At 40.3% G+C, this 144179-nt stretch overlaps 5 protein-coding genes across 11 annotated transcripts in view; 2 read left to right on the top strand and 3 right to left on the bottom strand.

Moving 5' to 3' along the window:
* asap3 (ArfGAP with SH3 domain, ankyrin repeat and PH domain 3) overlaps positions 1 to 13775 on the top strand; it is a 32759-nt gene extending 18984 nt beyond the window's left edge. The window contains exons 5-26 of the mRNA XM_042222459.1: positions 1379 to 1428; positions 2460 to 2583; positions 3549 to 3634; positions 3892 to 3967; positions 4875 to 4961; positions 5208 to 5317; positions 5976 to 6045; positions 6168 to 6255; positions 6613 to 6661; positions 7476 to 7642; positions 7740 to 7873; positions 7979 to 8070; positions 8203 to 8383; positions 9300 to 9385; positions 9493 to 9608; positions 9690 to 9757; positions 10566 to 10673; positions 10851 to 11058; positions 11186 to 11477; positions 11571 to 11787; positions 11973 to 12104; positions 12411 to 13775. Coding sequence (XP_042078393.1) covers positions 1379 to 1428; positions 2460 to 2583; positions 3549 to 3634; positions 3892 to 3967; positions 4875 to 4961; positions 5208 to 5317; positions 5976 to 6045; positions 6168 to 6255; positions 6613 to 6661; positions 7476 to 7642; positions 7740 to 7873; positions 7979 to 8070; positions 8203 to 8383; positions 9300 to 9385; positions 9493 to 9608; positions 9690 to 9757; positions 10566 to 10673; positions 10851 to 11058; positions 11186 to 11477; positions 11571 to 11787; positions 11973 to 12104; positions 12411 to 12485 — 2616 coding nt within the window. The 3' untranslated portion in view covers positions 12486 to 13775. The remainder of the gene's footprint in view (positions 1 to 1378; positions 1429 to 2459; positions 2584 to 3548; positions 3635 to 3891; positions 3968 to 4874; positions 4962 to 5207; positions 5318 to 5975; positions 6046 to 6167; positions 6256 to 6612; positions 6662 to 7475; positions 7643 to 7739; positions 7874 to 7978; positions 8071 to 8202; positions 8384 to 9299; positions 9386 to 9492; positions 9609 to 9689; positions 9758 to 10565; positions 10674 to 10850; positions 11059 to 11185; positions 11478 to 11570; positions 11788 to 11972; positions 12105 to 12410) is intronic.
* A 15991-nt stretch (positions 13776 to 29766) lies between these two features.
* rps6ka1 (ribosomal protein S6 kinase a, polypeptide 1) lies at positions 29767 to 75007 on the bottom strand. 3 transcript variants are annotated; one of them, XM_005925671.3, is made up of 22 exons: positions 74327 to 75007; positions 67149 to 67193; positions 40319 to 40435; positions 40063 to 40144; positions 39072 to 39152; positions 38829 to 38908; positions 38488 to 38594; positions 37690 to 37727; positions 37182 to 37324; positions 37026 to 37096; positions 36338 to 36426; positions 36142 to 36206; positions 35931 to 36033; positions 35593 to 35723; positions 34206 to 34331; positions 33949 to 34038; positions 33694 to 33852; positions 32605 to 32766; positions 32423 to 32499; positions 32210 to 32327; positions 31962 to 32099; positions 29767 to 31678 (listed from the first exon to the last, which is right to left on the bottom strand). In XM_005925671.3, the coding sequence occupies exons 1-22, from the start codon at positions 74387 to 74389 to the stop codon at positions 31556 to 31558; spliced, it is 2208 nt and encodes a 735-aa protein (XP_005925733.1). In that variant the 5' UTR covers positions 74390 to 75007; the 3' UTR covers positions 29767 to 31555. The 3 variants fall into 3 exon arrangements, with proteins under 3 accessions (XP_005925733.1, XP_005925734.1, XP_005925732.1); XM_005925672.3 differs by lacking the exons at positions 67149 to 67193; positions 74327 to 75007 and adding exons at positions 43035 to 43088; positions 44030 to 45395; XM_005925670.3 differs by lacking the exons at positions 67149 to 67193; positions 74327 to 75007 and adding an exon at positions 41606 to 43008.
* Positions 75008 to 80860: 5853 nt separating this feature from the next.
* cnksr1 (connector enhancer of kinase suppressor of Ras 1) lies at positions 80861 to 108859 on the top strand. Of its 2 annotated transcripts, none has more exons than XM_005925668.3 (21): positions 80861 to 81098; positions 82046 to 82203; positions 84516 to 84718; positions 84860 to 84944; positions 93226 to 93267; positions 93398 to 93517; positions 95429 to 95488; positions 98484 to 98552; positions 98741 to 98866; positions 100376 to 100476; positions 102166 to 102302; positions 102535 to 102662; positions 102784 to 102817; positions 103814 to 103989; positions 104151 to 104224; positions 104379 to 104450; positions 105396 to 105466; positions 105791 to 105852; positions 105958 to 106045; positions 106277 to 106461; positions 107935 to 108859. In XM_005925668.3, exons 1-21 carry the CDS (start codon positions 81047 to 81049, stop codon positions 108373 to 108375), a joined length of 2484 nt encoding a protein of 827 aa, XP_005925730.1. In that variant the 5' UTR covers positions 80861 to 81046; the 3' UTR covers positions 108376 to 108859. The 2 variants fall into 2 exon arrangements, with proteins under 2 accessions (XP_005925730.1, XP_005925729.1); XM_005925667.3 differs by having other exon boundaries at positions 80863 to 81098; positions 105791 to 105861.
* Positions 108860 to 109051: 192 nt separating this feature from the next.
* On the bottom strand, positions 109052 to 113993 carry cldn23l (claudin 23-like). Of its 4 annotated transcripts, XM_014334637.2 has the most exons (4): positions 113501 to 113993; positions 113243 to 113328; positions 111631 to 111683; positions 109052 to 111414 (listed from the first exon to the last, which is right to left on the bottom strand). In XM_014334637.2, exon 4 carries the CDS (start codon positions 111253 to 111255, stop codon positions 110512 to 110514), a length of 744 nt encoding a protein of 247 aa, XP_014190123.1. In that variant the 5' UTR covers positions 111256 to 111414; positions 111631 to 111683; positions 113243 to 113328; positions 113501 to 113993; the 3' UTR covers positions 109052 to 110511. The 4 variants fall into 4 exon arrangements, with proteins under 4 accessions (XP_014190123.1, XP_042078392.1, XP_005925735.1 ...); XM_042222458.1 differs by lacking the exon at positions 113243 to 113328 and having other exon boundaries at positions 111631 to 111813; XM_005925673.3 differs by lacking the exon at positions 113243 to 113328.
* Positions 113994 to 116279: 2286 nt separating this feature from the next.
* grhl3 (grainyhead-like transcription factor 3) lies at positions 116280 to 125796 on the bottom strand. The gene is made up of 15 exons (XM_005925674.3): positions 125634 to 125796; positions 123891 to 124059; positions 123713 to 123771; positions 122613 to 122877; positions 122259 to 122498; positions 121468 to 121579; positions 121247 to 121341; positions 120582 to 120740; positions 120417 to 120486; positions 120187 to 120308; positions 119295 to 119320; positions 119090 to 119175; positions 118898 to 118983; positions 118622 to 118686; positions 116280 to 117297 (listed from the first exon to the last, which is right to left on the bottom strand). Exons 1-15 carry the CDS (start codon positions 125648 to 125650, stop codon positions 117180 to 117182), a joined length of 1689 nt encoding a protein of 562 aa, XP_005925736.1. The 5' UTR covers positions 125651 to 125796; the 3' UTR covers positions 116280 to 117179.
* Positions 125797 to 144179: the final 18383 nt, after the last annotated feature.

Genomic DNA, 144179 nt, shown 5'->3' with positions numbered 1-144179 from the left:
ATGCCAAAATACTCATGTGATGTACTTAGATGGACGAACTGGTTGTATTACAGTAAAAGCGACTTGTTGGGGTTATACAGGTTGTTTTGTGATTCATTCTTCCCAAATCCACAATGGCGTTAATCTAAACCTCATCCAAATCTCAAATGAATCTCACTTTACTTTATACAAACACTTCATCCAGAGTCATTGCATCATCCTCCAACTTGGATTCGAGTATTGTAGTGGTGCAGTGTTTTGTTTTTGATGACTCGTTAGTTCAGAATAACAATATCACCGTGCTTGTGAGTTATCAATTTCTCATTCCCAGAAATGCTCGTACAGACAGTCAGAGTGCGTAAAACTCAATGTGGGTGCATCTGTTTCTGCTTATACTACAGCAGCTAAAGGTCATCTGTGGCATTTTACGAAATATTTTTCCATTCTTCACTGATTTTTTTTTTCTTTTTGTTCTCTTACATGCTTCAGGTACAAAACCTTAACAACATCATGGCGTTTCCTCTGGAAAATGTGCTGAAGTCTGAGCTTCGAGACAGCAGATTGGTGAGTCTGGATTTTATTACTTACGGTATAAATGAAATTCTCATTTAAATACTGCAACCTAAATTGGTTCACGTGTGATAAAGTTTTATCGTTATTGTTTACCTAGCAACAGATATGTGGATTGTAATCCCTTTTTTGAAAAAAGAAATGCACATTTTTGTCAAATATGTGAGGATAGCTCAATATTATAAAATAGAAAAAGATGTTTAGATGTTACAGTTCACACAGAAATCTTCAGATGAGCCAACCGAAAGCCTCGTGATGACTTTATATAGTCAAGATGCAGTGCTTTGTATGTGAGGAGGTTCTGTTTATGTATGGGATATCACTGTCTGGAAGAATGATTCAACTATTGCAGTGTAAACTTTATTTTAGGGCAGATTTCCTCTGGCAGAAGTTGTATTCACTTAAATGTTGACCCCACTAAAGTATTCTTTAATATAAGATTATTTATCCAAATGAAATAGTAAGAGTTTGCTACGTTCCAGCACAGAACTTACCCGTCTTGCCAAGTATTTAACCTTTTGATTTGCCATGCTAACACACTAGTGAATAATAACTAGCCAGTGCAATCTCCCATCTCTGCCCTGTCTTTTAAACAGCTGACTCTGCAACTGAATATTGCTTCATTATAACTATGAAAGAAGGCACAATGCCCCTGAAATCCTGTTCATCCAGATAGCAGACTAGCCGACTAATTGCATCACAGTGTGTTACCTGTCTCACTCCACCCGCTTGAGCAAAAACCAGGAAGAGCTGTAAAGTACAGTTATTACTGTGTGTAATGCAATGGGGATATATTATTAATCGTTTTCTCTCCTCTCCCCTCAAACAGGAGCTCAAGAAACACATGGAGAAGAGCTGGAAGGATTATGATGTAAAAATGTAATTATCCATACTCTGTGCATACTGTTACTTCACATTCATCTGTAAGAGTCAGACTGCAGTTCTTTTCATCATTGGCTCATTGTTTTCCTGAGAGTAAACAACCTTTTAAAAGCTGCACTGTAGATATGATGTAGTAATGCCATAGCCTCATGTGACATTTTGATTTGTGCGATGATAACGGCGCCGTGAAATGAAAATGTTTGTATGTCAGAGGCTGTAATTGTATCTGGCTTGCTCGTAATGCCAATGCAAGCCAGTAATCTTGGAGTGCAGCCTCATGCCTTTTTAATAGGATGGCTAATCCACGTATAGCCCTCTGTGTCCTTGTCCTCTGCATTGCAGCAACTTCAGCAAAAGTAACGTTTGTTTCACATTAATTAACTCCAGCTCTATTGCCTCTTCATATGCAGTTTTAGTTGCCATTGTCTGATGTTAGCAGATAAACACGATATATACACTCATTTCCAGCAAGTGTTTTTCTAGTGAATTTGCAAAATAATGCAGACACGAGGGTTCACAAAGTGTAAATGCTCATAAATTCATAGCCACTTGCACAGGCCTCACATTGATGCATGACAGAAATATAGATGAAGATGGTGACGAATGTGTTTGTTTCAAAAGCTTCATGTATTATATTTCCTTCTCATGTGGGGTTCAGGAATTTGTGTGGCAGCACAAGTTAATAAGATAATGATTCATATCCCAAGTTCATTTCCAGTTACTTTAAAAAGAAATCAAGCCCAAGCATTTGCACTTTACAGCCCTTATTTGATTTCAATCCAGCTCTGGTTCAAAGTGTTTTATAATGCTGTAAGGAGATTAAATTTCATCCAACTTCCTCGCTCGACATGAGAAAGGGAAGCATGATGGTGGAGTTTGTGATGGAGTAAAAGCTGCACATGTTCATACAGATGGAGCTGATCAGATTTAGCTTTTGTGACAAACATCGTGTGTGCAAGTAAAGACTGAAAACCTTCTTTATGTCTTCTTTTCTTTCTTTCTTTCTTCCATTCCCTTCCCCCCTCCAGAGTGAAGCTAGAGAAGGAGAGGAGGGAAAAGAACAGGCAGCTGGGACTGATCAGGACAGAGGGATCAGATGGAGCAGAGGACATGGAGAGAGAGAGACGGATCTTCCAGCTGCAAATGTGTGAGGTGGGGAATTGGTGCCAGTCAAAATACCATACTCCAGACTCCGTTGGCATATCTGAGCTGGGCTTCATTTACTTTACCAGGGTGGTCTGCTTATGTGGATTACATATTCTATTCATGGTGGACACTGGTGGTCACTCCTTTTTGTGTCTCTTCAATCCAATTCCTTTGATGGAAAAATATATTTCATTAGACTTAAACATGAGCATAGTTATTGAGTCTCAAAACTGAATTTCAGAATAGGTGGTGTCCTATAGATTAGCATACAAAGAAAATTCAGAAGCAGGTAATTGTGCATCATCATGCATAATCAATCACCAGATTGGGGGAAATGGGTGAAAAATGCACTTGTGGTGTAGTCCTAACTGAGTTTGGTGGTGCACATGCAGCTGGAGAAAAGCCTGAGGAAAAGAAATAGTCTTATCTTGACTGAGACCAGCTGTGGAGACAAAGAGGAGAGGCAGGGGAAGATGAAATTTTCACTTGTTGCAGCTTACCCTAAACCCTCTTGTCTATTAATCTTTGTTTCCACCTACGTATATATGTAAACTCAGTAAATCACACAAAATGTCACATGAATGAGCAACACAGAGCTGTTTCAGGTAGACTGTGATGGACGAATCCAGATGAAGGTTTTATGGGGCAAAGACTCGAGTACAATGTAGTCATTCAATCCACACAGAGCTAAAACCCCATCGCTCAAAGTCTCTCTCTCTCTCTCTTTTTACATTTCATCATTACATACTGTGAATTTGTGTGTTTTTGTTTATCAATAAAGACTCTTTAGACTCGAGCTGTACAGTTAAAATATGCAGTAAACACATTAAAGGTGTGCACTCAAGGGTGGAATTTAAGCTACTGAAAAACGGTAGCGTCATGCTTCGCTGCATGTTTTTACAGACCCATCAGTCCTTTCTATGGAGAGTGGTTTCAGAGGTGTTTTTAACTGTCTGTTTTTATTCTTTTAGTACCTTTTGAAGATCCAGGAGCTGAAGGTGCGTCAGGGTCCTGATCTTCTCCAGAGCCTCATCAAATATTTCCAGGCTCAGCTGAGGTCAGTATCTCAGCTGGCATCTACTTTCACAGATATGTTGAGTTTTAAGGGATTCTGCACAGCAGTCGGTCTTTTTGCAAAGCCTGTTGCGGTTCTTGTTAACCATTTACACTTTTTATTCCTACCTAGGCTTTTTTTTTTTAATGTGGGAGTGAAACTGTTGTTACAGTTACAGCATGTGGTGTTTTAGTTGGTGTGAAATCAGATGTTTAAACTAAAGTAGCTTGACTCAGCATTTGTTCTTTTTCTGATCTCAGTTTCTTTCAGGATGGGCTGAAGGCTGCAGAGAATCTCTCTCCCTTTATCGAGAAGCTTGCTTCATCTATTCACACGGTACACATGAAAGCTGCTCTGTGTTTTTCACTCCTCCTGGATTATATGCATGTTTTTTCTTACCCAGTGTTGCTGTAATTTTAAAAGAATATTTGATTGCACTAAGAAGTCAAAATATGCACATACCCCGCATATTGATGCTATCATTCTAACAGACTACTTTTCTTCATTCATTTATGTTTGGGAGGAAAATACTGTGCACATATAGAATTTTACAGTAAAACCCTGTGTTATGTTTCAGCATCTACTTTTTCAATGTTGGTCTTTCGCAACAGCCAACCCCCTCTTCACTGAATCCACAAGCAGCGACTGTTTAAAGGAGTCTCTTCCCAGAAATGCTTGCCCTGGTTTCCAATAGATGGAAATGAATGTATCATTCATTTTCATACTTTCCTTAGTACACATCTATTTCTCCAACCGCTTTAACTGGGTTTCTGCCTGCGCACTATTTGCCGTGCTCCATTTTTCTGGTTGGAGCTGCTGGAAACAGACTGTTAACTGTGATACTGGAAACGTTAGAGGTTTTTCTGGTTCTTCATGGGCAGAACACAGAGCCGTTCAGACATGCCAGACCTCAGTCTCGGGAAGGAAATTCAGATAGAATCTGTGTCATGGTTCTCCAGGAAAACAAAATACTTAAACTTCCCAGTTAAACTGGCCTGTGTTGCTTGTGAGTGTGGTCATTCTGCTTCTTAATTCAAAATGAAAAACCTCAGAAGACTACACACCCAAATACTGAACTCTGTTCTAGATCATTTAGATCGTTACACAAAGCTGTGTGTTGTCTTTCCACACCCAGAACAAATGAAAAAAGAAAAACATGTATGTGATCAAGTGAACATATTCTCTTCTTCCAACTTTTTTTCTTCTTTTTTTAGTAAAAATATTTTCATGGTGTGTTTTGTAGGTTCGCCTAGACCAAGATGAAGAGGTAAAACAACTCACACAGTTGAGGGATTCTCTTAGATCACTTCTACAAGTGGAGGGCAAAGAGGTATGTTTATTTATGTTAGTCTTTATTTATGTCTGGTAAGTTAGCTTACTGTAGACCTTTTAATTTGTCTGTGTAAAACCAATATCAGCGCTATAAAAAGCCCAGGTGCACTGGCTTTAAGTTTCCTGCTGATTACAACAGTAGTGTTTTGCCACCGTTGTTATTGTATTGCTTTGAATTTTTATAATCTGGACAACTGGTTTGAAGCTTTAAAGTTAAATCCTTAAATCACTGTTTATATTCCAGGAGTACCTCAACAGGAAAAACTCTGGCAATGGGTATAGCATTCACCAACCGCAGGGAAACAAGAAGTACGGAACGGAGAAATCCGGTTTCCTGCTTAAGAAGAGTGACGGGTGTGTAAAGGCATTAGCTGGTGTCATGTATGAAGTTGGAACACAAGCATTTTGCAGGAATTGCAAGTACATACAGAATAAGAAGAATGGGGTAAACAGTGCTCACTAACATTGTAAAAGACAGAAATGATCTCAGCTGGGTGAAAATTAAGTAAGTATGGCACAGAGAAAGAAAGGCTAATGCAAACTTTATCTGCCCCAGCTGGTCTTCATTATTGTGAGATGAACATTCAAGCAGGGGCCCCTCCTGTGGAACTTATTGGCAGACTGGCTAGCTAGCTGATCCAACATTTGCGTCATGCGCATGCACGAACAGACACACACACACAGTCCTAGATTAGTGTGTGATAAAGAGAGGGGATGTGGTTCAGTAGGGCAAATAGGAGGCTTTGGGGGAGTAAACTTTTCTCAGGCCACTGACAAAAAACAGAACATGTGCTTTAGCAGTTTTACCCGATTCAATCAAGATGACGAAAACTGTACTGTGAATAGGAATAATCTGGGCCAGCAGAGTGTATCTAATGGTATCTGTTAACACGGCTTTCACTTAATGCACTGCACACATCATACAGAGAGTTAATAAATATATTCATGTATTTGATTGTTTTTTTTAATAATAATTGGCCTTTTTCTTCTTCATTTGTGTTTCATCTCAAAGGATAAGGAAGGTTTGGCAGAAGAGAAAGTGTGGAGTCAAATTCGGCTGCCTGACTATTTCCCACAGTACGGTGAGGACTCATGATTGATACTGTGCTTTTAGACAATAAATGCCACATGAGGTAAACTGTCAGCAGGGAATACAGCAAATATGTGAGCAAATACATACTGATACAAATGTGTTTGTCTTCAGATCAATCGACCCCCAGCCAAGCTGAACCTGCTGACCTGCCAGGTGCGACCGAACCCCGAGGACAGGAGGACCTTTGACCTTGTCACTCGTAGGTTTATTTTTAACTTTTGACCTTCAAGCTTTCCCCTCAACATATGATCATTACAGACTGTAAACAGTCATCTGCAGCACAGATGACTTGGAAACTTGCCTCTTTGGTCCTCACATTTGAAATCAGGATCTGAGACATTTAATTTTGGTGTAAATGGCAGACATTCCCAGTGATTAATATGAAGTGCTGCGCGGTAAAACAGAGGTGGTTGTGTGCTTCACGCTTGTTTTATGCCATGTCTAGTTGCGCAAGCTTTATATTGACTGTTGTCTTTCAAGCCTCTCTGCTCCAATTTCTACTGTGTAATTTAGTTTTCAAGATAATATTTAACTTTTGTTTTTTCCCTCTCGATAGATAACCGGACATATCATTTCCAGGCAGAAGACGAGCAGGAATGTTTGATGTAAGCTTTGAAAGTCCTGTAGGCTGCACGCTGGTATTTTTGTCTGTTTTCTCATTATAAAGCAAGTTGTTGCATGCCATACCCTTTTTATGTCAGTGGAGTTATGTATAAGAAAGAATCTTTACAATGTACACATGAACAGCCAGGACTCCAGTCAGAGACAATAAATCGTTCCTGTAAGGAAAGGGTTAAACATGTTTTCATGAAACAAGAAACGCTATAATTTGACGGCTCATAAGATAACCTTTATTAGTCCCACACGTGGGAAATTTGTTAAAATTTGCAGTAAAGAACAAGCTGAGCTGACAATTTACAAAAAGTAAGACAAACTAAATGATGCAGAAAGACTGTTTGAGTCTGACAGAAACCTAGTCTCTTCTGGGTGGGAATTTTCTTGGTAGCCACAGGCAGCAAGCAGGGGAACTTTGTGTGTTCTGATGTGGTTTTGGATGGGATTGCAAGTGGGGTTCTTCGTCCGCTGTCCTTCCCTTCTGTGTGGGCCTCCAGGCAGTTTCTTTGATGTGATGAGCTATGTAAGTTTAGGGGTGCAATAACAAATGGTTTAAATGGAAAAGTACCCGAGCTTCAGAAATGATAGATGTGAGAATCACTAACTCATATTTCTATATTACTCATAATTCAACAACAAAAAACATGCATAAAAAATAGTTTAGCATTTTTTGATGTTTTAGTGAAAGAGTCTTCTCGTTTCCCATGGTGTCGCTGACTCTCTGTGGTTTAAACTTCAAAATGAATTGTTACAATATATGAAATTTAATAACAATGTTCTAAATGTATATCGTTTGCACTTTAGTTGGGTGTCCGTGCTGCAGAACAGTAAGGAGGAGGCCCTGAACACAGCGCTGGGTGGGGATCAGCTTCACCTCCAGGACAGTGGGCTTCAGGAACTTTCCAAAGCCATTATTGCTGAGCTGCGACACATGCCTGGCAATGAGGCCTGCGCAGACTGTGGAGCTCCAGGTTGGCCAGTCATTCTTATATATGGTTACAGAAGTACAAGCATGCAATTACATTTGTTTTATGAGCATAATGAATAATCACCAGCTGTGTCTCGCAGATCCAACATGGCTGTCGACCAATCTGGGCATCCTGACGTGTATTGAGTGCTCCGGCATCCACAGAGAGCTAGGGGTCCACTACTCCAGGATCCAGTCCCTCACTCTGGACCTACTGAGCACCTCCGAACTACTGGTACTAAATAGACACATGGGAACAGACAGACATTATGCAACAATGTGCTATTCTTTGAAATGTCTTCATGTCACATATTTGTGGATGTATTGTGTGTCACTCCAGCTGGCCGTCAGTATTGGCAACACTCGATTCAATGACATCATGGAGGCAGGGCTTCCAAATGACTCTGTCAAACCATTTCCACAAAGTGACATGTGAGTCTGATTTATAATTTAAGTGATCATGAAAATGAGTTATAAATACACACTTCCTTTGACATTAAGAATGGCTTCAACAATGCCAGCTTATTAGTTTATATTATTGAATTGCATTTGCTTAACAACCAGGAATGCCAGGAAGGAATACATTGTGGCAAAGTATGCTGAGCGTCGCTACGTCCTACGCAGAGAAGAAGCAAATCCTAGCCTGCTTTATGAAGCCGTGAGGAGCCGTGACCTCGCTTTGCTTCTGCAGCTCTATGCTGAGAGAGCAGATCTGGCCAAACCACTCACACTCCCCGAAGGACAGGTAAAGATAACTTAAAGCCACAAGTGGATTTCCACACATTCATTTCCTCCAGAAAGCTGCCCTGTTAGGGTGGGGAAAGCTTGTAATAAACCTTTATTACGCAGTGACAGATTTAAACTTTTGACATTCCTGCAAATGATGTGTGTTTAGTTTGAATGACAGCTACATCCTGACCGGGTCGTCCATCCAGTTTGTTTACAGGTTTAAAGGGAGAGGTTTTAAAATGCTGCTTTGTTGTTTTTACTTTAGAAAAGTTGACAGAAATAAAGACAGAAATCCACCTAATGTTTACAAAAATATATCTATATGACACAGCGTTCATATAATGCGAGTAAACAGTTGCAGTATTTGAAATATATTTATGGGTGGGTCATGAGAGGCCCGCCCATCTCTTTTGACCTTTAATTTAGTCTTTACCCTCCTCTGTTGTCTCTCTCCAACGCCTCGCCTTCAAGTCTTTAATCATATTCTGCCCTCCTGTTATGGACTTCCTAGTCAGCGCATGTGCGCGCGTTCATGTGTGTGTGCTTGTTTGTGTTGGTTGGCTTTCATTTATTATTTCAGCTCTTAGTTCAGAGCTCATGTCTCTGGAGAACAAATAAGCCAGGCTCATTGAATTATGCAGGCTCTTCTGTCTTTCTTCTGCCCCTCCTGTTTACCCTTCATATAAACAGATAAGGCCTGAAGCTTTTAGCAGTTTTTAACACAACAACATGAAACGGTTGTTGCATGGTCAACCTCTGACTTAAGCTTTAGTGTTATCATATTTGTAAGACTGATTTTTAACATAATGTGCAGCCACTTCAGGTGATTGACTGAAGTAGCTATGCAAAAAAAATATGAAAACAATACGTAGTACAGATGGAAGATCTCTTTAAATGTCACCAATTTGACTTTATCTTTGCTTTCCACTAAGGGACTCAAGGAGACAGCGCTCCATCTTGCTGTGCGTCTGGAGGAAAAAAGCTCTCTGGCACTTGTGGATTTCCTTTGTCAGAACAGGTCAGACATTGATATGTAGCATGTTTTACTTACTTTGCATGGACAGTTTGGTTTTTGCTTTAGTACAGTTTTATGCCATCTATCAAATCTATACATTCATCTTACAGTAACTGTCTGGAGAAGAGAACCGCAGAGGGGAACACGGCCCTTCACTACAGCGTCTTGTATCATAAGCCTGAATCTCTTAAGTTACTCCTCAAAGCGAAGGCAGCGCTTCAAACGGGTACATTTTACTCTGTTAATTGTATTTCTCTTTTGCATAGTGTCACAAGTAGAAAGCCGCTATTTTTTCTTTCTCCTGTAGTGAACTCGGCAGGAGAGACGGCCTTGGATACTGCCAGGAGATTGCAGCATAAACAGTGTGTCGAGCTGGTGAGATCTCACTTCCCCTTTAGCTTTTAAAGTTTTCAATTCATAATACTCAGAACACACACTGGCAGGAAGTAAGTTCAGCTGAGGAATCAAGTTGCAACATTATAATACCTACCAGAAATCCAACTCCAGAAGCAAAATGACCCAATTTCCACAGCTGGAAACACTACCTTGAAATAACTCCCTGTGCAGCAGAGCTCAGCTAGGGAACCCTATCCTCATTGGATCCCAGTGTGTATCATTCATAAACTGGTTTTATTTTCTTACCGGCCATCTGCCCTGCTGAATCAGACCTGCCTTGAGTAACATCCTGTTTGATTGTGAGAAATCTTAGAAAAGAATCCTTTGTGGAACAATTAAAAAAAAAAAAAAAGTTAGACGAGTAAAGTACAAAATTCTTGCGTTGCATAATCGGCTGTACAACTTTTAGCTTGCAATGACACACGACTGTTTATGTGGAAGGATGTAGACAGACTCTTTGGACTTTTGGTTTCACTTTGGTGAAAAATGTTGACCCAAGAGTCAAACTTCCCCTTCATGCCTTTTTTCCTGCTAGCTGTATTTTTTGTCTTTAACAAAACAGAAAACAAAAGATTGCAACGTTTACTATTATTAGTAGTAAAAACAAACAAACAAAACTACATTACAGCAAAACGTTAACAAGCAAAATAAAGAGAAGACGACAATCAAGTCAGCATAGGAGTGAAATAAATTAGGTTTGATATAACAAAGTTAACCGATCAAATAAAGTCGTGTGTACTAATGTAGATAGTTAAATATTCTTTTTGTGCTCTTTTGTGTTTTTTAGTTGGAGCTGGCGCAGAGTGGGAAGTTTAACTCTCAGATACACGTAGAGTTCATGTGGGAGACACAGTCTCAGGAATTCTATGACAGTGAAGATGACCTGGATGAGAGGGTAAATGCCACACACACTAACCACAGTCATTACTGACTTTACCTTTAAGTCAAAGCTTGGCCTTTTTCCTTTCATTTTACATTATCCATTTTGGAAAGTTTATAAATAAAATTAAACGAAGAAAGATGAGGCGGTGCTATAGAAATTAATGTTTTGTTTATTATCTTCTAACTCCAGGTGAGCCCATTACCCAAAAGCCGGTCTCCTCTGTCATCAAATGGAGGTGGTGGACACTGGAGTGTCAGTTCTTCCGCTGCTAGTACAAGTAGCAGACCATGTCAGGCTTACGAGAATATAGAATTTCTATATAAAAATCCACCAGTCAATAGCGCCCCCTCTGGAGCTTCAATGCCTCCGCCACTGCCAGCTAAATCCATCCAAAGAGGTAAACTACGTTATACAGATTCTCTAGATTAAAAATAAATGAATGAGTTATAATGAGTTATTTAAGCCAATGCTAGTTTTATCAATTTACATTGTTGCTCTTGTTCTTCTTCTTTTGCCCTCCACAGGCCGCTCAGACCCACAGATCTCAGCCACATCGCATGAAGGAAACCAAATTCCACGACGCTGCTCGAACCCATCCTATCACTCATCCAGTCCCCAGATGCAGGCACGACAGAGTCCTCCTTCAGGAAATACAGAAAACCAAGGCCAAGGTGGGAGACCCCCTAGGTCTCCAAATGGACAAGCAAGCCTGCTCAGGGCGCATAGGCAGACATGGGATGGTCATCTTGGTTTGAGTTCTGGATCTCAAAGTGGTGCCACATCAGGTTTTTCTCAGAATCACATAGGGCCTGTCAGGTGAGGAAGAAGAATGTGAATCTAGCTCCTGTTGTTTTAATACTACACAGTTTAGTATAATTTGATCTTGTTATTTCTGGGTTATTTTTCCAGTTCGGAGAAGACCACGTCATACCGCCGCACGAGCAGTGGAGGAGGCAGCCAGGGAAAGTGTAGCGTTTTGTCTTCGGCCTGTGTGGGCAGCCAGGAGGATCTGTACTCCACCCCAGGAGGGAATAGTAAAGCCCTTACCCCAGCTACTGCTCCAGGCCCCGCCCCTTCGTCCTCACCTGATTTGACCTGTATCCCACGACCTCGCAGGAATGCTATGGTACAAACGACAAAGACACCTTTTTGTATTATTTTTAAATAAGTTCAAGTTCTCTATGTCACACGCTTCCATTTCAGGAGTTTTTCACTGGGGAAAAAAACGCTTAAGAGATTTCACAGTCAGTGTATGAATTTGCTGGTGGCACACTGAGAAGCGTAGCTTACAGAAGCATATGTCTTTTCCAGGTTTCTAACAGCAGGCCACATCAGAAGCGCGTCAAGGCTTTGGTGGACTGCCGAGCTGTCAGTTCTGAGCAGCTCGCCTTTTTCAAAGATGAAATTATTGTGGTCACAGCCACTAATGACCCCCACTGGTGGGTAAGTGTAACTACAGATTCATTACAACCTATTTCCCACTCAGTAGCAGCTTTCTGCATGAAGGCCCAGCCATCAGTCTAAGATAACCTTGTTCATTCACCCACTACATACTTTGTTTCTTTCAGTAGTTTACTCAGGAGTCAATCCAACAGTTATTACTATTTGGCATTTTTGTGGATTTGTATATTTATAAACTCAGAGTAAAGTATAGTAAAATAAATTACCAAAGTTATAAAAGTTAAAATAAATTGACTGGAAATAGTACATAGAGGGATTTGATTGACAGACATATATTTTTCCTAACAGACTGGTCACATAGAGGGGGATCCATCCAGGAGTGGGGCCTTTCCTGTAAACTATGTACACAAACTAACAGACTGAAGAGGAAACACAGTATTCTTCAAAATGGCAAAATCAACCATTTGATCCTTGGAAGTTGATCATCACAAGTTGGAATTTATCCAGGAGTGGACTGTATTATTTTTCTTGGATACAACTGGAACTGACAACATTCCCACATAACGATTTCTTGGCAAAGGGATATGTGAACATTGCGACTTTAGGATTTTAAACATTTAGTCATCCCTAGAAGGCAATAACAAGAACTGAAAGCTTTCATGCCACCCTTTCTAAAACCCTAAACAGCTATTAAAAGGAACGTGTTGTGCATTTATTGTCCAATGTTCATTTGACCATTAATTATATATTTGTATAGCAAATGCTGAAGTTGCTTATGCTGATCTAGGACTTGTACATAGAGGCAATATTTACTTGTAGGGCAGAAACCCTGTAAGGCACTTTAAACTCTGAAGGAGTCTTCAGAAAAGCTGGCACAGCTGTAAGTGTGTACATAGCCAGCTACTGAATCGGGATGTAGCTTCCCCCCCTTTTCCTTTGTTCTTAATGGAAACCGTTGAACTGTTTGGAATCGCAGTATACTGTGACTTGGATATAAGGTTCAAACCTGCTCAGTGTCTCAGTGCCGCCTGCCCGGGAACCTGCCAGCCAGTCTGCCTCCTGCAAGCGTCTGGACACCCCAAGGAGAGATCAGAAACTTTAGCCCAGCCGTGTTGACTCTCTGCATAGCTCTCTGGCGGCATGGAGAGCAGAGGATCCGGTTTCTTTTGGCTGTAGGCACTATTCTCTGGAGAACATGAAATAACGATGGTGTTAAGAAAAAAAAAAAAAGACTTCTGTACTACCAGAAAATGGCACTTTAAGAGGGCTTGTTAAGATTAGCACCCTACTGCAGTAATTTGTTCAGTGAACACATCTTTTCATACACACACAGTGGCCTTCAGGATCCTTTAGGAATGAAAGGATAGGAAAGCAGAGAATGGGAGAGCTTTCACTGCCAGACGTAAATCTTCAAATCTAACACATTTCACAGAATTTAACCCACAACTTCTTGTACATACGTGTCTGAAATGTCTATATATGTGCACTCATCCAGAGTATATAACACCATTTTTACATTTTAGGTATCATAAAGGATTATATCATTACAGATAATCTTACTTCATGTCACGAATTTGATGTCCTCTCATTTGACATATTTTGTCTTCTGGTGTTTTGTTAGTTGTTAAATGACTGTGGATGGGAGCGGATGGACACAGATGCATAATGTATTCATAAAAGCATTCTTTCTCATTAAACTAAAAACTTGTCACAGTTTCTTCTAGCAAATAAATCATGGGAGAAGCAGGTTATCAAAGATGACAACAGTTTACTGCAGCTGTAAGTAGGAACTAGCAGATTAGCTAATTTCATTGCGTGTATTTGACACATGCACATTAAACTTCTTTAACTCCTGTGATGTCTTTTATACTTTTACATAAGGTCAGATATTTTGGTACCAGGGATGTCATCTACTAATCAGAAGGTTGGTGGTTCAATCCCTGGCTGATTGAGTTATTGTGCCAAACTCTTACTGGGCGAGATTCTGAAGCCCGATTCGCTCTGGATGTGTTAATCAGTGTGCGCGTGATATAAAACACGAGTTGCATAAAGTACTTTGAGTGCTTAAGTGAAGTAGGGAAGTGCTATATACAAACCAGTCCATTTATTTCAGCACATTATTAAAAGTTGGTGGAATGGTAACTCGAGACAGCAATCAGGGAGATTAAAATGCACTTTACTGTCTTGTCTCCAGCTGCCTGTGGCTGCGACACAGTATAATCTAGGCTCGACACTGCCAGATTATGAAATGTGTGACTTATAATACTTAAGAATACACTAATCCCTAATATTCTGAAAACCTGAACTCATTTAAGATCTTTAGAGTCTAATATAAGACCTGCAAAAAATTACTTTGTTCTAATCAACAGGTTAAAACCTCTTTTTTTAAAAAAAAGAATAAATTGAATTTTAATTTTGACATTTGCTTTTCCACCTTTCTTTCTTTTTCCGATATTACCCCCCATTTTATTCTTAAATGACTTCCTACAGCTAAATCTCTTCAGCCGTCTCTCTTGGCTGTATTCTCTACAGTTCTGTGTTATTCCAGCTTCACTTACTCTCCATCCAGATGTTGCTTATCCCCAACCCTCTGTCCCAGAGCCAGGATGACCAAATTCCAACCTGTCACTTACATAACACTTAACTAACAGCCAGGATAATAACTCACTCTACCACATACTAGTCTGTTCTGCTGGCTGAGCAGCCCATGTGTAAACCCATATCCGTTGTCCTGTCTGGCTGTACTAGTACACCCAGAGTATATAAATGTCAGCTGTAAAATATTATTTTCTGAAAACCTTTAAATAACAAACATCCGTTCGCCAATAGGCTTATCTATTTTATCATTACATACACGAATACAAGAATGCACAAATATAATTGAATGTAATACACTGAAATATTATAGGCATCTATAAAATGTGGAGTAAAATTAATGATTCCAAAGCAATTTTTGTAAATATAATAGGTTTGAATATAAGTTTGCAAACTCTTAAAATTAATAAAATGTAATGGAGATTATACTAACTTCCTAATACTCAAGATAGTGAAATCTGTGTAAAACCCATACACATGCTTCTTATTAACTGAGAAGCAGTAAAATCACTGGCTTAAAGTGATAAGACATACTTGTTTGCAATAATGAGCACTTAGAAGTGGGATATATTTGAGTAATTATGCAATTTCCCTGAACAGAGGGTTATCAAGCTTCCACTTAACTGCATAATGAGCTAAGAAAGGACTCTAATGGACAAGCAAATGGCTAAATGGCACATTCACTGGTAAGACATGCTAAATGTATTTGCTGGATGATGCTTTCACAGTTTGTTCCTTTCTGGCCTGCAGCAGTTACGTCAAAAAAGCAGTTTTCTGCTGACCTGGGCCTACACTGCTGTGAGCTACTGCAAGCTGCTGCTGCAAGGTGACCCTAATAGTTCTTAAACCTCCCACGCAACGAGAACACAGATTAAATTTAGAGATTCCATCTGAAATTTGAGCACTTTATATTAGCAGGTTCTGGGGAAGGAGGAAAAAAAGCAGCCTATTTCTGCAGCATTTGAGTCATTAAGTCCATTTATTCTAATAATTCAGGCTATTTTACAAAAAAAAAAAAACAACCCTATAATGCTTAAAATGAAATCATACTAGCCTTGCACAATGTGGCTCTGTGCCTCAAGTTTGTAACAGTGTCAAGAGAGCAAAAAGAAGTAGTAGCAAATTCAAGCAAAATAAGAAAACAGGGCAGAACATTCAGTATTTCACTTTCCAGCAAAAACCACAAGCCTGTTTTTCAAAAGTACATCAGTTACATCAAGGTTCAGGAGATAATTAACTTCCATTTCAGCTCAATTTTTAACACTGAGAGAAAATCAGTGGCCACAACCCTGCAGTTAAGCATATAACATTGACTAAAATCTGATTTAACATTCATACTATAGTAGAATATACAGCTCTCAATCAGTAAAAATATCATACTGTGAATATTCGACACCTGATTTACCGGAAATGAAAAGCTTACAACATAAATATATTTATATATATATTATACCACATCACACAGTAACAAACACAAAATATTAAAAACGTTCTAAGGATGAATAGCAATCAGAAAAGTAGTTTTGGATCTGTGGTCGGCCAGCGTCTGAGTCTGTAAAGGGCTGTAAAGAGATGCAATTGTGGTAATAGTTTCCACATCTTCAAAAAGAGTTAAAATCCCTCGTATCAAAAGTTTAAGTAATTCCAGCAGTACGGAATGAACACAAGAGCATTTTTCTGTTTTGTTTTTTGCAAACCACAGGTCCAAAAAAGATACATGTACGGTAATTATTATATTGGAAGAAAAAAGATAACAAACAGCAAAAAATAAAAATAGCAATAAACATTACATTCATTCTGCAAGTGGGCCCAGAGATCTTTGGGAAACATAGTTGTTGTTGTTATTTTCATTCATAGAAAACACAAAAGGTGCAGTCCCACAGCAGTGCATGACTAGTGTGGGTTTTTTTCCTGTTCAGACAAAGATGCTTCAGGATGAGGTCTATGATGGCCATGAGTTAACCTGTTCATATATCATTACCATCGGTATAGGAACTGCCAATGCACACATACTGGATAAGGCATATTGAAAGCAATCTACAGTATAGGTCAGCTGGATGATCAGTTATAACTCAAGCTATATACATAGGACCATGAATACACGTTTAAGGCCTATGAGACCGTTTTGTTCTGCAAAGCATTTTGCTATCAACTAGCAGAGCTGAATATCGTTTGGTATATGTGCACAAGCAAGCAGTAGATAAATACCTTAGTCATGTGGAATGCTTAAATAGAGTTAGTCAACATTCAGTGATAAGGTCATCATGTCTGTCGGTTGCTCAGCGGTAACACTGAAGATGCCGTTTCCTTTGCTTGAAGGGGTACTCCAGTGATTCTGTAAGGTAACAAAGTTGAGGAGCTTTCTTGATAGACCTCTTTGTCTTCCAAATCAGATTTTTGAATAATCTCTCCATTTTGCATCAGTTTTCACAGTCCTAGTGGTTTTCTATTTACAAGCGAGCTGAAATTTATGTGTAAAATTCATGGAGTACCCCCTTTATATTGTGCTGAAAAGAAACTTAGACAAACAGACCATTTAAGACTTTAAAATGAAAGTTAGAAAATACCCCAACTATTTCTCTCACTGCTTTCAATCCTATAAAATTTAAGCTTATGCTTTAGTTGTCACATCTACTTTAACATGCATCTTGTTTTTTTTCCTCACATTGACTGCATGATTCTGAAACTGAACGCTTTACTAGTTTCTTTTGAAATTCCTTACTTTACAGAGTCACAGACTCTGTGATGCATCATCTCTGAAACATTTACAACAGGAATGCCTAAGCTCACGGGATTTTGTAGAAACCTACAGAAAGCAATGACACCGTCACATGACGAGCCTGTTTTGTAAGCAGCCCTGCTCCTTTGTTCTTCGGAGAGGTCGTTTATAATAGGAGAGCAAACAAAGCACCATCAGGGATTGTGAAAACCCTTTTTTGATTCTTTTGGAAAGTAGCACACGTAGATGGAAACCAGCACGAACTCACAGCTCTATACATGCTTATTTTCAACATATGCTGCACTGAAATTGAGTGCTTGCTTCTTTGCTATAACCTTCAAATGCCGGAAATAGATGTCCCCGGAGTACTGGCTGTGAATTCTGGACACTCAGACCTAGCTGAAGCAAGGGATTGGTGGATCAGGTGAATACAAGAGATACTTTGTCATTGTTAATCCAAAGACAAAAGAAATGGGTGGAATGAAATGAAGAACTGGGGCAAAAAATGAGAGCAATCTATATGTAAAAATTAGGTCACCTTCTGCACATGGGACAATGCTTTGCAGTGCATTAAGGATTACAATGTAATTACAGGTTGATCGCTTAATATAACGAGACAAATATATATATTCTGGATGTTCATACACATCTCACAAATAAACCCTGAATGTGAACTACTTATCTAACTTAAGAGTGCAATCACAGGGGGAGCCGCTGCAACTCTTACAGTCACATGCAGCACCAAGACACAATCAGCAAATGGTGATGCTCTAGTTTTCTAAATGATAGATGCATGGGTGTAGCCCCAAATCATAAACCGTGTTAGCCACAAGCTTTTATCAATAGTATTTCCTCCTACGCAGGCAGTTCTAGTAGATTTTTAAATAAGTAAGTAGAATTATTAGTGCCTAAATCCTTCAGTAGATCTCTAAAGCCAAATCATAGTGTTGTAGTTACAGCTCTCTGCTGGATACATTCTGTATGTTTGCGCAAGAGGATTTAGGATAGAGAGACAACTGGTTGCTAGGTGACTGGATAAAAAGAGGCCACAGGTGGAACTCTTCCAGCCCGAATTTCTTTCCTGCTGTCTTTCCTTGTTTATGCTGCCAGAAGCAGATGCTGTGGTAGTGGACGAGTGGTCTCAGAGAAGCCAAGGCACGTTTACTTTGTAGGTAAAAGCCATCTAAGTTCTAGATTTGTTCCTTTTCTATTTTTCTGGTTCTTACATCTCCTGTTCCTGCATACTTGGTTTTACATAACACTGCAGCAATCTTCAGCTTGCTCTTTCACTGCCCTTCACTTCCCTCACAACGAGGCCGAAAAGGCAGATGCTTTCATCCTTTCTTCATCTTTTTTTTCTTAAATCAATTCACAGAGTTGTTTCTTTTCCATTTTGTGACTGGGTAAATATTACATAATTCTCATAGCTGTATAACTTAAGCCATATACACGGAAGCTCTCGGTACCTCACAGTCTAAACCTCTCCTTGCACATCACCTGAAATATGACTCATCCATGCACCACAGATAGATTCTATCTGAATCTCTCCTGTGCAACTCCAGCCTCACAACAAACTGCAAGCAGCAAACTGTGTGCGGAAAAAATAGAGAACTAATGACATCCTGTACACATTGCACTGGTACTGGCTTGATTAGTTTCCTAATCAAAAAAATTCCTCAGTAATACACTGAAAGGAAAGCTCTTTACTAGCAACTGTGATTATTGTAGGCACTCTAAAGCCCCCCAAGGACCAGCCTCAGGAAACAAGAAAAGAAAAGGTGGAAACTAGAGAGCAGCCATGTCAATGAGTGATAGCTAAAGAACGGAAGTCTGTCTTCCCAGTTATTTAAAGCACATTTCTAAAGTTATGGATGAAATGTTAGCTATTTTAGCTTCATAGACCAGGGGAGGCACGTGCGAAGTCCAAGCATAGAGGAAAAAACGATGGTAGGCCGATGCTTCTTGAACTTCAGGCCCTTCTTGAGCCGTTGGCTGTTCTCCGCCACGTACAGCTCCCCCTGCTGGGCTGCACTTGATATCCGCGACACCAGTTCCCCGTGAAGCACCACCTCCTGCTCGGAGCGCACAAACACTTCCCTGAGCTCTTCCAGTCGCTTTTCCATCTCTCTGATGACACGTTGGCGCTCCTCTACCTCCAGGAGGCGTCGCCGAGCTGCCTCGAACTCCATGCTGGAGCTGGGGGTGACAAGTTTGGAGGAGGGGGCCGTGGCAGAGGTGGACGGGGGTTCCGAACCTGCTAGCAGAGCCCCTGTCACCCTCCGGAAGTCTCCCATGGAAATGGAGCGCCTGGTGGCTGGAGATGCAAGAGCCAGGAGAGCTGAGGCAGATCCAGAAGGTGGCATGGCTAACGGAGGAAGAGGGGGGGAAGATGATGATGATGACGACGATGGAGAATCCGGTGGCTCAAGATCAGGCTCTGAATCCGGGCTTTTAATGGCTTCCGTCATGTCCTCAGTTGTGTCTTCATTGTGGGTTTCTGTGTTCTTTTGTCGTCTCTTCATAGCCAGTTTTTGACTCTTCCTGTGCTGCTGCTGTCCTTTTTGTCACTGTTGATGTTTTCTCCCAGTTTTCCTGTGTCAGTTGAGAGAGCAGCCGAGCAGGGAGTGCAGAGGTGTGCTGTGATGCAGCCTGGGAACGGCTCCATTCATTAATAAGAGATCTGAGCCAGGCTTGTGCCGTCTCTGCGTCTGAGTGGTTGTGCTGGAGAGGGGTGCCTCCTGGCATTTCATTGGCTGCTGAACTCATGAGCATGTCAGCTGATGATTGGGCAGCCTCCCGCTCTACTGCTGATGTTGGCAGGCTGTCTCGTCCTCTGCTTGACTATTTTGCTTCGTCGTCGTCATCATCATCTGGAGCACACTCAAGCGAGAGATGCAGTAGTATCAGGTCGCTCTCTTTTTTTCTGCACTCTTTCACTTGCTTCCTATTCTCCCAGCCTCTCTGCTGCCATCCCTCTTACAAGCTGGTCTCTCCATTTTCCTTTTTTTCCTTTCTTGCTCGGATGGTTACCCCTAGCAACACCGCCTTGACATAAAATAGCAAAAACAGGGGGGTGGGGGTTATGTTTCAGTTTCTCCCTTCCTTTATTGCCTGCTGCTCAGTATCACTTCTCCCTCACACCCTGACGCTTGTTTTACTCATATGTGAATGTGCAGTCTTTCCAGCAAATTGCATAACTTTGTCTGTTAAATTGCTTCACCTTCATGTCTGTAAAAGATGAATTTGAGAACAAACACTTTTGTGAATTTTACCACTTATAGGTCTCCTTCAAAGATTTAATGCAGTAATTGACAGAAAACACAACGAATCACTATGATACAGCACTGAAAAGTAGTTGCTTCCTTTCTGATTTCTTCGTTTTTTGCACATTGGTTGCACGTGGATGTTTTAGATCATCAAACACATTTTAATATAATACAAAGATAACCCCAGTAAACCTCTGAGTTCAATTTCAGTGGCCGCACCCAGTGCCAGAACTGTTGAACCAAGAAATCATGCCAGAGTCATTAACATCCATCAGTCTGAAAAGGGTTACAAAGCCATTCGTTAGGCTTTGGAGCTCCAATGAACCACAAGGAGAGTCATTATCCACAAATGGAAAAAAAACTTGGAACAGAGTGACCAGCCTACCAAAAATATTCCGTGACCATCAACTACATCCAACAGCATCATCATGGAGATCACAAAATAACTCTTCATTCTTTTGAACTGGAAATTATTTTTAACATTTTTATTGTGTTTATTTCTTAACTTAAATTTGTCATATCGGTCGCTTTTATCATTGTTGAGGACTTTGTAACTTTTTTTTAAAGGTGCTTTATAAACACAAAGGTAAAAAAATTTAACTAGGAAAACAAAGAGAACTGAAAGCCAGCATCTAACATTCAGAGTGCCAGTGTCTTCTTATTTCTTTGTATTTAAACTAAACTATTGCTGCAGTGTTGTAATCCTCATTTTAAACACGTCATTCTTATCATATTAAACAAATATGTAGGACTGCTTTCTTCCATTTGCGCAATATCTTAAAAATTAGAAATATCCTCTCTCAGAGTAACGCTGAAAAACTAGTTCATCCATTTAATACTTCCAGGCTGGACTACTGTAATTCATTATTATCAGGATGTCCTAAAAAGCCTTCAGCTAATCCAAAATGCTGCAGCAAGAGTACTGACAGGGACTATCTATCGCCCCTCCCTGAGCCTGGTTCTGCCGGAGGGTTCTTTCTGTCAAAAGGGAGTTTTTCCTTCCCACTGTTGCCAAAGCGCTTGCTCATAGGGGGTCATATGATTGTTGGGTTTTTCTCTGCAGGTATTATCGTAGGGTCTACCTTACAATATAAAGCGCCTCGATGCAGTTGTTATTTGGTGCTGTATAAATAAAATTGAATTGAACATCAATTCTGCAAACCGAGCACATTGAATTGGATTGAATTGAACTTTCTACACGTTTCACCTTTTTACTGCAATGCAGCAACATTAAATACTGAAAAATACTCTCATGTTTCCGAGCTGTATTGTATGTAAACTAATGACTAGTCTAACCATTTTAGTCAGTATGATCTGGTTACATCATCGTGATAGAGTACCCTGACTTTTCACCCCGTCTTGCTGTGATCCCTAGTGCACACCCTCTCTGTCTAGACAAGTATTGACTGCTTCATCCTGTGGTTGCAAGTGATATGATCAGTGTATATGTAAAGTAAGACACAGGGTGAGTTCACTCAAACACACCTGAAAGGACACGCATACTTAGACAGTTTGAAAGGGTAACACTGCTGCATTCAGAGCCTTACAGTAAGAAGTGATGCTTTAAATAACTGCCCTCTGCTAGATTGAATCAACAACTGAAGCTTTTAGCAGGTCAGAGGTTGACTTGCATTTCTGCGAGCATCTACGTGCATGCATATTTCAGTGTTCACTCTGCTCTTTGCTTTTATCTGAGGATTGACATTGCATTAGCAGTAACACCAACTGCTCTCTTCCTGCTCTTAGCTTTACTCATCTCCAGAGAGAAGACAGAGCAGGATCCAACACAGAAAATTACACAGATAATGAAGCAAACAAGAAGCGAGAGTGGAGGCAGGATTATAAGTGCTTATAGGAAGATTAAATGCCAAAAAACCCCAAAGATGCTCTTCAGGCTTTTATCCTGCTATTTAAAAAAAAGATCTGAAACAACAACATGACAGAGATTGCAGTTCTGAAGAAGACATTGTGACTTTCGGGAAGAGATGAAAGGGCTGAGAGAAATTTAAAGGTTCAGGATAAAACTTTGTTATTATGGAAATGTTGCATGGTGTTAAAGTGTCTACATGAAACACCATATGGAGCTAATACATGCTTTACAATTTCTTTTAGATATACATAAAAGAAATATATATACAATAAGCACGATGGCTTGTGTGAGTAAATCCTTTAGGGATCAAGAAAAGATTCCTCAGTGGAGTTTTCTTATTTTTTCTCCAACATGATTTCCGTTTTTGGAAGACTCTACTGGTTGTGTAACATTCCACAGTTAAAAACCACTCACTCCACACCAATCCCGAATGTTGAATACACAGCTGTACGCGCGCTTTGCCATCATCACTGGCGAACAATTTGACTGGCAAGACGGGGCCTGTCTTTAAAGCCTCATGTACTCACACATTTTTCACACTCAGAAAAACAAGTCATTCTGTCACAGAATATACAGAATTAATTGAGTCTAAGTGCAAAATCCTTCTCAGAAACAATTATCTTTCACCCCATTTCACCAATGTCTCTCCTCTACCCGCGAAACTAAAATTGTGATTAACGTCCGTTCTCAATCTCTGTTCCAGATTACTTTAATCTGTGTGCTGTGTTTGTATTTGATGCGTGCACGTGTGAGGGGTTAGAGGATCTATGTGCCTTCTGATTGCTGAATCTATTTGGGTCAAATTAACTAGTATTAGAATTGTATAACAGTATTGTGAGCTTCTTTTTGCGGTTTGTCTTAAGGACAAGTTATCTGTAGTGGGGTATGTAGCAGTATTATACTGGAACATGGATCCTAAGGATATGGAAAATATTATAATCAGAATCAGAATCAGAATCAGAATGGGGTTTATTGCCAGATGTTGAGGTTTACAACATTAGGAAATTGCTGCGGCAATTTGTTGGATTTGTTGGATATGGTTATACATGGAACACAGATTTGAAGTACTGGATTCTCAGTTTTATTTATTTTTATATTTAACTACTGTAATGGTGACTCTTAGGTCTCTACAACTGCAGTAGTGGTGGTTAGTGCCTTTATAGCTGGAGCACTCATTGTCACAGACATTATTGGACACTTTATTAGGTACACCTGTTCAGCTGCTTGTTAAAACAAATATTGAATCTACCAATTGGCAGCAATTGAATGCATTTAGGCATGTAGACATAATCAAGATGACCTGCTGAGGTTCAAACTGAGCAGCTATGGCATGGTTGTTGCCAGACATGCTGGTCAGTAATTCAAATAACTACTCGTTACAGCCAAGGAAAGCAAAAGAGTATTTTGGGAGATTAAATAGGTTGCAGCAGAAGAACACACCAAGTGCTGAGGCTGCAGTTTGCACAAGCTCACTAAAACTGGACAACAGAATATAGAAAGAAAAAAGTCTTACTCCCAATTTCTGCTGCGAAACTTGGATGGGAGGGTTAGATTTGACATGACCATGTCCATTCCTTTATGATGAAAGTGTACGCATCATTTACCCATCATAATATACCAAATCATAAAACTCAAGTCATTTCAGATTGGCTCCGTGAACATGTACTCAATCACTGTACTTCTGTTATTGATAAGTCACTGAGACGAGACATACCGCCATCGTTCCACACCAACACATTTGTGTTTTTATCTATATGTGGAGGTAAGAACTAATTATAAATGTGGTTATTTTGTTGCAATAAAATTTTAAATTCACGCTGGAGGCTGCTGTGTAGGATAGAAAAGACAAGATTAAGATTCAATAATAGATTTTGTATTTATTTTAACAGAACCTCTGGAGATGCTCGAAGCAGCACTTCACAACCAACTCACATCAGACAGAATAAAACAAAAACACAGCCAGAAAGACATCCAAAAATAGCGAGGAATTTCACCTAAAATATTCATCCATACAGAGTGTCCTCTTTTACAGCTCAGATCAGACAAGAATGCACCATCACATACACCCACAGACACTTCCACTGTTGTAAAAACCCAGGAAAATTCAGCATCTAAGAAGAGCCGCTCCAGCTGACAGCTGCTGTAAACTAAGGAGACAGGATGGGGATAAAAAACAGCACCACTTTATTCTCTACTGAGATGGGAAACAGATGATGGTTTTCTGTTTTTTTGTAATCAATATCAGTGACTTCTTTCTGCTGCCGCAGGCTGAGTCAGTCAGTCTGTCTGTGTGTGCGTGTGCGTAAGTGTAAAAGAGCAGGAAGTCATTCGTCGCAGTGTGACTTACTGGTAAGATGACGTCAAACACAGACCAGTGGGAATATATCACACTATGTATGTGTGTCTGTAAATAAATAGCTGCATTTGTCTCTGACATGATGGTGCACACCGTGTCAGCATAAATCATCCTCCCCCACAACCGCTGAGAAGCAGTGGCTGTTATGTAAGTGATTGCATCTGTGCATACAGAAGCAGGTAACATCAAGTACAACCATGAGGCGATACTAAGAGCTGATACTAATAAAGCTGAATCTGCCATATTGCTGAAGAAGGGAAAGCTGGGACACGACAGTTAAAATGCTACAAGCAAGAGCAGATGGAGAGAGGCTGCAGAAGAAAGTCGTTCACACACTGATATTGTCTCCAAGTGAATGCATAAATATGAATCACAATATTTAATGTGGCTTTAATTTGGTCTACCAACTGATGCTTTTCATCACAGGGAAAAAGTGACAGCAGCAGTTTTAAACATGAGGTTTGAATAATTAAACATAGTGGAATATTAAAAAAATAAAGAAGTACAGTATTCATGTTGACAAGCCTTGACCTTTGCCTCAATCCATCTACTTATGCAGGCATGGATTGATTTAACCTATGTTTGTATGTTTGCACTTTATCTCCCTCCAGTGACCATCTGTGGAAATACACCAGGCTTTGGTCTGCTGAGACAGGAAGTGAAGGTCATTAAAGGCACACATCAATGCACCAACCCAGCCCAATCGAGTCAAGTTTTTCACAAGCAGGGACAACATCCTTAATTAGATTCACAACAATCAAGCAGATGGTGACAGAGGGAAGAAAGAACCCCTTTGAACAGGAAGAGCCATTGGCAGAAAAATGCTCAGAGAGTGGGGAGCAGCCATTTGTCATAGTCACTCGGGGTATGAGGATAAAGAGAAGAGGGGGAAAAGGCCTCGAGGGCCGGTGTCCTGCAGGTTTTAGATGTGTTCTTTATCCAGCACAGCTGATTTAAATGGCTAAATTACCTCCTCAACATATCTTGAAGTTCTCCAGAAACCTGGAAATGAACTAATTATTTGATTCAGGTGTGTTGACCTAGCATATCTAAAACCTGTAGGACACCAGCCCTCGAGGCCTGGAGTTAGACACCCCTGGCTATTCAATTTTATTTGTAAGGCGCACCAATCACATCAGTCTCCTCAATGTGCTTTATATGGTAAGCAATGTTCCCTCTAATTTTTCATGTGTCTGAGCGAACACACAAACTCCCTGAGCGGTCCCTTGGACCTCTGTGAGCAACAGCAGACGTGTGCACTGTGGTCACGCCAGCATCGAATCCATCCAAGTCACATGGTTTATTAAAATAATCCAATTACAGCATTTACATTTATGTTAGACTACTTTTAATTAACTGCTTTAGCCCACTTACAATGAAAACTTTAAAAAAAATCTTCTTCATGACCTGTGTATGTTAACACTATTGGAAGTAAAAATATCTTGAGCTCCAAATTTGAAAACACAACTTTTTTTCTTTTCTTTTTAAAAAATAAATAAATAAAATAAAGCTCTGACTTGTATTATGAGTCTGTGGTCTGGGAGAGAGTCCTGTAACTCTCTGTCTGCAAAATACAGTAAATAATGACCAATGTTGGGCAGTTAATTATATCGTTACTTCTTCAAAAAGGTAACTGAGTTATGCAAACAACAAAGTTTTTTGCAGCTGTTTACCTAAAAATGCAGCCAAGTTTTTTTTTTAATAAACATTTCAAACTATTTACAGAACAATCAGCTGTTCTGCATCAAATTTGATGCCATGTAAATTATTTGTGCCACTCCAAAAAGAATTTATGTCCACTATGAGATAAAAGAGAACAACAGCCTGACAACAGCAGATGTATCACTCCTGTAACATTCAGTAGTCGCCTCATTGTTCTGACACACACAAGAAAACTATTGACTACACTACACACCAACTACACAAGATTTGGGCTGAACATCGCAAATCTCTCACATCTCAAAACACTGCCGTCACTCCTAAAACTTCCCCCTTCCTAAACAACTAAATGCCATGTTGCCATATCATTTTTTGATTGGTAGATTTTTCCACCAATGGGAAAGGGTGGGGGTTTTTTGGGTTTTGGGCACAGGCAGAGAGTTCTTTCGAAACATTGCATATATTTTTTTATCATAACTCTGGTTTTACACAATTTAAAAACTGGTATAAAGTCCACACTTTTCAATTGTTCCGTCTGTCCTGCTCACGTCTCCAATAGTTGTACACGTTGTCATTAACTTGGCTTCACTCTACATCAGCCAGGCCGCTTTGCTAAAACACCGGTGCCGGCACATAAGGCCGCTGTCATAGCCTGTCAACGACGTTGATTAGCTGCATATATACGAATGTGAATCGCATCATTGGCTGGACTATGGGATAAGGTGGCATCATTCTAATCCCATACAGGAGCAGCCAGTCACTTACTGACTAACACTGCAAAACAGAATTATTAAAGTATTAATTTTAATTCAGATTAGATTTTTTTTTCTGTGCGCAGAGACCGTGCCAGCCGTGCGCAATTGCGCACGCGCGCAGCTTAGAGGGAACGTTGATTGGTATCTATAACATTAGAAAGAACCAGAGGTGGGACCAAGTCATTGTTTTGCAAGTCTCAAGTCAAGTCTCAAGTCTTTATCCTCAAGTCTCAAGTCAAGTCTCAAGTAATGTCAGGCAAGTCAGAGTCGAGTCTCAAGTCACTGGTGTAAAAGTCCAAGTAAAGTCACAAGTCTGAAATTTTGAATTTCAAGTCCTTTCGAGTCTTTAAAAAAAAAAAACGAAAAAAAGCATGTTGCAGTTATATGCTAAATGTAAATATTAGACCATGTAATTTTTAAATCTGTGTTTTTCTCAACACATGACAAAATAGTGAACTTAGAAAATATACACAAATTGTGAAATTGCACCTCTTTAAAATGCAGCTCAATTAAACCTAGCTCCAAGAATAATTTTCACCGACAGTTCTGAGATAAGCTGCATGTTATTCTTGGATGCGGTTGTAGGACCGGCTTTAAAATCGCATGACAAAAATATCATACACATTAAAAAAAACTGCATCACCAACGTAGCCTGGACAACATTTGCTAGTTAGATGAAGTCAGCTATCTCATCGTAGCATATTTATATGCATATTTATAATCATACGGTTCTTGGAGTGAGTGCATACACTCATGAAGTTTAGTAACTTCACGGTCACTGCAACAAGCCCAGGTACAGTTTACCGACGGATGGGTGCAGGACCTTGAAATGCACCGTGTAGAACGAAAGACCATCGTACGTATCATAAGTTTACCAGTCTCACAAATCGTCGTCATAAATACACATTCGTTAACCGTTTATTAATAGGACCTTTGAGCTCAACGGTAATTAATTAGTAGTGGAAATAATTTCTGGTAGCGTCACAGAAATGTAGCAGTGACAATAATACTGTATGCTGTAATCGTACTGGGCAATTAGTGATACAAAAAACCTGTTTTATCCTGTGAATAAAAGTATATGTTTTTGTCAATGTACCATAATAACAGAAGCGAAACAGCAATATTGTGTCAGGACAATTCACTATTTATGCACAATAAACAAAGGAGCATAGCGCCGACAATTTCTGTTCAGCGCCAGACTTGCTTGTAACCTATATCACCAATTATGTTATGAAAAATGACGTATTAACTACTACAAAACACTGACCTTCGTGGTAAATGCTTGGAGCAGACTAACCTGTGAGCTGGAGTGTTCTGGGACGTTATATTTGGATCTTTGAATGGCTGCAATCCAGTCGCTCTTTGTTACTTCGGAAACATGGCTCGAACAATTTCTCTTCAACGACGTAATCCGATAACAACCGATCTCTTTACCCGTCGGCTTCCCGTGGCTGTCATGCGACCGGCTATTGCAGTTAATAATACAACAGGCTTCTTGACATTTTTGTGTTTCTTTTTATCGCTGTATAACTGATTTTAATTGAAAGCCTGCGTGCGCTAGTACCGCTTGCCACGAGTTCCCAGAATCCTTTGCGGTTCTACCCGTGAATGACGTCACATTTTCAATCTCTATATAATATGCATGTTAAATTTTATATTTGGGGTAAAATATCAAGTCTTTTCAAGTAAACCGGTTCAAGTCCAATTCAAGTCCCAAGTCTTAGAACATTTTTTCAAGTCAAGTCTAAAGTCATAAAATTAATGACTCGAGTCCAAGTCATGTGACTCGAGTCCACACCTCTGGAAAGAACCCCACAACAATCACATAACCCCCTGTGAATAAGCACGTGATGACAATGAAAACTCCCTTTTAACAGGAAGAAACCTCTGGCAGAGCAAGGCTCATGGAAGGTCCGGCCGTCTAGCGCGACCAGATGGGGGTGAGGGAAATGAGAAAGGAACAGAGGGAGACAGGACAAAAGGCGAACTATAGGAGAGAGAGTCAGACTTTAATAGTTACTGATAATTAAATACAAAATGGTGGATAAACACACAGTGTGGAAAGAGATCAGTGAAGAGGAAACACTCAGTGCATCATGGGAGCCCCCCAGCACACATTATGAGAGAGATGACATTTTAATTGGGTGCAGTTTTCTTGTGTAAACAACTGGGGAGTGAGAAGACGGGAGTGGAGAAGTACTCAGTGTAAGGAAGTCAGCAGCCTGAGCCAACAGCAGCATAACCAAGTGATGGTTCCAGCACCAATACTTGTTTGTGGATGAAAAACAGCTACTCACAAAAAACTGAATGCATAAAGAATTATTAGTTATAAGAAGTACTACTGATCTTACAGTATTATGTGTTCTTTGTCGGTTTCAAAATGTGATATTTTTTCATATTTCTATATCTGGGAATTGTGTATTTTTATACACTTGAATGTCACTTGAAGTTATAAAAAAACAATAAAGCAAGACAGACACTTTGTCATAGCAACTCGATTTTTAATATTGTAAGATATAAAAATCTTCATCTTTATCATACAATAACATCTTACCATAAATTTTGACAAAGGAGGGAGATTTTTGCCACCAAACAAGAATTATAATATAACTTTGATTTCTTTTGAGGTAAGACAGCTGCTTCATAGATTCTTAAGCCACACAGGTCTTTCCTTCTACACATGCACAGCATCTTCTTATCCTTACGGTGTGCTTTCCATGCAAGACATTCCGCCTCACCTGTAGGCCTAGGCACTGAGCTAAAAGCAGGACCTACTCCATGGAGAAGCTTACACTGAGACACCTTTAACTCTAGGCCTCGTATTCAGTGTCAATAAAATACCAACGAGTCAGATAATCAACAAATGGAATTCCAATATAATGAATGAAAAAAAGATAATCCACAATAAGGGCAAGTCTATGTGACATTATAACCAGTGATTTGACAGAGATTTTAACAAGTGCTTATTTCCGTAAAGACAGCAGCCAGCCCTGACTTATTAAACAGAAGAAGAGACCTGTGCGGCATCAAGTCCACAGGCTGCGATGTGCTCAGCATGTCTTTCACTATTTTAAATCACTACTTTCTTTGGATAAAGAGAAAAAAACAAAAAAAACAATCGACAGCAAAAACAACCAACACAGGAAACAGTATTCAATAGGCATTATCCAAGAAACACAGTGAAAACAACAACAAAAAAAAAAAGAAAACAATGCAAATATAGAATTTTTAACATGCCACATTGTTCCTTGGGCAGGGTTTCTTTCACAGAAAGCCATCTATGTTACTAGTTTTTATAGTAATAAAAATAACAGACATCTCAAATGGTTGCCAGCAGATTGACCAAGCAGAGAAGAGGAATAGGAGCGAAACGAGAAAGCCACATCACCGGACCATGCACATGACTCTGCAGCATCCCGCGAGACAGTACAGACACACACTGCAAGTCATGCAACTGACACACACGCCCACACACACACACACACGCACGCACGCGTCCGCACACACTCTCCATAAAACAAAACGCAAGCATAGATTGACACTAACCAAAACATCAGCAACTGACATTTTCTAGAATGCACATATTCTGGCTGTACCAAAGCCAAAGAGGCATTTATGGCAGAAATGTTTTAATATTCATATCAATAACGTTCTCTGAGAAACATTTAACAGCAGTTTGGACAGTACTGTGGTTTTGTGCTGTCGGCACAGGTTGAATTGGCAGCACAACCGCTAATACGAAGCTCAAAAACCCTACAAAAAGAACGGACAGACGGCAAAAAAACCAAAAAACAGGCAGATGGATAGGCGTGCAGCGAGAATGACAACCAATTACAGCAAAGATGAGAAGAGAAAACTTTCATTGTCACTATCAAAAACAGGGCTGCATCGACTCTGTAGCGGGTCATGCACAAACACGCTCACACACTCGCACAAACACCCACACGGCGCCAGAACATCTGCCAAAAAACCTGCACCCATTTTTTTTTTACATTTCTTTTTTTCCGCCCTCATTGCCCCCATCCATCGTCATGATATTTTGATAGGCAAAAGGAGATCGGCTAACAGCTGCAGCTGGCGAGCCCACACAAGGAGGATGATAGCTAGAGCGGGACAACTGATGTCACAAGATGGGGGCAGGACCACAGTCAGTGTTCCTTGGCTGGTATTGGCGGGTCGACACCAAGTCCCCGAGCAAGCTGACGGGGTGGTTTGGAGCCAGGAGGTGTGGTTTTGATCAGACTCCTGTGACCTGATTGGCTATTCAGAGTCTCTACAGAGATGTGGAGGGAAGTTTCTTGACACGCCTCTGAGCAAGGAAGGAGCTCTCAATGGGCTTGAGCTCTGGAGTAGGTTGTGAGTTCTTCAGGGCGGAGTAGGTGGCTGCCATTGCACCCTGTGCATAAAGAGCAACATCATGATTGAAGCCCAGATGAGAGTATGAATTACTGACATGTTGTCTGATTTACTGCAATGCAAAAAACCCGCTCGTCTTGTGTTTTCTAATTGACAATGCAACACACGATGCAAGTATATTGCAGTGTACAATCATATTGGTATTTTGGTGACACTAAAAGCAACTGATATGATATAAAATCATTCTACATGTTGTGTTTCAGCTACTAAAACTTCAATGAATCAATGAATTCCTTTAACCTGATTCCAGGCAGTTTTGTTACCTTGACCAGCTTGGGGTCCTGGTGTGGGAGCTGGCTGTTGGGCAGCTTGTCTCTGCGGACAATCCATGGGTGTTTGAGAACCTGCTTAGCAGTCAGTCTCTGATGGGGGTCAACGTGAAGCATCTTGGACACCAGGTCCTAGAAAAAGCCAAATAATAATATTATGGAAAACTTGTAGGTTGACGCAAATACAACAAAAAATTCTTTCTAGGGAGTAAAAGAGTTGTCTAACAAATATTGACTCCTACCTTGGCGGCATCAGACACAGAGTCCCAGTTACCACCAGTCAGACTGAAGTGGCCGTGGCCTATCCTGTTCAGGATTTCATTTGGAGTGTCTTCAGGTCCGTTGGCAAATGGAGTGAAACTGGTGAGAACAAAAGTAGACAGACGGTGAGGTTAATGCAAAGAATAATGAGAGAGAACAAAGTTCAAAGAATGATTTCAAGTGTTCCTACTAACCCAGCCAGCATGGTGTACAGCAAAACCCCGAGACTCCAGATGTCACATCCCTCATCATAGCCCTGACGCTTCAGCACCTATAGCAGAGTCAGAAGGAATCACATATTACTATATATCACAATGACTGGGGGAACCTTGACCTTTGTGAGTATGTCTTGCGAGCGCACTCGTCACCTGCTCACCTCAGGAGCTACAAAGTTAGCAGTATAGCACGGGGTCATTAGCAGGCCATTGTTGGCACGCAGTTGCTTAGCAAAGCCGAAGTCACAGATTCTGATTGACTCGGGATTCCCCGACTCGTCGACATAGAGGATGTTGCTGGGCTTCAGGTCTCTGTGCACTACCTGAAACACAAGAGGGCAAGAGTGGAATGGAGGGAGAAAATTAGGATTGAAAGTGTCAGTAAACACTCTTGGGTGGAATTCTTTCCCATTTTTATCTGCTTTAAAAATGTCTTCTATAAATTATTTTCAATTTTATTCTAATCAGAAGTTGAATTATTTACCGAGGTGCTTCAAGTGATTATTCCCCTATGTGTTGTTACTAAACCAAAATAATTAAAAGGATGAACACAGTTTGACATCTTCAAGCTAAAAATTCATAAAAAAGTAAACAAAAGTAGACATGTGTTGTAAGTTTTTAAACATCAGGAAACATAAAAAGTAAAAAGAAAAAGAAAAGTAAAGACTTTAGCCTGGTTTTCAAAGGCACTACTATTCAACAGTTTTCTTAAAAAAGCAAAATGAACATCAAATAACTAAACTTTAATAGCACCCTAACTAATATTTCTAAAAGACCGAGCCATTTCACAGCAGTTATTTTGATAAAACACTATTGCTCAAATACAGCTCCAGAAAATAATTTTAAAAAACCCATTGTGTGCTTCACAGGTTTGCCATTTCAGAATAAAAGAACAGGTTCAATAGATGCCATTTGACCTCAAAGTCACATGATAGGGTGGGGCTAGGTTTCACAGCGGGTTCACCCGAAACCTTGGCTGATTGTGACCTACACCCATTTTCACACCTTGGCTCGTGCGTTTAGGTAGAGGATCAACAGGGGGGTTCATGACCCTCTTCGGGGGACACTCCCCTAGGACTTCAATCTGGGACTCTCCACCATTTGACCTTAGAACTGAGAAGCTTCTCAGGTGAGGTGAAACGTCTTCAAGAAACTCAAAGAAGTCCAAAAGGCTTTTCTTTTCAAGCTCCTTAGACAAAACATACATATAAAACAGGACTAAAAGTCCTAGTGGTCTTAGTGGTCCTCACCCCTTGTGAGTGGAGGTACTCAGCAGTCTTGGTGATAGTGTGCAGCACAGCGCTGGCCTCTCGCTCCGAAAAGAACTTCTGCTTGAGGATCCGATCCAGCAGCTCTCCTCCACGCATCAGCTCCGTCACCATGAACACCTGCTTACCGTTGTCGTACACCTGCGACAGAAAGACAAACAAACATCAGCGAGTCTTATTACACTCAACACCCAAGGCGAACAAAGGTTGTCAGACAGAGTGCGTGTTTAGACCCACATCCTTGAGTGTTATGATGTTAGGGTGCTGTCCGTATCTAAGCAGAATCTCTATTTCCTCAGAGGGGTCTGTGCTAGTCTTGTCAATCATCTGGAAATCAAAAGCACAACAACGGCATTAGGATCATGTTTTTGAAAGGCTGCATATTTTCCTCCTCCTTTTACTGAAGAACTATTGAAAAACATATTTGTTAGATTTTGCTGTCCTGTATCCACAAGCTAACTTTTCCCTGTGTGTGTGTGTTTATGTGTTCATACCTTGACAGCGTATTCAGTGTTGGTGGCTTTGTGGATACAACGTTTACAGACGGAGAAAGAGCCCATCCCTATATCTTCCTTCAGTACGTAGCCATCGCTGAAAAGGACGTTTTTCCCGTGTAGTTGCTGCAGAGGAAGATTTGAAATTGTGATGAGCGTTGGAGGAGTGACGGACTGACAAGAGCTCATGTGGGGGGAGGTTGATGATGTTGGGGAAGGGGCTGAAATCTATTTCTGGAGTCAATTTCTTCCTCTTTGTCAAAGTGTCTCTTCAAATCTACCACACACGCAGTAGAAAAACTGCTTTTGCCAGGCATTACACAAGATTTGAAGCCGTGTACCTCATCCGAGTCGTTTCTTTCTAATCGTGTTCCTGTCTGCCTTTCGCACACCGTACACACAGAATCTGTCTCTATTTCATGCCATCAGCAGTCAGAACTCGACAGAAATATAACACACTGAAATAACTTTGTCCACACCTTTAGATTACAGTACATGGGCATATTCACCGACTACTTCATCAGGTACTAATTACTAGGCTCACTTCCCTTTTACTTTCAGAAATGCTTTAGTTCTTCATAGCATAGAATCAACAAGGAACTGAAAACATTCGTCAGTGGTTTTAGCTCATAGTGACATGATTTAATCTCACAGCTGCTGCGCATTTTCCAGCTGCACACCCATGTTGCAAATTTTTGAGTGCACAGATGCTCTATTGGGTTGAGATCTGATGACAGTGGAGGCCATTTGAGTACAGTGAACTCACTGTCATGTTCAGAAAACCAGTTTGAGATGATTTGAGCCTTGTGATGTGGTCTGTTTTCCTGCTGATAACAGCCATCAGAAGATGGATACAATGTGAGAATAACTAAGGGGCCTGAAGTGTGCCAAACCCTACTATTTGAATTCACACTCATCACACCAGCCAATATTATTATAATCTTCCATTGTTCAGTTTTAGTGTGTCGAGTTACTGTTGATCATGTTGCGGGCAGCACAGTGTGTGGTGGTTGGCACGGCTGCCTCACCACCATCTAGCCGGGGAATTTCTGTGTGGTGTTTGCAATTTCTTCCCATGTCATGAGTTTGTTCTTTCCAGGTATTCAGACTTTCTCCCAGGGTCCAAAGACATGCACTTAGTTGACTGGACACTCTAAATGACCAGTTAACCTAACTTCCTCCCATCACCTCCAACCAGTCGCAGCAGATGGCTGCCCCTCCCTGAGCCCGGTTCTGTTGGAGGCTTCTTCCTGTTAGAAGGGAGTTTTTTCCCCTCCCACTGTCGCCAAAGGAGTCATAGGGGAAATTTCTCGGTTTTCTTTGTGTCCTGCCAGAACAGGCTCCAGTATCCAGTATTCATCTATCCCAAGAGTGAATAGCTACTGACCTGAACCACTGGATGTGGTGGGGCCTGCACTGGCTCTGATGAACCATCCTCCTCTAACAGAGTTGATGCAACAAAGCTGAAGCCTCTGAAGAGCTGGTGAGCTCCAGCACTGGGGGGCACACCAGGGGAGTCTGCAGGATAATAAATAAAAATAAAGGCTTCGGAAAAACAGACAGGTTTATTGCAGTAATGTTAGAAAACAAAAAAGGCACTGCTATAAAAACTTCACATTGAGGTATTATTGACAAGCACAGCTAATCACAAATATGTTAGTGCATCCCAATGTTGCTGTGTCTCCTTTAAATAAAAAATATGTGTATTGATTTTTGATTTTCGACCTTTAGGTGTGCGGGAGGTGAATTCGGAGTCGAAGTAGAAAGTGTCATCCGGACGTGCGACCGCTGGTCTGAACGGAGGCTTTACTTCTTTTCGGAAGAGTTTCTAAAAAGGAATAAAGAAGCTTAACTCACGCTGTGCAGTTGAAGTTCTGAATGCCACCTGTGATGGTTGCTATAAATTCAAACACATATGTAATCACACAGAACTCACATTCCAGTCTATGGTTGAGAAGAAACCGTGCCGCTTAATCTCCTCAGCGCCATCGGCATTAGATCCTGCAAAACATCAAATAGAATCAATCACAATAGAAAACTACAAACCAATGTAAAGCACAGCCTTTCCCTGTGAAATCAGATAGAGTGTGTACCGTCATTTGTCAAAGTCATGTTCCAGAGCTGATACTAACCCAGTCTGTTGGCAGGGTTCCTTTTGAACAAAGCCCTGAGCAAAGATTGGGCCTCTGCACTCAGGAACTGAGGCATTCCAAGACGAGCCCTGCACAAACACACAAAGAGGGCTTCCAGCTTTAATTATTGCACCGGATATAGAATGAGGCAGTTGGAATATGTTGGAATAAGTACATTTGGCAACAGGTTTTTGTGTTGAATTGAGTTTTTCCGTGTTCTCCATGTGCCTGCAAATTTACTCTCCGGGTTAGTTCTTAAGCTGAGAGCCTGTTTAGGACGTCATACCCCACCTGACCGCCTATGCAGGTTGGGCATGGACAATCTGGGAAAACAACTGAATTAAAATAAGTTGGTAAAAGGGATTCCTGAGCGAGGGAGAAAAAACAAAAAAAAAAAAAACTTTTTTTCAGCCTACAAATGGGGGGCGTGCCACAAAACGTTTGAGAGCTACTTAGCTGGTAATTGTAAATTGACTTCAGATGTAGTTGTGAATGTGCCTGCTCAGCTGTCTAACTGTGTTAGCCCTGTAATTTACTGGCTTCCTGTCCAAGGTGTAGCCCACATCTCTCACCCAAAGTGAGGTGGAATAGGCGCTAGTCCACTCACACGCTTTTGCTGATGGACATGAGTAAGTAGTTAAAAGAAAAGAAAAAATGAGTGATGTTCTTGAATCCAGGTGGTACTCACTTCAGAATGAGATTCATGGTTTCTTTGCGGTCCTTCCCTTGAAATGGCAACGCCCCCGTCAGCATCTCAAACTGGGAGAGAAAACACAAAAAATGTAATCGGCATACTTATTTACGTAATATTTACGCTCAGCCAGTACGTTTTTTTCCTCCTTACCATTAGTACCCCGAACGACCACCAGTCGGCGCTGTGGGTGTGTCCCTGCCTGTTCACGACCTCTGGTGCCATGTACTCCACAGTGCCACAGAAGGAATAAGCTTTCTTCTCATGATCAATGGCTTCTTTACACAGGCCGAAATCTGAAAACACACAAGACATTAACCAAGGACCCGGATCATACACATTATATAGCAGCACGATAATAGCTACAAAAAGCTTTAACATGAAACAGTTTTCCTACAAGAGCTCTGTTAAGGCGACTTCTTAATTATCATTAGTTTCCTCTGGTTGAGGATAAGAGATTCTAAAGAGGTTTATCACAGATATTCAAGATAAAGTATTATAATTAACTTGGGGAACATATACAGGATGTTATGGAGATACGAATCAGTGAGATAAAGCCATCACTGCTGTGAATCAAGGTCAATGTGGTAGAGGAAAGGAAAGTGTGTGTGCAAAATGAATAGTGAGAGGTAGATGTAAAAGAAACAACAAGGAGGCTCACCTGTGAGTTTGATGTGTCCCTCCTCATCCAGAAGAATGCTAGGAGAAAACAATGTCACATATAAGACAAACTAAAATCTTACACAGTCTGAACATTTTACCCATCTGGATTGTACAAAGTAAACTTTTCTTTGCTGTGTGCTTTGCTCAGTTGTAGTATGTCTTGGTGTCAAAGTATACTCGGCTGTCGGATCATTAGGTACCCTTAAAAACAACTGAAGGCTAATATAGCAGTCCGTATGTGGTGGTCAAAGTTATAAAAACATGTTTCAGTTTCAATACAACATGTTAGCATTCAAAAGCACCAAAATTTTAAAAAGCAATACATAAATGAATCACCGGCACTTTAAATTAGCGGCGGTGTCGGGTCTTACATGCATACTATGAGATCGAGTGCTGTGCACAGCACACGCTGAGGAACAAGCATCGACAGCTGGTGGCAGCAATGTACCATAACAAGTACCGATGTGCCAATTACAGCAGAGAGTGAGGGAACACAAGCTAATGAAAATGGTGCAGGGTTCAACAAGTAAAAAATACTTTGCAGTGAGTGCAATAGAAATATGACAGGAGGAAATTGTTGCACTTTGAAGTCATCACTGCTGTCTGGGGTTGTGGCTACAGGTCTGCAGCAGGGAAGACACTTTTCCCACACTCACTGAAATGCATGCTGTTCTTCTGGATTAATCTAGCTTGGAGACGTTTATGACTGATGCACTGTGTGCATATTTTTATATATATTTGTCATTATACATTTCCTGCAGCATGGCATGCAAAACGCTTGGTTTTCCACTCTTACTTTTCAGGTTTGAGGTCCCTGTAAATGATACCCAAGCTATGAAGGTGGTCCAGTCCTAATGCCAGTTCTGCTAGGTAAAACTTCACATCCTCTTCTGTGAACATCACCTGAGGGGTAAAGGAGACAAAGAAGAGAGAGGATGTGACACACAAAGAAAAGGAAAATGAGACAATAAGAGAGCATAACACCGCAGAGTGACACAATGCAGAATAAATGGGTAAGCACATATCAGTTTATAGGATAAATAAGTGGACATAGGACTGAGAAAAAGAAATCCTGACCTCAGGTCAGCATAACAACATTAAGTAGTCACTTCTTTTTTTTTTTTCTTTTTTTTTTACCTCTTTGGAGAGTCTAGTAAAAAGATCCCCTCCTCTGAGAAAGTCCAGGATCAAGTACAGCTTCCCTTCAGTCTGGAATGCTACAGATGCACAAATTCACATTTAGTTCAACTGTAAATCAGGAAGCATGAGTTAAGCTTCCGGAAGTTGAAGTAATAAAACAGTAAATCAAGTCAGTACATCAAATAACATTAATAAGAGGGAAGGGAAGCAGAGTCTAACAAAAGCATCAGGCTGACTCACCATAGTGCAGTTTGACAACAAATGGGTGATTGACGTCTGCCAAAATGTCTCGCTCCATCTTGGTCCTCACACGGTCTCTGACTGAAGGCCAATGATCGAGGGTTAGTGTGATAGTATTCATTAAAGATTTATAACGTGTCTGTACGTAAGCACAGAGTATGGTAAAAGTACTACAACACACTAAATGCTGGTGCTGATGAGAGTACAATTCAACTTGGACTCATTAAGCTGCAATAGGAGAGGATCCTCAAATTAAAGCATAGCCAAACTTAAATAATGGGGTCAGTGCTGAATGTTAATGATGACCTAAATTTGGGGATTTTGTGCATGCACCTGCGACTCTGAGCACAGTAGATTAACTCAGCTGCTGCTTAAAAACTTCACCATGGGCAGCCAATCAGAAAAAAGCTGACTTCAAGCAAAAGGGAAGGAATGTAAAATAGCGAATTTCAGACAGAGGGTGACCTTAGGAGCTGCACCCAAAATAAGGCGAATTATGATGAATTTGACCTGCTAGTCATGAAAAGCTGTTAAAGAATAAAAACACGGAGATTTAAATGAGAGTAACAGGTCCCTGTTAAATTTGCAAAGCTGCACAGAACCACCCACGTGATTTTGGGAGACGATGAGAAGAAATCTGATGCCCCGATGTTTGCAGAAGGTGAGACCACAACACCTGTTCATAGGAACCCACTGAAAGCAGTGGTGGTCTTACTATGCACACATACCACTGCATGTGTTACAGGAAATTCATACACCCTTTTATATGAAACTAAACAACCACTTGAAAAATGAAGTTGCCAAACACAAGGCCTTTTCAAATCAACATCACCGGAAAGGTAAAAGGTGCAGCTCTACAAAAAAAACAACCCCCAACTCACTCACTTTTCTTTGTTTTTTTTTCCCCTGTCAATGAAGCCAAAAGCCAAAACCGAGAAAAGTAGCAATTCTTAAAATTTCACGACCATAGCCAAGCCCGACGTTGCTGTACCTTTTAGTGTGGCCTTCTTGAGGACCTTCATGGCATAGAGCTGGTTGGCATCGGGAGGAGTCACCTTTCGTACCAGGAACACCTGCAAAATAATTTTTTTTCAAAAAAATTCCCCCCAAAAATATAACAAACACCAAAAACACTGTTAAAGATGCAACGATTTTTGTAGGTTGGGGAGGAAGAGTAGCAAAGGAGGAAGAGAAAAATAGACATGTAGTCAAAATAGAAAGAAACCGAAAGAGTAAAAGCAAATTACCTTGCCAAAGGATCCCTGTCCCAGGACTTTGAGCAGTTCAAACTGAGAGGCATCAGCTTTCTCTGAGCCCTCCTTGACCACATGGGTGATGTTGATCTCTTTGATGTCGCCATCTTCCTAAAGAGTGAAAAGAAAACAGACGGAGGGAAAGCAGTCAATGATCACAGAACGACAGCAATACTGCACAGCTGCAAAAAAAAAAAAAAAAAAAAAAATTTCACAAGCCGCTTGCTTATGCAAAGATAAGTTCTCCTGTGGAGGTGCCTCCTGCTGTAAATAGCACCACATCAATATAAAACATTTCAAAAAAAGAGGAAGCATGGTAAGAAGTGAGATGTGCACGTGAGCACAAACAGTTGCTTATCGATGCGTTTATTTGCTTTTAGCATACGGGAACTGGTGGTGTAAATGTTCAGTGGAAGTAGATCTGTGTAAAAGCAAGTTCACAGCAAGCGCACTCTCACAACTGGGTGGATCCCAGCTGACACCGCTCATAGCTCCACCACATGAACACGCGCAGCTGACCTGGTGTCAGCCTCACCCAAAACTCAACAACAATAACAACGATGCAGAGAATTCTCTTTCAAGAGTGTTCCCCTCCCTTGATAATCTTCCTTGAATTTCACACCTCGGGCCCTGTGATGAAGCAAAGTACAGTAGGTACCCTGCTGGGAGAATTTTAGATTCACCAGTGCAGTTTCAGGGGAAAGACTTTTCCCCTACTTCTGCCTATGAAATCCAAATCTCAGGGATCAGAAAGCAGAACATCTGGGCTGTCCTGCTCCTAATTTCTCCTTTATAGGCATGTTCAGGTTTACACTATTACCATGGATACTGAATAAAGTTACACTTGGCAATTACAAGTTATTTAAAAAAAACAACCAAACAAAAAATAAAGTGCAATCAGCTGACCGTTGCATAATCAATATTTCAAAGAAGTGATGAAAGACATATTTTCAGCAGTCTCTTCTTTCAGCTTTTTAAAAGTTTCTACAAAACAACAGCCACCGCCATCACCACAGACCACTACAGCCCGGGACTTAATTTGACAACAGGAAACCAGAGTTGGCTGAACACAGCAGGCTCTCAGTTGCACCTTGTTTTCTGAACAACCGCGACAAGAGCGAATACAAAACCTCGTTTGCACTTTGCTGAGCTGATGAATCCCTCTTTTCTCCTCATTTTCTTAAAACTCAGTTTTATTAAGACGACGCCACTGAACGCTCTGTCGACGACTTAACTACTCAAAGCTGATCGAGATGTCAATATCAGGAGGTGTCACTTTACCGTCCAGTGGTTCTGCGGCGGAGGTAAAGTGCCAGTGTCGTTGTCCGTTGCCGCCGTGGGTCTGTAGGTGTTACAGTGAGCAGGGCTGCCAGTCAAGGATTTGTTCTTTTTGAACAAGTAGATGGACAGCATGCGAGTCAGGTTGAACTTTCTCTTGTCCTTCTCCATCTCAGCATTTCCCAGAGTGTTGTATCATCCTACCTTCATCCATAACAAGGTACACACTCTTCTACCTCTCATATAATCATCTCAAATCTCACCTCATCTCACCGAGAGCACACTTTAAGATCGTTTGTGCTTTCATGTTAGGATTCGTTGTGTGGACTGCAGATAAATATTGAAAAGTCTCTCAGCCTCTGCTCTTTAGTCGACTGCAGAGGCCTTCTGCTAAATTTCCTTCAGTGCTTCATCTTCATGTTCTCTTCCATTCTATCTCCGGTCCTTGCTCGCTCCCTGCCTCTGTGTCTGTCTGATTAGACCGGTGTGCCTTCGGTGAATGACTGCAGCTGAAATGAACTGGAACCGAAGCGAGCAGGAAGGAAGAGCCTGCTATATTCTCACAGTCCTGCACCCAACTTCTTGTCACACTCTCTCTCTCTCACACACACACACACATGTGTGCGGCTGAAAGAGAGAGAGAGTGAGAGAGAGAAAGAGAGAGAGAGAGAGCAAGCGAGCAACAGGAGTACACTGAAACTCAAAAGAAGCACAAAAAAGAGATAGAGGTGGAGAAAAAGTAAAAAGAAAATGCCAATTAAATGCTTTCTTGAATAAATTTGCTTGCATTATCAGTAATTTTACAGACTCAAGAACCCAACTCTGTGCCACTTCCCTTTACCCATAATTCAACACAGAGGCCAGCGTGGAGGAGGATGGCAGAGAGAGGATGATGTGTCCCCTCTCGGTGTCAACACACCAGAGAGGATTCAGACAACTCACTGCCTCTGGATGACAGAGATTTTCCTGTCTGTGGCCAGGCATGTTGCTCTCTTCCCCCTCTTAACAGTCCTGTTCCTGCTCATCCTGTCTCCTAACACAGCTCTCGCTGCTCGTAAAGTGGTCTTGAGATCCTCTTACTTTCCTCCATTGCTCACTTTATTGCCTTTTATACAGCAAACACTTCTTTAACCTGAGAGAATACGCCATTACGCGCCTGTATATAGAGCATGAGTCAACTCCTCTTGACCAAAGAGCAGCGTTACTTGGCTGGCAGCGAACCTGCACTGCAGCCTGTGCTCAGAAAAGGTTATTTGCTTAACAATTTTGTGATGGGAGAGTACATTTTCCAGAGTGTGGGGAGACGAGAAAAAAAAGAAAAAGGAAATACAATGTGACATGGATGAAGCAGAATGTAATGTTTGTTTAGCGAGGGAGGAGCTGCAGAATGAACGGATTTAAAAGCAACAGTACACAGGTGGTGAGAGCTTACCTGGGCTCTAATAGTGGCATAGTCCCTCTCTATCCAGGTGATATGAGACTCGTTCTAGGAAGTGTTTGAATGGAGCAGTTAACATGAGTTACGTAAAACATGACGGGTTTTGCAACAGGTACATTTGTACCTCTTCATACAGGCTTGCTGCAGGTACACTTCATTAACACACGCACGCACGCACGCACACGCACAGAGAAGAGGGTAGAATAGGGCCACATTAGTGACAGGAAACTTCTCTTCCCTCCTACTTCTCACTTCCTCTTTTCTTGAACTGATCTCACATCCTTCCTGCTCGATAACTAGATAACCAACTACACAGGAGAGCTGAGTTTACAAGCATGACAGCTGTTGCAGAGAAGAAGCTGAAATTCAGCGTTATGACTAACTATTTATAAAGGTTCTCGTGTTATCCGGAATCTAGAGTACTCAGGAACAGCTGTCTTTTGAAATGAAGTCACATGGTGTGTGGGAGATTAAAAAAATGAAAAAGAAAAAGAGTATTCACACTTCATGGCCTCACACATATTTTTTGTGGTTTTGCAGATCAGTTTCAGTTTGATTGCATTAATACCATGACTTGGCCAAAACGCAAAGATGGAAAAACTGAGCATCTAACTTTTAAATTTGCTACACCGGTTGAGTGAAAAGGCAGAATCTTCAGTGAAGCATTAACCCTAGCATTGAAAATAACATTTTTTATGATTTTTGAGGTTGGAGGAGGTGGAAGATCCTCCATCCACATCCTCCTTTGTTTCCCGTCAATTCACAGCTGGGAAGATGAAAACTCTCACATCCACCCTCACAGAGGAAACCCCTTCATCCCTCCCAAAATATCACGCAACACACACACACACACACGCGCCAAGCACTCCCTAAAGCTTTCGGCAAGTCCCCAGCACATTCTTCACCTGACCACACTCACACGCAGCTGCCCACTTTGTAACAAGCGGAGGTTCATAACACGCACACATGAAATAAAAGCATCTACTTGCCTCTGCCATGCGGGTTTTGGTGCGGAATAAGAACCTCCACATGTCTGTGTCCAGATACTTCCATGTCACTGATGCTGTCACTGGGTGTCAGTGAACCTCTGTGACAGTCACACTTAGACACTTGCTTCTATGTCAGCCTGTGTCAGTTAGCCAACAACTCTGTATGCAATACCGCAACCGATACAACCTTCCTGTATGCTAAGCAAAATGGGAAGTAAAGTTATAAAAAATGCATATGAGCAGGGGACCGATTAGCTGTGGACAGCGTAGAAGGAAAAGGCTCAACTCAAGCAGGAAATAGCTCTTTCTCAATGGGAAAATGAATCAGAAGTCTATACAAGAGCTTCAAGGACAAGTTTACGGAAACAATGAGAAGAACTTGAATCTTTTGTGTCATTTTAGGCACAAAGTGGGGAAACTGACTTCATGCTTTTTCTTCAGTTTGAGATTCAAGATAGCAATCATGCGAGGTTTTCAATTTCCGTTGACACATCATCTGACTAAAAGTCTAACGAAGCCTGAAAAAGGGCACAGTAAAAGTTTAACAATAAGAGAATCCTACAGTCATGATAATCTTTGGTCGAATCGAAGCTTAAACGAGCTAACACAAATGCTTCTCTGAGTCCGCTTATGCAACATTTGATCACCTTTTCAGACTGCTGGAGAACAGATGCGTCAACTGTGAGAGACGGATATGGTGTAATGCCCTTTGATTAACACAAGGGGCCAGTGCAGGTCTGCAGCCAGTCCACTGGTAGGTGTTCCAAAGAAGGATGTCATAAGATAGGAGCTTTAGCCAAGTAAGGGCATGCTCACATTGTTAGCTCATGCCTCATCCAAATCCCAGTGTTGGCTCCGACACCAATTACAGTAAGGGAGACAAAGTGGGACAGAAAGGGAGCATGTGGGAGATGATAGGCTGGAGTGCTGTCCAAACACTGTCCATTCACAGCAGCAGAGGTCAAACGAGTTTAAACCCTACAACAGTCACGTCTTGCGTCAAAGCAACGCACCAAAGCTCGAAATGATGGCAGAGTTCAGAGGAGAGAATCATTACAAAAAAATAAGACAAGAGGAAGAGTCAAGAGGAAAAGAGAAGTCACTAGTCAAATGGTGCATGAGCCTAAAAGAAGGAGTTAATTTAGGCTGTTGCTCTCCTAGTGTTTGTGTCTTGCACTGTAGCTTCTGCTCCTTCCTGGAAAATGAAGCGCAAGCACCTGTACGTTTTCAACTGCAAGACAGCTCCGACTGCTCAGACAGAGGATGACGAGTGAAAGCGGGAAGGTCCAGAGAGGGAGACGGAGCAGTCTAAACATTCATCTGTAAAAACAAATACCCACACTAGACTTTGCCTGCAAGAGCAAACACACTCAGAGGGGTTAAAAAAAAAAAAAAAAAAAAAAAAACACACTGCAGCGGTACCCTCACAATGACGAAAGAGTCTGAGATTATATAAGAACTGAAGACAAAAAGAGACTGTAGGCAGCATGGACCATATTTTTAGGCATTTCTAATAAAAATGCTTTAAGGTTATAAGCAGGAACTGCTTATTTTGTTAATGCCTAATAAAAGTCCTTGTAGTGAAATGTTGCACCCTCATTAAAATCTGCAGCTGCATAATCAGTTGATTGAGGTTAAATCAACTTTTAATGTATAAAAATGTCTAAAAATTGTCAAACACTGATACTTAAACCTGAGTAATATGTATGTGAACGTAGAACTAGTTTCATTTAAAACTCACATGTTTTAGTAATATTGGCAAATACTCCCATCAGTTGCACGTGATTAACTAACCATTCAGTTCAAATATTAGTGTACAACCCTCTACGGGTCATTAATGAGAAGACATTTTTTGCACTCGCTTCATCGTTTATTGCTTATTTAAGGAGGAAAACTTAAAAGATCAGAATTCAAGCCACAATCTAAAATCACAACCACTTAAGCCCCTTAAGCTCGACACATACTGTCTGTTCTGACTATCATCTGGACCCGAATTTTAACCCTCATAAGCAAGTTCCCATGACTTGCAAACAGATATATTAGGTTTCACAAATGATTACATAAAACTCATTTTTGCTTCCACATTTTTCCCATAAAAGGGCTCTTGCCTAAATGCTAAGCAGCACTTTTGTGTTGAGAATGATAAATGATACGAAAATTATGAAATATGGCTCCCTTTTCATCAAATCCCAACTGTTTTATACTAATTACTGGTTTTCATGCCCATAGCCTTGAAGAGAATTACATATCATTAATAAATGAAATATTAACCACTTTTAAAAGTGGTTTTCTTTTTATCAACTGTTTCGCACAAAAATTACAGATGTTCAATAGCCTGGCATGTTTTGAGAAAGAAAACAAATGTATAAACACTGTTTAAAGTGAGGTATTTAGAGCTCTACACTGTAACTATGCATATGCACTCATGCAGGATTTCAATGCAGGAGGTCTAAAAGTTTTGTATCCGATGATCACACCATGAACTCGGGCTAGAAAGTGGCTCTCTGTTTTTAAATCAGCCGGAGCATCTTCCTTCTCCTGTTTAATATCTAAAGGTGGGCACCAAAGAACGGTACTATATTTTGGAGGGCAGGGAATTCATTCAACTAGTTCCTTTCAAAGTCAATTTAACACCTTTGATGGACAGGCTGTTCCTTCAGCACACCTTTTCACATTTTTAAGCCTCTCCATCTGCTCTCCTTCATTTTGTCCTCTCCCATGTCCCATTTGTTCTCTATGACCTCCACCAACACCTGCTAACAGGCAAGACTGACAGGCTGGTACAAAAAAAAAGGGAAGAGGGTGAAGGAAGGTTGGAAGATGGACGTTCACCTGGTTCCAGTGAAATCCTTAGTCATCCCATCGTGATGCTTTAATACGAGCTGAGCCCGGGGCAGGCACTACATCATAGGATACCACTGGAGAAAAGATTAGTTTAGTCTCCTAGGTTGAACTTAAAGGCTTAATGACAACATAAGGTAAACAGCCTTAAGCCCTCAACGCTTAACATGAATATCTCTGCCTTTGTCCAGCAGAAAGGTGGAGGATCAAGCCTTCATCCACAGTCCAGCACTGAAAAAATCGATAGGGGAAATAATCTTAGAAGGATAATTTATTCTTAATTAAAATTGTCACTTTAAAAATAATCAATAAGTAAATCTGTACTGCATAGGACCTCTTCAGTACAGCAGTGCTTTTTAAAAAAAAAGAAAAAAGAAAGCATGACAAAGCCATCGGGTGTTTCGCAACACATATCATGCTTTGACATTTGTTTTGCTGATGAAGGGGACTTCCGGGGTTAATATCCATCCCTTAGCAGACTGAGCCATCTGTTCCCACACCCAAAATACATCAGGTTTTTAGGTAAGTCAGTGCCCTGAAGATGACACTGAATTCATACTCTGAAGTGCACGTTACACAACTATTCAGTTGTCATCATGTTGCTTTTTAAAGCATTAACATTATGTTTTAGAGACGCACATTGTAAACACAGAAATGGGAGAAGGATTATGTGACAGAGCCACTTCAGGAGGATTAAGTGACAGCTAGGACGGACAAGTGAAGGCACTGCTTTACTAACTATAACTAACTGCAGGGACACTACTTGTGTGTTAGCTAAGCCAAGCTTTCTAAGGAAGTTTAAAAAAATCTTTAAACCAATTTTGAAAGTATGTATGTGAGGATAAGTTGATAAAAACCTTTAATAACAACTATGGGGAAATATTTGCAATGCACAGCTGAGATGATTAATTAGCGATGACCCTAACTGTGGAGTTGGAAAATTGTTACTGTCTTTTTACACTTTTACACAGTGCAATGATGTTCTGCAGCTCCCTTCATTAAAAATGATAATAATAATTTTAAAAAACAGCAACTCTGTGAAGTCCTGCCCATTCTGACCACTTGCACGCGTCTTAAACTTTGCATGACTGAACATTAATTTCTGCAAACTAATCAAACTTTCACAGCATCATCATTAGTGATGAGAGTTATGTCTCTAGAGCAGATCTTAGTTAAAGAGTCAAAAGTGTGCAGTCCTAAAGGCAGTAGATCAGATCATTGGTGCTACCAGAAGAATCTGTTCTCTGGTGTCCACTGGATTTTGCACTGTGAATCGTCCCCGAGTGTTAGTCTGTCCACATAAAATTCGACTGCACAACATCCATTGCAAACACAGTTATTTGGTCACCACTGCAAGATCTGGTTCACTGTGACTTCACCCTCTTCCTCAAAAGGAAGTTGAAGGGTTGCAGTTTTGATAAAGTGGACAAGATCCAGTGCATGATGAAAACACAAGAAAATCACAGCGCAGCCCAGGAAGCCTACTACAAAGGGAATGTTTGCCAAATTAAAGCACTTATTTAAGCTATGTATTTATTTGTTTATTTTCTCGAGAGAGATTTGTAATTAAGAACCAAATTCAGAGTACAATACACAACATGGCATCATTAAATTTGCATCCACACTGAAGGCGATTTGCTTATCACGCGTTGTTTTGAAGCTGACGATCAGTCTCTTGTGGACATTCCAGCCTCCTGTTGCCTAGGTAACCCTATAATGTATTTACTACCAGGTTATATGTCAGTCAATAGTATCCTGCAATCTCACTGGTAGTCTCTTCAATTGCTCATCAGCAACTCAGCTCAAATGAAGTTGCTGAATGTCTTTCCCTTTTTGTGGTTTCTGGTTGCCACGTTACTTCCTGATTGGATGCAGTTTTTGTAACAACAGAACAGCAAATGTGTAAAAAAAAGGAGAAGCATTCTATAGACTTTTAAAACAACTAATCACATGAACAAGTGGAGAGTAGAGGCCAGAGGAAATGTCCCAGCAGGAGTATAGGATTAGCACAGATACTGCAGGAAATCCTGTCATGGCATATGTAATATTTATAGCAGCAGCATGGATAGCCGTCAGATGATTGGCAGTTCAATGGGCCAGTTGACATCGGGTTAAAAGGGCCTTGTGTAATATCCACAGTGGGAGCTTTGGTCAATAAATACATTAAGAAAAGAACGAAAAGAAATGGCAGAAATGATTTAGAGAGAACAAAGGGGCGGGATAGAAGGATAAATGAGAGACGGAAGAGTGAATATACACAATGAGGTCATCGATGTTAAACCTAAGCTGCATGGCTGCGGTGGAAATGTGTAGCACTCTAGACCTGGTTGCAAATATATATAAAAAATAAATAAATAAATAAAGAGTACAAGCCAGAAACACCAAACCTCAACATCTCCTGAGCATTTTGTCACTCATCTATAATTTGTGTGTCATCACACAAACATTTCCACAACATCTAAAATAGCAACTTCAAGTGCTACTCAATCTGCACTTCCTGCTTAGTCCCAGGTTTTTCCCCTTTAGAAATCCGCTCAACCAAATGCCAAATAAACCCCCAAAATTCACATACAGACAGACATCAAAGCTTTTTTGTATTGTATGTATTGTAGGTATTTAAATGCAGGAACAGAGGGACACCAATACAAGACTTTAACTTGAAAAGATAAACCGACAGAAAAAAAGGATAGTTTTTGTTAACTTGACAGAGAGAGAGAGGTGCAAAAGGGCAGAGCATGGAGACGACACAATCAGCATCCATATTGATGAGAACTATAAAGGATGAGTGGAAATGGTCGGAACGTTTTCCTTAATCGACCCTCAGAGGCAGAAGTGTGAAACTATGGCAACTGCGTTTTTGCAGTCTCCGTCTCCCAGCATCCTCTTTGCAAGACAAGAGGTAGTTTCAGAGGCAAGGCCATTCACATAGGAAACATCTTTTTAGATGATGCTTCCAGGTAACACTTGCCAGCCTCCATCTTCACAAATGGAGCACTCCTGTTCACACTCTACTTCAGTTTGGAATCTGATGCCAGAAATGTCTTCTACTTATCACCGATGCAGCATGAAATGGATTATACTATGTTTATTTTAGAGGTAATATACGATGATGGCCTTTAAAGGTTATGTAGCTTAAGACTCTAATATCAGAGACCTTTCAGAACACACAGACGTATCAGAGTGCACACACAGACTGGATGATTAATGGAGCTGACTTTCTGTCAGAGCATCCCTGTGTATTACCATGACCATGTCTGAATGTGATAGAAAGAGAGAAACAGACTGTCACTTTCTCTGTGTGTGTGTCTTTAAACCCAACTGCTATATGAATGAAAATCCCAATGAGCACACCCATTACGATTTACGAAAGTATACGTTTGTGTGAGTCTGCTCTTGTGTTTATATGCATTATCATTCTCCTCCTGGCAGCACAAGTCACAATCGGGGCTTAGTGACGCCGAGGGCAGAGTAACCATGGCGACTAGGCCAATAGCAGACATGAATGGATGACAGAGGGGATGAAGTGAATAGATGGATGGCTCAAGCATCTGAGGGGCATCTGCTTCAAGTTAAGCCTTTTTTTTTTTTTGTATTCTGTTTTGTCATTCGTATAGATCAACAGGGAGGGAAACAGCTACAACACATGATAACCCTTCAGGTCGGGCAAGATTGTTGAAAAGGGAGAAAGAAGTTGAATGATAAGGAAATTGAAATTCTGATTCAGCTTTGACCTAAACTACCAAAAAGTTAGAAACAACATTGTTTTTGAAAGAAAGCACATCTAATATGTCACTAAAAATAATTTGAAAAGTTTTAAATAACAGTTATTGATGAATGATTAATTCAGAAATTATTTATGATTTTAGCAGAATATGCTTGTAAATATACAGAAGCTTATACTCACCATAGAAAAAGAAGTTTTTTCTGAAATCCCTTGTTAACTGCATCATATTTGTGACCTGTCCAGGGTGTACCCCACCTCTTGTCCTAAGATAACTGGGATAGGCTCTAGCTCCACCCCACCCCGCGCCCTGAATTGGATAAAAGGACCAGAAAAGATGGATGGATCCCTTGTTTAAAGAAATAGATGTGATTTCATGAGGCCGACCATGGACACCACAGTCTGCTCTACATCATTCCAACATGTCGCATTACTTCTCAACAATAATGAAAACTAACCAGTGTAGCATGAACTAAACTGCACTAAGACTGCCCGTATTTTCATGCAATTTTTAATAAGCTATAACAAACCTGTTTTCAAGAGGTTTTACAATATGGAAAAAACACAACTTCAGCAACACATCCTATATCGATTAGATGCACATCTAAAAAACACTTTAAACTCTAAATTGAACTTAAGGCGTTAAAAGTTAGCCTTAGATTTCCATTTTAATCAAGTATCTCTTTCTGAGCAGTGCTTACTTTGAAAATATCTCATTACTTCTTCATCTCTGAACGTCAAATGTGATTTTTCTCTTTTGGGGAAATACAGCCCTTATCAAACTATTGTTCTATTGTACAATAGATCAGATCTAGATGCCTAATTGTCACATCCTTACAGTTTAGAACAGGCTTGCATTTTTTTAAATGATCAGTTGATCCTTTATCATAAAAAAAAACTTGCATTAGGTAACACAATGTGCCAGTGAAACACATGCATAATGTTGTAATTTTGATGAATCACTACATTTACTTTAGTTAATCACTTCTCAAATTGATTGCAAAGTTAGTAGTGCACTTAGGCACAGAATGCCTAATCATTCGATATGAATTCACTGGTCGAATGGATTATTTCCACATGGGCACAATCAGACATCACGTGGACTTGCTGGAATCACACAGGTTAAATAGTGTTTAATGCGTACTGTGACTGCAATGCACATTTGGTTTCTCACCTGCACCTCCATCGGGTAATGCCTACAAAAGTTCAAGGCTGCAGTGCATGTACATAAAAAACTTTTTTGTGGCATTAGGCAGACAGAGGCCTCTAATATAAATTTAATATTAATTTTCAGGTAACATATGCTGAACTTCCAAAAACATTTAGGTGTTTTTCACCGCTTCTTTTTCTTGGCAAAACTGGACCTTGAACACTTTTGTGTAACACCATCCTATGAAAACCGAGCAATGAGATCAGCTATATAGTTGCAAATCAAGAAGAGGGAGAGGGTAACAGAGATTCCCATGTGTATGACAAAATCCAAAGATTTAGAGCCCCCTTTTAGAACAGAGGCAGGCTGCAAACCACATCTCCTAGTGTCTCTGTTTGTGTGTGTGTCTGTTTATATGCTCATCAGATCTCTAACGCACCTAAACTGAAACTGCAATCTGCATCTGTTACTGCTGATGACAAACTCAGATAAGAGGATACCCGGTTGACACAAACACACACACACAAACCACACCTTCCCCTTGGGTCTGCACATGCAATCATAACAGCGTCTGTTAGCTACTACAAAGAATAGGGGGGCATTTTAATTTGCATTAAAACCTTCTGGAGAGGCTCAATTAACCTGCTGCATAAACAACTGCATGACTGGGACTTGATAAGACGTGAATGATGGTGCGCTTTTGCGTGTTTACTTGTGTCTGCGTGGGCCTGTGTGGATAAGCCTTGCTAATAGATCATTTTTTTATTGTACCTGATGATTGTGTGCAAGGCTGTGTCTCAGCACAAAGTCCATCTTGCGTAATGAAGTCGATTTTCCATTAAAGAATCTTGTTAACTGACTAACTTGCCATGAAAAGGAACACCAAGAGTAGTTTATGCATAACAGATGAGCCAGACATCGTTGTTAACACTCATGCAAAGCTATAAGTTTACCTGAACCCTTTCAATCAGGCTCATCAATGCCAAACATCCTTTCTGTAAGACTTTGGATGACCTTGTTCAAGAAGAGAGAGGAAAAAAAGGATTCATAGTCACAGAAAGGACTTTTCTTAAAAAAAAAAGAAGCAAAAACAGCCTTGAAAACAACCAACTTCATAGAAAAGAAGTTGACTGAGAAACTTCGTAACGCAAGTTTGATTAAAGGGAGATGAGTCAAGGACAAATGCTTAACAAATCATTAGAGTCGGCCTTTATCTGAACTACAAGACATGATGATGAATTACACTTTGCTGAAGAGTGCAGAGAAGTAGTGATGGAAGACAGGGATGAGGAAGAGAGGAAGGGGATGATGTACTGGAATGTACCAGGTAAATGATGAAGGGCAGAGTAAGAGAGAGAATGAAGGAGGGCATCTTCAAGCCTCAGTGCTTTTCTCATTTAGCAGGGCTATGTGCGTTCGTCCATGCGCACACGTGTATGTGTGCGTCATCAGGGTTCCCTCCCTTATATCATCCAGAGTGCCGTTAGAACAGCAGAGCCCACTTTAACAGAATCCAGAGGCTGTTTCCACTTGTTATCATCACAGTGGCTTTTCAAAATGCGTGACGTAGAAATGAAGGCAATTGACAAGTCTGGTTGTTCAGCGTCGGCCTGCTGGTAAAATAATCAAATGAGCCTGACTTTGTTGCCTCTGAAAATGACACCTACAAACGCATTTCTATGTGTGATGTGACAGGGTGGAGAGACAAATAGGAAACAGGGAAAATCAAACAGATTGAGAGCACGGGAAAGAAAAGTAAGTTGACATTTCCAGGCCAACACCCACATGGGCAGCCTGATAAGATCAAGTCTTTGTGATAAGAAGGTTTTTACACAATTCTTTTCTGGAAAAAAACAAGAATGAAACATGTGTGTTTCCTTTCTGGACAATGACAAATCATAATTCGAGCTACCTTATTCTCAACCACTTAGAGAGCTTTTTCACGCAGTTTAATGGGATCGATTGCAGAACAGATGCTTGAAGGAGGAGCTGTAATTAACTTCCAGAGAAGTAATGCACTTTAGATAAAGACTCTAAACCATGCAACACTGTACCTTCTGCTTTAAAGTGAGCAATGAGTGTGCCTGCTGCCTGCATGCATGACCACAGTGAATCTGCAGCACACTGCGGCAATTTATTGCAAGTCTGTGTTCGCCTATCTTAAATATACCAGCAATAGCATGCATAATTATACATAGTATATGAAAGTAGTAGGAAATTGCTTTCTTGAAGAGTGTTCTTCAAGAAAGGGGGAAAAAACCCCAAAGAAACACAACTAATTTTAATTAATCAAATAATTTGTGAGTACACAGTTAAATAAATCAGAACTAAATATTTCAAAAATAAAAAAAAACAAGATGCAGCTCACTTACTAATCCTTTAATTTCCATTCCATAATCCAGGCTTTTCAACCTCTCTTTTCTCGTAAAGGTCACTTGCTGTGCCTCTCATAGGCCCGAGCTACTTTTTATTAACACACAGGAACAACAACTGCTTAAAGTCTTGTCTCAGACTTTGACATAAACTTTCAGGATGTGGCTTACTTGTGAAGTTCAGACAATTGCGGAACCTCAGCCAGAGCCATCGGCTCCGCTCGTCCACAAAACAGCAATCATATCGACCGTCTTTAAAGAGGTTTCCTGAGCTGAGGTGGTTCTTCAGCATAAAGTTGACTTAATTTCACGGTTCGGAAAAGGTTGATTAGAGCTTTTCAGCATCTGAGTAATATTAGGTTGATATAGTTACAGAAACAGTTGCAGCATTTTTATTTTGACATCTTACTCGATTGCCGTCACGTGAAAATATCTCTTCATATGTATCTAAATGTCTTCGCATCGAGTTTATCACAGCGCGCACACAAAACTCCCTTCCTCAAAGAGCCAATTTATTATTTAAATCTTCGGTTTTTAGCTTTCCCCTTTATGCAATTGCAGTTTTTCGTACTTCAGAGTCTAAGGCAGAGCCGCTTTACAGTTGAGCAACACTAACTGAAGCTTCTGTATTGTGGTGTTTCATCTATCTGCTGCGCCTTTATCTTTCAGCCGCGTCTAGACAAATGTTCAATTAGGACAGAAACCTCATATCATAATCACGCATGAAATGGAATATAAAAAATGGTGTTGCAAGATGTGGAAGTCATGTGCTCGTGACTTCCACTGAAGAAATAAAATGATAAAATTGAAAAATCATGTGCTGATAATACTTATGTTGCCATTTATGTATTTTTATAGTATCAATAAGATGTTTATTGACGTGTAACATCATTAGTGTGCAACTTTATGTCAGCATTTTTATACTGACTCTACAGTGACACAACAGATGACATGAAAACATATCACCAAGGTAATTAAACACGTAGAAATAAGCCAAATTAAAAAAAAAAAAGAAGAATAGATGAGAAATAACAACATAATGAAATATTATTTCCATTCATTCACACTGAGTCCTATGAGAGCAGAAAGGACAGCGGGTCAAGCTAAGTGTTGTTACAATGAATGAGTAAAGAATAACTGTAAGTTATGGAAAATATGCAAAGAAAGTCACAGGCCTATTGTCACATTTATGCAAATACACACAAAGCAATCACACGCTGGCCTGAAAAAAGAAAAAGGAAAAAAAAACCTGAAGTGTTAGCATTCAGCGTCTTACTAACAAACAAATCTTTTGCAAAAGGTCACAACAATGTGACAAGGTAAACTGAATGGGACTTCTGCATCCATTCAGAAGCCTATAGAGTCTCATCATATTCAGTTATGCATATTCAAAGCGAGTTAGAAAATGCTGGCCTGTTCGTTTTATTTGAGGACTTTGGCAAAGCAGGGTGACAGGATGCATAAATCTTTTGGGAGTGTGCTGATTTTGTCGCTAAAAGCAGGAACAGAAAGGAGCACAGTATGTGATGCCTCAATCTCAATGCAGTCTGTGGCCGAAAAGCCCTTTAAAAGAGCTACCACAAATTATGCTGAAAGTCCAGCATTTTAACCCCTTCTGGTAAAAAATAAATAAATAAATAAAAACAACCAAATAACATTAAACTAATGGGAATTTTGGAATATATTGCCTCAAGTGCACTTTACTTTATTAATTTACACGAGATGACCTCACACTGAAGGAAATCAGATGGTGTTTTTCAAGCACAATAGCCCATGTATAACTACCATATAGCCAACAATGACAAAAAAAAGAGGCTTCATCTAATTTTTATGTGCTTCATGTGACTAGTTATTCCTACTGCTCTAATGTAAGCTTAATGGCTCATTCTTTTGATGTCACCCAAATATTTGGCTGTTGCACTTGTTATTCACCAATAGCTAATGAAATGCTGATCGTGGTGAAATCCAAACAAAAGGCTTTAAAAAGCCTAAAAAAAAGGAGAGACACACAAAAAAGACACATGCTGTTCAAACTGAGCATCAAGTCGGGGAACGAAAGGTGATTTATGTAACTTTAGTTGTTGGTGCCAGATGGGTAGGTCTGAGTAAAGTTCTCTGGGTAAAAATACCTTGACAGGAAGGCAACAGTAACTCAAACATGGTAAGCAAAAGAGCATCGCTGAATGAAAAATACATAGAACCCTGAAGCAAATGCGCTACAGCAGCTAAAGAGCACACCGGGTGACAGCAAGAACAGGAAACTGAGGCTACAAATCGCAAGAAGTCACTAAAATTTGGAGAAGATTTTAAATATATTGCTAATACGATAAGTCTCAATCTATGAATCTACATCGCCCTGTATCAATGGTATATGACCTTTATAACTATAGCATATACATATTTTGATGACTGCTTCTAGCAGGATAACATGCCATACCACAAAGCTCAAATCAGCTACAATACTATATTCTGCTTTATCATGACATTGAACCGTTTTAACTTTGTATTAATTTGATTTTTGACTGACTGAAAAAGAAGACCAATGTACGAATATTTCAGTATTAATAGAAAAAGAAAAGTGTTATTTTGTTTTGATGGAGCATTCATGACTGCATCATAAACAAACAAACAAAAAAATTTGCTTATTCTGATGCATTTCCAGTTTACTATTCGGTTACACATTACAGCTTTTACCACATCAGCATGATTCACCACAGCTTCACAAGGACTAGCATAAGCAACACAACCACATGGCTAATTAGCATAATATGAGAGCTTTGCTGAATGGGCCTCAGGTAAACGGTGGTACACAGTCAGTCTGCGTACAGTAAAGACAAGAAGCCTTAGCTTATTTTACAGAAATTTAGGCATTCTCCTCTAATTTTGGACTTGCACATAAAAAAAAACAACAAAAAACACACACACACAAATGTAAATATATATTTACAAATTATGTGCTACTACTTCTCAACTGCTAGTTATATTTATATACGTTTCTACACATGCTTTTTACATACAGTCATGTAGAGATAATGTATTTAGATTGAAGTATCGTATCCTGACTTGAAAAGCTGGCCCCAGAGACGATCCAGCTACGGAGGCCGTCTCTTGATTTCAATCCTACGTTTCAATTCTGTTTTTGCTACGTCGCACATCATCAGTAGTGGTGTAGCAGAAGCTGGAAGTGAAAGCAATTAAGATGGCTAGGGTATGGAGGCAAAAATCTCAATAGAGGAGAGTCAAGGAAGCGAGCTTCCCACCCAGAGAGTGCGTTATTCTAGTCAGTTTAAATGGTGGTGTGCTATGTTGTACTGTTGCTGTAGGCGGGATGAGATATGATGAGTAAAAAATTATAATTTCAAGGAAATAAAATAAAGTGAAGCAGAGCAGGACTGGAAAGAGCAATAAGTTCTGTCAACTAATAATCACACTCAAGAGGCTTGTTAACTCTGTGAGTCACGTATGAACGGGAAACAATCTGGCATCAAGAAACAAGAAAAGGATGAGCAGTCCAACGGAAACAAACAAAAAGAATAAAATATTCCACTAGAAGCAGACAAACAGCACAGTATCGGTGTCTGTGCTGTATCAATGCATGTGTATGAGTGTGTGCATGGCTGAAGGCTTCCACCTAGATGTCGTATCACAAAGTGTGATCAATGACAGAGCTGTCAGCAAAACAGTGCTATAAACATGCAAACCAAATATGCACACACAACCCTGGTTGTTAAAAGTGTGTGTGTGCCGGAGAAACATTTGTGATGGGAACCGACGTCACCTCTGAGCCTGAGTCACAATGCTGCCATCAACAGTCCAGTAAACCTGGACAGTTTTTTTTCTTTCCGTTGTCGCATCCTTCAGACGAAACACAAATCTTTTGGAAAATGCGCATTTTAACACCCTGCATTTGCACAAATACAAACAAAGTAGATTTACAATTCAACAGAAATGAATAAATGCAGAAAGCTGCAACATTATAGTGTTTATTTGGCAATAGGAAGATGAGAGTACACAGTTGATTTAAAAGCAAATATCAGTAAAGTTAATCTGATTTCAGGACTAAAGTGTTGCGAATTTACCTACACAGCCACACTAAAGCATCAGGTGTGCATTTCAGGCTACGTCCCAAAGCAGAGTGTGACATAATCAGTCCCAGTCCCCCTCCCACCCCACCCGCACTACCCTGTTAATAACCCCTCCTTCAAACCCTGCAGTGGAATGTGAAGTGTTTAGCTCTGCGCAGCTCCAAGGCTTGTCCAGACCTTGTTAATACAGGCCTCTGCTCACTGGGGATCATAGCCAAGCAGATGCCGGTATAATGCATTGCTCCTCTGGCAAGATTTCATGCGCTCTGCAAGATGGTGCTCAAGTTTTCTAAGAAACGTCAAACTTTGCCCATATAGAAAAGCACTATATGAAATGCTTTTTCTATCTCTTTGTGATGCACATTTCAAGCTCTGAAAAATTAAACACAGCAAACACAGGTTCTAGCTGGAGGTACAGCTCAGTAGCCATCTGCTGTACTAATTGTCCATTTTATTAAGTATTTATGGAGTTTCTTACATATTTCATGGCATTTATGTTCCAAACCTGGAAAGGCCAAGAAAAACAACAAACGATCATGGCTTCTTTTTTTTCTTTTTTCTTTTTTTTTTGTTAAGCAGAGGTAACGTATGCCAGTCAAAAGTCTGCATTCTTATTGGACAGCTGAATAAAGCAGTGCTCTTTCTCAAGGTAAAAAGGGTAGGAGGGGACGAGACAAGACATGCTAACAACACAGAGTTGAAAAAAGAAATAAGGAGCTCAAAAATCAGACATTTTCAAATGCAGGATCAGAGATCTGCTGTATCTGCAAATAACTGTTTGCCTTTATTATAAGTTGGCAAACAGGAACACATGGAACAGATGGTTGTAGAGTTTTATTAAGATAGCGTTGTGTTATTAATTAACACAAGGAAACTGACGTGTGCTCCATGTTGCAATCTTCCACTATCTAGCACTACATGGAGTTTAACAGATTTGCAACACAGCATTCAGATGTGAAAATAAAATCCAATAGGAGCCTGGGGTAAAATTTAGACCTCTTCTGCAAAACACCACATGGCCATGTTTTGTTTTGTTTTTTAAAACATAAATCCCAGTCACCAAATCACAAAGGAAGTAGAGCAGTTTAAGAAGATAGAATGCATCTCAATGAGAGATTATAATGCAGACATCCCCTGCAGGGATGCCATCCCAGGAGAAAGGGAGGCATCTAAAGTAGCAAGATAGAAACAGACAAGGAACTAAGAAAAGGAATGCTGTTACCTTTTCTTTCTCCTTTGTATTTGCACCCTCTGATGAGAGTCAAGTGAATTTTCCAGACTGAAAGCCCTCAAAGGAATGGTATGGCTACTAAAAATATCCCCCATAAAAGAGTATAAATAAGAAGTCAAGAAGAGAAACTATATGAAAACATTTCACTTCGAACAAAAGCAGTTTTGTATTTGTGAAATATGCCCATTTTTTTGTGTTAAGACTTTCAAAGAACACAGAAATATGAAGCTTTAGCTTACAAATGGTTAGCTTATCATAGCTTATCTCATCTTAGCTTAGAGGCTAAAAACGGTAATCAGCATTCAGCCTGGCTCTGCAGCAGCTTGCTAATTAAACCCTTACATCTCCATATCAAACAGTAAAACAAACAATTGTGGTTTACTTGTTTATAATCTTTATGCTAACTTAGGCTGATAATAGCTTCATATTTAGCATAAAGAGGAAGTGGTGATGGCTGTCTTATTGCAGTCTATTCCATAGTTCTTATAAGTGTTTTGTTTTGTTTTATCCTACACTGCAACATATGCTCTTTAATGACCAGCTGAACCCACTCAATTTCTCCCACCCATAGCGAACAAGTGTTGGTGAGATTTTAAAGAATTGAATATTTCTGTAGTTCTGAGTGGCACACTGCAAAATGAACTCCCTTCTTTGCTGTAAAAGGAAAGAGTTGTATAGTTTAGTCTCTCCATCCTCTTTTTTGTCTCCCATTATGCTTCCTTCCCCTCCCACTTCCTCTCTTTTTCTTTGCGCCCAAGCTTATATATGGCTCCAACTACCACAAGAATCTTCTATTGTCTTAATTAATGTGACTGACAGTAGCAACAACAACTATTCATCTACAACAAAGAGGCAGGGATTTGAACATGTTTTACCCTTACATAAATCCAAGCACAGTGCAATGCAGTTCATATACACTGCAGTTCTGGGATCTTGGTTAAGTCTTCACCAGTCTGACTGCCTGTAGAGTTTTATTGCTAATTAAAATGCTGCAATAAATCTGTTATACTTATTGTGTAGGAATTGTTGAGGTGAGCTTGGTGTGTTTCAATGTGGGGGGACAGGCAGAGCCACGTAAATCAAGTCCAAGGTCAGCTTTGCAAAAAAAAAAAAATGGGGAGAGCAGTTGCCATGCCTACAACATGCATGTGCAAACAGAGGCTCACAGTTATACAAACACATGCCACAAGGCTACGCAGCCATCAGCCATCTTTCCATTTCCTGACTCGCCAGCCCAGCTGAGCTCTACAGTAGCCCAGAGGTCAAAACACAAATCATGTAAGCTGCAATCCCTGCCTACGCACTCTCACTGGTAAATATTTAATCGGTCTTGAACACATTTTAACACCATTGCTGCAGGATGTCCATCATATTAAGACACAAATAATTATATTTGCAAAGAAGCATTGCATGTGCACGCTTGTGGTTATCCAACAAAGGGCAAATTAGCCGCAGGTACACTGGATCGCAATGCACCAATGCACACTGCAACAAGGAGATGCCTGAGTGTGTGTGCATCTATTTCCCAAAAGACCCGGAGAGTGTGTTTGATATGCCGAGTTACTGCCACTGATTCCTTTTGAGTTTACTGCACGCTGAGTTTTTCTTTAGTTGCAAAGCTCAGAACTATGACTGTGTCTGGAACCCCAGCTAACTGACTTGATGAAGAGCTACGCAGGAGGTGCCTCCCGTTTCCTCCCCTCTTTTCTCTCCTCTCTGTACTCCACTTCTGCAGTCCTATGCGGTTTTCTCCTCCCTCCGTTCCCTCTCTTCTCACGCTCTTGACATCTCCTCGCTCCCGCTTGCGCTCCGCTACGTCCTCTTGTCCCTCGGCCACTGAAGCATAAATACCACTCGCTCAGCACCTAGCTGCAGTAAAAAGTCATTACCTACATTAGGGACAACAAAAAGTGTCACTGACACCAATGGAAAAAGCAATACCTTTTACTGCTTTGCTGCCCTCGGGCTTGGTAGGTGGGAGTTCATACTGAAGTGGAAGTCAGACAAAAAAGTGCACACACAGACACACACTCCTGACCATATAGTGAATGTTACTCTGCATTTGCCCACGGATGACTGTTTCAATAAAACACCCATGAAACATCTTCAAACAGCTTATTTTGAATGTCAGAAAACAGAAAACCACACAGTGCATTCCTCAGATGCGCATATTTAAATGTCATGCCCACGAGTTTAATTACAAGTCAAATTTCGACTAAGGTGTGACGACGCCACTCCTTTGTTGCACTTCAATCACGCTGACCCAAAATGTCAACAAAACACTGACATCCCACCTTGCTGCAGGCAGTAACATTTTTTTCCATCCTTGAAGTAGTTTCCTTTCATCTTTCACCCCCCTCTCTCTCACTCACACTGTGATTTTGTTTATAATTAAAAATTCTCTGGCTGTAATAACTATCTCAGAACATGTCCACCATTTAGAGGAATGCAGAAAATTATGTGTTATCTACTTATCACTCAGCTGGGCTGGCTGTCATTTGCTTTGGCTTATACTCAGGAAGTATAACAACTTCTTTAGGTCACAGTGATTTATTGTTGTGGTAATAAAATATAAAACCTAAAAAGTTTTTTTTTAATATACACATAAATACATTTTAATGGCAGGTCACTGTTAAAATATTTCAGCATATCCCCAAATGCTTCTCCTGAAATTAAAGTTGGATGATTTGGAAAAATATGAAGCAGTACAGCCTTTTTGTGTCAATAGTTTGAAGGCGGCAGAGTTGAGATAAAGTTTGTGAAAAGATCATGATGGCCAGCACCAATCATGATTTCCCGACATCGGAGTCCAAATCTAATGGCAGTTTGTGGGTTGTTTGCTGTCAATTTCAGGCTCCTATCAATCAAAGCACACCCACAAATCCCTGATAAAACAGTTATGAGCTTAGGAGGGTTAAGCTGACGCACACACACAGCAAGTAAATCAGCTCCTCCAATAGAGGAACGCCGTTAAAAATGGGAGATTCTTGTTACTTTCCTTACACTTCTAGAAAACAAAATATCTCATTGGAGAAGGTGGAAACAGAACATGGTTGTTTTTTTCCTTGAAATGGATTTGGTGACCTATTGCGTGCTCGGCAGGCTAATTAGTTTTTATCTTCTTTTGACAGCCCTGTGGTAGACCTCTCATCACTCACTGCACAGTATGCAATGCCTTTTTCAATTTTTCTGTTTGAGGTTGTTATTGTCTTATTCATTGTTTCAGCTCTTTGAACAAATCTTCCTCACTGGCATCCTCAAGGGCAATGGAGTTGATGTGATCTGTTGCTAGAAATAGGCCAAATGCATCACTTCTGTGGTAGCAGATCACTGAAAGCCTGGCACCCTGCCAGGCACCAAATTGCTGGGTAAGATCATCCCCTTGCGACGACACGACTAAGTACCCTCCTTTCTCAGGTGACTGTCCACAGCTGTCTGATATCATCACACCAATACAAAGGCTGTCTTTTTAACTGCTACTCTAATGTCACATCAAAGTATTGGAATTCTTAGTTTTAGCTGGCCTAAAGCATATGCAATAATACAAGAAATAACTTTTACTGCTTTGACAGAAAGTAATGAAACAGAGAAGGCCAGTGCTGATATTATAGGCTAAATAATCTATTCATTATTCATAAGAGTTGTTTTCCCCTAATGTAGCAATTGAGATAATGTATCATTTATGTCAATTAGGTAGCAAAATATTATTTCTCTTTGGAATCTCAGATATGAGGATTTGCTGCGTTCCTTTCTTTTCTCCTTGAGAAAACGTATCATTACGTTGGTACATTGTAGACTGATGGTTGAACAAAAGTGCGTCGCAATTTTCTTTGCTCTTATTAACTATTATTAATCATCTTATGGCCTCCAGGATTAATTCAATCTACTTAATAACATTCCACTTGTAAATAAAGAAACTGATTATCTGCGTCAGTGTGAAGAAGAAATGAGTTTCATCTTGCTTCAACGAGAGAGACAGATATTGATCATCATTACTATCAGTTTAATGGGTCCAAAAATAGCTTGGGAAGCTCTACTAGGCAAGAATCATATGTCGCTCAGATTTTACACAACGAGACAAAGGAGAGAGCAGATCGCTCATTAGAGAGAGAACCCAGTTGAGCTCACCACCCCCAGACCCAAACACTCACGGCTTAATGCTGAGGACGTTATTGTTTAAAGCCTGTTATAGGTTTTAACATCATTGAACGACAAGGACAGGTGCTCTCTTTCCCAACACTGTGCTCTCTCTTTCTCAGTTGTTGCCTCTAAACCCTGCCTCTCTCACACCATCCATTCCTCTATTAGGTCTGCTGGAGGCAGGTAACTCCCATGGCTAGAGTAGATAACAGCCGCCATTATCAGATTCCCAGCATTAAAAGAGCAGCTCAGTATTGATCGCTGTAGCGCCTGGTTACAACTGCTCTGCCTGCGCGATGCTATGACAGTCTGGGTATGAGGTCTACCTTCAACCCCACCAACATCTAGCATTTCACGGTGTGATTCATTATTTACATACTACTTACATTTTTAGCTTTGTTGACTGTGCAATAAAAGCTTTAGTCAAATGATCACCTAAAATGATCACATAAAACAGCATTCCTAATATTTTCCCAATCCTATCATTCATGAAACTGGAAAAGCTTTCCAAGTCTTGCTAATATGCTAGAGTAGAGCATGCTTTCCCTGGTGGGGCATATGGCTGCAATATTTTTTGTCCACTTGAAACCGTTTTGGGCTTGAGCACTTACTTCACCTCGTGAAAATCCAATCTCCTCCAACTCTGCCATCTATATCCTTCACCAGATGGTCTTCGGCCTGCCCCTCTTTCACTTTCCAACACTGGCCCATCTCAAGACAGCATTTGAAATTCTCTGAATCCATAAAACACAGCCAAGCCATTTTAGCCTCTTCATCTTTAGTTCCTGGCCATGTGCTGCTACCATGTTATGGTGGGTAGGCTTGAGGAAAGTGTTTGAATTCTGGAAACCGTACTAGTGGAGATTTAGCCCTGGTAGGGTCAACCACGGCAGGCAAACAGCGATATCATTGCTATACTAACACTATATACACCAATTCTCAAGTAGGCATAACAGTAAGACAAGCCCAGGCATGTCTGAGAGCAAGAGTGCCTCTGATGATGATTTAGTACTTAAAGAGCTACTTCAGCAAGCTCCAAGAAAGCAGAGTTCACTAGGAAATACAAACCTAACGTGGGAAAAAAATACATTTGTTTCAAAAGAAAAATAATAATGATAAAAAACTAAAACCGTCAAGTACAACCAGGCTACGAAGGAGGAGATACTAGCAGCTTGTGATGTGTGACCTAAATGTACACAAATGACTCAGCCAGGCTTCGCTAGCTGCACCAGCTGGTTGCACTCCCTATGACAGTAAGAGCAAACATTGATGGAAATTACTTGTGTGGATACAAAAAGTTCAAGTCCCAAAGCCCAAGATAAAGAAAACATTAAATTAGGTAAAAAATATATATATATTTTTCAGTTTTTATTATCGGACAACATTGTTAGGGTTCCTGTCGAGCTGCAAGGTCAAGTTATTTTAGTCATTGTTGAACTCCAGTGTTAAGCAGTTTATACTTTTAATTAAAATACGTTTGTACTCACATTTGACTCCTCTTGTGTTACTATTGCTGGCCCCTTGTTCCAATAGATTAACATTTTAATTAAGTAGTATGTCAGCACTGACAGCAGCTCATTAGAGAAAAAGAGGGAAAATGTATTTTACGTCCTTACACTTGCAAATACTGCTGCATTCAGAAGTTATTGTTTTTTTCCTACATCATGAGATATCGTGATCTAATTTTGAGGCTATACTGCCCAACCCTACATGGGGCTAACAAACCCATCTCCTAAATACTCCACCAAGTTAGTGTTCTCATTGTAGTTTTTCTAACACAGAGATCCAGAAGGCACTACGAGATCACTACGCCAGCTTTAGATGAAAACTTGTCTAAGGCAAACAGGAGCTCGACAAGGACCCGAATTCACTATGCCGCTAGGAGGATGAGACGTGTAACTATGTCTGAAGCATCAAAGACAGCTCAAGGAATCAAGGAGATGAATAGGTATCGGCTGGGCATTCCAGGTAAGAGCGAGAGCAGGTTGAGTTCCTAATATAGTGGTCCATTATTCTCAGCACATTACCAAAAACCCATGATCATCTATCATGGTGTGGAAGAAGCACAAGATAGCACTGCTGCAGAGTCAGAGGAGAGAAAAATCCAGCAGCCTATTTAAAGAGATTACATAATTGATCAGATTACTGGAATGCACCGGTTAATTAGCAAAACATGTAAATTATCACAGTGCTTACCAGGACTGAGTCATAATTGAATATCAGCCACTTTTTGGAGACTCATATTGACATTATATGATTAGGGATGTAGTAATCTAATATGCTGGATTGGTACAATTTCCAATAATGACTTCATGTGGCCAGATGTGCTGTGACATGACAAATCTGGTTTCATTTTTGGTGTCTGGGTTGCTATTATTACAAGTTCAGTGAGGTACAAAGATAATATCCACAGTGTGCATGATCATTTCCAAGTTCATTATTTAAAGGAAGTTGGAGATAAAATGAAAAATCAGTTGTTTAAAGAAAAAGGGTTTGACAAATCTGTCCTCATGTAGTTCACAGGAGCAGAACAGAGTGGTTCGAGCACAAAGATGATTTTTTGGTGGGTAAACTTGCATAGATTTGCCATTTTCTTGTATTCGTACACACACACACACACACAAAAAAAATCCCCAATCCTTGATCACGTAGCAGTAAAATTCATAGATAAAAGAACAATCCTTTGTTCTTTTAAATTCTTGTCCTCAAACGTTAATTGCCTTGCCCAGTGTGGCATATGTGCATGGACTCCTAAAGCGAAAACCTTTCTTATTCAGCTCGTCCACGGTCACAGCACATTGTGACATTGCACTGAAAGAAAAGACGACACACTCTTTAGAGGCTCTTCCCCTTGAGAGTGAGGCCATAAAAGAAGAGGCTAGCTACGCAAGAACAAACATTTCCTTGTCCTCTGCTACATGACTGAACAGTAAGAGTGCAAGGGGAAGCGGGATCATATTTCAGAGCCGGACAATACGGGGCAGAGGCCAACCAGGAGGCACAAAGGGCTGACGCAGTGTTTTTTCACCGAGTTTCTGTAAGTGCGAGCTGATGTGCGTTTGTCCCTGTATGACATGTTGGCATGTAAGCGGGCCAGATCAGGACGTGCACTATGTGTAACACTACATGGCCTTTCTATTCTAGTCAACCAGACTCATCACTATACCCATTAGCCAGACTGCTGCTCAATCAGCCTCACTCAGGGAATATTCAACACATCAAACTTGAGCCAGCTAATACCCTCTCAGGGCTGTCAATGCGACTGCTAAATGAATAAATCGACGCACAGTCACACACTTGCAAACGCCTGACACGTGATAGAGCGCCACGGCTTTCTTTTTTGCTACAGAGATGGAAACGGCTCAAAATGAAGATTCGCACAAAAATTTGCCCTTTGATGGAATTTCGCCTTCTGCTGCTCGTCTTCACAGAAGAGCGCGCGCAAAAGCCAAGAATTCAAAACAAGACTTGCGTCCAAGTTCTCGCTGTAATTTATTGGACGTTAAGCTGCATGAATATTGAGTCACATTTGTGCATGTTTGTGCGAGTGCGTGTCACTGTTCCAGAAATGCCACCTACCTTGACAGCAGTTGTGACTCCATCCTCTGTAGTGCTCTGTCCATTCTGTCAAGACAAGCAGATGAGAAAAAGTCGGTCAGTGTGGATGTTAAGTGCATATATCACATGTGTCTGGATGGGTATAAAGGAGGAAGAAGCGAGGCACGGCGATATTTGCAAGACTGCGTGGGCGGCAGCAGTCCACTGTATCCAGCACTTTGCTCCTTCACTAGCAAACCTAATAATCTAAGGCCAACACACAATTGCATATCCTCAGTAGGCAAGTCTCACTGAAAAGGGTAATCATTGGTATTTGGAAAACAATGATTCAATGGTAGCTATTGTGAAAATCAACATGCTGTTCCCACAGAAGAAGTGAGTGACTAACTTTGAACATATGGTGGGATTTCAGACAGATTAGTTGATTAGATGTGGATCTTATTCCACTGCAAACAAAGATAAAAAAAAAATTTAAAAAAAAAAGAAAGAGAGAGAGACAGAAAAAGCCACAGCAGAACGATAACAAGAGGAGAGTGATGTAATTTTTTACATAGCAGGGGCTGCGATGATGTCAGTCCAAATCAGGATCATTGGTCAGAGAGGCCAGGCAGACGAAGACCGACTGTCTAGCTGGCTAAGAGCATTTAGACATTTAATAAGAGCTTGCATGAGGTTCAAACACCTCTTCAAAACACAGAATAGTGTGTTTAAACTCTTTCATCTTTATCTCAGGTATCCAGGCCTGAGGTGCACAATGCCAGTCTAGAATTTGTTGCAACTGTATGCAAGTTTAATAACTGAACTGCATTAATATGCAAAGTTACGACTCATAACATCTTGACATTATGGCGATATCTACACAAATATGTCCATATTATTTTTTTGCATTCTTTCATTTTTAACGAGACAGAAGAAGTCAGTGCAATTTAGCAAAAATGAAAGACCCGTATGAAATTGGTTATTATTTAAAACTGTTTTGATATAGCTTAAAACCCACAATAGGCACAAACTTCATTTTAATGGCATAAGCGATTAACTGTGCACTCCGGCATTACTAATGTTCATCAGAGGCTGTCTCGTCAGAAAATGTGTCTCCTAGCTCCTGCATTGTGCATTAGAAGAGAGTTCTATCTCAAAGGCAAGTTCTATTAAGTTCTGTTTAATGTGAAACTGCACTGCTAGGTTCAAATAACCTGACCTCAGTTTCTTGCATGATCCCACTCTTTCATCAGATCCACCCTTCATGCTCAGGGCCTGTGTACTTTAAACTCTACTTTTTGAGATTCCTTATAACTGAATGCTTTCAGTGATTAAGGAAACACATGAGTGAGGACTAAAAAAAAAAAACCTCCCCACCCCATTTCCGCTTTATGCTTTGTTTTTCCCATTTCAGAATGAGACTGTTCACTTCCTTGATGCAGTCTTCCTCTTCCCTCAGACTGCAGAAAACACAACAGGGAGTCAACACAATGACAAGCGATAAACAGAAAGGACGTAAATTGTATTGAAATGAACAACCCTGGGAGTTTCTTTCTGTAGGTGCTTACTCTGATGATCATTAGACTCATTATCCAGTGCAGAGCTGGTTTATAGACCAAAATGTAATTACGAACACAGAAAAGTCCCAAAAGATTTTGATCCACCATGAAATACCAGCTGGAAAGCATCTGATTGCTTGATGAACAACTTTCTTTTTTAACGTGACCATGATCTCAAACACAGTGCCAATGCAATTACAGCATACCTGGAGATCAGTCATGGATTGGCCTCCCCAGAGCCCAGACCTCAACATTATTGAGGCAGTATGGGATCATCTTTACAGGCAACAGAAGAAAAGAGAGCCAACATCCAATGGACAGTGTTGATATATCCTTCAAGAAGACTGGAGAACTATTCCTGAAGACTACTTAAAGAAGTTACCAGAAAGCTTGTCTAAGAAAGTTCAGGCTGCGTTGAAGAATGAAGGCAGTCATAACAAAGATTTACTCTCAAGTTTATTAGAATTGTGCAAACTGCTTATGTCTTATATACTGTATTTCCAAGTATGGTTACACATATTTACCAGTATCCTGGAAAAATATGAAAAAATTAGGGGTGACTCAGGACTTTTGCCCAATACTGTTTAAATACATTGTTTTGTTAACTGTAGACTTAAACAGCATATATGTATACATGCATTAAACAATTTTATTTATTTTTTATTGCTATGATTTAATGCTTGTCTGAATCAGGTCTCTCTTGTAAATTAGACATTAAATAAAGGCTAAATAAATATACCTGCTCAATAATATACCCATGTACATTAAATATTTATTTTACTTATTTATTAAATAAGAGGAAATAGAGAAAAAAAAACTGTAAAAGGTGACAAAACAGACAATTATTCCTTACACACTTAACTGTAAAGTACACCACTTACAGCTTTGTTTTACTTTTACTTATCTGCTCTGGCTGTTCCTGTATAGAAACGCTGAGTGCAGTAGGGGAAATTTCTTGTGTGTGCTGATTAATACAGCTTGATTTTAAGATATAGGCACAGGCAGCGACAGCAGAGCAGCTTTGCTACTCTCGTTTGCTGAAAGGAGAAAAAAAAAAGGCCCTCTGACAGAAAGCACGCAGACTGTGGATTTAGTTTACTGTCGCTGTAATACCTCAGAACACATTCGCTCCCGTTCTGTAAGACTGGATGTGCCTGCCGACCGAGTGAGATGGCTCATTTTCTGCTTTGAGTTTTATTCCAGTAGTACTTCTAAATTGCAGGGATAGTACAGCTCTGTACACCTCCAGGCATTTTTACAAGTTGGACTTTAATCATGATCAAGGGGGGGGAGATTTAATTTAGCCATACTGCACCACTCATAAAGATTTTAATAGTCGTAATGTGAGGGGATAGGGTAGAAAACTGAAAAATGGAAGCAATTTAATGGCGAAGTACGGTCAAAAGTTAGGCCCAGATGTGTTTAAGGAATGATAAAGGAAATATTGAGGAAGTGCAGAGTCTGTTGGTGTAATAGACACCTCAGGCTACTTTGAAGGAACTCTCCCCGCCTTACTCTGGTATTCCCTATATCGGTGTGGCTAGCTTTGTTTGTGGGGATTCTATTTGTGTGAATGTAACTGTGTAAGTTTGTGTGTGCGGTTCGCATCGTCTTTCTGACGTTGCTGCTCAACACATTTCAACCTCATTAGCACTGCATGGCTGATCCAAGTGGCCCAGTTAATGGTGCTTTCCCCCCCCAGTGGGTTTCCTTAGTGAGAGCACAGGCACACAAAAAAGGGCATATAAATATGCTCAAAGTGTGCTGTTTAAATACAAACACAGAAGCAAAAAAATGTGCAATGGGAGAAATATTCAGACCACAAGCATGCTGTAAACAGATTTAAAGACCAACGTGTTAAGCAAGTCTGAGCCAGACAGCAGAAATTCACATTTTTCTCGCAGGACTCTGTATGATTAGGCAAATTTAAAAAAATCTCAGAGCACTGTTGGTCTGTGTGAGTTTGACAGATAAGTCCACGTTTTACAGTGTGAGCAGTACAGCCCTGTAACTAGGCAACTAAGAAATACAATAACCACTTATTCTCTATGCCTGTAATACTATCTGAAATAATTTCTCGTAATCTCATCAGTGAATATTGACAGCTTCTAGTCAGTTCCAGAAAAAGGATAATAGGTGTTTCTCCTTTTTACTGTGTGCCAAGTAGTTCCTTTCAGAAGTCGGCAACCTTAAAAGGATAGAGAGGTATGGCTGAGGCTGTGCAATGTACACTTCAGGCTTTAGTGACTTGATTAATATTTACCTCTAAAAACCAAAAAAGGTATTAGAACACAATCTTTCTTTGAACCTATCAAGCTGAGGGTTATGTTATCACATGCCTTCCTCCACTCCCAGGTGCTCAGGTGTTCCACAGATCACACCCAGATTAGCTGAAGCTAGGCCTGCCAGTGCAAACACACACACACACACACACACACACACACACGAAATGAACTCGTGCACACTCTCATGAACCTGACAGCACACTGCTGACCACACCTTGCTGGGAAACAGCACACATTCCATCTATCAATCTTACTTATTTTAACCTCCTTCGCCACATAAGCTTGTGGAATCCTGCTCTGTAAGCCACGGCTTGAGAAGTTCTTATAAATAAACACGCATGTTTACATTTTAATTTTAAGCCAACAGATGTGGGCCCAGATCTGGACTGAAATACATTCTAACCCAACCTGGCCAGCTTGTACATGACAACTTTCTGCCACCATCTCACCGCACTTATGAGCTATTAAACCTGAGCTGACACAGAAGCGAGAGGGAAATCTTGTGAACTTAAAAATTAAAAATTAAACAAAACAGAAGGTCGATGTGGAAAATATGTCGAATATGAGTGGAGGAATTTACTCATTTGGATCGGCGCAGTTTTTCCTCTATTTGAAATCTACAATTACTAAATACTGACATAAGCATGACTCAGAACTTTTGGTGGACCTGCCTCAACGTAGTAGTGACAGGGGCTCGTGCAGGTGCTAGTGACTCAGCTGGGACAGCATGAGCATATTTGTTAAAGTGCCTTTATCAGGGATGAATCACTGAAGTTCATTCACAACAGATATGGCATAAAAGGTCTCAATCAAACACTTTTTTTCCCAAATCGCTCACTTCACACGTTTCTCTCTTGTTTGCTTGGTCGCAGAATAAAGCACAAAAGCGAATTTAACCGATTTCCATTCATGGCACGGTGATGAGCTCCAAACACAAGTACTTTTATTATGAGTGATGAAGGGAAAACAGACTTCCCATCAGTTGGTGTATCAGAGCACATCATTCTCTGTGTGGGGTTTTTTTTTCCCCTTTTTTTTTTCCTAAATCATCCAAAAGTGCGTATCTCTGTCTGTTCCATCTGCCCATATGACTCGCATGTTCACTGGCACGGCCTCCTGTCTAAAACTCAAGCTTTCTGCTCAATCAATCTGATCCCAAAGCTATTTGAAACCAAAGTGTGCAGCTGGTTGGTAGGTTGGTGGAGATAAATGGCAGAGATCCCATCCTGACTGGCAGTGTTTGTGTGATCTAACCAATTACAGATCTTGGATTTCAGTAACCAACGCTGAAACACAATTTAAAAAAAAACCCAAAACAAAACACCTATATCTATATCTATATCTACCTACCTACCTACCTACCTACCTACCTACCTACCTACATATACACATACATACATACATATACACATACATACACACACACAGATTTTTTTTTGTTTTGTTTTTTTTTGTTGTTTTTTTTTTTACACACACACACTTTTTTTTTAAACCAGGAATTGCACAGATTTGATTCACAGAGTTGTAACTATAACACGTTCCAAAGGCAGGGCATTTTCACAGCGTTAAACTTAGCACTCTTCACAGGCTCTGCACCACCATCTGTTCAGCTGTGATATGCTACTCAGCCAACTCACATGCTGCAGAATACTGTCAATAGTGGAGCCTGCGTGAACAAACGATGTCAAGATGACTCTGTTTGAATGTTAACCAAAGACTTTTCTTTCCATTCATTATACTCTTAGACTCACATTTCTCTCCTCCAACAGTAACTGCCGTAACTGAATCTGTAGGGGGAGATTTTTCAATTTCCAAATCTTCATATTAACTGCAGGGGTCTAATTTGTGAAGACTTGTTAAGCTGTCTGGGATATTTCTTGTGTTGCAGTTAGGTTAATAGAGCAAATTTAGACAATTTCACATTTTCTCTAACCAAGTTAAATTCCCACTGCTATCACATCAGAATGATTATGCAGACTGAGAGGTAGAAAAATGAGCTTCATTTCTAAATGACAGATCTCGCAAAGCTGATTGAGGAGACTTGCAGTAGTATGCACAAAGCTATTCATTGTAGAGATCAGGCACCTGAAACAGGAGCATCACATCACTTTACCCACTTAATTGCAGGGTTAATTAAAAAGAGCAAATCCAAACAACCAGACTGTGCCTACTGTCAGTATCATTACTACAAGCCAGGTTTTGTTTTAAAACACAGCAAACTAGAGAGACTAGACTAGATTGCAGTCTGATTTTTTTTCCTTCATAACCATAAATGTGGTAGCTTGCAAGCAGCACCTGAAGTGCTCATTAATAATAATGCAACAACACAATTACAGGAGGGTGGACAACACTGTGGCTACAAATCTCTCTCACTATTTCCCTAATTCTATAAGTTCTGAAGTGAAATATGAGGAAAAAGCATGCTGAACACTGATATGCATGCATTTTTGATTATATTGCTTTACATGCATCTTGGGTGTGTATCGTGCACTTTTTTATAGCTTATTTTATATTGTGTGCACCTCCCTAGGGCTTACAGATGGACACCAGATAGCATTCAAATCTGATAGCAGGCATCCTCCCTCGTGTAAGCAGGTTGTTTCTGTGCACTATGCCGGACAAATGTTTACAGTTTAACCTGCAACTCATTAGCATTAAATTATAAGAGTCAAACTTAGACTTGAAATCTATCACCCACCATAATCAGGCTACAGCTTCTCCCACTGTGATTACCCTATATACCGCAAACAGCGATCTATAGAAGCCACTATAGAGGTGATAACAGTGAGAGAGTGTGAAGATGAGCCTTTACACGACACGACAAACTAGTCTACCCTGTGGAGTTGAGCTTTGCAATTGAATTGATCGTGAGCTTCAGTGACTGACTAGAAGGTGAATTAAACTGGGGGGGTCTTTAAGCTACTTTTAGGGAAATCCAAAGCTCTCAAATGAACTGATAATAATGAAGCATTTTTCTATTGGTTAAGGGAGCCCGGCAAAGCTTTGGATTGGTTCTTTTACCCCTCCCAAAAACCTGAATATCAGTGAAGATTTTTGAATGGACAAGTCAGTCTGATTGCAAAACTTGTGCTACCCCAATTACAAATACACATTTTATTGTGTAGATTGATAGATTATCATTTATACAACAAGCCGTGTCGCTTCTAAAAGGCGCATATTCAGTCGTTTCAAGTAACTTTACTCTCAATCACTTTTTATAGAAAGTGGTGAATGGTGAACACAGTGGATGTGGGGTTGTTCGTGAAAAAGCACACGCAAATGTTGGCTATTTTAATCTGAAAACAAAATGCGCAAAAACGCACAAAAAATCCGCCCAAGCCATGCACCCAGTGCCAACACTGTCACCTCTCTTTACCTCCGTTTCGAGCTGCACTAGTTCCATTGTGGGCCATGGCTCCGCGATTTGTGCAAGAGGCATTTTCGCCGGTTTTTCAGTTTCCCCCTCAGGTGCGAATTTTGGTCAGTCCTGGTTCGTCCCAACCGCTCCTGTCAAGTGCACTTCCGAGAAGCTCCTCACTCAGGTCCCGAGTCCAGTCACAGGAGATTTATCAGCACTTTGCTCTCTACACAGCGGAGGGGGACACACATACGGTCTCTGCAGTCAAGAGCTTTGCAAACAAACGTAATCCCCGTGATTTGACTTCGGCGACGATGGGTAACTCGTGCGTATTTGTTGAAAGTGATTATCCTGTTGGAAACAGCACAAACACACACCCAAAGCAAGCGTGTCCTTTCAGGTAAGCGCGTTGGCTTGCTCGGGATTTTGGTTTGACAAGCGGGAGAGAAGAGCGCAGAGAGCAACACTGATCCAAGCTCCTTTAATGAGGCTGTGTGAGAGTCTAATGCCACCTAAAGGAGTTATCCGGAGCACGGGCTGTCCTTGCAATCGACGCCGTATCGGATCTTTATTTACGTCTTCCTGTGCGCTCGTGAATTCATCCAGTCAGAACGGCAAGACTTCTCTCTGTCCGCCAGCTTCCTAACGCTATGCGATACGCGCAGAGACCTCAGTGTGGCTCTGTAGTACGAGCGGGGATGCAACTCGAGCTGTTATTGGCAGGCTCCGGCAGGATTTTATCCAGCCCCCTTCTGTGCTTGTTCCGCCCAAGTCTGATCGCGCCATCATCTGGTAGAGAGTGGATCTGCAACTACGTAATGCGTACCGGGAGCCTGCTGCCGATGGAACGGCCTGCTTTCTTTGATGATGTGGTGCAGCAGGTGCATCAGAGGAGTAAAGATCCTTGGCCTTTCAAAGAGGAACCTTTAAATCACCATCAGCTAAAAGCATTGGAGGAATATTGGATTGCACAATATACTGATCACAGATGGACTTGCCAGTGCAGAGTCCAATAGAGTTCTCCTACCCAGAATGGCACTGCTTTCCTCAGCCAGGCCTCTCAAAATTTTAATTCAATGAAATTACATTTAGTGCACACTGGCTTTTGGACCTGCATCATCACTTCCTCTGAGTCTAAAAATGACATGCACCGTTGCAAACATTACATAACATTTGTGGTTACACAATGATGTAAAGAATTCAAGAGAAGGGAGCAGAAAAGACTAGAATCAAAGGTCGTGACCGGTGGTGTTTTATTCTTTCCGGCCATTACTCTGATGCAGCATTCTCTTCATTGACAACAGCTCTTGTGAAGGTCCTTGTAATCTTCAGCGATATAATACAGCCCTCCACCCTCAACACTTCTCCGCTTCATTCACTGCTAAGTGGATTTTGCTCTTGGCCAGCTTTGGTTACTATTGGCAACTGGAGGGCATAAAAAAACGCCTTGTGTTGTGGATCTGATAAACTTTTGATTCAAACCAAGATGGGGAAGGCAATGCATTCACAGAAACACAAATAAAAAATTAAGTGGAATGGAAAATTGCTCACAATTTGGCACCTTTCTTTCAGTGGCGGCGTTATCTAGGTCTAAAATTCTACTGCTGCATTGATGTAGCCTGTTTATCTGAGCGCTGCAAGATGTTAAACACAAAAGAAATGAACTAGAGAAGGAAGTGCTTCTTCTCTTGTGTAGCTGCACTTTGTTTCTAACCTGTTGGCAGCACCTCTTCTGTTTACTCAAGAAAAACTGCCACACTAATTAATGTCTCAAGGGTTACTGCAGTTTTCTATTAATATTCATACTATATAACAACAACAACAATAAAAAATACACATGCATATACCCACACAAACATTGCCACACACAGGGGTTTGAAAGGGGGGGGAAGGGAATATGCTGACTGTCCTTTTCCCTTCAAATATCGCAGTGTTTATGTGTAGCCTATTTATCGTGTAACAAATTCATACCATCAAGGAGTGACCAAAAGGTGACATCGCCCTTCCTAAGTGGAGTATTATGCATCATGCTGACACTGTATGCAATATAGAAAGTCACAGCTCACCCAGAGATTGCATTAACCCATTGATTTGTCTCCCGTGGTAAAAAGAGCTGCTAAGAGAAAGCTCATGGCACCTCGTAATGGTGTTTGTCAGTGAAGCCATACGACAGACCATCCTTTTCTTTTCATCATCTCTCATCCTCCCTCTCCTCATTATTCCTTGACCATTATGTGCTGGGCAAGTGTCGCTCTCTCTCCTCTTTCTCTCTCTCCACCTCTCCAAGGATACCAGTCGAATGATCCTGATGGTTTGCCACTGTGCACGGCTCATCCTGTGTTATATGACATTTTTGGTGTGAGCCTTCAGTGGAAGTGAGGGGTGTAAATAAAGGCAATTTATAGGAGGAAATAAAGTGATTATCTAGAGCAGGGGTGTCAAACTCAAATTCACAGTGGGCCAAAATTCAAAACTGGAACAAGGTCGCGGGCTAAAATTAATATTTATTGGAAAAAAATCTTCCTCCAGATTTAAGAATGAATCTCTTCTTATAGACTCAAACAAGTTTTGCTGAAAAACTGAATATGGAACAAGCGAAGCTTAATACTAAACAATATATATATTACCTGTATAATACCAGTAGGCCAGCTCTAATAATAATTTGGTATGGCTTCGCGGGCCAAATGTAATTTGGCCCTCTAGATCAGAGTTTGACACCTATGATCTAGAGGGTTGAAAGGTCGCATCAAGAGATTTAGGAAGAGTGCGGATGACCTAAAATCAATACAATGTAAACTGCAAATTATAAGCAACAAAGGAGGCAAACCTGATAAAACAAATAACCGAACAAATGAAAGTCGAGACTGTCTTTGTGTTAGGAGTGCTGTCCACTGCTATACTAACTTACAAGGAATCTCTTATTCTGTTCATGATGCTGTGGTGATATCACATCTTACACAGATGACTCAGAGGTGTTTCCCATCCAGTGACTCTGGGGATGCCCTACCCCCACCTTCAACAGGAAATGGGCAATATGACTCTATACAGCTTCATATGCACGTGCAGCGGAGCAAGACTAGCTTATTGGAAAGATGACTAAAGCGTGCTTGTTGAGCTGTTGAAGCCAAGAAGCAGCAAAGTAGATGGCTTGTTCGGCCCCCCCCTAAAGGGCTGCCTGCAACGTAGACAAACGGATACAAACCTGACCTTGTTGATTAACCTCATTTTCATTTTGAGCTGAAATCACAGAGGTAAAAAGGAGAGAGAGCGAGACCGAGCATGCGGAAGGAGAAACAATGAATTGTGTTATGTAAGTCCCTGTAAACAGGGCAATTAAAATGCAAATACATGGATACTCCAATTGTGAAGTGGCAGTCGGTTTCGAAAAAGCATCTCAAAATAAATCTGCTTATCTATTGCCTTTGCTTTTCTCTGATTTATTATTTCTATTGCTCTTTTAATTTTTTGTATGTTTACATTACTATTGTGCCATAGATGTACATCAATTTTTTATCTGTATTTTGAAGTGTTGCGCTTCTTTAACATCAACTGAGTCACTTTGTCTGTATTTACTGTATTTCAGCATTTATTAAACGTCTTCTTTCTGCTGTCGAAATGCGACATATAATAAAAATAAACAGTAGACATAGCCTATTTTATTTACACAAGACTGATACCACATGGGTTTCTAACTACTCCTTTATTCTTAAACTAGGGAGGTACACAGGAAAAATGGTTAGCAACACATTATTAGTAGCAGTATTAGTATATTTCTGTTTGTATATGTGTGTATGTTGGAACAACCTTACATATAACCAAATGATATATGTAAGGTTAATAGATTTTAAACAGTTATGTTTTATGTTTTCTTTCCTACTCAGCTTTATAACAATGAGTAGATCTGCAACAATCTAAGGTTAAGTATAATTCTGTTTATGGGTAGTTAATCCAAAGGATTAATTTGATTATGCAACAGAGACACCAGGAAATTACTGCACTGAACAAATTAATTAGCTGCTCAATAGTGAAGCAAAGCTAATTATTCAATCTCTGCTGACTGACTAGAGAAGGACAAGATGCAGTTGTAATGACTGAAAATACATCCTGGCTTTGTGTCATGCACAAATCATGAACAAAGAGAAGAAAGATTTATTATATTTCAAACATCTGTGGAATTTCCATTAAGAAATAGTTAAAAGGACAGAATGACTAAGGATAAAGCCCACTGGCAATACTGATTGGGCATAGAAATTTATAAAAGAAAATCAAGCAGAGTCAAAATACTTTAATAATCCCTAACAAAATTATGTGGGTTACAGTTATTCCAAGAAAAGAGTGAGGAATAAAGAAGAGAAGACAGGTTATAGATTTAAATGACACAGACACTTTTTTTTTACACTAACAGCTTGAACATCTCTCCGGTCTACAAACAGCAAATCTTCACTGTCGAGTAAAAAAACAGCATGTTGAGGCTTGAAGTTGTAGCCCAGGTATTTGGGCTTGGCCAGTAGGTGGGCCAAGGACATGCCCATACAAAAATATATATTAAAACAAAAACAATCCCAGAGACCAAAGTCAGCAAGAACAAACAACTATCTAAGATTGTGATATCAGTGAGTCAAAAGTCACGATGCTAAAGGCTATTATTAGGTTTTTGTAGACTAGAAAACAGGAAAGCCAAAGAACAGCTTAAGCGATCCATGTCCAATAAAAGTGCTCTTTCTAAATTTAAAAAAAGCCCCAAAACACTACAGGATAGCCTTGATCTTGATCTAGGACTTGATCACAGAGCAGTACTGGGGACAGGTTCAGACTTGATTTGTCAGGCTAGTAGAGTGATGTGTTACACACAAGTTTGTTTCTTCTTCCTCTCACATTTTCAGCTGAGAACATCTTAACCCAGCAAGAGTTGGATCAGCTGTACTGACCAAGTGTGTCTACACATACAAAGGGGTTTGGCTCTGGTTATTTCTTTGTTATCAGTGCACGTAGTAGAATATACAACAGACAGTTCTGACAGTAACAATAGCGGTTCATTCAGCAATAATCACAAATTGTTGTGCATTTGGAAATGCTCTTACTGTTACTATTACTGTTCCATAATTTCAAAACAATGTGGCCATTCTCCAGCAAGACATTTTTAGCCAGAGATTTGTTGCTAACTCAATATTTTCTTTTCTTCAAATCATTGTCTGTTAACTCTAGACATGGTTGTGTGGGGAACATCCCAGTCAATCAGTTTCTGAAATACTCACACCCGCCTGTCCGGCACCAACAAACTTGTCACATTTAAAGTCCCTTCAGTGACTTTTCTTTCTCATCCTTAGGTCTTCTTGACCATGTCTGCATTCCTAAATGCACTTAGTTGTTGCCACATCTTTGGCTGATTAGATATTTGCATTAACAAGTGGATGAACATGTGTACCTAACTGAATAGCCACTGATCATATATGCCACATGGATATGGGCACAGTGTCATTTTGCCTACTGACTTATGAGGTCAGCTTTCCCCCTGCCTCTGCCTCTTTCTCTTGGTTCAAAGAGGATAACAGCAGAGGGTGCCAGATATCAGAGGGTAGCTCTTTGATGCCAGTAGCCTTTCCATCAGGTCTTGCCCTTTAGCACACTTGATCAAAGTACATTTTGATCAAGAGCACACATTCTCACGGTGCTGTTTTGTACTCACAGTTTTCTTTAAGAGATTATTTACTGTAGAATTGGAGCCTATGGTGAAGAAATAAGAAGCCAAAGAGGCCATATTAAAGTAGATAACTGCATCATATATTCAGCTTGATGCATTATAATAATCTGTGCGGTTTCTTGTGGGTCAAAAATGTGTTTACAAATAAGCTAAGATATTTCTTCTTCCAGGAGGATGATCCTAATATATTTATTTATACCATAAATAAATGAGCAAGCGGAAAATGTCTGACACTGTAAAACTACTGGACATTATTACAATATTTATAAAGTTATAGCAATGTCACGTTAACCTATCCATAGCTAAAAATAACTAGTCAGCTGAGTTCAAATGATGAAAAAGGAAACATTTCCGGAAAATTCCCGGGAAAACCGGCTAACAGTTATTCTTGGAAGACAGGATTAAGTCTGCGTCTCAGTGAACAAGTTACAGTTTCTGTGTTTTTCAGCTATTTTGAAGCTTTAAGAAAAAGGAAATCAGCAATGGTGTGAGTTAAAGGGCTCATAATATTTCTATAAACCTAATTTTCTATACAGCATCTGCTGTTTTTTCTGTGGGCAATCAAAAGGTTGAATCAGGTCCAGCCACAAGTAGCGCAGGGCTATTACAGGATTATCGCATTGTTATTATATTGCATTGTACAGGTGTTGAGGTGTTGTGTGCAATACATACTTCCACATTGCTGCATTAGCCTTGCGCCTTTTTTTGAGCGGCGACGTGAGCTGCGCATGAAAGTAAAGTATGAGGGAAGTTCTGAAGTCTTAAAGCCGCAGTAAACACACTATTCCTTCAGGTAAGGAAGGGGTGGGGGATAGGTGGGAGGGGTCTTGCTCCTGGTGCAGGCTGACAGTTCTGTGTTATTGGCTGACAGCAGGTGAGAGACTCTTACCTGTACCCGAGAGAAGGAGTGCCAGTCGTCGTCGTCGTCGTCTGATTCCAAATCAGGATCTACTTTTTCTTCTTCCAGCCACCCAGAGAGGTAGAAATCGGCCAGGACCGCTGGGAACTGAACGAGCGACTGCAACAGGACTCCGAGCATGGAGCCTATAACGTCGTGGAGCGAGGAGAGAGTGAGCAAGTGGCTCCAAGGTGAGACACATATTGCTTTTCCTTGTCTAACGCCTTGATCACTTCACAGGTACTTTGGCTCGCACGGTAATGTTAGAAATAGAATCGCCACACAAATCCTCTTGGAGGTGGAAGGTGAAGGTGGAATGAGGAAGTGGCCCGTGCAGAGGGAGAAGCCAAAACAGTGTAGCTCTGATCAGTGTCAACAACTAAAATAGTGTCCTCATAAACAATAGTTTATATGAATGCTTGTCATGTACATTTAGATCTCGTCATATAAACAGGCCTCCTCAGTTGGTATGTTAAAGCGTGTTAAAGTAGTGGGGGAAAGTAACTGAGCACAGCTTTGAGGTAATTGATTAACTTTAATATTCTGAATTTATGGTAAGCTCCTTTTTTGTAATTATAAACATGTTACTTTTTTATGGATTACTGTTGACAAGGAGTCACTCTATATATTATACAGCTTGAACAGTAAAAGTACATTTTGCTGTAAATACTTTCATTTTAGTGTTAATTTAAAAGCAGTATTTGAGTATTTAAAAGCATATTAAAATATCCTTACATATTACTGATATATTGTAGTTATATATATACAGAAGTGTCAATGATTTCCATGCTTTAGAGATAATTCTAAATATCATGTTTTTGACTTGCGCTTTTTACTGATGTGGTTTTGATCATAAATCATAGCTTAATTTAATACACAGTTAATAGCACAGTTAATACACATAATACTGGTATTACTTTGGTACCACTATAGTGTTCAGATATTAGTAAACTACTCGTGTTTCACAGTCAAGTCTTTACTTTTTCAAACTTAATTACTCAACATGTGGTAGAGAAGAAGAAGAAGACCATTTTCAAGCCTGCACATGCACGGGACTTTATGAGTATGTGGACTTTTCCAGTTATACTTTTGCCATGTGTGCAGCTAAAGCCTGTTGTTTTTTGTGCCCTTCGGCAAGGTTTGGATACCCCACTGCATCAGTATCCAGTTGCACAGTGGCATCTATCAGGGGTGGACCTGCTCCAGTTGACTTCTCAGGACCTGGAGGCATTGGGAGTCCATAAGATTGGACACCAGGAGCTTATACTGGAGGCTGTGGAGAAACTGTGCTCTCTGGTGAGTGAGCAATGAGAATTACATATTATAATACATGTAGACAGTGATGGTGAGTGTATCTCTGAGTATCTCTTGTCATGTTTTTGCTGTGCTGCGGATTGTAACGGTGCAGTAATCATGCTATCATGTTCTGGTGGTGCGTATGTTCTGATACAGCAACACAGAGATATAATTTTGCCTCACTGCTGTGTTTTTACACCTTATTTTTGTTTGCACAGTGGAATGAGCAGCTGTTGGTCAATCGGTTGCAAATCTAGCCAGAACATACAGCCAGTACTTGACTTTTCTGTCACTTTTACAACAATCCAACATATCACAGTAAAGTACTTACTTTGGTTTTCTAGCTAAGATCAAAGGACTAGTCATGCATCAGCTGTAAGCAAAGCAGATTTAGAATACAAAAGCTTGGGCTTAATAGTTTGCATGCAAATTTTAGGGAAATCGTGCAGTCAACTAAAAAAAAAAACACTTATGCATTCCCTTTGATTCTCTATCCCATTTTTTCTGCTGCTTAATTATTTACCCTGCTTGTCCAATTTTAAGAGCAAGTTTTAGGAGACTTAAATTCTGTGTGCGTATGTGTTTGTGTGTGTGTGTGTCTGTGTGTGTGTGTGGAGGGGACTCCAGAATGGCCTTAGGACTAATTGAGGAGGACAGTACCAGGCCGGGTTCCAGCTCTTGTGGCGTAACAGCCTGTAAACATCAGCCTAAGACTCAGGCTGCTTAAACTGCCGAAATAACTAATACTGATTAGTCGTTACAACATGAACAGTTCAAACCCAAAGTCTGTGCGAATGAGGGTGCAACACTTAAGTAAAAGCTTTGCTTTTCAAGCTTCCATTATAGTGTGCATGTGGCTTCATGTGCCCACTTCCTCTCCTCCCTCCAGGACTTAATGCTCCACGAAGCGCTAACACTGCGCTCATTCATAAAAACACCCATCAGATACTCACATGGAGTAGACCAAACAGGTTCACGCGCATGGTTAGATAATTACCAGCTACAGTGTTGAAAAGGCCATGAAAAATTCATGGCCACTTGTTGACAGGCCCAGTGTTCCGGCTGGTTGTGTACCAACAAGCCTCTTGACCATGGGTGAGTGGGTCACGACAATTGCATGCTCCTCCTTCAGTGATTTTAAAGAGTCACGTCTCATGCTGCTGGCCAGCAAACTGTGATGACAAGCATATGATTGTATTATTATGTATTGATATTACTCTTTGTTACAGTGTAATCTATTTGCTTTTCTCCCCTTTTCACTTGTATTGCATTGTGCTGTGATTGATCATTTATGCAGTTAAGGGTTCAGGATAGACTGTTTATAAAATGCTGTGCTTCTTTTAAATTGCTCTGGGTGGATTAGATCCATGTGGGCAGTTTATGAAAAACAGGTGTTTAATGGAATTTTTAAATTACTCATTATGGTTCTTTATAATCGCTCAGACAATTGCTAAAATACCTAAAACAGACATGCATTTTTTCATAACAGCTGTGCTATAACACAATATCAATACCTTGACAAAAGATTACATATGAAATATACATACACAGAGTCATGAAGCGTAACCCTGTGAGAATAAAAGGTTTGAAGTTTGTCTTTGAATGTAGATACGGTTGTAATTGACCTCAGGTCAGACGAACATGCAGCTTGTTCCAAAGAAAAAAACCACAGAAACTGAAAGCACCCACACTTGTATCTAATTCTGGTTCTGCACCTGATGACCTGAGAGGTCTGATTGGGTAATAAACAATTCAATTGTCATGCTGGTAGTAAATGTTCGACAACAGTAACTTACATGGTCACTTTTTCACATATCTTAAAACAAAACAGGAAACAACACACATTTTTCCATCAACAAGAAATGCTGTATTTTGTGCAGGTCGCACAGCCTTTGCTGAGCATTCATGCTACAATACCAAGAAAAAAGTCTGTATAATGAATTCTCTGAACTCTCTCCCCACAGCTATATTGAAATGACATGCTGAGGATTGTGTTCTAAGGATTTTAGATGCATTTTTTTGGCTTTGTTCAAAAATACACCGAATAGAAGCGACAGGAAATGACGAGAGAGCGGGGGGCCGATGTGCTACACACAGCAGGTTCCATCCAGTTCAGAGTCAAAGGGACATGTTGTGAACACTATATCAAATGTATCTTAAGCGATATATTGTGTTAACTGTAAAGGGACAGTAGGAACGAAGAAGGGGTGTTGTGAATTAAACATTCAACATCATTAATGTAACACATTGTTTTTTGAGTGAAAAGGGCACTGTACTAGTTGGATTTGTGGGTTTTTTTTGTGCGTGTCCAGACCTATGGTATAGGCGGTGAGAACCTACGTGGTGTGATAGAGAAGCACCGCGCTGTTGCTCACAGCCTACAGATGGGCATCCAGGCCCGCTGGCGCCTCAACAGCTACGACGGACGGAGCACTACCAAGCTGACTCCCACAATTCTGCAGCTCGTAGTGGAACTCATCGCCTCAGCCAAAGGCCTCTTCTCTTTGCTCAACAGGTCTGTAAACAGAAAGCAAGCTAACCTTTTTATTTTTAAATTTTGAAGTTATTGTAAATCAGGAAGGTCCCCTGCTGTTTCTTAAGCATATTCTGGTTTTCAGAGTTTTTTCTATATAAACTGCAATCGTTTTCTTTTCAGATATCAATATTCCCAGCTCAATACATACACCACCACCAAGAACATATTCAGTTACTGCAAAGAGCTGGGAGACATTGTGCACAAGGTAGGCCCATTTTTTCTAAATAACTGCATCAAAGTCTCAGCATGAGCTTGTGAATGGCATTATTGCAGTAAAAGAAACCAAACAAACTAATATATAATATATACTAATATATATTTTTTATCAGCTGTCTGCTCTTACAATACAGAGAATTGAACACAAGTACTTCACAGCACATGTGCTCGTGAGTCCACGCAAAGTGTATACTTTTAAGAGGAACCAAACACTATTGAACAATGTTTCCAGCAGCACTCTCATGCACACTATAAACCTCCAAAGGGGAACTGCAACCTGTTGTGCGATTTATTTATTTATTTTTCAAATCAAAAAGCCCAAACGAGCAAGCCAGAAGCACAAACACACTCCCTGTTCCTCAGTTTAGCCCGAGTAATGCAATTTTTATCTTTACATTCCTGGCATATTTGGAGGCAGCTGTAACTTGAAGACGCTTAGGTTAAAACGGCTGGCAAAATGAACGGCTTGGTTTGGTCTGTGTTTACCCCGGCAGGGTGCTATTGAGAGAAATGGCGGTGGGGAGAAAGAATATTTATAATAGGATACATGTAAATGTGGGTGAAATGTGCTCGCAGGTAGCAGGAAAGGCAGGCCTGGATATGTTGTTGTGCCTGTGGGAGGGAAGGAAGGAGGGGGGGGAAGAGCTGAGTGGGAAGCAAAGGGTATGGGAGAGAAAGGGGAGGAGACTGAGAGAGGGATTGCACCACCGCTGCTAAATGACTTTTGACTCCTGAGGGAGTGTGGATTGAAAAACGCGCTGCAAAGAGCAACAAGCAGAGAGAAGTTATTAGCTGGGCACTGTGGTGACATTAGAGACAAATAGCCTGACAGAAGTTGAGAAGAGAAGAGGAGAAAAAGAAAATGGAGCTCCAGCGATAACATGAATGGAAGATAATTCGAGAGATACAAAGACAGTAAGCAGTAGAGAGAAGCTGTGGCTGAAAGAGAACTCTGAGTATTTAGAGAGGTTTATTTAAAGCTCCTGGACACCTGCCCATCACGACAGGTAGAGTTCTCATCTCTTTAACTGGATAACTCTCCACATGTTGATCCTTTTTTTCTTTTTTTCTTTGCTTGAATGCTTAAAATACCTACACTTAGATATAAAAGCAAGTGTATTTTCTGCTGGTGTAGTTAAAAATCAATCTCTGGGGTCCAGAAAACAGGACATTACCCTAATGGGCTTCAGTGAGCAGCAGGCAAGGAAGGAAGCATGGATTTAAGATTGATTTTAGTTATTGACTCTGAAGAGATTTTTTTTGATCCTATGAGCTGAATCAGCATCGTCCCCTGTTGTTTTCTTTCATTGTCCAGTTGATCACCATTTGTTATCGGCGAGCTTTTGTTTGTTCCTGTTTTTAAATTTTGAATATAATCAGGTGTTTTAAAGCTAGGTGTTATTTCATATAAAATTGCTCAGAGCTGCTGAGACTATTCTGTGAAGTAAGGTCAGAGGCATGTGAGGAAATTATTAGTGGGCTTATGTGTTAACCAGAAAACAGGATGACTATTGTTTCAGGTTCCTCTTCTTAAACATCAGCCACATCTATTGTATAAATGCTGGATATCAACGGTTTTGATAGAAAACTCTTGGCAGATCAATTGTAAGGTCAGTTTTGACCAGCGTGTGTGCACACGTTCTTGTACTGCTGCAATCGCATTAGCAGCATAGCATCACTAAAAGCATCCATACAGACTAGCATTTTCAAAGATTTTGCTTCAGGCTCAGCTGGTGTCACACACCCCACCCTGTGGCATTTACTGTCCTGTCAGGAGGCCACCCTTTAGCATGACGTCTTTTCTAAAGAAGGGCTTTTAAAGAAGCCAAACCACATCCTTCGCATCAAAAAAGGAGTCTTATTTCCTGTGTGCTTGTGTATATTTAAGTGTATGCGTGTTTCTTTTCTCTCACCCCGAGGGTGCTCGGGGTCAGTAGTCAGCTGGTGTCATTGAAGATACCGCACTAAAGTTGTCAGGTCTGATTTTCACAGTAGCACAGGCTCAGTTTGCTTTGAAGCAGCCAAGCAGCAAGCAAAGAGAGAGGGACAGAGAAGGGAAATTGGTGGCGATGAACTGAGGAAATTCATTATAAAACGGTACGTGAGTATAACTGGAATTCCATTTCTTCTGGAAAAACAACAGTCAGACTTTTAATAGTACCTTTCAGATGAGAACATCAAGGTGAAGGTGTTACTCAAGAGATTTTAATGTTTAACTCTTGAAGGACTATGCCCAGGGTGGCTGGAGCCTATTGAGCTGTCAAAGGACGAGAGGCATTGTACACCCTTTTGTTTTTATCTATTTAATTATTTTTTATTTTTTAATCTTGTGTTTTAAAGCAGACACATAATAATATAATATTAAGCACTTTGGTACACCACTGGTTTTTAAATGTGCTATATAAATAAAGTTTGTTGTTGTTGTATAAAACCAATTGTAGGACACAACTACTTCATCTTTAAAATTAGCATTGGGATCTTATTGCTCACCGGAATTAGACTCAGGATGAATTGGCAAGAGGATGAAAAAGTCATCATGCATGAGAGCTGTCAAACTATAGCTTGTGTTATTTTTAGGGTTAAAAAACAAGAGCAGAAGAGAAATCCCAAAAAGACCAGAATTTGAAAAAGGTATGGAAAAAAAACAAAACAAGGAAAAGAGCAACAGGAGTGGAAGAGATCTAACATAGTTATGTCTTCCAGTCTTTTTATAGCAAGTCTGTGAGTCGGTGGTTAACACAGGGGTAGTCCAAGTATGTAAACATGCGTGCTGAGGCAGCAGAGGTCTGTCTCAAGAGATCTTGTGTAGACTTTTGATGTAAAGTTTGGTAGATTTTAAGAATCTGTAATAGGTTGCACACAGCCTCCAATCAACAGTCCATGTTTGAGCATACTGTACATTCCTGTCATCTCATTTGTTGTTGGTTTTAGCCTCCTGTTGTGTGTGTGCCCATGCATGGCTGTGCCCATTCTTGTTTTTCTGAATGTTACACCCACATAAAAGCGTGTCATTGTTTCCTAGACAACTATGGAGCAAACAGCTTTAAGGCACAGGATGTTGTTCCAAAGTTAGCCCAGCACCTGATCGGGCCACACACACCATGATCCACAAGACAAGACAGCTCAGCACTATTCCTATTTATTTCTATGTATTTATTTATATAACACTTATAATTACAATAGTGGTGTTGATCAAAGTGCTGTACAAACATACAAATTACACAATAAAATAACACACAATAAAATAGCAATATCAATTAACATCAATGCCAAACAGCTAATAACAAATAAATAAGTAAATAACTCTCATGCAGTATTAAAAGCCAGTGAGTAGAAATGTGTTTTAAGATAGGATTTAAAAAGGCTGAGGGTAGGAGCCTGTCTAATGCGGAGAGGCAAATCATTCCACAATTTAGGCACCACGACCGCAAATGCACGATCATCTCTAAGAACCAGCCTCGACCTTGGTGTGGCCAAAAGCAAAACATCACCCGATCTAAGAGCTCTAGGGGGCACATAAGGCTGACAGATACCCTGGGCCTATCCATTCAGTGCAATATAAGTCACAAATAAGATTTTATAATTGATTCTGAAACGTACAGGGAGCCAGTGAAGTGAGGCAAGCACCGGGGAAATATGTTCATTTCTCTTTATTCGTGTCAAAAGACAAGCAGCGGCATTCTGAACCAGCTGGAGCCTTGCAAGACAAGTCTGACTAATGCCTACATATAAAGAATTACAATAGTCCAGTTGTGATAGGATGAAAGCATGAATTGCCCGTTCTAGGTTTGTAAAAGACAAAAAAGATCTCACCTTGGATAAAAGCCTCAGTTTAAAGAAAGACCGCTGTACAACTAAACTAATCTGTTTCTCAAAGGTGAACTTATTGTCAAATATAACCGCCAAATTTTTTGCATGCGATTTGATAAACGGTTCTAAACTGCGCAAATTAAAATGTGAGGTTCTAGAATTGCAACTTGGTCCAAAAACAATCACTTCGGATTTATTTTTGTTGAAATTCAGGAAATTAGAGGCCATCCGGGCCTTAACTTCGCCGAAACACTGAAATAAAGGTTCTAGGGAGGGAGAACTGTTTCTCTTTAGCTGAAGATAGATCTGGGTGTCGTCAGCATATGAGTGAAAACTAATATTATATTTCCTGAAAATAAGACCCAGAGGCAACATATAGATAGAGAATAGAATTGGCCCCAGTACAGAACCCTGCTAAACACCACAAGTACAGGAGGCTGTGGAAGTGGTAAAATCTCCAATCTTCACTGAGAAAGTCCTATCAGAGAGGACTCTGGAGTGCCTTTGATGCCGCATTGCTCCAACCGAAAGATCAAGATGCTGTGGTCAACAGTATCAAATCCAAAAGCACAGCTGAGTCTAGTAAAAGATCGTTAAGGACTTTTAAAAGTGCAGTTTCAGTGCTATGAAAAGCTTTGAGTGCCTTGAAAAGCGCTATATAAATCCAATCCATTATTATTATTATTATTATTTAAAACCAGACTGAAACCTCTCGAGAACATTGTGACCAGATAGAAAAGATTGCAGCTGAATAAATACAATCTTTTCCAAAATTTTGGACATAAAGGGGAGCTTTGAAATAGGCCTGAAGTTTGCAAGAACAGAGGAATCAAGATTAGGTTTTTTAAGCACTGGCTGCACAACAGCATCTTTAAGACAGGCTGGCACAACAATAAGCGCAGTATTGCAGCAGAACCGAGCTGAAGAAAGATTTGTGTCTCTTTTTTTAAAATTTGCTGCTCTTCCTAACTGGGATTGTCTACCATTTATTGATGTCTACACTGTGGCTAATCTGTAACTATTATAGTTGGAGTAATGTTAAAGGTCAGGCTTGAGAATCTGGCTGCAGAATAAACTTGTTGTTGCTCAAAACTTGGTGAGTGCCATTGCTGTGTTTTGTTGGCAAAGTCACAGTTTATAGGCCTGCATCAATTTCATTGTTTCAGTTTTGTGGGCATCTTGTTCTGCTTTTGTTGATGGCGATCTAAAATTGATTCAACTCGAGAGTGACAGTACAACATGCTGTTGAAAACTAAATGTTTCCCACCCCTTACGTCTTATCTCATTTCCTCTCCTCTGCTTCTTTCTTTGTCAGGTCTTTACCACAGACAAGCTCGCATATTCTTTTTATAGATTTGTAATAATTATTCGTAATTTCAATGCTCACTTATGTTAGAAAGGGGTGATTCATTGTTTCTATATGCACAAACACGCCCATGCATACAGTTTTGGTGCCCGTAATTGATTCTTAGTGTGATACCAGCAGTGAGAAATGTTAGTTTGTGGTCTTTGTTTTCCCACCACGCCCAGCTGAGTTTCACGGCACAACTGTACCTGTCGCCCACCTGAGATGTGTCATTTCCTATTCTGGCAGAGCTAGAAAAGAATGCAGAACAGACTGCATTGCTGAAGGGAAATAACCTGTGGCGTGACTTTAAATACAACAGAAAGTAGAGGCGTTGGTTTGGCTTTATTTTTACCATATTTCTATAAAGCTATGGTGAGAGTTTTTACAGGAAAGAACCTTATGCAGAACAGATAATGTGTGTGAAAGGTGGCACCAAATTAGAACCGCAGCTGCTGTTGCTATTTACAGCACTGATTTGTACAAACTAAGTTCTTCAAATATGTTAAATTAAAGTCTTAAGCCATCCATAATGCCTTTATATTTTGCTTCCAAGGAGCAGACTTTCTTGCATTTCTTGAGCAACAGTTCTCTAGGATTTTCAGAGGATTTGTCTTTGTTTTGTGTTGTTTTGTTGGACAACATGGACATAAAAGTCATTCAAGAATAAAATGACACCTAACTTTGGGGACATTCTTTCATATGATGCTTTTAAGTTCAGCAGTAGATAAAACTTTGTTTAAGTTTAGGTCTATGTGCAGAGCATCCCATTTTAAAAGATGCAAACAAAATGCTGTTTTCCCCAAATCCATCTAAAACTTCTGGACATAAAAAAGCTGTTTGGAGGAGCGTAGCTGGTAACTATTGGAGCTTAGAGAGATACAGTGAACAATCTCCAGCCACCCACATCATAACTAATGCAGTGGTGAGTCCTTGTGTTTGTAATAAGGATGTGTTTTGGTAAATATTACATATTCTGTGAGCATAACTACGAAACTGAAGGCATCAGTGTGAAGGGAGCGATCAGGCAGTATCTGAAAAACTCAGCTGTGTTTGTTTGTTTGAAGCCAATTGTTAATAATGATGCTATACAGATTATTGTGAAATGTCCCTGCAGAAAGTATCAAGCCTTCTAGCATGGCTGTAGATGCCTCTTGCGATTATCTTAATTTTCTTGTGGTATTGAGGGACATGTAAAACTTCTGCAAATGGCTTAAATTAGCGCTGCATCTATTTTTTCCTAATGCTTCGATCATGCCTTTATATGATAATCATAATGCTTTGGTTCGCATCTTACTTACACATGATGCAGCTTTTGTGCTTTAGGACAAGGCGCTCATTGATGTTCTGCTTTATGCATGTTTTCTTTGGTTTATTTTGTGATTTAAGCCTGAGCAACTAACAAACTTATTACACATTTAGCACCCTAACTCACAAGCAATGTGCCATGACAAGACTATGTTGCCGTAGTAGGGATCAAAATAAAGATCTGAATATCTGAATCTTTATAGGTTTGTTTTGGTGTATATAACAGTTTGCAGCCACTCTCATGCAGTAATCCCCACGGGGAATAGCAGCATACAAAGAACACAAGCACAAGCGGACCAGTTGAACTGGCCAGTAATCACGTCGTACCTCTCCCTGCAGCCTTGTGTTGCAGCCTTTAATTAGCCCAGAAATCCAGCCGTGTTCACTGTTGATCCCTTGCTACATTTCACAGGGATTAGTTTCCCCTTGCAATCCTTTATGTAACCCATTACATCGCTGGCCATTGCAAATTAGCTTAGGGCAGTAATAGTGTGTGGCATTAGACGAGTCAGTGAATATTATATGGTGTGCAAACATATGCCCTATTCACCTTTAACCCCTCATTTGTCCTCCATTGTTCAAAGCTTCTGCTTGTTTCTTTAGCTCCCGGGACTACTCAGCTACCTCGCAGGAAAGCTCATAGGAAGGCGTTATTAACACCCTCATCCCAGAAACCAGAGATTAGCCAACATACATCTGTCGCATGAATTCTAGTAACTGTGATACTAACTGTGTGTATGTCTGTGCGTGCATGTGTGCGTGTTTAGATGATCCGTTTGTAACATTAACATTATAATGTTTGCAATGTTTCATGTACAGTAAACGACAGCATTTGTCTTAAAAGATGGGTTCATCTTGCGTGACAGTTATGAGCAACAAATCAGTGTGTTACCCACTCTGGATAGAAATGTATTAGCAGAGTGTGTACTGTTTAGTACAGTATATGAACTCCTGGGTAATAACGCCAAGAAATCTGAAAAATGAAACAGCGCAAACAAGGCCAAGGCCACTTTGATATTCGTCAGAGATTTTCAATTTCCTCCTCACAAAACGTATCTGCTGACGCGAATCAAATAAAAGGCTGGAGTTGAGGAATATCTCTTTTTATAAGTCTGCCATTTGCAAATTTTATAATATAATAATAATAAAAATCCTGTGCACCCACGAGTACTGGACCTTTTAAATTGTTAAAGTTTCAGTTATATTGAAAGAACTCATTTCGTTTAGCATAGGAAAGGGGAGCTGAATATCAGCATGGGCATAGGGGCAACTGTGGCTCATGTGGTTCAGTGGGTTGTCCACCAATCGCAGCCCCAAGTATGGCTGAATAGGTGAATGAGAATCATCATAAAGACTGCTGTGGTAAAAATGTGCCATTTAAGTGCACAGTGTGGGGCCTTTTGGGCCTGTTTGCCATCATGGTATCAAGGCCAAGGATAAAATTACAGGAAAAAAATTCAATAAAGCTTAAAACTGGATGACACAACAGAATAGGTGGACTCTAGAAGAATATTGTGCAGATCTGATCCAAAGATAACTGACTCGTCTGTATGTGAAGAGCAAACATTCATTCATTGTAGAAAGCCAGAAAAAACACACTAAAGATCTCCAGGGATGCTTCTGTGTCCTCTAAAAACCCGAGGCCTTTCACTTCCTGACTCATGCTGTGAAGAGGAAATGGGACATGGGTTTTTAGTCAAACTGTCCCATTTCCACAAATCAATAACATTAGCATGTCGTACATAGGCTACAGGGTGTCATTTGGTCAGCCTTCTGCTCATATCATTTCTTTTAATTCATCCAACAGAACAGCACTGGCTACGAAAAAGAAAAGGACATCATCTCTGTCGTAAGTTTCTCACTTATTTCAATGTTCGTCCGTTTCATTGTGCCTTGGAGTAATTTAACCTGTTTTGCTGTCCTTTGTTTTACTATGAAGTAAATGAGATATTCTGAATGGCACGTGTTTCTTTCCTCAGTGCCGTCAGTTGGTGGCGGTTTGTGACGAGATCCTGAACTGCTGCCCCGAAGCGCTCCTCAATCACACCGCTCAGCTAGAGAGTGTCGAACTGATACCCGTGGCACCCGGTGATCAGCTGGTAAAGACATCTTTCGCTTTATAACTGTAGAATTTTTGCCTTCATTGAATTTAGAACTCCTGAGAGGACGTATTGTTTCTAATGGCAGACAAAGGAAAACATCTGTGTACATGTTTAAAAAGGAGTAAGGTAACTTTAGAATTAGTGCATTAAATCCAGTTATTTATACTCATTTTTGAATTTAAACCTCACTCACTAAAGTTTTTCCTCTGGTCCACTTTCCTAATCATCCATGTCTCCTACTTTTCAAATCTCATCTCTCTGTTTCTTCACTTCCCTTTTTTGTCCTACTTTTTTCTCGCTGTTTTATTTTCAGTATTCATTTCCTGTCTTCATCATTGCCCGGTGGTTTCCATCATCATCACCACTTCTTCCATCTAACTCAAGGTTCTCCTTGTACCTGTTCCTATTAGATTCACGAGAACCCTTATCTCAGTTGTGTACTTTTTGTGCCGCTTCTTCTCTTTTTTCCTCCAAGTCAGAACATCAAGTAGTAAAATTACAGCTCTCATCTTTGTTTGTGATTTACGTAATCTTGTGTCCCTTTAGTTTCATTTTAATCCCTACAGAGAAATGCGTTTAACCAATTTCCTTCCCTTTTGTGATTTGTGCTTAACAGCGAGCGTCAAAAACTGATTGTCCTCGACGGAGGGAAATTGATTGGAGCACGTCAGCAATAGTGCTTTCTGCCTGTCGACAGATTAAAGAGTAACGAGAACTAAAAAGAGAAACCAAGGGAAGTGAGGGACAGGAAGGATGATGATTTATGCACTTTCAGTGTAGCCAGTATGACGTATACCCGCTCAAGTCATGACGTGCACACGAGTCCAAAGCACACAAAAAAATAAATTCTCAAATTCACATTTCTGTCAGTAACAAAGGAGATAAGGTGAGAGCGAGTCATGAGTTATGAAGTGAAGATAAAAGAAGATGTGCAAAAGCATTTCAGGTGGGGATTGTTTGCAGTACATGACTAAGAGAAAGTGACTCAATCTGGCTCCTAGTGTTCATTATAAGTAGATTTATATTTTTTGGACTTTAGAAAGAAACTAAATATGCCTTTTTCTAAGCATATTATTAAAATGGACTATTTATTTCTAAGCACTGAAAACATTTATTGAACAATGAAGCTGTTTGCAGCTTTCATTGATTATAAAGGCAGATAATTACTGCTGCGTTTTGCAATTCTCTCTTTCATTATGCTTTATTCATTGCTCTCATCCACACTTGGAGCGTATTTACTCCAAACTACAGTGCGTTTAATTATTAAATGTATCTATAAATGTAATAATTTGATTTATTGGTGGTTGTGACTCAGGAGGTCGTCTACTAATCAGAAGGTTGGTGGTTTGATTCCTTGCTCTTCCAGTCTGCAAGATACCGAACCAAGAATTTTCCCATATGCATCCATGTGAGTGTGTGAGTGTTAGGTTCAAAGTGCACATGCTTTAAAAAAAAAAAGCACTTTTATGAATGTGTACGTGAATGGGTGAATGAGGTTTGCAGTAATAAAGCTCAAACTGAGTAGAAGAGGACTATGTGAGCACCAATGTGCCTTTTAATTATTAAATCACTTTTGAGCTTTTTAGTCAAAAATGGATCAACTCCATTCATGTTTCCACAGTTTCTGTCGTGATAAGTATTTATTATGTGATCAGGGCTTTTCTCTCCCTACGCCCATCATATTAAAATGATCAGTCAGAGCAAGATGACAGGTGGAGGCTGACACCAATATCTTTATGTACATAATCTGATAATGACGGCAAGAAGACGCAGTAAATTTATCTGTCCATTACGGTGAATCATTCTGATTCAGCGATGTGCAAAATTAACATTCTGTGTGGCAAAGTTCATAAATTTATCACTCGGAAAAGTACGTAACATTTTTCCTTTTTTTTTGCTTTCTTTCAGGGCATCGAGATAACATCCACCAACTCCAGTAACCACTACGTGACTGGAACTGCCGCTGAGGTCAGACTCTCGCCTTTATTTTTCTTTCCTCCTTGTTGACTCAGCCATCAAACCACACACTGTTAACCATCGCTGCCTCACAAGTGCTCGTAAGCAAGCCACTTATCGTGAACTTCAAACCAACCTGTCAACAGTTTGTCTCTTTACAAGAGCCCCGTGCAGATTCTTTACAGTGCCTCTATATTTCTTAACCAGCTCTGTTAACATGTACTCATGTATATGTGTACTCACTGATTGGCTAGAAGTGCAGGAAAATATAGCAGATGGGATTTATTGCTTTAAAAGGATTGTTATGATAGCGTCATGTTATGCTGAGCTCTGCCAGATATTTTTGCAGGAGCTGACACTTTCATACTCATTTACACTTCTTCTATCAGAAGGTTTTGTTCTGCTTAGGACAGAATAGCACAAGTCTGTCTGAGTTTCTTATCTAGAAGGAACTGGAAGTATATTTCCAATTGTGAAAAGCAAAAATAAAACACGAGCATCATTTGGTTTCTTGTTTTTGATTCTTCTAAAAAAGAAACTTTTATCTGATTTCATAAAACTACACCATCCTCTTTTTCCTTTTTAAAGTCACATGCAGAATCTGCTAAATCGGGCTATCCTCTCATCTGCACAGTTAAAGTATAAAATTAAGATTTTCATCGATTTCTTGTGGAAACATTAGTTCTCTACCAGGCAGAAATCCCCTTGGAAGTACTTTGCGTGAGGTATTATTTTTAGCTGCTGGCTTATCTTTCCTTGCTTCGCTGTCGCCGAAACTGACACCAATATCAGTCCTCGTGCTGCAAATACTGTTTATTTTTAAATCTCTACAAGGCTGCTTGTTCCAACCATAAGTAAGACTGGATGTAAACAAGTTTATAACACATTGTGACTCACAGGATTTTCCTATGTGTGTCAGATATTCAGTTAAACACCGGCTGTAGCTGAGCGGGAAACTGGAGGCAACAACAGGGAGATCTGGTACATGTGGTGCATTACATTACAAAAGTGGACTTCATTAGCTTTACTTTGTAACCATTTGGCTTTTGATGTGGATAAAAGCTTCTCTGAGAAAAATGAAATCATCTAATGGATGCGCCGCAGATGAACGAATTTCTGAGAAAGCCAAAGATCCCTTGTATCGGGAGCTTATAAAATGTATGAGGGAGTGTTTATGAGTGAAAATAAGAAGGGCTTGTGAAAGGATGAGGAGGAGAGGGGCAGAAAGATGAAGATGTTTTTCCATGATGTCAACCTCAAAGGCTCCCCTGCTACTTGTAACATTGCTGTGGCTGACGGCTAATAAGAGATATGGCCACTGTCCACAAATACAGATAAACTCCATGAATGTGGGAAGGATCCATGCACTGCCTTGCACAGACAGGGCCTTGGCTTATAATCACAATATCGACCTTCACAATATCAGCAGACTGTCTGATGTCGAATTCAGTGTCAAATTTGCTATATTATGAATGCAGTCACATACAGTATTTATAGTTTTATTCAGTCATAGTCAGCAATGCTTGATTTTTGCACAGATATGATGCTGTATGCATTTAATTTATTGGAGTGTCCATATATTGAGATTTCTGTCTAGTTGCTTGACCCTTAAACATTATTTTATGGAAATTTGTTGAAATATTCCTCACAAACTGATAACATCATATTGAATTAAATGTAGCAGGGTAGGAAACCATAAACACAACTTCTGTCTGGTTACTTGAACACATATTACAGGATAAACATAGATGATGTACTTTATAGATAGCTTCCAAAGGAGCCAGACTAATTAAGTGGTTTTGATCAATGGTTCTCCTGGTTTTCTGAAGGTCTTTCAACGTTACAGTAAACCACAATACACAAGAGTTGGACTGAACATCAGTATCAACGGTTTTATGGAGTGATAAATGCAAGTTAGAAATTTATGGAGAAGGAGATAAGGTGAACAGGTCAACTGTGATTGTGTATCAGAGCTATAATGGTTTTGTAGTTTCTAATTAGTTTTTATTATTCCACTTTGACTTAGTTTCCAGAGTTGCATTGCTTGTTTCAGTTCAGTTTTTATTGCTTGAAAATGTTTAGTTTTTGTTGAGTTTTTACTAATTTCGATATTCGTTTTAGCCTTTTATTGCATGGAGGCACAGTTTAGTCTGAGTTAGTACAGATATTCTAATAAAAACTAAAACTTTTGAAAGAAGTTGACTCTCAATAGTCTCAATAAACAGGTCCGTCAAAGTTTCATCAGCGATTTTTTTACATAATAAACAAGTACTAAAAGTAAAGATAGCACCTCTTTATTATTATTTTATTTTAATTATTTTATTATTAATTTTTATTTTTTTAAGTTCACAAAATAATTGGTGAAAAGTTAACTAAAACATGCAAACATCTAAAGATGAGCTTTGAATGTCCTTTAAGAAGACTGCTTAAAGAAATTACAAGAGTTCAGGTTGTGTTGAAGAATTGTAAAACTTAAGACTTTTGCATTATAATATTATGTATATATATGTATATATATGTATATATACATATATATAAATTAGATGGGTTCGGCATTTATCAGTTTATTTCTTCATTTTTATATGTGTTTTTTAAAGTTATTATGTTATATGTGGTGTACATGTATATATAAGTATACATATATAAGTGGGAGGGGGATAGGGGAATATGTAATAAAAGTACAAGTATTAATAGAAATGCACAATGTGTCGCTGCACCTGTATAATATATATACTATAATAATATAGTATAGAATATAATATAATACTATACTGTATCTAATCTAACATCCAAACAAAGAACAGAACTCTCCCTATTCCCGACTCACAAAGGCTGAATAAAATCACACAACAAGAAAACATAATAAAACAAACTACTTTAAGTGCCAATTACAAATTTATGCCGCTGTCTGTGAAAAACAAATCGTGTAATTGCTGAAATCTATATCTGGTTTGTTTAAACCCAAATATAGATGTGTTGATTGTGTTGATTTTCTCTGTTTCTGCAGCCCTCTACTGATGCCTACGTGAAGGTCTTGGCTGGAGATGAAGTGATCCAAGTCAATGATCAAATAGTGGTGAGTGATACCGTACATACAGCACTTAAGGGCCTAATGCTCTGCACTATAAATATGTGTGTGTGTGTGTGTGTGTGTGTGTGTGTGTGTGTGGTCCTGTTAGTCTGAGACAGTTCTCCTCCTGCAAAGTCTGAGTGTCTTATACAATAACCTTCACGGTGAAATAACCATCGGTGTTGCTGCCTCAGGTGGGCTGGAGCAGAGTTAACCTTGTGAAGAAGCTGCGTGAGAATCCCAGTGGGGTGACTCTCGTCTTGAAGAAGATCCCTGGATCAGTGCAACGCAACAACTCAGCCCCGCTCATCTCTACACAGGTCCGGGCTCATTAAAATCCTCCTCCACTCACTTCTTCACTCCACAAACTGTACAAACTTTCTTCAAAATAGTCAGTGAATTAAAAAAAAGCCCCAATGTATTTACCTTTTTATATATTATACAATACTTGTACTTTCCACATAATTTGGAAAACAGACTTCACAGGAAAATTATGCTAAGGCCTGTGAATAACACTTCAGAATCTATAACAATGGCGTCTCAAGCTACTTTCACACTCACACAGTGGCCCTGAACGTCTCTAGACATCTGCGGGAGCTGTATGTGAGAACACAAATGTCCAGCTCAGTTGGATCTAATATTTTTAATGGTCTTTACCCTGCAAGCTCTCTGGTACAAAGTCTGTGTGAGGTCTGATTGAGCCTCTGCGAGAAAAGAGAAGGTAATTGTCCTGTGAATGCACAGCCAGTGAGTGTCACCGTGTCCTGCCAGCTGTACGCTCTACCCAGGCTCTAACTTCACCTAAATGACACAAGAGTATTTCCAGCAGGGAGAATGTGTCTGACCCTGCCATTTGTTTGCTCAACCCCACAAAATGTCATGATTTAATTCTCCTCACGTAGTCTCAAAATTAAAGCTGTGAAATTGATGGCAGATACACTATAGATATATCATGGGGGAAATCTCTATTTTTGTAGCAAATCTTCTCAGAAGCTTAGAAAGGTTATCTATAATGACTGGATGCCAGCATTTAATACGACACATTTTATGCCCTCACGGTGACTAGAACATTTTTAATGAATTACATTTTTCTCCTCTCTGTCATGCTCATATTTTTAATCATTTGTGAAGCTAAATAGACGAAACCTCAAAGGCAGCAATATTCTGCTTTCAAGCATCTGCTGTCTGTGTTCATTTTAGGATAATTACATCCAGGGGTGAGAGTTGAGCGTCAAATCTTCTCTTAGAAACCTGATTGTTTTATATCAGGGGGATTCTTTTATGAGAATCCCCTCTTTGATTTCCGTTTAACCTCATTTGGGATCTATTTCCATAAACACTTGCGCACTCTCAGTAGTCACCATGCCAACTGTTGTTTGTCTTTGAACAACACCCTGAATTACACACTGCATCTGATACAAACGCGCACGCACGCACGCACGCACGCACTGTGAGCATTTCACACACCCCTCGTGACCATCACCGTGCTAATCTCAGATCTAGCTGGCGGCATAGGGTGAGAAAAACATTTAAAAGATGTGAATCAGCTCAGTGTATAAACTCCATATTGTCCTCAGAAGATGCCCTGCTTTTCTTCCAAGAACTTCGCCGGCTGTGTGTGTAGAATTGTGTGCACGCGGTGTCTGTGTGTGTGTGTGTGTGTTTGTTTGCGTTGCCGTCTTGTCTGCTAAGCCACAGAGCACACAGATGGCAGAGCCTAGGAGAAGGTTGCAATTAGAGTCTACCGTGACATCCAGCTTCTTAACCCTCCACCGACCCCTAAATGCAGACAGTTCAACCTGCACACTCACACGCTGTTGTGTTTTCAGAAAGAAGAGGACAAGGAGGAGAAGTCAGAGGAGGAAGAAGAAAAGGACGATCAAGACGGTCCACGGCATTCATTACTCAAGAGAGTGGCAGCATCTGTCAGGTCCTTGTCTTTCAGTTGAGGGCATTCATTTGCTTGTCCTTCAATAAGATGGAACTTAACAACTGCTACTTGTGTTTAATATTCTAAACCATACAGCAGCACCTGGGTTTGTCTCTAAAATAAACATCAAGAAGAAATCCAAGCTCCATTTAAAGTTAGAATAATACCGGTAGATGTAGATTTCCGAGGGGATGCATGGAATCCCATCTGAAATATAAACCTTTCTACCCCCCAATTTAGAACACGTGCATTTGCCCCCTCAGTAAACATTAAAAAGGAATCGCTTAGAAGAAGAATTGCTGTAACATTAGTCAGCAGCATAACAATGGCTCCCAGACGAGTGGCTCTTTTTCCTTCAGCATTGTTTTTGTTGCGTTTTGTTTTTTAGTCGCATTATTTTCTCACCAAAAACATTGCGATTTTGTTTTTTCCTGCTTTCATTGTGTTTTATTCAGCTTAACAACGTTTGACCTTTCTGAGTCACCACATTGTAAAACCTTAACCCAATAACACAATAAAGTCACCACTGCTCAACAAAGTTTAAAACACTTTATTAAAGTCAAATGTAATGTCCCGCAACTGGGCCCCAAAAGGATAAAGAATCCAAACTTTTGACACGATGTACATGAAAACATGGTTTAAACATTAACATCTCGATTTTTGTCTATGGAAAGAAAAGGTTTTGTGCATACACCCGAGGCACAATCCACAAATAGTTTGGCCATATTTAGCAACCCAACAAGTGAGAATGCTTTAAGAAAGGTATCATTACATCGCCTAAATGCCTGAGAATAAGAATGAAAGATTTAAAAAAGAAATAAACAAGAATGCAAACAATGCAAAATTGAATAAAATATGCAAAATTGTAGACAGACATCTAAAACTGATTTAAAAAAAAAAAAATTTTTTTGCCAATTGTCTAATATTTTCTGAATTTAAATATTCTTTTTTGCTTTTTTAAAAAAATTGTCAATCACTTTGTTTGCATACATGCATGAGAAGTTGAATACTGATCTGGTTACGCAGCATTTACTCAGTAGAGCTGAACATCCCTGAAACCCTTTTGACCTTGTTCATCTGCCAGCACCCGGCAGGTTTCCCATGAGGTCACACTGCAAATGCCACAAATTCCACTGTGCGCTCGCAACACACGACTGACTGGAAATGAGTTAAAAAGAAGAGATGAGGAGAAAGATTTAAAAAATGCAGGGAAAAATTAGTAGACGGGAGGAAAAGAGTGATGAAGAGGCAAACAGGGACAGCGAGAGCTGATGAAGAGCAGGCGGACTCTAGCAAATGGATGGAGTGGGCGGTGATGGTGCCTTGTGGTTGTAAATAATTCTGACACATTCTAATATACAACAGCTACATTTTAAGAAAAAAGGGAGAAACTGGCAAATAAAGTCATATTTTATCTCTTTAAATTACTCTTTTTAAGGACTTGTAGTTTTGTAATGTGCTGTTAGTGTTTTCCAGCTAGAGGTTTCACTTTATATCAGCCACATGTGGTAACTGTGAATATAAAGTAAGATAAAAATCTGTATTTTTGCAACATGTTTATGTAATTTCCTCGCTGCTCATTCTTTGCTCAATGTTTCTTTTCATTTGGACTTTTAATTTTATAATACCAGATGCTGCATCAGTGGAACCCAAGTGTTTTGACTGATATTTCTATATATTTTGTTACAGACGAGCTGTTCAGGGGCCAGAGGTGCAACAGCAGCCCATGGGACAGGAAGAATCTGAAATATCCTCAGTCAAGGAGCTTGAGGAAAATCTGAGCCTCACTTCATATCAAAGCCGACAGGGGGCGCTTTTGGCACCAGGTAAGACAAATTTGCAAGATTTTACCTTTTCTTATAACTGATTATATTTTAGTTACTTTGTGTTTTTCTTTTCAGAAGGATTTTAAACTGTTGATTACAACACACAAAGTGTATTATCGCGGCATGCCACACTGTAATAGTTTCACTATCATTTGACCTTCTGCACAGAAACCACAATGTAACTGAGGTGCAAAGATGTGGGTTTATTTAGAAACTTCATTCTGTTTCCCAGCAGGGTCAGAGAGCTTGACAGGTTCAAGGCTCTCACTAAATCGCCTGAGAGACCGCTCGCCCTCGCCTGTAAGAACCAAACAGGACAGAGCTAGCATCAGTTCCTGCCCTGATATGGTGGGACACACGGTGAGGGGAAATTGAGAACATTCACTAACAATTGTTTTTGTTACAATCCAGGCAATTAATGGTGATTTAATTAAAGTAAGCTTTTAAACACTGAGTGATCGCTGTCTGATTATCTTTTCAGGGGAACAAGGATGGTAAGAAGACCTCCACTAAAGGTACGATTTTCTTTATCACAGGACAATAAAATAAACAAAACACTGAAGTGTTTTTGTAATGACAAAATCAGCCCCGAACTGATAACGCCTCTGTAAGCTGTGGCTTATAGAAGAGTGTCTGTAAGACCAGGAGCAAAGCAAATCTCCCTCACCAGGCGTGGCAGATGGACTGGTTGTGCCAGGTTTCTGCCTGTTAAAAAGGAGTTTTTCCTTTCCACTGCTCACAAAGGGCCATCTAATTACTGTGTTTTTCTCTCTATTATTATTATAGTTTCTTAAGCTCACAATATAAAGTGGCTCGAGGCAACTGTTGTTGCCATTTTGTGCCACATGAAATGGTCACAGAATGATAAGCATGTCCAAAACACAGCTAAGACTAAAGAAAAACAATGAAAATAAAGCATTGCAAAGGAAAGAAGAGATAAATAGCCAAGAAATACATGCCTAAACAGAAACAAGAGGTAAAATATAATGATTCTTTAACAAAAAAATCCTGACTGAGGATGATTTATTCCACTGAAAACCTGTAGAGTGCCTGAAACTTGTCCTGCAAAGGTTACTGGAAAACCTAATGGGAACAGTATGTACGGGTTAAGCAGTTAGTGAACTGTGTAACACAGTGTAACACAGTTTCAAATGTGAGAAGCGATGTGAGTTTGTTGGAAGCTTTATGGATGATACTAAGACAACTCAGCTGTGTGATACAGAGATTAGGAGGGTTCAGTTGCTGTGGCAATAATGTAGCAGTAAAGAATAACATGAATTCAGTGCTTGGAATTGCAAAGAAAGACCAAGTCGAATTCCCCCCAAATAAAAACTGCTTCGACTTAAATATTAAATCGTAAATTTTCTGTGCTTTTATATTTCCTGGAATGGTTTTAAAAGGATCTAATACTGGAGACATCGCAAAAGTCCAAAAAACCCCAAGAAATACCCAAAAATTTAGTTCACTTATCATGATCATTATCTCCCTTCTCTTCCTTATTTGTCTTTCAGGAAAGACGACGGCTATGAGCCGGCGTCGTGTGTCCTGCCGTGACTTGAGTCACCCCGACTGCGATGGTTGGCTCTGGAAGAAAAGAAAGGAGAGCAGTGTCTTCATTGCACAGAAGTGGCAACGGTTCTGGTTCGTGCTCAACGGGCCTCACATTTACTGGTACAAGAGTCAACAGGTGAGCAAAAAATCAAGAAAAAGGTCATCATCGCTGTTAGTTCATATAATACCTAAAGCACATGATCTATCTGAGTTAGTGCCACATGCATTATTAACTATCAAAATATTTTGCATTTATCTAATTGTCAGTATGTCTAATTTTCTTCAATTGTATTTCAGGAGGAGAAGGCAGAGGGGTTTCTCAATATATCCAGCTATGGCATAGAAAGCGCCGGAGAGCACAAGAGAAAATAGTAAGAGTGAACCCAGTGATGAGTCACATAATGGTGCCATAATGGAAAGCCATGGTTTAAAACAGCAATTATATTATGTATGCACATGTTCTGCATATTTAGGTCTTCATTTTTGTGACACCCCCGCTCCTTCTTTCTGTTTTCTCCCTACCAGCGTATTCCAAATGTGCCACCCGAAATTTCAGAACTTTATTTTCGCTGCGGACAATGTCAATGACATGAGCAAGTAAGTTCATACTGTATAATGATATAACAATGTCACAATCGGCTGGTTGTGTCGGGCACTAGCTCGAACACAATGCAGTTATTCATTCCTTTTGCTAACAGTCTATGTTAGAGGTGGTAAAGTTGTAACAGGTGGTGGTGTTCACTGCCCCCTGCTGGTTGCTTTTTTCAGGTTTCTCTAGTGAGACTGTTATGCATTGTTTAAAGATGTTATCCTCAACATACTCTCACTAGACACTTTATTAGATAGATGCTGCAAGTATCAAGCTGGACTCCCTTTTACCTTTTACATCCCAAAGGTGCTTTATTGAATTGAGATCAGGTGACTGTTGGAGGCCAGTTGTGAGTGCTGTGAACCTGGACACAGACCAGTACAGTACTTAATAATAAAGTCCATCCATCCATCCATCTTCATCCGCTTTATCCGGGGCCGGGTCGCGGGGGCAGCAGCCTAAGCGAAGAGGCCCAGACCTCCCTCTCCCCAGCCACCTCCTCCAGCTTATCCGGGGGAACACCAAGGCGTTCCCAGGCCAGCCAAGAGATATAATCTCTCCAGCGTGTCCTGGGTCTGCCCCGGGGCCTCCTCCCGGTGGGACATGCCCGAACCACCTCAGCTGGCTCCTTTCGATGTGGAGCAGCAGCTGCTCTACTCTGAGCCCCTCCCGGATGGCCGAACTTCTCACCCTATCTCTAAGGGAGAGGCCAGCCACCCTTCGGAGGAATCTCATTTCTGCCGCTTGTATCCGCGATTTCGTTCTTTCGGTCACTACCCACAGCTCGTGGCCATAGGTGAGGGTAGGGACGTAGATCGACCGGTAAATTGAGAGCTTCGCTTTTACACTCAGCTCCCTCTTCACCACGACGGACCGGTGCAGTTAATAATAAAGTGTTTAGGTAAATGTGTATGAATATTGGTGACATAGCTTATCCCCTTTTTTTTCATCAGATGGATCAACTGTCTGATTACAGCCATACAGAAGCACAAGAAGTTCAACAAAGGCCCAGATAATGAGGAAGGTGTGGAAACATTTCTCTTATGCTTTTAAATTTTTACTCTAAATCACTTAATTGTATGTGCACAATACAATTCATGTTTTCCCATATATTTCCTACGGCATTAGCAATAATGCATCGTGATGTGTCCTGCTTGAGCAAATAAATGGTAGATATAATGATATTTTCGCCATAAAAAATAAGAGCAAATTGTAGTCTCATAATTATCTAGTAACACAGAGCATTATTGTTAATTACTGTAGCTTTGCCCATTTACAAATGGCAGTCCTGATGCTTCACATTTTAGGTAATGGCATTACATTGACAGCTGTATTCATTTATAAACAGAGTGTTACAGTGAAACTGAATCAGAGAGCGAATCATCTCCTTCAACCCGCAGGAAAAACAAGGTTAGCTCGGTAAGAGAGTTATATATTGCACAAATAATCATTAAAGCATGCACATACACATCCAGATTACATTCATTTCATATTTGTCTTGATTATCTTTCTCAGAAGGTACAGTCCAGCACCCTACCTCTCCCCAAGGGTAAGAACAGGGCGCCATTACCTAGACCTACAACAGAGGGCAGCAAAGGAACAGGTATTTGTTATGTCACACTGCCTCTCTCTTGTTCTCTCAGTAATAAAAAATGTCTTTAATCACAGCGTAATGAGTGTTAATATTTTAAGACTCATTAAGTTTTAATATTCTCTGAGAGAGTAAATAAGATTAATTGTGTTGTTTACTTACCTTTAATCCTGTTTTGGATAGATGGTTCACAACAACTGTGTGACTGTGTTTTTATCCTGTGTGTTTCCTCCCTTCTGTTAGAACCTGGTCAGGTAGATGAGATGGGCATGATGCTAAACAATCTAAAGGAAGGGGGAGTTTCTCTGATCGGCCACGAGCAGCCGTTCACGCACGACCACTTCAGGAAGTCATTCATTCGGCGCAACAAAAATCCCGTCATCAATGAAAAGGCACTCACGCTCCGAGCTCTGCAAAGCACTCTAAAGGTGAGGAAAGGTCTTATCCAGTCTTACCTTTCCTTGTGTCTGCATGGAAACCCATGCGATTCAGCATTAACTCCAGCAACTGATACACAAAGCTGCGATGGTCCTGGGTCAGTGACCCAGTGTTTTCTGTTTTGTATTATTGATCTTTGATTTCTTGATGTGTCTTTGTTAATGCTTAGAGTTTTGGTTCTTGTGTTTAGTGTTTTGTTATATCTATCCATGTCCTCCCCTAGTGCTCTGTTCGTGTTCCTGAGTTTGTGTTTGTAAAACAGTTTGTAAATTTCCTGTTTTACTTTGAAGGTCTGTGTCTCTCATGTCTAGGTTCAGCTGTGTCCTCCCCTTGTGTGTTTATATAGTGTGGTTTCACCTGTGTTCATTGTCGCTCTGTCTGTGTTATTTGGGGAATCTCGGTGTTTTTCCCTGCGTGTCATTCCGTGAGTTATGGTTTCGGGTTTTGTTTGTTTCTAGTTTTCCCAGTTTAGGTTTATCTTTAGTTCTGTTCTCGCTTTTGTTGTTTTCACCTTCCAAAATAAAGCTCCTTCGCATCACAGCCAGTGCCCACATTCTGGGTCCTTTCTCAAAACACCACACGACTGCTGCTGCAGCCGTGACAGTAGCAGGTACATTTATCACTGAGTGCATGACAAATGGCTCAGCTGGTGAATTAACCAAGCATCTTAATTATCGAAAGTTGCTCTGGCAGGAGCTATATAACAAAATTAAAAATTCAGCTTTTATTAGTAACTCGCTTTGGCCGTAGGGAACATGGAAGACATGGGTAAAACCACTCCTATTTAAAACTGCAACGCACTGTTTCCCACAGCTTGAAATTCACTCGGCGGTGACGGATGGTGTATATATGACAGATATTCCTTAAACGCCTCACATATTGTGAAATGAGAAAGTCTCATCCAAACACCTTCAAATTCAATACTGTTCTGCTCAGTATCACAGGTGATTTATACTTCTAGTAAGTCTGTGCCGTAGGTGGATTGTAACTGCAAACCTCTCTGAAACCCTACGCCATAACCTGACGTGCACTTTCCTGGAAATGTAACTACACATCTCATGTTCATCTCCTGCTGTTGTTTCAGTTTTTAAATTAAAGAGTGGGAATCCAGGAGGGGAAAAAAGTCCCATCATTCTATTTATTTCTATTGTGGCTGGCACTTCATGTAAAACTGTCCACATAACCACAAGGTAACTGAGACATAGCAGTGTTGGCCACTTATGCGTTGGCTATGCAAATATTCACTGCAGAAATCTAAATATAGGAAAAGAACATTGCATATATGCACATACAGAGACTCCTCAGTTAAGTAAAGTGTTTGTGCAAGTTTTATGAAATGAGGCATGAATGAAACTATATCAAGAAACTGTCTTGCTCAGAAAGGTTTTTGTGTTCAAATGGTCAGAGGGTGATATTAAAATTCATCTGCATGGTCGCTGACTGGAAATGCTTTTTCTCCACAGGCCAAAGAAGCGGAGTTGCAGCAGATCAACAAGATCCTGGGCGACTCCGATCTGACACCTTCAAAGTACCGTCAGTGGAAGGAGAACAACGAGGAGCTGTTCAAGGAAATCGAGAAACTGGTCTCGCTCAAGGCCTCCAAAGCAGGGGACCATGCACCTGAGCAGGACACGCCCACTGAGGAGGTTGCCCTAGAAACTGTTGCCAAGGAAACAGCCGCCGCAGAGGCAGAAGGCGCATATAGACTAAGCCTTAGCGATGGGGAGCAGTTAGTCGATGCAGAGCCATCTGACGTTCTTCTGGAGATGTCACAAGCGTCTCCGAGCACAGACAGCAGCCCAGTATTAGAATTCTCTTTCGGCTCGCTCCAGGATTCAATAAACAAAGAGCTGAGGGAAATGGCACAAAGTGGAGACACTTCAGAGAGCTACTTCTTCATTTAAAGCCACACCAGTTCAAAGTTGCTCTGTTTAATAACAGTTAATAATGTTAGACAAATGAAAGCTTTTCTTCATGCAACAATGTGAGACAGCGCAGACGGTTTTTATCATTGGGAGCAGTTAAAAGTTGTATTAAAAATGGCCACAAAATCAAACATTTTTAAATCAAACATGTCAGTGAAATACATCAATGCATACTTGTTTGTCTTTTTGTTTAGGAAACAAATTTCGATAAATGACAAGTTTACAACAGCAAAGAGAACATGAAATTACCAAGTGTCACAGTCTCAGTTTGGTATATATTTATATAATTTTAAAATTATCATTCTTCTTCTTCTGTGGTTAAAAATACCATCAAGTATGACTTTGCTTGGAACTTGTGATATAAGTTGTACCTTTTGCAATGTGATATGTATGTACAGTTTTACTATAAATACTCTATGTATTTGTTTATTGACATTACCTTAATAAAGGTCCATGTGAATAATTTTGTACACAACTTTTACTCCAGAAACACTGCTATTGCTCGTCTGGGTAAGTCCTTTTCAAACTCCCTTCATGACCTTAATGAGAACCTTTCACCAAAAATTATATATTTAATGAACTTAAACCTCCTAAGACCTGAACTCTTTCATGGCATGCATTTTTAATTTCTCTTTGCTATTTGGGCTGATTGAGACCTGTTGAATGTAAAAACAAAGAAATATCTTTTTATCTGATTTTGCTCTTCAAGGGCCTGATATGCACCTATGAGGTCACTCGTTTTCAATTTCAGTAGAACAGTGGCAGTATAATGTCCTCGTAAGTGGATATCCAGCCCTTGTAGAGCAAAATTTAGTATTGTGGTCTAAATGTGTGTGTCTGTCTTCAGTGCATGAATTACACCCTCCTCTGTGTCTGAGACCTCTTTTAAGCCGTCCACTGACGTTCACTACTAAGTAGATAAAATGTTTATTTATGAGCTACTTGTTCTGTGCGAGCGGGTCTCAAAGACCTGCGTTCTCAACCATGATGTGAATTTCTCTCCTCTCCTGAGGTTGTTTGTTGCCAGCTGAAGCGATTGAATAGGTTATTCTCACATCGGATTGCGATCACTCCACGTGGCTCCAGGCAACATTCACATCTAACATCTATTCACATAATGTTGCTTGGTTTAAATGCAGTGAACTTGTCTGCCGTACAACATGTGAGATGATCACTCTGGCTCTCGGCCTCGTCTTAAGACAAATAATGTGAATTTATTTCCATATTAAACATGTAAATGTATTTAGCTTCCAAAGTTATCTTCATAAGTGAATTGCATGTGCTCCTATTTCCTGATTTCGTTTTTCTTCATTGCAGCATAACCTACCTAATCTGAAAAGTAATAAATAAATAAATGCAACAGATTGTGATAAATAGTTTTTTATTTAGTGCAACAAATATGAGCACAAAATGACAACACAAACCAGTCATTTGCAAGGAATAGAAAATACCCTTTTGTATATCCTCCTGTGACGCCTTCTTTAATATTCATAGTGCTCATCTTATTCCAGAAATATAATGTTACCCAGTGAAAGCTCCTCCTGTGCTCAAGAGCAGCAAATTCATCAACAAAACAGGATATCACATATAAATGTAAAGCTTTTTTTTTCTGTTAACAACCAGCTTAATACAGATGAAACCGAGTGTGATGACCTTAAGAATTTAAGCTATTTTTTTAGGCTTCTGCTGGCATCATCTATGATTCACAGTTCTGTTCAGACAATTTTCTTCTTAACAGTACAAATGCATGGCTACAACATAAAGGCAACACAAAGCAATACTTCAATCGTATTTCACCACATGTTGCATTTAAAGGCAGCGTGATGTTGAATCTTTTTCTAACGTGACATTCATCCATTTGTTTTTATTTACACCCCCAGATCATGTTTGTTCCTGTGTTAAAGGAGAGCTACATCCATTATGTTGAAACCTGCATGACAGTTCATTACTAAGCAGCAATGTCTGGTAGTCCACAGTCATTTATGAATTTATGACTTTTCATTACATAAGCTACACACTGAAAAGATAAAAATGGGTTTAGAAAGTGCCCTTAATGCTATTTTTTTTCTCTTTTCTGTCCACGCTTTCTTAAAGTTTAAAATGTTGGACAAGTTTCTAACAACTAACTTCATATACATCCATGTCAGGCTTGTTGGTCATTTCTGGACATGAGTGGCAGGGAGACACAGACAGCTCATGCCTAGATGGGCAGGTTGGGCATCGTGGTCGTTTGAAACTGAAAAGCAAAGCGGCGCCTCCCAACACCTGTAGACACGAACCCAGCCACCCAAAGTAAAGCGAGCCAGCTGGATGCAAGTTGAGGTGTGGGTACCGTGGGTTATGAATCCTTTGACTTGGATCCATCCCGAGTCTTTTAAGGTTGTGGGTGTAAACCCCTAACGCAGTCAGGCTCAGCAGCCCTGCTGTCACCACCAGAAGTCCTCCTGAGGCTGCTACACCTCTTAGAGGGAGATCTGCCCAGCACCGGACCCCGATGCAAGCCAGGAGAATGCCAGTGCCGCACAGGAACAATGAGGTTAGCACCAAACCCTGTGCCAGACGAACCCTGGGGTCTCTCTGATACGGACCAGCCACAGGCCAGCACTGCCTCAAGTCAGAGCGCTCCACCTGCAGGCAGCTCTCCCATAGTCCATCAGAGCGCAACAAGATCAGTGCCTCCACTGAACTGGACCTGGTCCCATGACTTTTTGTTCCTGACCGGAGCAGACTTCCCGGTCCTGCCATTCCCAAATGTGCCTGTCCCTCTCTCCACTGGGGGGTGATGGCAGCAGTGAAGACTAGGACCAAACCCAAGGGGGCAAAAACGATCCCCATCACCATGGAGGCTGGAGTGTGCATCTTTTGTTCTCACAAATCCAGCTTGTCAGGAATAAAAAAAATAGTACAGTACCAGTGTTCAGTATGCTACAAATATTTTACAAAACACAAATAACAGTGGTTGTTTCTCCAGACAGAGACATCGCCTGCTGGTCAAATCTTGGCATGGTTTACTCTGCTCTAAAAGAAGAAGAAGAAGAAGAACAGTTAGATAAAATCCTGTGTTTAAAAAAAAATCAATTTGTGTCACAAACATCTCCTCCACTTTCTGACAAGAAACACAAAGAGCTTTAGAGAGCTATAAATAAGACTGTGGCAAATGCAAAGACAGTCACTACAACGATCACAACATTAAAGATTTAACACAATAAAATAAGAAAAAAGCTCGCCCAGTACCTCTTAAACGAAAGTCTCCTGTGTTTAATCTGCGGGCTCTTCATTCTGACTGCCTGAGTGAAAGAGAAGGTCAATGCGATGATGAGAGACAGAGAAAAGCAGAGGCAGAGCTGAAGTGGAGTAAACACAAGTGCACGAGCAGACGGAGAAAGCAGAAGGAGGTTTGGCTTCACTGCTCCTGCGCTGGACAGGGAAAAAAACACACACACACAAAAACCCAGAGCAGTCGATGGCTGCCTCTGTTGCTAGGATACAATAACCTGGCCAGGCTCAACGTGGCAGTATGCGTGTGCGGTTGTGTTTATCACAAGACTTCTCTCTGCACAAGATGTGATGATCTCATGTGTACAAATGGTACAAATGTTGGCATACTTGAGTTTAGTGTGTGCGTGCGTGCGTATGTGTGTGTATGATGAGTGTGCCACGGTTTTTTTTTTTATGTTTGAGGATTGATGGCCAGCTGTGACCTTGGTAGAATTCAGTCGGGTTAGTAATTATGTGAGGCCACTGTTTGAATGCAGAGTGAGTCTCAGACAGAACAGTAAAGAATGTCCCAGGAGAAGAGGACAGAGTGAAGACGTAAGTGAATCATGCAGACAAACAAGCCGGACATCTCTGTTAAACAAACAACGTCTGCAAAGATGTTATGATGACAATGCTGTAAGACGTGGCTCACTGTGGTTTTGCAAAGGAGGACGACTAGAAATGTTGAGGCTGTTTCTTATAATAATAATAACAACAACAACAACAACAACAACAACAATAATAATAATAATAATAATAATAATAATAATAATAATAATAATAATAATAATAATAATAAGCAGAAAATTATTATACCAAGCAAAATGTGTTTACACAAAAAAGTTTTTAACAAAGAAAAGTCTTTTTATCTAAGGCACATGATGATAAAGTGTCACAAAACATGCAAGCTGTTAGTGAGCTGTACACATAAGAATGCAAACATTTAAAAAGTAAAAAAAAAAGTGCAACTATAGTTTAACATATTAGATATTACACAGATTCTTATCCATCATTAATTGTTTAATCATCGTTTCTTTATTATTACAAATTATATATATATATACGATCCTGCATCTGAAGGTTAAGAAAACAAAGGAATGCCTATTTTTAAGCTTAACTTATAACTTACAGGAAGATATTGATCCAACAGCAATCACATTTGTAAATCTGACCTATAATTGATGGCGAGATATTACTTCCAGCAATGTCGCTTGGGAGCTGATGACATATAGCGTGACTGAGTCAGTCTTGTTCCTCTTTAATTTAATCGGAGATTACACTTTGCAAAGAAGCAGCTGTGGGCAGGAAAGGACAGAACGTACTAGAAAAATATTGTTTTAAACGTGCAGAGACAATTGTAGAAATTAGAGTAGAAATTTTGCATGAGAATGCATGTCTGGATGTGGATGCGGGACACATGATAGGATTGTAGCTTCATAAACACAAATATCACCTGCTTGACTTTAGTGACATGACATAAAAATCATAGAAGATGACAGAGACAAGAATCAAAGCTCTGAGCCGCCTGTGAGGGCTTTCATGTGCACCACAAAGTCTCACTTAGGTATGAATTATGTTCTATACACACTTGTTACTCTTGCAGCTGTCGCATTGCCAAGTCCATTGATTACTGCCACTGTAATGACTGTAAATGCAGTGCAGCTCCCTGAGGTGCTTGATTAGGTTTGATGCAGAAAAGAAAGACATAAAGAGGCCAGTCATGAGCCAAAAAATTCCAAGCATGCAGTACATTTTTAATAGCATTTTCCCTCAAGAAGGCGTATTTGGAGCAAATACAAACACATGCACGCACACCGACACAGTCCATGAAGTAGCAGTCACTTACCATTCAGGAGGGGTTTGTTTGTATCTCACTGCAGATCGCTGGCTGCCTCCCTGCTGTCGTCTGAATGGCTAACATGTTTCTCTCTGTGGGAGCAGATGGTGCGACGACTTCTTTATTGTTCTTTCTCCCTCTTTCTTCTCATCTGCCCTTGCTTTAAAAATTTCTCCACTTGCCTCTGCAATAATTTCCTCTGTCTTCATGTCTGTGTCCTTGTGTCTGCCCCCTCCTCTTTTTTTCCCCACTGGCTGCTTCCTCAGCTGTCTGCTTCTCTTCCCCGCTATCCCACTTTCTCCCTGGATGTGTTTCTCTCTTTGACTTGCCAACGTCTGTGTTATATCTAGGACAATCCCTCCCTGCTTTTCCCTGTCACTGTTGCCAAGTAGGGAATGTGGGGAGCTTTCTGAGTAATACCAACACTTCAATCTGCCTGTTTTCGACCACATAGAGGTGTTCGAAAATCAAAATCTGACTGCTTATTGTTTGCCTTTTTATGAAACCTGTTTTGTTTTGAGAACACAGACATAGGGACACAAGCTTGCACAATCACTCCCACACTGGCAGGTGTCCCAATTTATGTGGGACTGCAGAGCATTTTTATCCTTTTTCCTTCATGCCACATTTTGATTGGCTGAAACATGAAGTAAACACTGCAAGACAGGCACTGCAAAAGGGAAGAGAAGGCAGTCATAGTGGTCAAAGGGTAGTTTAACCTGTAGGTGTCTTTGGCTGGATACACTTTGAACATGGAAAGGTGTGAGCCACTAAAAAGTCACAGTTTGTGGAGATGCATTGGAGAAATACTGTATGATGAAAACTACTACAAACCTAGAAATGTCTTGATTGTTAGAGTTTTAATGTCAAAAAGAGATGCATACAGCTGCAACCCCAATAAAGCCTCAGGACAAAGAAGTTCCGTCACATGCCAGATCTATAACTCTTTCAGTTTGTGTGAAAAAAGTACATCCAATGATTGTTAATTGACAGAAGCACCTACAGCAGCATTGCTTTCTGTATGACCTTTACTCTCAAGGTCCTGCCACAGCATTTCAATAGGGTTGAGGTCCAGACATTCTGTTGTTCCTGGGATCACTGTCATGTTGTATGACCCAGTTTTAGCTTTAAAATTAGCTGTTGGACCGATGATCACATACTTGATTCTAGTGTAGACTCCAAGCTGCCTCGGTCCGAGTAAAAGGCTGTTAAACAATTGCAAAACAATTCTTCATACCTCCACCACTGTGCTCTACTGTTGGACAGTTGGTATGAGGTGCTTCCTGTGCTTCCTGCCTCTGTTTATCATGCTTTCACATCTCCTTTCCTAAGGACTTTGATCCAGACAGCTTGTTGTTCATATGCAACATTGTAAACCTAAGATGTATTTTTTTTTAGCATTGCACGACCTGACTTTTGGGTGAATTTGCAAGGACATCCATCCCTGAGAACATTGTGGCAATTCACCCGAAAGACAAAACTCCTAAACACAAACTTAACAATGTGGTGTATGCTGTACAGTGCAGCGAGGAATGCCCAGACCTCTACATTGGAGAGACCAAACAGCCACTTCACAAGCACATGGCACAACACAGAAGAGCCACCTCCACAGGACAAGACTCAGCAGTCCATCTGCCTCTTAAGGATAAAGGACACTCTTTTGAGGATGCCAATGTTCACATTTTGGACAGAGAGGACAGATGGTTTGAACGAGGAGTGAAAGAAGCCATCTATGTCCACTGTGAGCAACCATCTTTGAACAGAGGCCGGGGTTTACCACACCAACTCTTTGCCATCTATAATCCAGTTTTGAGATCCCTTCCCAGACGCCTTAACGCCCACTCACATCCTGGGCCATCTGACCTCAGGAATTCGAATGATAAGGTGGGGCCAGGTTTCACAATGAACACACCCGAAACTCTGGCAGACTGGGACTCACACCCAGTTTCACACCTTGGCTCAGAGGATCATCAGGGGGTCCTTTGTCCCTCTGTGGGGGGTCACTCCCACTAGGTTTATATCTGGGACTCTCCACCATTTGACCTTAGAACTGAAGAAGCTTCTCGGATGAGAGGTGAAACGTCTTCAAGCAACTTAAAGAAGTCCAGACGCTTTTCTTTGCAAGCTCCTTTGACTACGATGACCTGGATGACTGAGAACCTTCACAGACACATTGTGGCAATGTGTTAACACACACCTGAATCTTCTGGACCAGCAAACCACCAAAACATCTGCTTTTACAAAGGTTCTCACACTTCCTGATGATCAATTAAAACAAAGCAGCACCTAGCTGCTACTTAACCCCTTAATTCCTATGGAGGCAATTAGACAGTACTTCATTTTTTTACAGGACCGCATAGTCTTGTGAAAACGTTGTTTTTCAATGCTTTTTCACTTTTATTGACACCTCTCACAATGTCTCATGCAAATATACTATTTTCTGCACATTTGGTCTGTTGGAGTCTGAATAACACACACACACACACACACACACACACACACACACACACACACACACACACACACACACACACACACCTATTTAAAATTTATGCTTTCAGAATATGAGAGGACCAATCTCAGGCACAGATCAGTTTCATGCTTTTGTTTGATGTGTAGAGAGAGCAATCAGCTCTTTTTGAATTTTCCAATATGCACTTAATCTCCTAGGCTAATTGTAATTATTCACACCTCCTCTACACAAGTGGTATCTTTTGTTTTTCCCACTGCTAATTTATCTCTTTTTTATTTCAGTCAGAGCTGTAAAAACAGAAACAGACCCCAAACCTCTTATGCATTTTCTTTATTTTCATACAAAAGGGCCAATGCTTGACCAATATAACCTGATTGTAAAATTATGAAATAACGCAGGGATACATGCACGCTTTGAAATGATGCATAATGTATAAAGAAACAAACAAGTTTTTACACATGCATATACATGCACACAGTGAAAGTCCTCTGGCTGGGTTGAGGGTGTTTTTGAAGTGTTTCCAGAAAAAAAAAATTTGTGATATCACCATACAGTCAGGAAATGTCCACAATTTAGGGGCTAAATGATGACCAATACTAACTCATGTGTGGTTTTAAGGGTGGAAATGTCTGACTTTAGGTTCTGAATGCAACCCAGTGTTGGGTGATCTCGGTTGTGAAACTAACAGGAACCTAGAGGAGGATACTTTTGGCAGTAAAAAAAAATAGTGACAGCAGACTGAGAGTAAGAAAAAAACGCACCATTGTGTTTTTATAGAAGAAATGATGAGTACATCGCAAGCAGCTAGAATAGTAACCTATAAAAATGCTTAAAAAATGCTGTGCACAAATCATGCACGGAGCTCTTTCAATAAAAATGAAATACATAGCAGTTTATGGAAACTGGTATTCTATATGTACACAGATAGCTCATACAACACTGTCTTCTTAAAACCTATTTACATTAAATACATAAAGGGCCGCTGAGCATTATTGCTCTGACGTTAACACAATCACAAGAACGGGGAAGAAGAATGATATGTACAACATTTTAGGCAGAAGTAAAAAACTGGGGTGCTGCTTTCACTTCAGTTTTCTTCTCGCTTTTTGGAAGTCCACATCCTACATTCTGTCTGCTCAGGCAGTGCTTCAAGAAATTGATCAAACTGGCATCTTTATTTCTTCATCCTTCAGCAGAGTGGGTGGCTGATTCTTCTCATACTTCAACAAGGGTAACCTGGAACTGACCGTTGCCCAACTCGGAAACCTCGATGAGGAATGCCGACTGGTTGGTGTAGTGTTGGATGATGTTGTCATCCATGTTGACAAAGATCCTGTTGGGGAGACAAACAAAAAGACAGGGTTACACCGGGGACTGTGGAGAAACAAGGTGCAAAACCATTAACCTATTTCGAGAAAATCATATTCGTCTCTAAAACTGCGGTGTTCAAACAGCCTAATAATGTGTTCAGTGTACTCAACCTTTCACCCTGGTCTGACACAAACAGGTTGCCAGGGTTAAAGACAACATGTCTTTTGTTTGGCAGAAGATCTCAAGTGAAAGACATAGAGGCGGTATATCTCCTGCATCAGTAGGAGTTAAAAATCAGGTCACCCTGTTCTTCCACCTCCTCCTCCTCTGCAGCACTAACACTAGCCTTTAAGGCTGTAATGACTGAACTAACCACTGGCCCATGCATTCTGCCTGCAGGGACAGGATTGATTGAAGACAAGAGCAATAGACAGGGAGGGAACTGCAGGGAGAATGTAACCCAACCTGTTAGTTTAGCTGCTCCCCCTGCAGTGATTGCTTCCAGCAAGCAGCAGGAAAATTACCCAAAGGTGTTTCAGCTACTGACAGTAAGTCTCAAAAAGAAAAAGCACAGACTATCAACAGTTTGTCAGCCACATAGAAATTCTGCTAATTATTCTTTCGCGGCTAGTTGTAAACCCTTCCTATCTAAAATAACAAGCATCCGTATTCATCGTGGAAAAAGCGCAGCTACCTGTATGACCTTTCGCCATTGAGCTGAAAGACGCGTGACAATTGTAAACCTGACAGACAGCCTTCAGCTAGCGAGTGGAAACATCCAAAGCCTTTATCATATCAGGAATTTCGTCTTTCAATGCCGCTTTCTGATGTTCCAAAGAGATAATGTTATGAAAACATAAATAAGTACAGCCATTGCCAGTGACTCAACAGCAGGACTTAAAAAAATCTTTTCATCTTCTTTCAGTCATATAGTTGTCCTTTAGAAGAGCTGCAATTAAAACATTCCAGGGCCGAGCCAACTAACCTACCCGCCCGGTTTGTCAACAAGCGCTTCCTTAAGGGAAGATAAGATTAAAACAACAAAATAAGCCCAAAATCAATGCAAATCATGGCGACAGGTGCACTTGGTGAGACTAACTAGTCTATCCATCTGTCTGCAACACAGGAGCCTGTCTGAGATATCACAGGGTGAGAGGTAGGGTATCAGCAACCTCGGAAAGTTTGGAGGGCCAAGACAACCATTCACTTTCACAGCTATGGTTAATTCCTCAAAAAATGTTTGGATTGGAAAAGAAAGCTTCTTAGTGCCACCAATGATCTCAGTTGTTTTTGGTAATTTGTAAAATCACAGTGCAATAGTCATAACAAAAGAACAGGACGCTCACCCTCTCCTGCATTTTTTGTAGATTTTCCCGATGGTTTCTTTTTGCAGGCCGTACTTTTCTGAAATCTGAGGAAAGTAAAGGAACGAGAAGACTGTTAGCATGATCTGATGAAAGAAATATGATATTCACTTTTGGCAAAAAGATATGGTACAAATGTTCCAGTGAATACAGAAGTAAACAGGTGAAGGTGCTTTTGATCCCCACCTCAGGAAACTCAAGTCAGAGGACTCTGGAATGTGTTTTTGTGTGTCTTTAAAGCAATCATGTGATACTTACAGCTTCTCGCAAGCCCGACAGCGTTGGCGAGTTGAGCATGAGGGCATCAAACACCTCTTCAGAGTTTGTCCTCACGTACAGAAGAACTAATATAAACCAAGAAAAAACATTTTTTAGCACCAAAGAGGACACTTTTTTTCAATTTTGATTTAACTTAGATTTTTTTTATGAGACTTGCATGTTTCTATCTACCTCTCTGTGCATCTTCTTTGCGAGCTTGTTTGTTGGTTGGGGAGCTCGTCTGCTCTCTGTCTGGATACAGCCTCTTCAGAGAACTCCTGGAAGCGCAAACATTTGCATTAGACAAAAGCGGCCACTTAGCTTCTGTTTGAAAATGCTGACTGTGATGGCTAAATGTTATGTTTTTTTGTGCGTGTGTGTGCGTAACTATGCTTACCTTTCCGCTTCGTCCATGGGAGTGGCCTATAGAGACAGGGAAACCGAGAGGAGACCAGAGATCTGATTAGACGCTTCTCTACTGATAAAGGCATTGCCTAATGTCCCACCTTCCCAGAGCTGTCTATGCTTAACACTTTAAAAGAAAAGGAATGTTATCATCATTTTAGTGCTGCATTTCCCATAACCTCTAACGGAGCAGCGGAAGTGTGGACACTGATAGAGAGACACTGATAGCACCATCCTACGCTTAATCATACTGTTAAATCAAAGATATTTTCTGCTTTAGCTATGCAATACAAAACTGTGATGCGTCACATTGTTAAGCAATTTTGCAACTTCCTGCTCTTTATTTTTCTTTTGTGTTAGCCACTGAAAATCAGGACTAGCTTTATAATGGACCTAACAGCAATGACATCTAACCCATGAACCCTCTTATTATTGATCCGAACATATTGCATGCTCCTCTAGGCTTCCTGGCGTGGGAAAAATGTCCTGTCTGAACAGCACTCTCACCACACTACTAATGCAAGTGTATCTGAGTAGAAGAAACAGAGGATATGAGGGTGTCTTGCCGCATAAAAGGTGTGAGTGCTGTCTCACCAGGTGCGTGCATGCATGTGTTTCTGTGAAAGCGCTCATAGCTTAATCTCGGTGTCAGCAGCTGTAGCTGCTTGTACTTGTGTCTGGTTTCGACTCCAATTAGCTCATCGGATCTCAGGCCTGTATTTCACCTCACTTTCTCTGGCACCACTATCCCCCACCCTCCCACTTTTCCCACCGCATACTTTCCCACAGTTTTTTTTTTTCTCCCCTGCCTTGCTCGTGCCTGCCCTATTGCCTGCAAGGATATGGATGGGTGGGGGTAGCACTGTTGTTAAATGAGGACCTACCATGCGCTGTAAGCTGGACAGGTGTGTCTCTGGAATAAAGAGAACTGGCTGGGTGATGTGGTCATCCAGGGTCTGGAAGAAGGTGCACTCGTTGCCTATGGAGCTACTTACTAAAGATTTAGCTGCAAACAAAGGAGGACAATGAGGGATGTTAGGTTGGACTTTCACAGATAGCATATTAAAAAAGGTCCTATAAAGGTTGTGCTGCCATTTCCAGTGCTAACTGTTACCATCATTAGTGTTCTTTCCTCGCCTCTTGGATCTCTTCCTCTCCTCGTCTCTCATCTTCCTCTCTGCACCCTGACGACACACAGTTACACCATTAGATAAGTCATTCTGACTCAATTAACGCATGTTTGCTCGTATAAGAAGATGAATGGAATAAAGCGAGTTACCTTATCACAGAAAATCTTGACCTGGAGAGCAGCTCTGTGTATCATTTGGCCGTTTCCTGAGCTTAAGTCGTAAGTGTCGATCTGAAGGTTCAGGGGCAGGCCTTTCACTCCTTTCTGAGAGGAGAAGTCTGTGCTCAGGGAATTGATCCCAATGTACACCTGGAGGAAAAGAGAAATGATTATTATATGTATACATCACTATGGTGTCGGGCAGCTTTTACTGATGTTTTTCATTTGTTGCTCATGTGTCCCAGTAGGATCATAATGACATGTTTCGTAGACAGATTTCTTTTTTTCTGGCCTTTACACATTCTCCCTGTGATCATATATACTAGAGACAGTTCCCTGCCTTCCTGCTCCGTGCCGTTTGCAGTAGGTTCGCCCCACCCCAGCGCCTTTGGTGCCACAGAGAAGCTCGCATAAGCTGTCGTGTCTTTAGCCGGTTGTTGTGACAAGAGCCTTAGGGCCAAACACATTTCTGGGATTCCTCCACTCCCACCACAGCCACTCCTTTTCTCCTTCACCTACCTGTTCTACCTTTCCACTATTTTCCTCTAAAACTTCCACCTGTTCTTTTATTTTCATAGAACTGGCCTTACAGTCAGTAAGTCTGTGCATTCTTGTGTGATAGTGATGTGGGTGCATCTTTGTGCCGATCTGTTTACCTTGGCCTCCTCGCTGGGGTTCCACACAAAAGAGAGAGCATTGAAGGCCACTTCTTCAACATTGCTAATGCCGCTGAACACTTCCTTGTAGTCCGCTGTTAAAAAACAAAGAGAAACAGTTTTTTAACAGCGGTATGAAAGGCACAACAGAAAGCGGAGTATTTTTTTGGTAACTTTTGTAGGTGTTGTGCACGGTGACTTTCCATGTGCAAAGAACATACCGATGTCAATGACCCTCTGCTTGACAGTTGGCTGGCGTCCGTGCCAGTGATTCCAGAAGCGCAGCTGCATTTCTGGGCTCTTGTCATTCTCAAACACGGCCATCACCACTGTCTGAAGTGGAGAAAGGAAGGTGACAAAAAGAGCAGGAAAATTAGATTCATTTGTTTAGCTGGTACGTATTTCTTTACACCTGCACGCATATCTAAGAATTCTCCTTCATCGCGCGTCATCCATCACTCCAAATCCTTCCTTTCTCCCAAATTGTCACCAGTTATTTGTGTTGAGCTAGCATGTGTTTGTGTGTATTCTTATCCTCCGATTTGTATGACAAAGAAAACGGCTGTAAACCGCACCACACCTTCCACTCTCCTTGTCCACTCCTTTTTTGCTTTCTGTTCTGCTTGTGTCACATCAGACAAATGTAGCTGAGGTGAGCTGTACTGCGCTCTGGCCTCATTGCCCTGAGGTAGGAATAAATTATAAAGGGCAGGATGCTGTCATTTTAAATGCACCAACCTGGTGTGCAGGGTGTCAGCAGGGTATTAGTCATTAAAGGAACTGTCTCCAAGGGAGGGACAGATATTTGGGAAGGGTTGCCTTGTTGGCACGCAAAGAATTTAGGTGTTATTTGGCTTGATGGAAAAAACAAAATGCCCGAAGGGAAGGATGTAACTATAGTCATCCTTTTTTTTTTAACGTAAGACACACACAGAAAACAAAACAAATCTTGGAGAATAACTTAGAACAAAAGCAGTCCTTGCTTTCCTGATGATGTGTCACGATGGCTCACCTTGACTTTGGTGGCAGTAATGCAGGTGCTGTTTTCCACCCCATGGAGAGTGATGGGGTAGAATTGTCCCTTGTTCAAATACACCATGGGGAGCTCGCTGGGCTTGTGAGAAGAAGCTGCAGGAGACCCAAGAGAAAACTGGAACTCACTCCTGGATCTCTCAGATGGGGAACTGGTGTAGGAGCGGGAGTAGACTGGGCTGGAATGGTTTTCAGGGAAGGGGTCGCTGTAGGGAAGATTCTGATAACCACACAGAGATATATGGATTAGTGAAGGAAAAAAAGAAACAGCACAAAGCTTTTAAAACTATATGGGAGACAGGGCTTTAACTTTAAATTATGGTACTAAGTTTACCTCAGTGCTGGGGTCAGGGAAAGCGGTGTTCTCTGGCCACTTTTGCAGCAATTCAAAAAAGTTGCTGAGCTCCTGTTTGTCATAAGTATTTTCCACCACACTGGTCAGCGAGGTGTATGTTTCTGGGGTGGCAGGAACGGAAATCTGCGGGATCTGCTTAGATCCCAAAACGTTGCTGGGCTGGATGGGAAGGTTCTCAGAGAGAATCTTCATGGCGATAGCGGACGTGTCCAGTGGAGAAATCTCATTGGTCTGGTGCAGATTCCTGGCAGGATGGGGAAGTTGGGGGGAAAAAAGATTAGCTATAACAGAAAATCCACCTTGTTGATGTCATCATGACTCAGGTAACAACACATCAAGGAAACAAACATAGTTGAAGTGACTGGCTATTGTATGCCCTTAACCGTTACAGAAGCTTAAAGGCTGCCAGAGTAAACGTACAACGGTCAGTAAAAGCACCTCTTGCGTCTCAACACACACACTGCTACTGCAAACTTGTAGAAAGGCCCGGTTTGACTCTGGGCCGGGAACTGTTTGTCTCTTAATCCAGTTTTTTTCCCCTCTTCTCTGTGTTTGAGTTTCTCGGATAAAAATGTTTGAGCGAACAACACTGAGCCCCAACAATGGCCTTTCTCACATACCTAACAAGGAGTAGGAATATAAAGACCAAAATGAGAAAAAACAACTACCTGTCCTCCTGTTGTGAAACTCTTTAAGAAAGGCAGAGAGGATGATCAAGGAAGGGTAGATGAATGGAAGAGCTTGAGAGGAAGACAACAATCCCTCTGACTGTGTTTGACTAGAGGATTACCCACTCATCAGTTTACGGCCTCCTAAAGCCCTGCCTTTCTCTTTCTGTATTATTACTCGAATAACTTCAGTTCAGTGACAACTGATTGAGTATCTGAGTCATGCTACCTGTCACAGAAATGACAAAAAAAATGGACTGAAATAACTATTTAAAGCTGTGCAGTGAAGAGTGACATGACTATGACTATGAATGACTATAGATACATGGAAACAATGTCAGAGGCATGACTGGTTTGTGAAGCGTGAGTGAAAGTGTGTGTGTGGGAGCAGCTGCAGAAACTCTGTCTTACCTCTCTGGTACTTTGCACACGTTGCCTGTGCGGCTGCAGGCAGCGTTCACTTTTGGGCTCTGGAAAAATAGGAAAAAGGGGGAAATGCGATAAGTGTCAGGAAATTAAAATGAATCTTTAGGTTTACTCAAGATGAACTACTTTGGTTTAACACAACTAGTGCTTATACATTATTTACCTTGCACTGTTCATAAAACATCGAGAGGGCTGTTAGCTCTTCGGGCAATCTGGATTTTGAGGGGTTCGGCTCAGTTATGGAGTTATCCAGATAAGACCAGGAGTCCATGGCGTAGTTTGAGTAATTGTTATAGCTGAAGTTCTCGCTCTGAAAGACCAGTCCCAGAGTCCTACAACAGGCCAGAAAGGGTTTAGATTAGCAGGGTGACTTTCAAATTAAAATATACACTGAAACAACTTTAAATATCAAACTATAACTATTTAGTTTTAAAGTCCTAATTAATAGCAGACCCACTATGTTTCCGATCGCTTAGCCATCAGGATTTGACATTTACCATGGCCCTGGAGCACTGCACATACTTGTCCTGTAGCCTGTAGGGTTTCGATTGCAAAACCACCGTGCTGAGTAACATCTCTCAGACGTAGCGGTGTCAAAAAGGCTTAAAAAGCCAGGGGCCACCCATAAACATGCACACACACACACACACACACACGCATAGAGTTTTTTGGTTTCCAGTGTTGTGAAAGAAAGAGAAACTACATTTGTGAGTCCTATATAAACTCTCATATTTGCTCAGATCTTAAAAGAGATGACAAGATTTTCTTGCTCAGTAAACAGAAACCCACAGCTGTCACAGAGGTGAGCTCTGGTTTTTCATTTCACTTGGAAACACACACACACACACACACACACACACACACACACACACACAAAGAGCCTGGGGTTCTGGGGATTGTATTTGTTTGTAGAGACTCACATCGACACTGAATTGTTAACATCAGAACTACTAGGATAAGCCCCCTTTGGAGTTTGTCTTAAACGGCTAATGAACAAATAGCTGCAGTGTAACCTAGATAAACAGTTAATCAAATGTGATGACATGAGGCAAAGACCACAGGTGTGAACAGCCGCAACAGAACTAACGCTTAGGGAGAAATCCCACGACTTCTCACACGCATTAATGGACGACTGCTGATTAATGCAATTCAGCCCAGTATCTGTAAAGCTTAAAATACATTACATACATATGAGCATGGAAAACTGCATACCTCAAAATCTTTGGTTGCCAGATTAGAGCCTCAGTTTATACTAGTGTCCTTTTAAATTTTAGCTATGCCACAAATCCTTAAGCAAAGCCGGTACACCTGTTCAGAGGTGCACCTGCCTCACACTCAGCAGCAGCCTCCCAAAACAACAAACACAAGTTATTCTCTGCGCGTATTTCCCCCAAAACAAGCCGACACGCTGGTTTAACCTTTGTTATAGGGGGGGGGGGGGGGGGGGGGGGGGGTGTCTTCCGTGTCTTGGGTTTCACCATTATGTAATTCAATGCAACGCATGCTGTCATTACCCCTTGTCTCCAACACCTCAAGAAGAGGTTCTTATTTTCTGCGCTCCTTTTGTGCTCTGTGGCCCCCTAGGTTAGTGACAGCGCAAGTAAAAGCAGACCCACTACAGCAAAAAACGCCAACTTTGTGTGTGCCTATCACAGCTTGTGTGTGTGATAAATTTATCCATATCATTTTCTCCTGAAAAACGCTCCCTTTCACATGGGGTACCATTGACAAAGAAGAACGGGGGATTCCAGGCTGGAATCTTAAATAACCCATTCACTGTGTTATACCAAGTCCAAACTAAAAATGTTTTTGTCTTGTGGAAAGACAAAAAAATACATAATGGGAAAAAAAACTTGCAGTTACAATAGCTAAAAAACACCTAAAACAAAACCCTTGAAGAACTTACTCAGTCTCTTTGGTCATGTCTTCAGTCCAAGTCAGCTTGAATAGGCTCCTTTAATCTCCACTCTTCAGTTTTCGTAGGGGATTCTCTTCTTCTTCAGTCTAACAGGGAAGAGCTGTGAAACACAGATGAGCCAAGTGTTGTGATTCTCTCTGAAGAGGACCCAGATTTATTTCATGCCCGGACAAAGTTTCCTCTCCCCTCTGATTGGCTGAGAGGTGTGGAACAGGTGTGTGATAGGACAGGTGAAGAGGGGAAGGTGTAGATCTCTTCCCAAATTGGAAAGAAACCATGACTGTGAATGTGTAAGCCCGGAGTTCACTTTGCATGACAATCCATGGCAGGAGAGCTTTGAATCTCATTAACATTTTGGATTAAAAAGAAAAGAAAAGGGGAGAGTGGTGATCCCAGAGGTGTGAAATGTTTGGTAATGACTCTGAGAAAGGCAGCAGAGGTCAGGAACTCAGCTTTAAGATGTTAATAGTTTTTCAGTATCATTGCTCACTCTCACCCCTTCATTATTATTTCACTGAAAGGTTTTGGTTTCTTTACTTTTTAAAAGCTACATTGCATTTATAAATGCGTTATTGCAGAGAGCAGAAGAATCCTGAGATTTAAAACTTCAAAAGAAATCTTTCAGTTGTTCCATTGTTTTTATAATGATCTGAAGTGTTTTGAATTTTCAGAGCAAACTATAGATTTTTCTTTCAAGAATATAAAGAAAAAATGAGAATAACAGAATAAAGGAGCAAATGATGACCAAGACACATACGGAGAGGAAAAAAACTTTAAATAAACAACAATGAGCCCTGAGATAGGCTCTAGATGTAAGTTTTAGGGCCACAGTTAGGAAAGTGGATGGATGGATGGATGGATTAAAAAAATGCAATCACCTGAATCTGTTGGACTCAGGACTGTCTGGGCAACTTTTTATGCTTTGCATTTGGAGGGAGGATCTACATCTGAAGAAAGAAACATGGAAATGATGAGAAAGAGCTTCTACTTTGGTTAGAATCTCTTTCACAATAACCCTGTGCAAGAGTTTTTTAAGAGTAAGATGCAAACTCCCTAACCAAAGCTCACACATCGTGCTACCAGGAGTCATATAGGCGCTTGTCGCTAAGGGATTTTATCTGTAGCTCAGAATCTGCCGAGCCTTTTACACAAACACACAGAGCGAAAGCTAGAAAAAGCAAGGATGATTATATGTACCTGTTTATCTGTTCATCCACGTGTGAGCCCCTCTTGTGGGACACCTGAGGGAATCTGGCGTGGTAACACACAAGGGTGCGTGCTGTGCAGTCTGCCCACACACTCATGCACACCCTCACTGGATAAGAAACACACGCATACATGCAGAAAGCCCTGAGGCAAATTGGCTCTGAATCAAAAGAGAAAAAGAAAGAAGTCTGTGAGTATGACGCATCTTTTATTACTCCAAAGTAAGTATGACCTAAAACGTCAGCCGCATACAAAAAAAACCTGTAATTTAAATGAAAGCCTGTTATAAAGTAATAATAACACATGAACATGGGGATAAGAAGTTTACAGACACGCCACGGTAACATGGAAGTGGATCTTTTCTCACAAAGCAATTATCAACTCTGCTCGTTGAAGGTGTGAACTATTTCTCCAAGTTTCTCTCTCTCACCCTGTCTTTCTTATGCTCTCTCTGTTTACCCTCCATTAGAGCTGCAAAATTAGCATATCAAAATGCTTGGCTCCTTTATCCTTGCCTTACTCTCACTCTGCCACTCTCACCTCTTCTTTCTGCCTTTTTATCTTATGTGTTTACCTGACATCAATCCTTCTGCCAATGCAGCGCCCTCCCACCCCCACACACACCCCAGTGTTCAGCAAGTCTACTGAGCAATCAATCAATTTCCTGAATATCAGGCGTGATCATCTTTAGGAAAGAAAGTGCATCTTTGTGCAAACTCTATTTGAAAGTAAGGTCTTCTGTTTATTGTTGGACTTCTTGTCAAATGTAGCAGTGCTCCCCAAACCCCCCAAAAGATCTCTTCCAATCTGACAATGCAGGGAATTGGAAGATGGATGGCGGTGTCAAGATGTTCAAAGGCCTGCCTCGAAACGTATCCGTAGAGTAAGAAACCAACAAGCGCCGGGCTGCTTTGCTGTGCTGTGTGACAGCTTGTGTGGATGTGAATGCAAGCATGCAGCCATGCATGCTAGCACACAAACAGACGTCAGCACCAGCTCTACGCACCACTGCTGCTGAGAAGGATCATTCTCAACACCTCTCTCCCACCATAAATCTCTCTTTCTCCTTTCCCAATCTCCTACTTACTCTTCCTTTCACCTCATGTTCCTACTTCTCCTTTCCCTTGTGACCGTTTGACCAGTGAGTCTTATCTGTTTCTGCCACTTAAGGACTTTGTGGCCACGACTAAACCCCTTCACGCAACGATCACGCACATCCACAGTGATAAACCAAAGTGAAGAAGTCATGCAGAGAGAACAAAGTAATGAAAATAGCAGCCCTTTTGTCCTGTGGCTGATCCTTCTCATTAACTCCACACTATACATATCTCCCCATCTCTTTCTCTTTCTGTATCTCTTCATCTGCCCTAATGCCTAGTCTGTCATGTAGGAATGTGTGTCGAGGATTGAGAGATATATGCCTCTGGCGTGATACTGTCTACTGACTTCTTCATACTGGGAAATCTGCCCTTATGCTAAGACTGTGCACCTGTTACTGCAAGGGCCCATCATGTTTTCTGCAACTGCAAGGAGTTCCCATTTCTGCTGCTTCTTTTTAAGCACCAGTTTTCTGCTGTTACCTGCTGTGTTCTCATAAATATTCAATTTCTCAGTATTGCTGAAAAAAAAATCCAGTCATACAAAGCATTGTCAGGCACAACTGATTCCATCTTAAGCATTCAACATTATAAGTGAAGGTTTTCAAGGTTTTGTCATTTTTATGTTTAGGATTGTGAAAATGAAGCAGGATTGTGTTTATGGCAGAATAGTAAGAGATTGCGACACAACCTTAAACATTATTACTTTGGAAAAATTAAAGCAGGAAATCTAACAAATTATTTTATAATGTTGAAGATGCACATGTAATTACTTTTATATGACATTTTGATCTCCTTTGCACTCCACTGTCACTTTCTGAGTGTGTCTGGAGCCTTAAATTGCTAGTATGATTTATTAAAGTGCCTTTAAAACACATCAGCTGCACTGAGAGGATTTTACTGTGAAATATCTTGTGTCGTATACTGTGCATACTAATAAATTATATATTTCCACATTTCTCTTGGCAAAGCAGCTGCACAAACACACATGCATGCAGGATATGGGTTAGACACCTAACCAGCTTTGACAGCAAGGATATTTGGCTCAGCTGACTTTGCTATGTCCACACAATAGAAGTTATAAAGAAATTCAAGCAAAAACAAGGTACTTTATACCACACTATGAACCGATGTGTACAATCACAACCATGCATGCATAGCATGGCCAAAGGGAAATGTAGCTACAGTTATAAAAAGCCAAAATTATCCTCCTCAGATGGCATAGGGTACTAAACTGGAGAGACATTTTCTCATGTGCAGAAGTGGATTAATGAACTCACCACTCACACTGAGACATTTAGGGTCACTGACTGTGAGCGCAGAGTATCATCAACATTTTCCGTTTGCTCGACAATTTTCAACTGAGCTCATGCTTTAAAACTAGCTGATAAATGGCCACTGTAGCTCCTCTTTCATAGAATAAAATAGAATAAACCTTTATTATCCTACAAATGAGAAATTTTGGTGTTACACAGCTCTTATAGCAAGGGAGATATAAACACAAGTAGTCCTATACGCACAAGCGACTCAAATTCGAACATATAAAAATATGTAGAAAATATACAGAGATATATACACAAGTGTGGGTGTGTGTGTTTGAATGATGCGAATGAAATATACAGTGTACAAAGATGTTTCAAATAAGTAGCAGCAATTAAAGAACATATGATATATCGATTAAACAGGTGATGAGTAGGATAACCATGTTAAACTGTGTTATAGTCTGACAGCTGCTGGTAAGAATGACCTGCAGTAGCGCTCCTTCCTACACTGTGGGTGTAAAAGTCTACTGCTGAACGAGCTGCTCAGTGCTCGTACAGTCTCATGCAGGGGGTGGGAGGTGTTGTCCATGATGGATGTTAGCTTAGACAACATCCTCTCCTCCCGAGCCTGCTGATGGACTTCAGCAGACAATCAAGGACAGAGCTTGCCCCCTTGACCAGTTAGTTAAGTTTCCCCCATCCCTCTTTGCCTTTTCACCACTCCAGCAGACCACAGCATAAAAGATAGCCACCACAGAACATCCTTAAAAGAGTCCTGCTCACCCCAAAGGATCTCAGCCGCCGTAGCAGTGAAGACGACTTTGACTCTTTTTGTAAAGTGCATTTGTATTCGTGGACCAATCCAGTTTGTTATTGAGGTGAACACCCAGGTATTTGTACTCCTCCACTATTTCAAACCCTGGATGTTCACTGGTGTAATAGGGAGTGACTTCTTGCTTCTAGGCTTGCTGCAGATGCACTTAGCTGAATAATGAACATGAGATTAGTTACTGCAATAATCATCAATAATCACTTATGTGGGTATTTAACTTTTTTTAAAATAGCAAATAGCAAAACTGTTCACTTAACAACTCAAAACACACATTAGAAAAAAAGACAAACTGTCAGCATCAACCACCCCTGTGCAGGCAGGTACTCACATTAACTCCAGTGGTACTTTATCTGAGTGCTCCATTTTCTGTTAATTGACTGTTTCACTCCACTAAGCTTGATAGACAACTACTACAATTTATTACTGTGCTCATCTGAAAGCTGTACTCTAGGTTCTGATCATTTCTTTGAGTCTTGAAAACAAACCAAAAGAAAAACCAAAAGAAAAACCTACTAGATAAGATAAGATAAGATAAGATAGAACTTTATTAATCCCTCGGGTGGGTTCCTCGGGGAAATTCGTTTTCCAAAAAGCACAGCACCGACAGAAGTTACAGAGTTACAGAATATTATATACACACACACACACACACACACAACACACACACACACACAAAACACACACACACACACACACACACACACACACACACACACACACACATATATAAATACAGAGACAAATATAAATAAAATAAAAGGGATAAATAGAATAAATAGGAATAAAAATAAAAATACAAGTGAATTGCACATTTCAAGTATTGAGTCTATTGCACTGTTGACTATTTACAAAAAGTATTGCACAAAAGGTATTGTACAGTGAGGTGAAGAGGCACTACAGCTTAGTTGTTCCCCCCTCCTTTGTCCTCCTGTTTCCCCTCCCTCTCCCCTCCAGAGAGGAGTTAAACAGTTTGATGGCGTGTGGGACAAAGGAGTTTTTAAGTCTGTTAGTTCTTGTCTTGGGGAGAAGCAACCTGTCACTGAACAGACTCTTCTGGTTGTTTATGGCCGTGTGCAGAGGATGCCCAGCATTGTTCATAATGTCCATCAGTTTCTTTAGTGTCCTTTTCTCTGCCACTGTCACCAGAGTGTCCAGCTTCATGCCGACCACAGAGCTAGCCTTCCTGATCAGTTTCTCCAGCCTGGATGAGTCCTTCTTTGCTGTGCTACTGCACATTCACCCAATGTATATACTACTGTATATACATTTTTGCACATGTCGAGGAGCGTGTCAGGCTACATTTCACTGTGTGTTATACTTGTATAACTATGCCTGTGACAAATAAAGAACCTTGAACCTTGAAACCTCCTGCTTTTTGTGTGTGTGTGTGTGTGTGTGTCTAGAACAAGCCTGGAATTATCTTTCTTTGACTTAGTCCAAACAGCAGAATTAGGGTTAGTCACCTATAACTCAGTAATTTAACATTCTTGCACTGATACTTGATGCTTAGTTCGCCATTGTTACATTTCTATTATGATTTTCTTTTCTTAGTCAGCTAAGCCTATTGTATCCATGAAAACAGCCCTGCATATGAGCCGGTGTGTGTTCATAATAATGTTGTTTTTGCTAGATTTATTTGAACTTTGTGCAGCTAGTTTCCCAATATGTGTTTGATTTGCATTATTGAACTCTGACAGGTATTTGGACTCCTTCAAACCCGTTGTACTGATGAGGATGAGAGATGAAGAGCTCTTTCTAGCGGAACACTCGGGTCACTTTGTTTGACCTGGGCTAGAGAGGCTCCAGGAGTCTGGAAAGCTCCTCCAACCCCCCCTCTATCGATCCCACTTTCCTTAACAACTGTTTCAACCACCGAGCCATCAGCAGCCACTCCCAGAAACTCCACATTGCCCAGCGTGAAGGATCATAGTTGGGAGGAAGTGAGCGGGGGAGGGTTAGGTGTAAGGGCAGGGGGTGAAAGCGTAAGATTAAGGGAGGGACAGCTAGAATATGGAAAAGCAGCATATTTTAATGTCAGAAGGAACAGGTCAAAGAAAAAGACTGGGAATTTACAAAAGGAAAAGTTGAATTTTAGGAATTTTACAGCCACTTTAAAGTTTCAGCACTTTACACATTGGCTAACTGCAGTAAAGACAATACTCGCCTCAGGCAAGGGGAAGCTCTGGAAGGCATCATGGTGGTTGAATTGCTCAATAGAAATGCATTTCTCCGAGCTCTGATCGGGACAACTTGAGAAGGAGAATAAGCCTGGTTTCCTTCAGTTTCATGCAATGAGCACAACGTAATAAGCAAGAGAAAACAGCTCTTTGGAAGAAATGTAGTCTCTGTAAAAAAAATTGACTTAAAAAAATTACAATGATGTGGAAGTGAGAGGTTTTTAAATATTGTTAAAAAAATGGTGCTGTGTTACATTTCAACTGATAGTTTACTAAACTCAAATGTGACACCCTTGAATTTAATTAGACCATAGCCATCGTCGTAGAAAACAGAATGAAGCTGTGGACCTGCTTGGATTTCATTATCTTTCTATTATTTCTGTAGCAATGTTTGCTGTTCTTCCAAAGTGCGTTGATTATTCTTTAGCAGGAAATGCCTGCAGCATATTGTGAGTTCAGCGTTTTGGAATTGTACACAGTGATTGGTCTTTTATTTAATTTATTTCCAACAATGGTAGTAACATAACTGTAAGAGCCTTTAAGATAACAAGTGCTGTGGAATAACACTTGTACCAGGACACACACACACACACGCAAACAGCAAAAGGCACACACAAAAACAAAGATGGTAGATACAGACGAGCGATAATCATGTCGCGTCACACAACCCATCAAATCTAAGATCTCTCCGCTGTGCCATATCAACTAACAGACAAACTAATGAAGAGGAAAACAAATGCCAAGAAATTCAAGTTGAGTGTTAAATGTGAAGATTTAAAGAAACAAAATCTTGCAGAACAGTAATTAGTGGTAATTGATCCTGGCAGCTTTTGATTTTGGGGACTACACTGAAATCTTAGAGCCGTGTGATCTTATTTACATAAGATAAATAAGATAAAAAGTGCATTGGTGTGACATGCAGGTCACCCCAATTCTGCGGATTCTGAACATATATGAACAACACTTCCCAGCAAAGGTTCAATGTTTTAGAATCTGGCAACATTGCAACACCAGGTTAAAAAGTCCAGCTGTGGATGCTGTTAAAACAATACAACAGAGTCATGGTTTTACTCATCTCCATATCTGGTTTCACTGTAGACCCCTGGAGCAGAGGCAGATACCACCTCCCATCATCAACGACCTCTGGGGAAAATCTTCTCTACTGTAACGACCACATACTTGCAACTGTGCATAACTGCACTCTGACCTGAAGTGGTGGAAGATTCCAGGTAAAAGTCACTTTAGAGAGCATACAGTAAATAGCATTAGCTTTAAGGTGTCATAAACATATAAGATAGTTTAAAATATTAGGCTTCTGATAATAGATTTTGCCGCATAGAAAATACAGTCAATTAATGATCACAATCTGGGAATCACACTACCCATAGGTAGTTAGTTGCAAAGCCATCTGTATGGTAAATATCAAGATACAGTCAGTAGTAGGTTAGCTTAGCTTAGTTTAGAATAAGGAGTGAAAACAGCTACCTAGTTACAGCATCATTAATGATAACTTATTTAAACTGCATATCTTGTTAGTCTAATACGCACAAACATAAGTGAAAACATGTTTCTTGTCATGACTAATATCAGCCACTAGCTACTTGCTCCCGGTGCAGACTTTAGCTTTTCCAGCCTGATATCGCTGCCTTAGAGACACAGTATGAAGGCACAGAGTTTTGTGTGAATTAATAAAACATTTTAAATCTTCTTGTTAGACCATCGGTGCTGTGCTTTTTTGGAAATCGAATTTCCCAGAGGAACCCACCCGAGGGATTAATAAAGTTCTATCTAATCTAATCCCAATGCAAGAATTATGCTTTAGCTGTATCTTTGTGAGTCTGACTTTATCATCAAACAGAGGAGAAAAAGTCATCAGAAATTTAAATGGAAAAATACCTGCTGGTACACTTTTGCTGTCCCCGCAGCCTGAGGCTCTTCACAGCCTGAAGTAAATACTAAGCTTCATATTTCAGTAAACCATTTCCTGCAGGCAGTAATACCACGTCTTTTTCTAGGAGATACTGTACAGCTCATTTTTCCACGAAACATCATATTGCAAACAAGCTGCTCTTCACACGGCACTGCAATTAAAGAACATTTTTCTTGGTTGTTTGTGAGGTGCAGATGGGTGACAAATTAAATGAAAACCTGAGTGAATACAAGAAATGACACAAAAACACCATCTGCGTTAGGCCTGCTAACTAGCTAACTAGAATTAGCAAGCAGCTACTCATTGCTAATCACACTGTGGGCTTCTGTATCGTGTGAAATGTAGATACATCTCAACCCGAGTGGATCCCAGTGGTGAAACACACAGTGTGAGCCAATTGTGACCTTGCCTATAGAAAACCCATATAGGGGTCCAAAACTGCTGTGCGCTCTGTGTGGGCACATCGACCTGGGGCCTGCATGGGATAAGTGTGGATTTGTCCACAGAGCCCCACAGTTCACCAACAGCTACCCACTGTGGCCTCACACAGACATGTTTGCTGGGTTAGTTTCATATTTATTTGCAACATTGTATGAGATACATTGTCACATAAAACATATTTAAGGCACAGGGACACACCCCAAATGTTCCCCTTCCTGTTGCATGTTTATATAATTCGTATATCTACTCCACACATAGTTTCCGTAGTTGGCAGGAGCTTTAAAAGCAGGTAGAGTGTGTGCCTGGTGTGAGAATTGGAATGTAACTTAAAAAACTGCAAAGAAAAAAGGCAAAGAAAAACTGTCAAAATGAAACTACAAGTCAATTGCAACTACTTTGCCTTACCTACATGGACTTTTGTTGCAGTTCAACACTGTACTTTGTTTTAGTTCACCAAAAGTGGAATGTTCACCAGTGAAATAGAAACTGTAGTACTTTAGTATGCAGTTTTGTGGAAATCTAAATCTACCCCTTGATTCTATAGCTTGTAGAAACACCTTTTGCAGCAATAATTTGAAGTAATCATTTTCTGTATGACTTTATCCACTTTATTAATGGAGGAATTTTGGCTCACTCTTCTTTACAACACTGCTTCAGGTTAGGTCCTTCAGGTAAGGTTTGCAGGCTTTCACATACGCACAGCTCTCCTGTCACAGCATGTCAGTAAGGTCGAGGTCTGAACTCTGACTGGATCATTGCAACACCTTGATTTTTTTCAACAGGTTTAACTGTTGGACAAATGGCCCACAGGTACCCAGGTCCTGTAACTGCAAAACCAACCCAAAGCATCACAGCTCCACATATGTGCTTGACAATTAGTACGAGTATTTAGTTTTCTTACACACAATTGCGTGTAAGGAGACAAAAGAGCAACTGTCCCTCAGATTGATTGTGTGAATACAGGATGTGATCAGGTGGTGTTGAATAGAATTTAAAATTAAAGCTGGACAGTGGTCTATAAAGATATGGGACATGTGGAAAAATGATATTTGTTAGATTTATCTTGCACAATTTTTGCAGGTAAGTGCATATTAAAGTTACATGTTCCTTGGAAACAACAGGCATGTGTGGGGGTTTGATCAATTATCACTCTTAAATAAATCAGGAGACACGTGTCTACACATCCTTACCTTTCCCTGTCGATAAACATCTGTCTTTCTCTCTGCACCTTCCCATCACCTCCTCCTCCTTCTTTTCCTCATCCACCCATCATCCTCTGTCCCAGTGCTTCTATGGATGAGTGGTGATATTCCCGTGGGATAGTGGAGGAGGAGAGCTTTCCAGGGCCTGTTGCTTCATCCCAAATAATGCACGGAACATGTTCAGACCACCTTGCCTTGGGTTCACTAATGAAGCGCTCACACAGAAACTCATTTTTTTGCTGCCATTTCATCCTTGTACACACATTCCCTGTATTTACAGTGTGAACATTATTTATTACACTTACTCTACTTCACTTTGACTTTTTTGATGTCCTCCAGTCTCTTGTGCAATCTGTTAATATTAATAAGTTACTGCCTAAACTAAATATTTGCACAAAAATGTAAAAAGTGATCTCTTTACTTTTTTTTACATGTTTATATCCTATTTTAGAAACCAAGAACAAGTATATTTTATACTATTTAGATAATATTTAGATTTACTGTTACTTTACATTAGTTTTCTTTTATTAGTTGGAGGATCATTATTTTGACATGTTCACCTGTGATACTTCCCTGTAATCTATTTCTCTCTGTCTCCCTCCCTTTTCCTTTCTTCGCCTCGCGCCCAGTTTCAGTCTACAAGTCCTGGCTTGTCGGAGAATTGGAGGAACCGTGCACTCCTTTTTTTCTCAATAATCCGGAACAATCACAGAGTGCCATGCTCAAGAGACGAAGCAGGGTGCGCCTCATTGCAGACAGGGAACAAGGAAGATTGACGTGCTGGTGCACGGTCCCTGTGACCTCTAGGCTTGGTCTGTAGCCAAAGTCTGCTACCATAGTTATAAATTATTTGTTTTTTGTCATTTTACCCCACTGCAAACCCATTTAGATCAGTTTTGTTTTTAATTTTTACTTAACTTTTTCTGTTTTGTACATTTTGTAAGCTCTTACTTTTTAAAAACTGAATCTTTCAAAAACTTCCACGCTTTATATGCTCAATATTTACTTTATTTAGGTCACCATGTTGAGCTAATTAAATAACATTAATAATGAGTTCGGGTATTTATTTTGCTTGTAATAAGTGATAGAAAACCATCATTTCCAATATCCAGAGTGGGCAGAATTCAATGTTTACAAAACATGGATGTATCCACCGTGTTGTCCCACACCATGTTGAAGCCTCAAAGTTAACATTTAGCTTTTGCATTCAAAGATCCATAGATGGGTTCAACATATACACACAGTAATATCATACCGACTAACAAAGAATCACAATAGCCAGAAAAATTGGAGCACAAGAGAGCCTCTTGGAGAGGTTGTCCCACACAGGAGCCCATATAGTGTGTCCTTTCATTCCATTAAAAATGCTCTAAAAGGCATCCAAATGACAAACATGCTTTAGAGGTTTCATTTCAGTGACTGGGATTAGTTGCGATGTTGGCACTGCACCTGCATTACCGCAGCTGTCAATCAAAGCTGCCACACCTCAAACTTTAAGCCTTAGCAACATGCAAATAAATGAGTTCTAAAATCAAATTAAACTTGTCTGTAGAGACCAAAATCATTTTTTTCAGGCAGAATATAAACATGGCAATTACATTTTTGAAGCAGGGGACTCTAACATGAGAGTCTATCTGGATTGGACCCAGCCTCAAGTGGTCATTGGAGGAACTGTAGAGGTTGCTGCTTGGTGGGTAGTGGGTCATTTTCTCATGGACCTCAACAGACTCACTAGGCTGGGCGAATTAGTGTGATTAGTGTGATGTGCTGATGGAATTGAAAAGTTATGTCGTTGATCTACTAATCGTGCAATGATTGATATACAAAAACAGAGCCCATTCAGTTTAATAATGACCAACCAGAACAGAGGAAATTAGTGGTTTCAAACAGAGCAGAATAGATGAGGATGTATGGTGGAGATTAAATTTCTACTAAAAATATTACATTGTGATTATTTTTTTTATCTGATTTGTGTTTCCGTCTGGAAATTGTGTTTCCAGAGAAAAGTCAGAAGCGGCTGAACAAGAATCAGCACTTTTTTGATTGATTTTCCCTTAAACTTGTTGTTGCAAACAAAGGAATCACTCTCTGCTGCCAAAAAAATAACTTCAGCCCTGACCTCACTTTTATGTCTGAAAAACAGGTTACACTCATTTGTACACATCAATTTGCAACAATGCAGCCAGCCAGCAGTAATTTGAAAATGGATTTCTGTGAGTATTACTGAACCGTGTAAAGGGTAAAATCTGACTTCTTGTAATGTGTTAAGTTGCCAAAGAAGAAAATGAGAGTTATGATTAGCATTTGTGCCAACAACAAAATGAGTGAATGACGGGTGAAACGCTCAAAACTGAGATCTGTCAGATCCGTTTGGGGTGTAGGCATCAAAAGCGTGCAGCATCATCTTCTGACTGGGATAGCAAGGACTGAAATGTTTTGATTAGATCATACTTGGATTTGAATTTGCCATGGCAAAAAAACTAACATTTTCTAAATAACTTAAAGCAGGTAAAAAGAAAAACGGTAAAATATGTAAAGGAGACGGTTGTACAGGGAAGCATGAATAATTGAAGATCCTCAGAGATCAGGTATCAACTTCAGAAACTGTAAATGGACATGTGTATATTGTTGCTTTAATTAAATTAAGCTTGAGTCCATCTCAGCACAGTCTTTTTGAATCATATCTGGGAGATATGCACCTGCTATTGTGCGACTTAGGTCTTTCCTTAAAGGAGAGTCACCTGCCAGTGCAAAGGGGGGGTAGAGAAAGAAGAGGACGCAGTCATGCCTTTAAGGATAAAACCAGCCTGTCACCTGTTTTAAAAGAAACACAAATTACAGCATGAGTGTTAATGGAAGCCTGGAGAAGACACGAGGAGGAGGAGTATGTTTGCGTGTGCCCGTGCATGTGCCTCCACCCCGTGTATGCGGGGGGTGGTGGAGGTAGGGGTGAATGGAAGGAAGGAAGGAGTCGTCACCTCCTGCAACAAGTTTAACCAGAATCCAAAGCTAACAAGATGCGGTGATTACAGGGTGCTGAAAATATGAAGGAACAACCAAAGACAACAGAGGAAAAAAAGAAAATTAAACAAGGCTTTTGTTCGCTCCGCTCTCCTGTCTATGCTCAGATTTCAGAGAGACAAGATCTCTCTCTCTGTCTCTCTTGCTTTCCATTCTTTCTCTCAGCTTCACACAAAGACAAAAAGCTGGGTTTTTTTGTGCTTTTTTATTTATTTATTGCAGCTGGCTGTCTCACCAACCACCAGGGCAGCATGTGCAGGGTCATGCTGTCTATACACACAGATACACACACACACACTTATATGTAAACTCCTCCACACTGTATGGTTTCATTCCAAGCCTGAGAAGAACGTTGCATATATTTGTACAACATGCACACCTCAGGACACTTGTGCAAACCTCCGCATTACACAATGAGCCACTGGACCATACCAGTGGGAAGCTGTAAAGTAAATAATATATTGCAGCACAAGCAAACCAAAGAGAGAATAAGGAAAGTCTTCATCTCATCCATAGTCACCCCTACACACACAATATCTTACTGCTCCGATCTGAGACGTGTAACGTATACAGTGCGTCGGGGTCAAGAGTTTAGAGAAAGTGTTATCTTACTCTTCTCATAACTGCAGGTGAGAATAGAAAGAACAAGGCTGAAGACCATGTTGAATGTGGGTTCTCACAACACTGTGTAGGTTATTATGACAAAAGATGGTTGGGTCAATTGCATGCCGATTCACAGAATTACCCGGGGTATGTGGTGCAATAACTTTATAGCCAAAATACTGTAAAGTGTGAGATCAGATGTAGAGGAACAGTGCAGGAGTGTTGCAGTTTTTTATGTAACAAGTACACAAAGCTGCGAAGGCGTTATCAGAGGCAACGCAATACTGCACGGTCATAATCCATCATGAAGCATTAAGTAGTTTAACTGTTGAGGGATTGTTTAGAGTTAAGCCTTTGCATCTGAGATGTGAGTCATGACTTTGTTCCATGACACAAACGTGCTTGTGATATCTAATTCTCTGCAATCAACACTCACATAAGTCACTAAGTAAAATATTTCTGTGTGCTCGTAAAACTCAAACGCCAGTTTTACTTGTTTAGCTAAAAAAATCCGAAGAAAGCTTAAGATTCAAAAAACAAAAACCAAGCTCAAAAACAAGAGAGGGGACTGAAATGACAGCAGTAGAATTACAGAAAGCCATTATAAGAGATATCATGCACAAACTTGCATTAAAAACAAATGGACTGACTGCAGGGTGCATGTATTTTGTACAATAAAAAATAAAACAAAATAGTTTGACTCTAAAGTGACATGCAATTATGTGACATCCTCGTAGATATGAGGCCCCCATGACCACAGACTATAGAGCCATATAATCTAGACTCCTGCTGAGCCTACTAATACTTTTCTGCTGCTTGCTGAACATCTTTAATGGAGTCCAGGAGGAAATGTCACATTCATCCTTTGTAACCTCTCATTCGTGTCTACGCAAAAGAAATCCCTAATTACAGCTATTATGTCACACGGTAATTTTCCTCTCACACACTTAGTGTTAGTCAGGTATGACACCCACATAAAACGATGTTCTTACTGAACACAGCATGCATAGTGCCGCTAGAATGTAAGATTAACTCTGTTTTTTATGTTTTGTCTTAATTAGGGTCTCTTCCTGTATAAATGGGCCTGCACGTGTGAAAGAGTTTAAGGTAATTGGGTTGGCTGAAGGGGATAATCACTGTGAATTGTAACAAAGCTTGAAACGGATAAGTGCTTCTGTTATAGGCAGAAACAGGATTGGAAGCTTTGAAATGGCGCGCTGGTTGTCAGAAATTGTGCTTGACATAAAAACGTGAGCAATAAAAAGTGCAATTTTAGGGTGCAATTTCTAAATAGTACCTGCCGTCTGTTTCCCAGCATTCAGCCCTGACGAAACGGCCTGAATTAAAAACCTATTGTGATTACTGGATATTTCTATCTCCTCATCCTCCTCATCCTGAGTTGATATCCGTGTTTTTATTCTTTTTAAAACCTGCTTCTGAGAATATCTTTTGTCACCCAGCTTACTTGATCCGGTTTAGACGATAGCTCAAGATGCGCACAATGTTATCGAAACCAGAGTCTTGGATGGATGCCCAAAAAACTTGACTTGTTAACGCAACCAGCATTACACCCGCGGTCACAAGTTGTACTTGATTACACTCAAATATTAAATGCAGCATTCTTTGTAAAGTTGTCACTGTCACTTTGGGTTCATTGCTACAGGTGTTCTCCACAAGCCCAGACTTGCAGAGGATTTAGGAAAAGCCTGCTCTTCTACCACCACTTCATAACGTGTTAACATTCCTTAACAACTTGGAGTATCACCTTATGGAGAAGTGATTCCAGTAACTAGGGTGCCATACAACAATGAATGCATCCCGTTCATTCCCTTTTCCTATCTAACGTACGCACATTCTTCACCCATTACACAAGGATGCTGGTCTGGTTGGTTTAAAACAGGCCCAGCAGTTATTAAATGCACTCTGCCACACTAACGTTCATGCATTCCTTCAGAGATGGTGGACAGCACCCACGCATCACATGGAGCCGGCAGAATAGAAAGAAATTCATGAGACTGTTTGGAAAAGTAAACACATGGACATAATAAGATATGTTTTAGGGTATTGAGAATAATGCTAAAGTATTTTGGAAAGTTTGAAATGTAAATTATAGGATGCATTACCAGGAAAAGCTCCACAGCCCTTGTATGCTATGCTAAAGGTTGTTTTTGTTGTTTTAAAAAACATGCAGGAACTGTAACTTGGCAGTAAAGGTGCAACAACATCTAAAAATATCACAGAAACTTCTCTGGAACACAAATCGAAAAAAGAAAATAAGTAATGATAAATCCCGTTGTCTAGTTTCAACACCAAAACAAGCAAGTGTAAAAAGTAGTTATGCCTAATAACTCCTGATAAAGAAATTAAACAATGCGTCCAAGAACAGAACATTCTGAGAATTTGTTTTTTTATATATTTAAAACCACAGAAGGAAAATAATAGGAATAAAGTGCCTATTTTTTTTTTTGGTTTTCTTACTTATCTTTAGCAGTTATCCTATGCTGGGATTAAACGAACGTAGGCAAAACAGTCATTGAAGGATTTTATTTTTAAAAAAGAGAGAGAATGAATATTTTCTTCATTATTTTACGGAAAAAAACAACCCACAAACATTTGCTGCTGCTAAAACATAAAGATCTGCTGCCTTTCTTTAACACATATATTTTCAAATAAATAAATAGCAAAATGCGTTTGGATTGATGGTCACAAATTTATGTTTTGATTCTTTGCTTTTTACTTTCTCCCTTTTCATTAACAATGAGCTAATTAATTAAATAATCAAGAGCAAATGAAATCAGTATAATTCAGTATAATTAAAAGAATAGTTTTCTCCAGCTGTGGATGCTTTAAAAATCCTGATTTGCTGATTCAATGATTTATCCACAACAGCCTGTTAATCCGTTTATTTGCCTACCTTCAAAGCTATCAGAGGTGTCATTGAACAGGTCTGCCCACTAACCACGCATGACCACTAGTCTTAGGAGAGGTACACACCTTTGCCTACAAAGACCTCTGACCGAGCTGGGTCTCAAGATGGAAAAAACAGATTATAAGTCATTTAAATTTTTTGTTTGAAGAGCATTAACATTTTTTTCATTAAAACTAATAAGTAACTAATGGAAACTGGTAAGTTTAATTATCTGATATATTTATGGCGATGTTTGTATTCTATTTATTTTTAAAAAAAACATATAATGTTTTTAATGTTTTTAAGTGTGTTCAAATGCAATAAGGCACTGCACTGAATTACATTAAATGCGACACAAAACAATCTTTACTTTTCCTGACAATATGCAAAAAAATTACAATGAAATGATTTAAAAATGACAAGGGATCAGTGAATCTTTATGTGTCACATGTGCACATTTACTTTGACTCAGTTTCCTACTTTTGATCAAAATTATTTTTTCTACTGTTTTTTTTACACTCTTTACAACTGTATCATTTATTGTTAATTTCCAACTTTTTTGCATATCTATTTATTCATTAAAAATTCAGATTGCAGTTAAATCACATGAGCTTTTCAATTAACTTAACTGTGAAGTAAACCTAAACAAACAAGATGCTAAGCAGCACGGTGCTTAGCACTGTTGCTACACAGCAGAAAGGTCTTGAGTTCAATTCCACTATCTTTCTGTGTAGAGTTTGCATGTTCTCCCCGGATACTCCAGCTTCCTCCCACCATCCAAAGACATGCAATCAGTGGGGATAGGTTAATTCATTAATCTAAATTGCCCATAAATGTGAATGTGAGTGCCAATGGTTGTCTGTGTCTCTTTGTGTTAGCCCTGCAACAGACTGGTGACCTGTCCACGGTGTACTCTGCCTCTTTCCCTATGACAGCTGGGATAGGCTCCAGCACCTCCAGAAAAGGATAAGTGGAAGCGAATGGATGGATGGATAAACTAATCTTTAAAAAAACCTAATTCCCCACAAAATTTAGTCTCTCAGTGCTCCTATTAGTAAACATGATTATGCTAATTAATAATGGTTACTTTGCTTTAATGCCTTCCTTTGCTTTTTTATATATATAAATATTTGCTTTACATTTTGAAGCAGCCTCATAATTCATTCTTTTCATGAGGCAACACTGTGGAAAATTTCACCTGCATACCTGCGTGCACCTGTTTACAGCCTAAGGATGAAGCACCTGTTGACAGCGACTGAGCTGTAATCACTGTTGAAGTAATAAATAGCTGCAGTCCATAACACCATGTCTCTTTCCCGTAAGTCTTTAATGAGCTGTTGTCATTAATCTGCGGCACGCACTAAAAGCAAAGAAAACCCTCTTTTGTGTGTGTGTGTGTGTGTGTGTGTGTGTGTGTGTGTGTGTGTGTGTGTGTGTGTGTGTGTGTGTGTGTGTGTGTTTGTCTGTGGTTTAAAGAAAAAAAATATTTGTACGTTGCATTAACAATCCACTACAAGTATATGCACAAAAAGCCCTGCAATTGTGCAACTGTTGTCCGTAGACTTCATCATAAGGTTTTGGACGTTCTTGGCAATTGAAAGTGGAAAATATCAGCAAATAGGTATGGAAAAATGATTATGACATGTTCACGCAGTACGCCTGTCAGTGACTGTTAGAAGACTGTCAGAAACTCATGTTTATTCTCTCTTTCATGCATTCTAGTATTTACACTGTGAGGTTGCTGTAAGCGAACCGTGACAAAAAATGCCAAGCAAACCTCAAAGAACTGGAAAGCTCCCATAGATGTGGCATTTCTCTCCCTCTACTGGTTAGCAAATAAAATGAAAGGAGTGTT

This window comes from Haplochromis burtoni, unplaced genomic scaffold (genome assembly GCF_018398535.1).
Source record: "Haplochromis burtoni strain Fernald_Lab_line unplaced genomic scaffold, NCSU_Asbu1 Contig_86, whole genome shotgun sequence".
NCBI lineage: Eukaryota > Metazoa > Chordata > Actinopteri > Cichliformes > Cichlidae > Haplochromis > Haplochromis burtoni.
This window is presented reverse-complemented; position numbering and strand designations above follow the sequence as displayed.

Excerpts from the sequence above, each read along its gene's own strand:
- grhl3 (XM_005925674.3), bottom strand. Across the intron at positions 121,342-121,467 it reads GCAGAGGGTCATTGACATCG|CGGACTACAAGGAAGTGTTC; the intron begins GTATGTTCTTTG and ends GTTTTTTAACAG. Across the intron at positions 117,298-118,621 it reads TACAAAAAATGCAGGAGAGG|GATCTTTGTCAACATGGATG; the intron begins GTGAGCGTCCTG and ends TCTCCCCAACAG.
- cnksr1 (XM_005925667.3), top strand. The coding sequence starts at position 81,047 with ATGGAGCCTATAACGTCGTGGAGCGAGGAGAGAGTGAGCAAGTGGCTC. Across the intron at positions 98,867-100,375 it reads CCCCGCTCATCTCTACACAG|AAAGAAGAGGACAAGGAGGA; the intron begins GTCCGGGCTCAT and ends TTGTGTTTTCAG. Across the intron at positions 102,663-102,783 it reads CTGATATGGTGGGACACACG|GGGAACAAGGATGGTAAGAA; the intron begins GTGAGGGGAAAT and ends TTATCTTTTCAG.
- cldn23l (XM_014334637.2), bottom strand. The coding sequence starts at position 111,255 with ATGCACACTCCAGCCTCCATGGTGATGGGGATCGTTTTTGCCCCCTTG.
- rps6ka1 (XM_005925670.3), bottom strand. The coding sequence starts at position 41,773 with ATGGAGAAGGACAAGAGAAAGTTCAACCTGACTCGCATGCTGTCCATC. Across the intron at positions 40,145-40,318 it reads GACAGGGATCCTTTGGCAAG|GTGTTCCTGGTACGAAAGGT; the intron begins GTAATTTGCTTT and ends ATTATTTTGCAG. Across the intron at positions 37,097-37,181 it reads GGTCGTTCGGGGTACTAATG|TTTGAGATGCTGACGGGGGC; the intron begins GTAAGGAGGAAA and ends TTTCTCTCCCAG.